The 121896-nt window shown below is 45.2% G+C and overlaps 1 protein-coding gene across 3 annotated transcripts; it reads right to left on the bottom strand.

Annotated features, from left to right (window-relative positions):
- Positions 1 to 417: 417 nt before the first annotated feature.
- mef2d (myocyte enhancer factor 2d) lies at positions 418 to 97896 on the bottom strand. 3 transcript variants are annotated; one of them, XM_041941660.1, is made up of 11 exons: positions 97705 to 97896; positions 62199 to 62600; positions 53397 to 53600; positions 39895 to 40029; positions 39645 to 39782; positions 32673 to 32904; positions 29023 to 29079; positions 19946 to 20124; positions 15259 to 15376; positions 14701 to 14878; positions 418 to 5093 (listed from the first exon to the last, which is right to left on the bottom strand). In XM_041941660.1, exons 2-11 carry the CDS (start codon positions 62250 to 62252, stop codon positions 4652 to 4654), a joined length of 1737 nt encoding a protein of 578 aa, XP_041797594.1. In that variant the 5' UTR covers positions 62253 to 62600; positions 97705 to 97896; the 3' UTR covers positions 418 to 4651. The 3 variants fall into 3 exon arrangements, with proteins under 3 accessions (XP_041797594.1, XP_041797593.1, XP_041797592.1); XM_041941659.1 differs by lacking the exon at positions 39645 to 39782; XM_041941658.1 differs by lacking the exon at positions 39895 to 40029.
- Between the last annotated feature and the right edge of the window lie 24000 nt (positions 97897 to 121896).

Raw genomic sequence — 121896 nt, 5'->3', positions numbered from 1 at the left:
AAAAGTCTGCAGAAAATGTTGCGTTATGGTATTTTTCAAAGTTACTGCAGCAGCAAAGACTCACACTCATAAAAATTCAGGATAAAGTTTAGAAAAACATAACGAAGAAATACTGGAGAGGCTCTTTCCTTCCCTTTCTTTTAGTTTGGGGTCTTAAGGGTGAAGCATTTACTAAAAAAGAGCTGAGAAAAAACCTTCACTTCTTTAAAAAAAGCTTTTCTCACTAAAAAAAAGAGCAAATTTCTTGAAAAAGAAGTAAATATTTGGGAAATTTGAGCCTTTTAACCCATCAGCAGCTTCCACTGCAGCCCTGCAGCACAAAAACACCAAAAAGTTAGAGTGCCATCTAGTGGCGACAACACGTCACTGCTGCCACATCACTCAGACAGGAGAAATGACACAAACTCAAACTTTCTGTAGGTCAACTTGTCTATTTAATATATAAAATACGGTAAAACATACGCAAAAAGGGGAGGAGGGTAAGAGGGGACCAATGGATACTTTGGTACAATAACAAACACTTTTTTTGTAAAAGCAGTATAGAATTTGTAATAACATATCAGTGCATACTTTATTTATGAAAATATACACAAATTGTATATCATTCTCCAAAAACAACAAAAAATTATCTTTACAACAAAAAAGCAGACTAGCCGAACACAATATATTAGCTATAATTTATTTTAAACTTTTTTCTTCAATGTTTTTTTTCTTAAATGTATTTCTGTGTGATGTATATTTGTGTCGATATTACATTTTATTTCCTATAACATGATTCACTCGTTGCTTGTTTTAAACGCCCACATGCATTGACATCATTGTGTCTGGTCAGAAATAAGTTAGACGTGTCACGCCGCCCCCCCTCCCCCCCGCATGTCAGCGCGTGTGGACTGAGAGGTTTGTCCATTGGACTCAAAGTCGCAGCATTGAAGCAGTTCGTCGCGGTCGCCTCCGTCCGCAGCCACACGTGCGCTAACATCACGACCCTCGCGTCGTTTGCTTCGTGTCAGAAAAATCGTGCAACATTAGTAACACCCTTTTTGAAGAAAAAAGAAAACAAATCCCAAAAAGAGAAAAACAAAAAATATATTTATAGAATATTTTTATATCGTAAAATAAAATAAAATTCCAAATAAAACAAGATGCCTAACCTACACAAAAAAACAAAAAACAAAAAAAACAACGCAGACTTCTATCATCATGGCGGCTCCCGTCATCATAATAATAATAACATCAATTGTCAGAGAACAGTTAAAAACAGACTGTCACCAGCACAAAGTAACACTGGAAAGTGAGTGAGACTTCTAAACATCATTATACAGGAGCAAAATCGCTTTTTTCAGGTCGGGGGGGGGGGGGGGGGGGGGGCGCAGGTTCTTTAAACTATCTCCCAGCTCGATTGTCTTTCTATTTGTGATTACAGCTCGACACTGCGTTCGTACGACTGGAGAGTCCCGCCGCAGAGGAGGGGGGGTCGGGGGTGGAGGGGGGGGCGTCGAGGCTGTTTTTTTGTTCGAGGCTCGGGGTGCAACAGTCTGAACAGTCAAAGTGTTCACACTCAGGGGGGTGACGCTCGCTCAGAAAAGAAACACTGACTCTCAGACTTGTGGAAGAGAGAGGAGAAAAAAAACAACGCGAGATGACGCGAGGGGGGGGGGGGGCGATGGGAGTCATGTGCGATGAGGTCGGGGGGGGCGGGGGTTGTGTCACCTGTGGAGCTGACCCCCAAATAATCTTATTTGGTGTCATTTCAGCTCTGACGCTCGCTGTCTGGACGGAGTAAACAGAAAAGCGTGTGTGTGATGAAATGTGTGTGTGGTTGGGTTGGGAGGGGGGAGTGAGTGACGGGGTGAGAGGCAGGTGACGGGGGCCCGCCCACGAGGAGGATGTGGTGGCTGCATGTCGACGAGTCTGCGCTGGATTTAGGAGGTAGTCATTAAAAGATCAGACTCCGGCTTAAACTGCCCCCGAAGCTTTTAACGAGCGACCGGACGGACGCTGAGAGCACCACCACTCTAAAATCCCCCCACCGCACCCGAAATCACCCTCTGCCACTGTCACAGAGCACAGAAACGACATCCTTCACATCTCCGCCTTCGTAGTCTTCCTCCCTCCCCGGGGTGGAAAAGGTGAAGGAGAGCGCCTTTCACATGCAAACATGGCTTTTAACAGGAGGAGGAGGCGAACCTGAACCTGCCTGCGACACAAACAGGAAGCGGGCCCCCCCAGCTGATATGCTGTGATGAGGATGCTGGCTTCGATGTGCCAAAAGACTACTTCAGAATAAGTATTGATGATATCTTTGGGGTGATTTAGATTCATGGGACGGTTTGACGCAGGAAGTTTTCAGCAGCTCAGGCTGCGATCAGCTGCTGCTGCTGCTGGAAAGAATGAAACCACTCATGTTTTAGTGGTTAATTAGTAACTTAATTGATATTTCAAATAACTATGATGAACGATTGAGTTGACAAGTGGTGCTCATAAACTTTGAGTGAAAACAAAACAATAAAATGATCATTAATATGCAAATTATTTCTGTCATTATTCATATTTCTTAAATAAAATCAAAATAAAAATGTAAATAACTTTTTAAAGAAGCCTTTTAAATTTCAATTAATCCCTTTTTTAAGATAAATATTTTAATGTAGTTTTAAATACATTTACAAGCTTTTAGAAAGGCTTTTAAATTGTACTTTTTGTTTCATTTGCTAATTTCTCTTCCCGTCTCACACAATTTAATCTAATTAATTAACTTTGAACTGGCAGCCAGCGCGCCGCAACAAAGGTTTAAGGGAGAATGAATGGCAATAAATTATTTAAATTAAAGTCCAACAAAACAGAATTTGTAGGATTAAATAAAAAGTGCACACATGTATCTGCTGAATGTGAATAAACCAGCCAGTGTCGGTCTAACCCTCGTGTGTGTGTGTGTGTGTGTGTGTGTGTGTGCGTGTGCATGGGGCAGGTGTGTTAAGGGGGTGGGGTTTCAGGTAAAGTGCGCTCCATCAGTGACAGAGTCCGAACCCTCGCTCACTCGAAACAGTCTGAGTCACCACGGCTACGTCTTCCCTTTCTGCCTCTGCAGCTCCCTCTCTTGGCTCGTCGACATATTACACGTTATATACACGCATAAATAATAATAAAAAAAGAGACCGATCCACTGAGAATCAATGTTTGCTTCTTCTTTTTTTGTTGTCTCGTTAAGGGATATCCTGCCGAATATATAGTTAATATATACAATCCCTGTCGTCTGTCGTAGCCCCCTGCCCCGGGCGCAGGGCTGCCCTCACTGCCGCCTGAAGCCGTTAAATATATACTAGTATACGATCTATTTTTAAACCTTCAGAACACCTTACCCCTGTCACACAAAGCCACATAGGTTACAGATTGCTTATATACATGGTACCTCACGACCCCCCCCCCCCCCTCAACACCAGCTATCTATTCAAAACACGAGTCGCTTCACAAAAATAATCTCAGCTGTGTGCATTGCAGGTGTGTGTTCAGCGATGAAATTCAGAACGAACATTTGCCCAAATCACTTTGTTAAAAAACGACCAGTTGAGGTAACAAACCCGTATACACACACACACACACACACACACACACACACACACACACATCAAACACACACACACACACTTTCTCAACATCCGTGGTTGACGAGATGCGGGCGAGATTAGGAGAATCTGCGTCATGTGTCGTTGAGCTGTTGCAGCTCGTCCCTGATTCAAAGAAAAGCAGTCTTTGACCTCGGCGAACAAGTCACGTTCCTCGTCTGGCAGCTAGTCCGCGTGGTACAGGTTGAGTTCGGACCCGGGGCCCGTCGACGCGGCGGCGCCGGCCGGGGAGGGAGGCGGGATTTTCTTTTAGTGTCTTCATATTCAAAACTGAGACGAATCCAAACTCTAAAGGTCGACGGTCGAGGCAGACGCTCGACTCCACGCTTTGAAAAAGAGAGAAACGGCCCGGGCTCCGAGAGAAGAAGCGAGAATCAAGAGCGACAGCGACACAACGGCGCCCGGGCCGAGGCGTACAAAGACACGGACTCACGTGGTGGCGCTGACTCACAGCAGCGCGGGCGTGTTTGACCAAAACCGACTGATAAACAGGAAGGACATGAGAGCGCCGCGGAGCCAGCGCAGGGCATGCTGGGAAACCACGCTCGTCCGCTCTGCCAGCGGCTGTCGACATGTCGGGCGTGAAAGTCCAAGTGGCGGAATTTACTCGCCACTGCGGCCTGATTGAACACCTACTCGTTCACTTCTATTGAAATACGGCTGAATGAAGTCCAGCGTCGTGACGTTTGGACTCGTACTCCCTGGTTCGGCGGCTCGACCCGTCGGGGCTCCGTGTGGGTGAAAGTACATTACAGTTCAGATGTGTGTGCACGTTGCCGTGCGAGTGCGCGTCAGTGTCCAGACATGTGTGTTAGCATGCTTGTGTTGTGTGTGTATGTGTGTGAGGTCAGCATTTCCTGTGTGGATGGCGGGTGTATATATGTGTGTGTGTGTGTGTGTGTGTGTGTGTGTGCACGGGGAAGGAGATCAGGGGCATCAGGGCTGGTGGGGGCATGTACACAAGCCACAAGTACACATCTCCATCTCCATCCTCCATCTGTCCGTCCATCCATCCCTCTCCGCCTCGCTCTTCATGTCACCCAGGTATCCAGTCTCATCCTCTTGACGTTGGTCCCGTCCTGCTCCTGGGGCTCGGCCGAGGAGGGCCGCAGGAGGACCATGGTGGGCTGCTGGGCCCCGGCGCCGGCCTGGTGGTGGAAGTCCGGCCCCCCGCCTCGTCCTTGGGCGCCGTCGTCCCGGTCGCTGCCCTCGTACGAGCTGCCGTTGCTGCTGAGGCTGTCGACCGGCGAGCGGCCTTGACCTCCCGCTTCCAGGCGCAGGGTGCCGGGGTAGGCGACCGCCACCAGACCTTGTCCCTGGACTTGAACGTGGCCTCCTCCACCTGCAACGCCGCCGCCGGTGGAGCTGGGAGTGCTGCGGTCGCGGTTTGGTGAGACCGGTTCGGACTTGATGTTGACGTTGGGGTTGGTGTTGACTGTCAGCGCGGCGCCCTGAGGTATCTGTCCCACCGGCCTGCAGAGATGGAGGAAGAGATAGAAAGAGGAGAAAGATGGAAGGAGGAAGAGTGTGACTACAGACCGGAACAAGAACGTAATTTAGGAGCTACCTGCACGATCCTGGAACATTACATGAGAGCAGACCTTCATCAGACAAACAGTTTGCAGGGATGAAACACAAAGTTCAGCCAGTTTTACAAAAAACTTTGAGGAATGATCAAATGAATGCACCAAGACTCTGCGGCAATGCTGGAAACCAGGCTCAGGTGGGCTCAGGTGGACTTCAGCACATGGAGAACAGGACACACAGTCAATAGGACGACATTTAAGGCCACATAGAAGCACAGTCCGTAAGCCATGCAGCCCAAACAGCTCTGCGTTGTGGATTTGGTCCGTTAAGGTTCACGCTGCGCAGTCGCCATGAGAGGATGCAAATCGCAGGTTGTAAAACAAGTCTTGCAGTAAGTTCGTGGTAACTCTCAACCCGCCAGGTGAGACGTTTGTGTAGCATTCCTTCTGAGAGGTACAGTCGATGAAAACAGAAAAACACCAGCGAGCGGCTTCTGAGTTTAACTCAAACTTCACAGAAACAAAACCAAACTCAACACAGCCGTCTTTCTGCTGCTCAACAATCAACCTGAGTTCACTGAGTTAATGTGAAAATATTCTGCCTCCCCCCGCCGTCACTCGTTCTTCAGGAATTAACCATCAAATCAGCTAAACGAATAAATAAATGAATGAATCAGCCACAAGTGCACGCCTCTGCTGCACGTTGATTCATCACAGCTGGATGTGAGCATCAGTCCAGTTTCCAGAAGCTGGTTTGGACTGACGCTAACACTACTGGATCGCTGCACTGCTGCATGTATACCTGCAGCATCTGGAGGCGCCTGGGTGTTAATGCTACGAGTCGTGCAGGAAGTCAAAGGACAGAAGAAAAACTAAATCCTCTGAGTCCTTTCTGAGTCAGCGTGGATCTGATAACAGAGGCTGGTGCCTACGTTCCGTGAAGCGATTGTTGGATGCTGCTCTTTGCATATGTTTGTCATTCTGTCTTCCACCAGCAGCGCCATCAGATCGTTCCAAGAGATTCAGTCGATGTTCCACCTATTGGCAGCGCTCGGACGCGATGTGGCTGCAGATACCGGAGAGGCTCTGGAACGTGAGACCGGAAAACACGGACGAGTTTTAAGGCAAAGACACCGACAGACTGCGCAGAGGTTCGTACGAACATGATGACGCTTCTGCACATCTCAAACAGCAGAATTATGCTGTTCAGGTTCCAAATAATCGCCCAGGAAAGTGTGTTTTCACCGATCTGACTGCCCAAAGCTGCGCTCTGCTGCACTGCTTGTGTCTTTGTACAACTTTTTTGCAGGAGGACTCTAATTCGAACTTTTCTGCTGAGCCACCAGCGCGTCAACACATCGCTGGTGTCCGTCCAGCAGCGTTTGGACTCTCTCATCCTCTCTTCTATCTTTACTGGCCTGTTTTGACAGGAAACGCTTCACACCGATGGAGTCGAGCCGCCACAGTCAGCTGCCATCTCACTAAATGTTGTTCAGCATTTCCAACCGATCGCTGCGACACTTTGATCGCCGTCTGAGCGACGACGCGCTCAAACGTGTCACTAAGCTCCGAACGTGATCTCGAGCATCAAGACGTTCAGGACAAGCGTGCCGAAAGGCGTCTGTGCCTCTACCTGTCACGACTCTTTGATCAGCCCCTGCACCCTCACACTCAGCCTTCACCTCCTCCTCCTCCTCCGCTGGCTGGAGGCTGAGTCGGACCTGTCACTGAGGCTGACGCCGGCTGTTGACGCTGCACCGCGGCTCGCTTCTTTGACGGCGTCGACAGGATTTTTCGGATAGAGCTCGTTTTCTCCCTCTCTCCCCCAGCCTGACACGGTCGATCTGAATTTGAAGCTCCCAATTACCGCGTTTCGCCCCTCGGGTGTGTTCTAATATGTCATATCATGAGCCATCTGCAGCGCTGTGTCTCTAATATTCCCTCAATTACTGGCAGGCTGAGAGGGGAATTTAAGATAGCACTCCTTCAGGCGATGTGGGTCTGCGGCGCTCGGTGCTCGCCGTCTTGCTCCTTCTCTGACACACTTTAACTCGTGCACTCATGCTGTCTTACATACAAATGCTCCTTCCTCTCTCTCTCTCTCACACACACACACACACACACACACAAAGTCCCTTGGCGGCGGCGGCGAGGCTCGCTCCGTCTCTCGCCGCGCCCACTTCATCAACCTGCGCGTCGCGGCTCAGGCCGGCGCAGGTAGATGGATGGCGGTGCCACGGGGGCGCCGTTGCTGTGGCGAGCGAAAACAGCAGCGTCAGCGGGCCGGTGACAGTGATGAAGGCGAGAGCGGCAGTCTACCTCTGAGCGCCAACAACACAGCGAGCACAGCCAGAAAGCAGACACTTGGTAAGGGAGCGGTGTGATGAGATGCAGCCGCGTTTCCCAAAATGCACTGCTTCTCCGAGGACCTGCACGCCGCAAAATGATCGAATCTCACAGATTTACTCGAGTAGTCATTCCCACCGCTGTGTACAAAATTAACAGTTTGTTCCTAAATCTGACAAACTGCAGTTAAGACTGTAATCTAGATCTAATCTAAAAGCCCTAATGATGTCATGATGTGATGAAGAACACCTGTTTGGAAGCTTCCACAGGTAAACAGGTCGATTGGTAACAGATGAAGTCCTGAAACTGTTTGTTTGTTAATGCTTGATTCTGGTTTTATTTGGGTGTTTTAGGGTTATATAACAGGAAGCCTTCATTACAAACTGGGGCATGAAGTTAAAAAACGTCGACCAGGAAGCGAGGGTCGATCATGAAGATGGCATGGTTGCATCATGGGAAATGTAGGATCCAGTGTTTTTGGACTAAAAGGTTGAGATATTTCATCCTGATTTCTTAAACTCTCCATCTCGTGGAAAACATGGAGCTCTGAACAGCACTCCATTCACTCGCTCGTTTCGGCCTCTTACAGGATCGAGTACTGCAACTTATTCTAGCCTCGTGGTGGATGTGTAGGTGTCATTTAACTCCCACTGTTCCACCCACAGGTCACTGGGACTCTGAAGAACGTTCCATCCATCTCAAATATGTAGATTAGACTCAATTTCTCAAATGATCAAAACATAGTTTAAATTTAAATGGAGGTTAAAAAAGAGAGTGAACGAATAACAGCGTGATTTAGCAAAGCTGCTTAAAGGATAACTTTGGTTTTTTACAACCTGGACCTTATTTGTAGCATGAAATACGACCATTTACTCCCCCAGACAACTTTGGTGGCATTTGGAGTCGTTTTGAAGAAATTAGCCCAAGAGGAGCGGCGCGTATATCCGTATAATGCGAGTACTCGGGGCATCCATGCGCAGCCTCTATAAACGCATAATCTGCAGAAACTCGTTCATATTCCAATATTTTGTTCTGATATGCTGGTGCTATTCCCCTCTGAGCCCGTGGTGGCATGTTATCAACATCCGGCGTCTCTAGACAACTACCTCTGACGTGGATGATGTCATTACCGAACGCCGCGCGCTGCCAGCAGCCAGCCACAACACGGCTGACTCTGCGGCGGTCGGCTACGAATACGCGATAACGAACCACAGCTGTGCCAAACCACAGCTAAACTAGCCGACCGCCGGCTCAGAGGGGAATAGCACCAGCATATCATAACCAAATATTGGAATATGAACGAGTTTCTGCAGATTATGCGTTATATAGAGGCTGCGCATGGATGCCCCGAGTACTCGCATTATACGGATATACGCGCCGCTCCTCTTGGGCTAATTTCTTCAAAACGACTCCAAATGCTACCAAAGTTGTCTGGGTGAGTAAATGGTCGTATTTCATGCTACAAATAAGGTCCAGGTTGTAAAAAACGAAAGTTATCCTTTAATGCTGTGATGCATTTGAGCTTTCAGTTCTCCGTAACATTTACTTGTTATTCCTGATTAAATGTTTTATTTGCTCTTTTCTCTGTCGTTTGCCTCTCGGGACTCTTTCATGTTTAAACTCTTCATGTCAGCAGCTAACTTTGCGGTCAGGGTTTCGAGAGAGAGCAGCGGATATTTTGGGAAAGCGGCGCGCTGAAGCTGTGTGGCTGAAGTGTAGAGAGTACAGTACCAGCAGAGGCCCTCTTCCCTGCCAAAGAGCAAGTTGGACTGAGAGGCCAAGCTGTGGAGGGAGGTGGAAAAAGAGACAAGCAAGTTTAAAAAAGCTAAAACAGCAGGAAACAGTGGGACGAGGCCAGTCCTGGTCAGTCCAGACTCAACAGCTGCTTCAGTCACACTGAGATGTTGTTAGAGGCAGGTCTGGACGGGAGGTGTTAAAGCCTCGCCGACACAAATTTGACAGCCATCCACACGCAAAGCATTTTCAACGGTCACTTCCAATAAACTTGAAATCACTGGCTTTTCCTGAACTGGGATCAGGCCAATGGGAGATCCTCAGATCCTCGTTAAAGGAACATACCGTGAATTCTCAAACTGCGCATTTCAGACAGGAGGCTAGGAGCTTCAATGGTTTTTATGCGGCTCCCACTTTAGAGGTTAATCTGCAGTCGAATTTCTTCAAACGCTTAAATTCCTGTCTGTTATTTAAGAATTGACGGTAACATGTTGGGACCATCTGATGCCAAAAATCAGCTAGCTGCATGCAAGCAATGGACGGCGTCATCTGACCATCCTACAGTGCGTTTGGTAAATAAAAGTGTTATCTTGCAGGTTGCAGGAAGCCTAATGAAGCTGCTGCAGGTTTCTGCACTGTGGCTTCTGATCTGGAGTCTGGGAAAACAGTGATTCCTCTGGGGAGGTTTTACTGAGCAGCCTCTGATAGCATGTGTGCATTCTGCCCTGCTGACAAACACTGTGTCCTGTAAGCAATTTAGCAATGTGTGCACTGTCTGTAAGAGTTTTTCTTCTCTTACACCACAGTGCAGAGAGGGGGGGGGGATAGGCCGAGAGAGACAGACTGAGACAGAGAAAGTGTGTTTTTGTGGGCGAAAAACAAGAACAGAGAACAAGAGCACTCGGCAGAAACTTCAGCCACCAATAGAACGTCTTCTCCCCTCTGTTAGCGCCGCGCTGACGGATTTGCAGCCATGCACACGGATGGATCAAATGGACAAAACAACACTGACGCATTGGCAGACAACGTGCCCAAAAGTTGTTCTGTTTATTTCCTGCCGGAGCGTCCCAAATGGAGGCCCCGTCTGCCGGTAACACATCGACTCAGTGAGGAAACAAACAACAAATGGCGCCCGGAGAGCGGTTCTATATGAACAGGCAAACCAGCTGAGAGCGAGGCTCTGCAGGGAGGCGGCTCGCCGTGACATTAACATTTAGATTGGGGAGCGAGGGGGACGATGAGAGTCAACAGGTGCACGCCGAGTCCGACAAAAGAGCAGGAAATAAGCAGAAGTAGTGGAAGAGGGATGATTAAAACGGGGGATGGGAGAGGGTGCAGATGACAGAAATCATTTCCTCGGGGAGCCCGCGGCGAGGAAAAGTGTGGACGACAGCGGAGGCGAGGCTCGCAGCCAAACCGTCATTCACCGTTTGGTCGGAGGAGCTTGTTTGCTCGCTGCGAGGCCGGGCGCTGCGATGAAATCAAAAACAAACCGGAGCAGTCTGGGCTGCAGAAGTGTCCACGTCTGCCCGTGCTGTCCTAGGACGCCGCGGTTTTCCGCTCTGCCGAGAGAACAGTTTGGTGTGCTGGGAAAGCTTCCCACATTTCTGCGGCGCTCGCTTGTTTCCAGCGACAGTGAATCTGTCACTCTGATCCCACACAGAACACATGAAACCTGCCTGGTGTTCGCTGCAGCGTCAAACCCGAGAGAGGAAGACATTAAAACGCTGCCTACTCGGTAAAATCACGACCGCTGATCCGGGGTCTGAAGGAGCGGCCTGGCCATTTTAAAGAAGACGCCCTGCATAAAAAGTTTGGGCTGCAACTAATGATTTTTCTAATTATTGATTAATCTACAGATAAAACAGAGCCGGCGGTGAGTCTTCAGATGGTTCGTTTAGTCCAACAGTCCAAACCCACAGAAGTTTATTTTTGCTAAAAAAAAGTTACTTTGACGATGACATTATCATTATAATCAACATAATTGCAGCTTAATTTTGGATTGATTAACTGATACATCCTACCTGCACTCACTTCTATCTAATTAGGACGTCTGGGTCAGTAGACTTCCACCAGGTAAGATTCATTCGTCCCACCTCTCTTTATAAATGTGTGTGTGATGCTCTAGACTGTAATATGTTACTCAAACTCCAGTAAGTTACTCATTTTTTTAATTATTAGATAGCTGTTTAAGTGGTTTATTGAGTCTACAGCCATGCTAGCAGCTAATAAGGCTCAATGCTAACTATGCTAAATGCTATCAGCATGCTAGCATACTCATAATAATATTATAACCATGCTAATGTTTAGTTGACCTGCAGGGGGCGATAAAGAGGCAAATTCAATGGCAATCAATCCAAGAGCTGTTGATATATTTTAGTCAAAACTACCAGTATTAACCTCATGGTGGCGCTAGAGGAAAGGTCAGAGGATCACCGCAGTCAGCAGGATTCATCCTCAGGGGATTATGAATGAACTTGTTCCAGCTTCTTCACTCTAAAGGTTTGTTTTTCTCTGTTTCATAAAGTTGTAAATGCGGCCTCTGCAGCGTTTGGACAAACCGTCTGAAGACGTCACCCCCGGGCTCTGGGAACTCTGGGTTAATTTCCACGACGTTTCAAACTCTTATAATGGCTTGAATAATAAAAAGACGACTCGATGACGCAGACTTGGCTGTCACTGAACAGGAGCGGAGAGGATGCAGGTGAAGCTTCCGGGCCACAGCGGACCGACAGTAGCTGGATTGTTCCGGTTGACGCTCGGAGAAAGCGAGCGCTGGCTGCTTTCACAGCCTCCGAGTGCTTCGACAGATCTGTTTGCTCGACGGTTTCATACAATCTGGACGGCCATTTGTTAACATTTACGAGGCGACATTAAGAGTTCTGCTGTGCATGAGCTGGTGAGTGTTAACTACGTACTGCTTTTTCAAAGATGCTCAACCCCCTGGAGTCACAGCTGCTGTATACAATAACAAACAACCTATTATCATATTTTCACGGACAAATTTCAGCTTGTCAGACAGAGAGACAAATAACAGTCTCTCTCCTGACAGCTGGCGTCATTTTTTTTTAAACACGTTTCTGTTATATTTAATTTTTTCTTTGCGGCTGAGATTCTGAGCAGCCTCTTAAATTAACTTTATGCCAAGTTGCATTAGGAGGGCTGTTAAATGTTAAAGGCTTATTTTGTATACCACAAACAGCCAAAATGATATTAGGCCCAAGAGTGTTACAGGCTGTTAACTGATTATCAAACCCCAAACTGCATTTCATTCAATGTCATCGGTCTAAATAACCAGCTTTGACAGCTGAGCTACGTCTAAATTATTCCTTGTCGTCATGCTGCTGCAGGCACTCGAGGCCTACGTGCATCTGAGGAACTGAACCGTACGTCTGACTGTCAGCTGACACTGACAGCTAAATGGCGGAAAAGTAAAATTTTAATGCAGTAAGCATGTTCGCGGCGCACGGCTGTGCACTGGGACGCCGTTTGGGACCGAAAGCAGCATCCAGAGGCTCCTTTCATTGGAGGAGCTGGTGAGGCGCCTCTGCTGTCACGCTGCAGCATCGTCCTCTTTGTTCATCACGCTTCCAAAGAGCTTCAGATCTGAGCTTGAGGTGGCATGAAAACTCTTCTAACCACCAGTAAAGTGATAATGTGGAGAAAAAAAAAGTGCCATGACGGAACTGAAAGAGGAATGAAGTGCAGACACAACAAAGCAACAACAGGCATCACATGGAAAACAAACGGAGAGAGAAAAGACGGTTTGACATCGTGTTTGTCATGTAACTGCATCTATTCTGTAATTTCTTGGGGTTGTTCTGTTATTTTGGCTCCTAGCTGAGCCCGTGAGCAGTGCAGTAACTTCACAGATAAAAGGCACGGCACAGCCGCGCAGCACCAGACGCTATCATGTCATTCACCTCAGGTTAGCAGCAAAATTGGAGATGCAGTTAACCATCTCCGCATTCTGTTTCTCTGCACCCCACATGCTGTGGAGAAAAGGGGGGGAGGGAGGACAAAACAAGAGGCAGTTACAAGCCGCTCCCCGATCCACAGGTTAGCCTAGCACAGCCGGACCGCTACACAAAGAGTTAGCGCTGATGGCTAAAGGGCTACGACACAAATGTGTGTGACGGGGCTCTGCAAAACAGCGTGGAAACATTTCTGTTTTTATGGACGTGAGCTCCCACAACCTGCGACAGTGGACAAAATAATGTGAACACCCCACTGACAAAAACTTCATCTCTTAAATTCATCGTAACATTTTCAGGACTGATCGGCTGCGGAGGAGTTTAAAAAGCACCGTGAGGGAAATCTAAACATCTTGTCTAACAGCAGTGAATCAAAGCTGCTGAATGACATCATGTTTCCTGTATGTGATTGGCTGAAAGAATACGAATGAGGAATCTTAAAACTACAGGGGCCTGTTAGGACCAGTCCAGGCTAAACTAAACATTCGCGGCCTTGCACAAACACACAGGAGTTTTCAGTTCTTTTGAATCTCTCTAAAAACTTTTGTTTTATCAAGCATGCTTTTGCGGCTAACTTGCATGAACTTGGGGTTGTAGTATCCCAGCATGCATTTGGCATCAACTAGAGGCGATGACAGAGAGTTGGAGCCAGGCTCAGTTCACCAGATTAGATTTCTAACATGTGATCACCTCATCAAAATAATGACTATTTGAAAATTTCCTGTGAAGTTTTTGGAAAAGCCAAAAATCAACACTTTGATCAGTCGTGTCTCAGCAAACCCTTCAGTAATTTACCAGAACGCATAATAACTGCCGTCGATGTGTTTGCACTCTGCACTGACAGCAGCCTGCAGACATGAGAGGAGAATAAACAGCCAAAATAACTGAAAACACCTGTGTGTGGGGGGGGGGACAGAGGTGAAGCTGCGTTTCCAGACTCTGTAAGTGGCAATGGCGAAAAGAAAGAGGGACACTTACATCAAAGGTAGAGTTAGGTCCATTTTGCTTTAAGGTAACAGAGGAAATTTCCTGGAGCTAACCAGAAGTGCACTTTGGGGGGGAGGGGTCAGACTGAGTAGAGGGACACTGCAGATGAGTGAGACCTTCAGGGAACATTTGCTCTAAAGCTGACATCGTCGTTATTTACAAGTTGGAAAAACAAGAAGAGCACTGACGTACTTTTCCAGTTTCAAACCCTGTGCGTCTGTCTGAGAGCTGGATGACACAGCTAGCAGCTAGCCCCGCTACCAGCAGCTAAATGAGAGGGGGGCCTCCAGAGGGAGTCGGAGCTGAGCGGGGCGGGGGGGCGGATCTAGGTCACCACCGAGATGAATCAAGCGCAGCTGGGGTGAGCTACGGTTTCGTATGGGTGAGGTGCTTGTGTTTTATGTGTACGTTGTACTGAATCAGCTGAAGTACATGACACTCGTAAAAAGGTCAAATGTCAGGAAATGGATTCATCTCTTTACAAGTCGGCTGAATGAAGAAAAGGGATCTTACACCAAGTTACTGAGCGACGCCAAGCTCAGCTGCTGTGGCTGTTGCTGCTGCTGCTGCTGCTGCTGTTGCTGCTGAGAGACCGCTGGTTGCTGTTGCCAGGCAGCCATGTTGCCGGGCACCAGCCCCGGTGGTGTGAACGTCTGGAGCGCTGTGAGATCTGCACTCGTCAGCTGGTACTCTGAGATTAAGGGATGGAGGGGGAGACACAGGGAGAAAAAAAGAGAGAGGATGTGGAGAGGAGGGTTGAGGGGGATTGTTTTACATCACACAACTTTCTGCTACATCAATATTAATCGGGGCTAATCCATATTAATGGAGACCTTTGAAGTGGAATCATTCCAGAAGCTCTCACACAATGAACAAAGTGAATATTCATGGTGGTTTGTGGCTTCGCACTGTGAGGTTTTCACGTTTTTCTCCGTGACACTCAAGATTTTTCATGACATGCTGCAGATTTCGTCTTTCCCAGGTTCTTAGCGTTTCCTGGCCTGATGTAAAGCGACAGTCTGAGCTGCCCCGTCCTGCTGCAGGGAGGCAACGCTGCCTTCGCCGTCTTACCAGTGTTGTAGGCCGTCTGCATGCCGGAGAAGGGCGCTAGGAGACTGGGTGTTGCCACGGAGACCACCGGCGTGGTGAGCGGCTGCGCCACCTGGGACCCACCTAGCCGCTGAGCATTCTGGGAAGACAGAAAGATTGGAGGAAGACGAACATTAAGACACAGGAGGAGGAAGAGGTGATTACTGCTACAGTGGTTCTGAAGATGGTGTCTGGGGGTCTTCACAGGTCCTGAGAGCGGTTCTAAGGGATCTCCAGCTAAATGAAGCGCGTTCTGATCTCTAAAGAACTTCTGTAACGTCGTATAAAAATCATTCCTGCTACAATTATCTGCATCTCCTCTGCGCACAGTGGAGTTAATCAATTAATCATGGAGCTAAAACAGCAGTCTGGTACTAGAGTGACTCAATTTGAAAGGTTTTTACAGAATTCTGGTTTACAATGAACAGGATTTGAACAATCTGTTATCGTGTAAATACTCTGGCAAAAGATGCTTAAACATCCATCTGAGAATTACAGCTAAACCCTTTCTCTCCTGGATCTTTGGATCCAGTGTTGTGGCTCCGTGTCGTGAGAAAACCTGGTCCGGTTCCACAACGAATGGTGCCTTTTTTCTCCTTATATGGGCTGAGTGTAGGAGTTCACAGCACATGACTTCATCCATTTTCAACTGCAGTAATGATAATGGTTAGCATGTGCTCTCCACTGTACAGGAGAGGGGATGCAGAGACCTTGTAATGTCACTGAGAACAATTTAATTACACCGTTACTACTGAAATATTTCACTATAAACACAGCTTGTTCTACTTCTAGCTGGAATGAAAAACAAATACTTGATCTTGTAATATAATAGCAGCCTCTACTTTATGAAGCTGAAGAGCAGCAACTCTAATTAACTTTCAACCCTCAGCTTTCCTGCCACATTTGAAGACTTATTGGCAGATTAGAGAAAGAAAAATAGCCTAAAACGAATGCAACAGGGCATTAATAACTAAAGTCTGACATAATAAAGAGTTACATCACTTCACGTTGGCTGCGCGGGCCAGTGGAAGATGTTTTATTCATCGTGCCGCAGACGGACGCATTTCTGTGAGAAAATCCAAGCACCTCAGTTCTCTCTCAGGCGTTCAACTTTTCGGTGACACCTTAACATCAGCGTGCAAGATGAGAAGCGTCTCGCATCTCGAGGTGGCGTTTGCATGGCAACGCTGTCGCCGGGGCCGGGCGCTCGCGTTATGAGGCGTCACGGTGGGAGGTGTTATGAGAGGCATCGCTGTGCTGGAGGATCATGCTGACAGGAGCGCATGCATCGACAAGGCCGACAGAGGAGAGATGAGCGGGGATGAGTGTGTGAATGTGTGCAGGGAGGTATGTTAGGAATTAATACACAATGTGAGGTGTGTGTTTGCTCTGAGGCTCGTGTGTGTGTGTGCAGGGAGGAGGCATGAACACATGTCTGCATGCATGCATGCATGTGTGTGTGTGTGTGTGTGGACTGAGGGGGTTAGCGTGTCGGGCTCCAACATGTCCGCCTGCGTTCCAGGTTGGAGACTTTGTGATCTTCCTTCACTCTGATCCTCGGAGCATCGACACTCGGATGAAACCAAACATGCACATGCTGAGCAGCTTCCACACAGAGCGGAGAGTCAGCTGGTCGCTCCGCTTCCCTCGATATTCCCTCTATAGACTGTTTGTACAGCACAACTGTCACTTTAAGCTCACTGTACCACCACATTTAGCACAATATAAACACACATTTTCTACTTTTGTCTTTTAAAAAACACTTCTGGGATGTTTTATGTCACAAAACGCAACACTTTTCTGCATTTTTTGCTTCTAAAACTGTAGATTTTGCAGGTTAAATGCAAAGGGCGGTTAAAATGATGTAATCTATAGTAAATCATTAAAGCCAACACTTATATGTACAGTTGTACAGGTATAACAGTGATGGACTTAAAAAGATTTTCCTGGAAATGGAAAATTGCAATTTTGCATTTTAAGCACCTTTACGTGCCATGTAGAATAATAGCATTACTTTGTTAAGCCTGTCAAGAGCGCAGTGGGGGGAGTAAATTACTGGCAAAGACAACATGAATGTGTACCGGCTCTTCAGAAAGGGTTGATTCTCACGAAAGCCTCTCGTGTACAAAATGCATTTATGCTGCTAAGAGATGTTTTTCAAGTCATTAAGACAGTCAAAGTCAAGTCTTAAAAAAATATTTCTAAATTCTGGGAAATATGCTTTCTTGCCAAGAGTTAGATGAGGAAATCGATACCGCTCACATCTGTACGCTACATATGAAACTTAGCCAAGAAACAGTTTGGCACAAAAACTCTTGCACAGATCCAATAAGCAAGACACACAGTGTGTTAATTAGTGAGCTTTAGAAGTGTTTTCAGACAGAGCCAGGCTAGCTGTTCTCCCTTGTTTCCAGTCTTTATGCTAAGCTAAGTTAGCTGGCCGCTGCTTGTAGCTTCATATTTACCATACAGACATGAGACTGGTATCAACACTCTCTAATTCTCTGCAAGAAAGCAATTAAGTATATTCCTTTTCCTTTAAATATTAAAAAACAAACGGCAAGTCAAGAAATAATGAAAAACTTTTGATAATAATGAAAGATACTTGATTCCTCTCATGCACAGGAGCTTATTTTTCCTGCATTGTTCTGGGATGTTACCAGGTGGAACTCATTTGAAGGTCAAGTCCTAATATTTGTGACTTGACTCGAGTCTACAGCGCCGATGGGACTACAACGGCTTGGAATAAAAACATCCTCCATGAAGGAAACCAAATTAGAAATAAATAAATATTCCAGGAAGCGGTGCAACCAGCTGATTGGTCCACTGCACGCGTGTTGCTGCGATGCCCTGAGTTCACCACCGGCTCGTCTTCTATTCTCGTCATAGCGCCGGCGTCACTGACTCAGCCCTGATGCGATGCATTTGCTGACAGTGTCACACTCATGCTCAGTGAGATCACACAGAGTTCGACACCACATCCACGAGGCTAAAAGTCTAGAAGTCTATTCACCTCACTCACCAACTCCAGCTCTTCCTCTGTCTGCACGGCGAGTGGAGGAGGAGGAGGGGGAGGGGGGGGGGCAGAAAACAGAGGACGGTTACCTTCCTACGACAGCTAACGGCAGCAAAATATCAACATATGAACTTAATCTGAAGTCCAGCAAAGACGTACGGTCAGCAGGTTTGTTCACAGTGATACTTTCTGTTACTGACACAGGGCCTCAAGTCAAAACGCAGCCAGAGTGATCGATGGCTGACTGAAGGAGGACGATTGGATCCAGATGTTGAATTGAGCAACAGAAAGGAGGAATATTCACATCTCTACAACATCTAGATGTGAAGTGTTTTTTTTTTAAACGTCTGGCTGGGATTTGTCAGTGGACATGTGACTTGTAAGTTAACTCTGCTGCACATGACGTATGAATAAAAAACTTCCTTTTGTTTTTGTACAAATCTAAATGAAGCGATGTTGCAGAGATGAAAATCTGGAGAGATTTGGAGAAAGATTCTTAGCTTTCCTTCTTGAGTGTGAGCTGGTTTACTCCTTCAAATGATCCAAAAACATGAAAACTAGAAAAAGCCTTTATAATTCATGCAGAGAATCTGCTGAAATCCAGTAGTTTTACATAATGAGCCTCATGCAAGAACATTTTCAGATCCTTAAACTAAACCTCTTACGAGTCCGATTCACCAAACTCCACCTCCACAAACTTGCCTAACTTGTTCGTTTGAACTTGATGAACGCCTGCTGTTCACCGGTGGAGGTGCTTTCCTGAGATTTCCTCATTAACATAATCGGCAGCCCTAAACTGGCACATATGGTGACCTGTTGTGGACTCCCTTAGTCCTGCTGTCAGACAGTAGCAGAACAAAACTCTACAAATTCAGTCAGTAACCAAAGCAATAAGAAAATATCACTACAGCCAATCAGCGGTGTGTCATCACAAAGCCGCACTGTGACAGAAATAAAGACGGGTTGTCGTTAAGTTACCGTAGACACCAAAACCCATCATTTTTCTCCATTTTTTGCTTCAAAAACTGTAGATTTTGCAGAAACTGGATCTTTGGGATGAAGCTCTTTGCTGATGTTGGGCAGGTAAAATGATGTAATCTATAGTACACAATTCACCTGCCCACATCATTAAAGGCAACACTTATATGTTCTGTTGTACAGATATAACAGTGATGGACTTTAGATATAAAAGAGTTTCCTGTAAATGGAAAATTGAAATTTTGTATTTTAAGCACCTTTTCGTGCCATGTAGAACAATGGCATTACTTTACCGTAGACACCAAAACCCGTCCTGCTAAAGCGAAGCAGTCCAAGGCTAAAATGGGAGGCGGTCACAGAAATACATTCCATCCTGTTACACTGTCGGCGTAACAGAAGACTTTCCCCTGTACAGCTACTGCGAAAATAACTTCCTATACAAGTACTGAACTGAGTCTGGAAACATATTTAAAGCCTAAATTCATCCTTAAAGCTAGTTCCCCACACAAGAAACATGGCTGAAGCGTTAGGGTTAAAAATCTCTCCATATGACTGGTTCTTGCGTGAGGCCCACTGCATGCAGTCCGCAAGAAAATACGTGACCGCGACTAGTTTTGAGTTAAAGTCCACATTTAGCTCAGTTTGTCCACATGTGGCCGCCGTAGCTGCACTCACCAGCTGCATGAGGCTCTTGCCGCTCTGCGAGGTGATGACCCTCAGGTCCGGCTTGCGGCTGTTGACCATCTGAGGGCTGGGCGGAGGCGGAGACTTAGCCAGGACTACTTTCCCCAGGCTGTTGCCGTTGGATACGGAGAGGAGGCCCGGGGAGGCCCTGGCACTGATGTAGCCATTAGCTGGAGAGACACAGAAAGAGCGAGACAGGGATTCAGTGGCGAGGGAGGGATGGACGAGGCTGTGTGTTTGTCTGTTTGATGTTGTCAGTATCTGTATCTACCTGTGAACTCTGTCTGTGCTTGTCTGCCTGGGTGTGTGTGTTCTGCTCTGTGTGTGTGTGTGTGTGTGTTCTCATTAGCGAGTTGGATGGCTCGGTCGCACCACATGCTCCTCGCCGTTTCTGCAGCTCAAACAGTGATTTTTTGGCGGCGCTCTGATTTTTCTGCAGCATCAAAACCGTGCCACTCTCTCTCCAGAACTGTCGTACTTTCACTCTCTCTCTCTCTCAGCGTCTTTCCTCTTTGTTTCAGTTGTCTCGCCGTTCAGTGAAAAACACACACAAACGTCCCTGGACTCTTTCCATCTTACACTGCAAAAAATATCAGTTTTGACAATTATTGGGCCCTGAAAGTCTTATTTTCTTGAAGCGTCAGTCTCAAACATTTCAGTCCTGGTTGATTTGGTGACACCTGTAGTTACTGCCGGTAACACACTACAGATAATACCACAGATCAGTTTGTTACTTGGCTGAGAAGTTGGAGGTGTGTAGCTCAGTTACTTCTTGTTCCATCACTTTCTGCAAGATTTCAACCTGATCCTCTGTCAGACAAGGTCCAAAATGACCGTTGTCTTATTTTGTAAAATCATTTTTGATGAAGGATAGCAGCGAATGCAAACCTCAGTGACAAACACACTGCATTTCCTGTGACTACTTCAAAATAAAAGTCCATTTGTGTTCCGCCAGTTAAATGCTTTTAATGTGAAGCTGCAGCAGCAGGAAATGCTCAGTTTGAATCAGCAGTAACTTAATACAGCATTTTTATGGGAATGTCGAGAACAACCGTAATACTACAAATATATAAATACTGCAATAGTTTCATCAGTGGGCCACAGACTCAATCATTATTGTGTGACCTCATTTGAACATAGATGGTGACTTCAGAGACATTTATTAATTATTAAAATGTTATTTTAATTTATTAATTTAAGTTTCAACATGCTCCCAACACATCACAACTATTAGAGCTTGTTATTATAAGCTGAGAGATTCACTTTGTTAAACTTGCAGAAACTTCAGAGGCTGAGAGCTCGACTTTTTGATGAAACGCCTGCATTGCACTGCAGAGCCATTCTTTCTCGAGATTAACAGTGTTTAAAAAACACATTTTCAATCCAAGCCTATTATTTCAAGAATTCACTAGAAATGAGTGCCAGTATCCTCAAACAAGTCGAAACAGGCCAGAAAAATTATTGTTCAAATTCTTGAAACAGTTTTTGTTGGAACAGGATGAAATTATATCACTGCGATGGTAGATTTTTATAATTTGTGATAAGAAAATAAGACTTTTAGGTTTTAAATGATAAGGCTGGCGATATTCTATATTTCTTATTGCTAACAAATCCTATGAAAAGACCAAAACCAACACTGCGTTAATCTGTCTCTCAACACTTCCTGTCTGTGGCTCTCAGCTCCAAGCCCATTGGTTCCTACTGAGGACATAAACCTTTACAAACAGGTCACAGATATACTTTTATCTATTTGAAAAAAGTGCATTTGTTGGGGACTACTTTTAGTGGCGGATTAATCCACATTCGGTGCTTTAGTAAGTATTTGTGATGGTGTGTGTGGGACTGTCATGATAAACTACAGTGTGTGTGTTCATAGTAATGAAGGAACACGTCAGCCAGAGCAACGCTGAGGCTCACTGATGTGTGATGTGGTCTTTTTAACAGGGAGAAAAACAGAATATTGACCAACTTACTAACTAATAATAGGAGGAAATGACTTTTTTGCAGTGCAGAATACTTTTGCTTTTCTGACGGCTGCATTCCAGCAACATTACAGAGCATCACGTCAGTTGAACGCACCCTCCTTTGAAACTGGTCACATTCCAAACTCCTACACTGCAACGCAACAGTTACTCTGTGAGAAACAACAACAACACCTGATACACGGCATGCTGCACCTGTGTGGTGTGTGTGTGTGTGTGTGTGTGTGTGTGTGTGTGTGTGTCCCCTGCTTTTATGGAATATTACGGATATTTTATGTAAAGTTTTCAATCAGTTTGAATGGAGGTGTATGTTTCTTTGTGTTGATTATTGTTTTTTCAAATAAGCTGTTTAAAAAAAGACGGGGATGGAGGTGGTCTGGGTGTCATGACAACAAGACTCCAGCAGACAGCAGCCTGTTCGTGCTGCTGAGGTCAAAAGAAGAACTCGATTCAAACAGTCAGTCAGTCACAGTGTGTATAAAAAGGGGGACAGCAGGGACTTTCCCAGCCTTGACACACACACACACACACACACACACACACACACACACACACACACACACACACAGGCTGTATTCCCCTTGGACAGGCAGAGTCAGTGTGTGTGTGTGTGTGTGTGTGTGTGTGTGTGAGATAGCAGATAGCAGTTCACCATGACGCCGCCTCCAGACGACAGCGGCATGTGACTCTGCTTCATCTCAGTCTCACACACACACACACACACACACACACACCATGAACTAAACCTGACAACAGCAACTGAACACTAACAGCTCGACGGGAGGGAAGATAGGTGGCAAGAAGAAAAAACACAGTGACAGTGAAAAGAGGGGTGATGGAGGCGTTGGGGGAGGAAGGGATGAAGGGAGGGAGAAGCATGAGGTTGCAGCGATGGAGGGAAGATACAGATGAAGAAAGACAAGAGGGCACAGAGGAGGTTTGGGAGTTGTGCTAAGGAAAGTTCATTTCAAGTTAACGACCTGCTGCTAACTGCACACTGAAGCGACTGCTCGACTGTCAATCACAGTTTCCTCTCTCACCGTTTGGAGGCATCGAGGCTTCGGCTCTTAGCTTATTATTCACATACAGAACATTTTATCTCCCTCTGGGTGACTCAATTGAATTGTGGTGTCCCTCAAGGCTCCGTTCTTGGCCCCCTTCTGTTGTCTATACACATGCTACCTCTTGGCCAGGTTATTCAAAATCAACACCTTCATAGTGTCATCTGCATAAAAAATGTTTTACCATTTCTTATGCAGATGACACTCAGTTATACACGCAGTTAAAACCCACAGATCCTAGCAGCCTAGCTAATCTCACAACCCTAACACCCACTCTGATATCAAATCCTGGATGTCCCAAAGTTTCCTTTAATGAAAGTTTAAAGTGCTAATCTTGGTGGTCTCTCACATAATATTTCACTGGCTGCTAGGAATCAAGGGGTAATATCTGATGCTAAGCTTTATTTTGATGATCAATAGTGCTGTTCAGTCATGTTTCTTCCAGCTCAGGTTAATCTCTATAATCACGTAACTTTTATTAATTGCTGATCTAGAAAATTTAATGCATTTCACGCGGGTATCAGCACAGAAGGCTGCTGCTTTATATTGGCTTTGCTCCTAAATACATTACTGATCTGTTGGGTGGTCTTAAGATCCATCCATGGCGCCCTGCTGGTTACTCCAGGTCATCGGGCGATCTGTCTTTTGCTATCAGAGCCCCCAAACGATGGCGCTCTCTGCCTACTGAACTCAGACACACCAACTCTCTAAACGTTCTTTTTGTGAAAGTTTTTGGAAATGTTCGATATACGTTTTATTTATAGTGTTTTTTTATTCTTATTTATTTAATCATGTTCAGTTAATTTTATTGTCTTCCTCTGTGTTCATGTCTTTGGCCTTTTTATCATTTTATCTGCCATATCTGGTTATATTTTTTTCTGTTGTAAAGCACTTTGCATCATTGTTAAGGAAAGTGCAATATAAATAAAGTTTATTATTATTATCCTTACAAGCAAATAAACCAAAAAACAGCAGCAGAGATTTCAGAAAATAGGACAGAGGAGGTAGAAAATAAAAAAGTCGGGAAAATATGGTAGAAGAAGAGAGAAAAGTAGAAGGTAGGGAACGACAAAAGGGAGGAAAAGGATGAACAGATGTAGGGATAGAAAGGGGAAGTAAGGAAGGAGGCACAGAATGAGGTAGAGAGTGAAGAGAAGTAGAGGTAGAGAAAGACAGGAAGGACATAGGGAATGAGAGAATAAAGAGAAGGAGGAAGGACGCTTTGAAGGAAGCAAGAAGAAAGAAATTTAGACAATATGTAGTGAGAAAGAGAAGTAGTAAGGAAGGAAAGGGGAAGAATTTATTTCCCAGCAGGCATCTGACCAAAGAGATCACCTGGGTGTTTCTGGGAAATCCGGCAACCCCCTGTGTGTGTGTGTGTGTGTGTGTGTGTGTGTGTGTGTGTGTGTGTGTGTGTGTGTTGCGTAACATGCACTAAGTGGGCCTACATGTGTGCATCAGTGACTGATGGGAATCTGTTGCTGGTTGCGTTGAGTTCATGTTTATGAGTAAAAGGAGAGGGTGGCGGCTTTGTGGTGACCCTGAGTTATGAGTTATGCACGCACATGCACGCACACACACACACACACACACAAACAGTGTGTGTGAAAGTGAGTTTCTGTCTGAGTGCGTCACTGAAATGTGTGCCTCTTGCAGGTGCCCTTAAGCCAACATTAAATCCCCATATAGACACAGCCTGAGGCACTGGCATCATTGTGTGTGTGTGTGTGTCAGTGTGTGTCAGTGTGTGTGTGTGTGTGTGTGTGTGTGTGTGTTTACACTATGCAGTACTAGTAATGGTTTTACTGGAATTTACAGATGCATATTTTTCATGCATTTTTGTGTGTTTCTATGTTCCCTAAAGTCATTTTTACTAGACCCTAGACGCATTCTGGTTTGAAAGGAATTATGAAGATTTTGGGGTGCAACAATAAATTGTGGAAAATTATATTTTGACAAGCAGAATGGAAGTCAATACTGTTGCCTAAGAGGCCGACAGGAGTCCTACCTCAAAAACAGCCTAGAACATGTATCAAAGGCATATCCAAACTACACTGACAGCTGTGATCAAACTTGTTATTTCATTAATTTTACATTACACACGTCTAACGTCACATTCTTCCAGCAGTTGAATGTTAACTTTTTGAACAGCTGCATTAATGCAGCAGAATAATAGCAATAACACATTTTATTTGTACCTTGGTATTTCTCATGACGGCATTTTTACAAGGATAAGTGGTCTGCTGAAGCTGAGCGAGATGAACAGCAGACGGTCTGTGGTGCATCTGTGGCTTCACTCTGGTGCAGAGCGAGCAGGCGAGTCTGCAGATTTGTTGTCGTTGTAGAGTAGCGTTCAGCAGTACGACGTCAATAGAGGCAAGAGGGTTCATTTTTTAACTTTTGGGATTAAAAAGTGGATTTTTCTGCAGAATAATGTAATGAGCTGACTGCTGACTGGAGTCAGTATTACCATGGAACAAATGTTTGAATTTGGAATTAAGAGTTGCAGCCCTTGTCTGTGTGTCTGTTTGTGTGTGTGTGTGTGTGTGTGTGTGTGTGTGTGTGTGTGTGATGTTTACACTGAGTGAACACACTCCTATTCTGAGAGTGTGAGTGAGTCACAGAAACATGTTGATGTGTTTGTGGCTTTATTTATGTATGCTGACTGTTTGTATGGACTTTTTTGTACCCTTTACATGTGCATGAGTGTTTAAGTCCTTCTGTGTGTGTGTGTGTGTGTGTGTGTGTGTGTGTGTGTGTGTGTGTGTGTGTGATGTCTCCCATTACGCGAGGCCGGGCGTGGGAATGTGTGGAATGCCGAGTGACGTCAATGGTGACATTCCCGGAGCCCCAAGTCCCTGGACAACAGCTGAGAACGACAGATCCGAGAGAGGAGGAGGGGAGGGAGAAAAGAGAGGAGGAGGAGGAGGAGGAGGAGGACGGGGACAGAGAGGAAGAATGGAGAAGAGATGAAGAGACAGCAGTAGAGAAAAGGAGAAGAAGATGGGAGAAAAAGGTTGAGAGAGGAAGGAAGCGAAAGAGATCAAGGACTAAGAGGAGGAAGATGTGGGGGAGATGAGGAAGACAGTAGAGGAGAAGAGGAGAGGAAGGGATGAAAGAAGACAGCGAGAGAAGAGGGAAAGCAGAGCATAAAGTGAGAGGAAAAGAGAATGGAGACACTGTTGGAGGAGAAGAAGAACTGAGAGAGCGAGGAAGGCAAGGAGAGCAGGTGGATCAGGACACCTGAGCGGCGTTTTGGGATGAAGATGTGTCACGTTTCTACACAGAAAAAGTCGTCACTTCATTAAACACTGACCCACAGCAGACGTTCAACATGAAACATCATGAAAAACAGACTCTGCTCAAAAAAAAACAAAGTCTGAGTTTCTCAAACTGATGCAGAGCAGCAATATAATCGTATTATTATTAATGAATAGAATTTAATATGTGCAAACACTCAGGAATAATTCATTCATTTTGACAGGTGTCAGTAAAGTTTAAGCGGTATTTCAGCCTAAAACTTCACGGTAAATTACCTTTTTTTAAAAACTCCAAGAATAGAAGCATTTTTAAATGTGGCTTCGTTAAGTCATCAGAACAATGTGACGCAAAGCTAAATCTGAAAAAACCTGCAGCCGCACGCTGGTCCGAGCTGTCGGCTAACAGCGTCGCGATGAGGTCAGGACTGTCGCTCTGAGACTTCTGGAAACGCTGACTCATTAATTTCAAGCAAAATCCAGCGAAGCAATTACGAACACGACCGCTCACACGCAAAACATCATTATTGTTTTAACGGTTTCAACCACAGAACGTGAGTCCAGACACAAGATCAACACAGAACGCTGGAAAACTCCCAGCTCCAGCTTTTCTATTTATACTTTAATACGACATCGTCTTCAAAAAGCAGTGATCTGATCTTGTGGATTTACAATCTGAACACAAACAGGTCTTTAAACGACACTCGTGGATTGTTTGTGGCCAACTGTTAACACACAGCTTCATAAAACAGTTTCATTAATAGCTTTGACACACTAATATCAATATTGGCACTTGGTTTTGGCACACCGCGCTCCTCTGATACAGCGCAGGGAAGTTAATATAAATGTATTGATTCTTTTGGCCCACCTCACCCCGAGACAATACGTTTATCAAGTGACTATAGAAAGAAAAAAACACCTTCCCACCGTATCTATTACCCCAGGCCGGCTGGCAGTATCTGTCCTGGCTAATGGGATTTAAGGGGAGAGCTCTGGCCAGTGTCAAAGTCACCTCTGAGGAGAGTCCTGTGCCAAGACAAGGGACAGTTGGATCGGGGGGCGGGGCGGCAGATAATTCCAGAGAGGAGACGAGGGGGAACAGCTGAGAGAGACAGGCTGAAAGAGGAGGGGGGGGGTAGGTGGAGAGAGGTGGAGCAGCGGGTGAAGACGGGGGAGCTGAGCAGCCTGTCGGGATCTCTGGGTTTTTCATTCGGTAGCGTCGTTACGGTAAAACTGGCTCGAACACGCGGCTCCTGGCACCACGTCAGCCTCAATTAGTTTCCAGCTCGCCTGTTTCCAGACCTCCGAGTCAGCGCCCACCTCCACGATTCGTTCAGCCATTCAAAAATTCCGGCGCTCGCTGACGCCACGTTCCCCTAGCGGAGAAACGATGGACCAATCACGGCTGAGCAGGCAGGATTAAGAGCGGGGGCGTCATCTTCCCAGACTGGGAGCTACATCCAGGAAAAATGGCTGCAAAGACTCAGCTGTTCAGGCTGCTGATCGACAACTCACAGAAATAACTTTCACTGATCAATCAATCAGCAGCATTATCTAAAATGTTGTATTTTCTGAATTTTATCCAATCTATGTACTCTACTTTTAACTTAATAATAATAATAATAATAACATCATTGCTGTTTTATTTTCCATTTAAGGTAACTAATTCTCATTCAGGTTTATTTTCTTTATCTTGTTTTTAATTTTATTCTCCACTTTATTCTACATTAATTGTTTACCTCTGCTTTAAGGCTCATTTTTAATGTAATTTCTTTGTTGTGAAGCTGCATTTCTTAAATGAAAGCTGTTAAATAAAGGTTATTATTATTATTATTATTATTATTGTCATTTATTAAAACGGTTCGCAGTGGGCGGGACTCAGTTCTTCTTCTGTGCGCCAATCAGGATTTAGCTTCATTTGAATCTGATGGCAGCTGACTGGTTGGCTGATGTGTCAATCAAATCTGACAAACCGAACCTGCACAGTTTTGATTAAAGAGATGAGCAAGAGAAAACTGAACTAACATGAACATGAACAACAATTCAGTGTCATTATTCGGCTTGTTTTCAGCTGTTTGCTCAAATCTGCTTGAACTCTATCAAAATTCAGGACTGAACTGGTTCTTTAGTGATCATGTTGGATTCGTGTTAAAATGTCGACCTCAACTTGACATTAAAACTGGATGAAAAGAGGAAAAATCGATGACAAACGCTTCAATCCGTCAAGCGATTCTTGAACTGGACTTCATGTGGTGACAGGAACGAAGTGTTGAGCTCACTTTCAGGTATCTGTAGCAGCTGACAGGCCACGCCAGGTCAGTAATGCTGCCAAATTTTTTTGATTAAAAAAACAAAAACAGTTGTGTTTTCCACGTCACATGTCTGGAAACAACAGAAATCCAGCTGAGGAGTTTTTCTCTGGTTTTCTGTTCGCCTTTACAAACTCTCCCCGACAACCTGAAGCCTTCTGTTCTTTGGACTGTTTACAAGCAGCTCGCGCTGTGACCTTCAGCTGTCGCCAGTCAACAGGTGTTTTCCTGCTTGTGTGCGACTGTTTGAGTTGTGCACACGTGACCGCCTGTTGCCACACAGAAAATGCTCTGCGGCGCTCGGCCCGCGAAGCAGAACCAAAACTCATCCGCCTTTGAAAAGTCCAGGAGAAAAATACAGGAAGAGAGTGAGGCGGCGAGGACGCTGTGTGTGTGTGTGTGTGTGTGTGTGTGCGCGTGTGTGTCGGCTCAAACAGGAGGGGAGAAAGAGCTACTCACGGACTGGACTTGGGCACGCTCCATTTGAATTCCCCAGATCTCCTCCCAACAGAGCTCCTAGAACACAAACACACACCGTGACCGTCACATTAAACACCGTTTAGATTATTAATCTGGAGCAGATCGTGTGAACAGCGCTGAGCTGAACTGCTGCACATCGCATTAAATCAAGTGCGTCATTAAAGAAGTGCCGCTGCTGTTGACACTCACTTCACTCGATGAAGGACCATAATTGGTTTCAATTCTGCGTTACCGGTTAATTTCAAGTGCCTGTTTGCCAGGTCTCGATTGCACTTATGTTATATTTAGTGAAATAAAAAAAATCATCAGACTCAGTTTAAATAGTGAAAGAAAGGATAAAGTTGCCACCTGTGCTGGGACTAAGGCACTAAAAAGCTTTAATTTGATATATTTTGAATTGCATTTTGCCGTGGTCGTACAGTGAGAGGCGGAGGTCGGGGTGATGCACCTCATTGTTCTGGGTTACTGACCCACAGCTTCAGCGTCACTGCTCACCAACACAGACTGACCATCGTTAGCTGCGTCTGCTGGATGTTTAATCAGCTCTATAATGTGATAATATGTCAGTGTTGTGTTCACAGGCGCCCCCAAATGGCCAAAAGTAAATAAAAAATCAATTGCAACTGCCTGAAAATGTCGATGGAGATGAATGTGCTCCGTCTCTAAACAGCAAGCAAACATATTCCCGTTCAGCACAGTGTTGGTTTATACTTTTATCTCCATCCTATCAAACAGTCTTCCTCCAGCATTTCGTCTTTTCCATGCTGTGGTACGGATTCAGTTTTTGGCTCAAACGCTCTCTAGAAAGGCAGAAACTTAAGGGGGTCATTAAGGGCGACTGAAAAATATCTGGCTGCACGGACGCATGGAAAAACACCAATAAGCAAACACGATGAACCCAATACATCTGCGGTAACGTGGGATGCATAGCAGGCTGCAGCGGAGCATTTTGCACGGCTGAAGTTATGAGGAGGAGGAGGAGGGAGGAGCGGGTCCATTACCGCTATGTGAAACCCTCTTGCCTCGGAGAACGGCATGTTATGAAAGATGCTGTAATGCATTTGTTGCGCGTTACATCACCTAATTCTGACTTACAATGAGATTACGCTGGTCGGAACAAAGCTTGATAAGTAACCTTGTCTGAGACGCAAAAATGGGGCACAAATCCTTTTAGTCAGAGGGTGAAGGATTGGTTTGCCACACAGAGGCAGCGGCGCACACGGGAGCGCACCAGCCTTGGCCGAGGGAATGATGGATTCCTGTCATTGTAAGGCGCTGTGCACTTATTCAAGCAAACAGGAGTTACTCACGCTGACAGGTAACCGAGCATGAAGACCGGACATCGATACACCGGCTCACTCTTACTCCTCTGGTCGCTCTGCTGCCTGTCGACTCTATAAAACCCTTACATGAAAACCACGTCTATAAAAGCGGCTCGAACCGTTCCAGCTGTGAGACGGTTGGCAGCCGGCACTCTGACACGTACGGAAGATGCCGAGCGAGTGTTCTCGCAGCTGTTTGTGCGTTTATTTCATCTGTCAAAGGCATCAAACTGCACAGAGGGGCGGCCAAACGCGGGAGGAGAGAGAGGAATCACAGTTTTACACAGATGCTGATTAGCATTCAAATGAACCACATTTACAGCGGTTTGCAGCAGCCATGCTTGTTCTTTAAAGTGTTTACTCTCGCAGTGATTATTACTTGAAGGCATTAATCGTCGTGTGTGATGGATTTCGTAGGATATCGTGATGTGAGCGGACACACGTTCTGATTAACTGTGTTCTGAAAGTTAAAAATCTGTTGAAATGCTACCACAGAACAAGTAAAGGATAATGCCCTTCGAGGTGTCCATTATCAGAAATGAATGGACGACGCGAAGCGGAGGACGGTTGCTTCCGCGAAGTCCATTCATTTCTGATAATGGACACCTCAAAGGGCATTATCCCGCTTATACCATGGTCACTTACGAAAAAAAATAAATATTAAATCAATTATGAATAATTTAATGTTGTTTTTTACCGTTAAAAGTTTTTCACAAGAAGCGGCTGAGCGGACTACTTAATATCTCTCGTTGTGAGGCGTTGCCAAGGTAACCAGCTCTGGCCACAGAACCTGCAGCTCAATGCCGGCTTTCAAACTCCTAAAAATGGCAGCACTGTATTTCTCCTCCTTCCTTAGTCGACTGGACAGACGCATAAAACAGTCGCAAAATGTCATTGAGAGTAGTGGCAGTGTAGCTCTCAAAGTTGATGTCCATGTTTTTCTGAGCTAGGAAGTCTTTTAATGTTTTAACTGCCCATTTCGTGGTTTTCTTCGTGTTTACCTCGTCCTTTTCATCCTCTAAATAGTTCAGTTCCTCCGGTGTCACCTCCTTGTGTTCTTATATTCTCTTCTCTCTTTCTCTTCTGCTGCTTCAAAATGATCAAATTCACCAAATAGGTTAAATGAAACTATAAAATCGCTCATGTTTTGTCTACTGTCTTGCCGATTGTGATAAATAAACTGTGAAATAACGTATTTTAATGTATGTTCTGAGTTTCTGTTGCCACGGTAACCAACTAGCGTTTGAGCCAGCGCAGTAATTTAGAACAATCAGGCTATTTGACCGGAACTTCTTTTATAGGTGTCCTATAACACTTTTTAACGGACACCCTGCAGCCAATCAGAATCGAGTATTCACCCAGACCATGGTATAATAAGAGAAAACTTACAACTATAATCAAATTATCGAAACTGTTTTTTGGTAATAAACCTCTGTCTTCTCTGTCCAGTCTGATTCACTCACATTAGGCGTGCTTGTGAAAATGTAGACGTTGTCGAGCTGTTTACATTATTTTGTCCACCTCTCTCTCTATAATCCCTGTTTGCCAGCTGTCGACTGCAGATTCTCATCAGTCGCTTTGTGTTCATGAGTTTTCTGAGACGGAGGAGGAGACAGGAAGTCAAACTGGAATTAAAGGAGTCTCATTTTTTCAAGTCTGTCTCAATACAATACTCGCGTACTCCTGCGTGCATTAAAGCACATTACTTGCTGTTGTAATCGTTTTGACTGTCAATACCGGCCACAAAGAGATGACTCTCTGAAGCAATTTCAGCGTAAGTGACAAGTGGGACAAACTCTTCTATTGATATAGAAGTATAGAACGGACCAACACTTTGTGTCACCGGCAGCGCTTTCAATGTAAACACAAGCCTGCGAGTCTGGCTTTTTAATCTATCCTTTAAAACAGGAATTTCTCAGTTTCTTCACTTTTTGAAAATTGTCTCAGTTTTGCCGTTTCTGCACTGCGACAGAACGCCTGTCAATCAAACCGTGTGGGCGGCGCTCTGAAGTCTCTTTCCTTCCATCTTCTTTTGTAGAAGTTTGGAGTTTTTGTCTTTTTTCTCTCTCCAGTTTGCTGCTCTCAGACATGCAGAACTCATCAGCCGCTGCGCATCAGAGGATCACCGAAGGCGAGCGCCACCCAATCACTCGGCATTTCAAACGGCGAGCAGATGAAGCCGGCTGCATCGATCAGCAGCTGGGACTATTGAAACTGGACCTTTATTTCTATGAAAATGCCACAAATGATCGATTTACACGACCACAGAAACACTTCTAACCAGCTGTGTTTCAGCTCGTCGCTTACCTGCGCTCGCAGGTCGCTGTGGTAACCCTGGCGACACGGTGTTCCTCTGCAGAGCTGGTTGCTGTGGCGACAGGAGGCGGGGATCTGTGAGGGTGGAGGTGACAAAGGAGGTGGTGGTGACCAGGGCGCCGCCGGGGTTGTTGCTGAACTGGAGGGCTGCCGCCGCCGCCGCGTTCTGATTGGATACTGGCACGGTGACTGGCATGGAGAAGGTGGGCTGCGGGACTGTAGACTGGTGGAGAGACAGGAAGAGGTGGGGCTCAGATGTGTGCCACCCCACACACACACACACACACACACACACACACACACACACACACGTGCACAGTAACAGACAGGTGATCAGTTGGTGATCTGCAGCAGCGCAAACGAGCCCGCAGGTGAAAAACACACCAACCAACCAATCACAGCAAGAGTCTTTCCAAAACTTCACGTCATTATATGAGACACCATCTGTCAGCATTTAAAAACATTTATCAGGCCATTTTTATCTGAATGTGTCTTCAAAAATCTGTTTCAATAACATTAATATTCGTTTCTGGAAACTTCCTGAGCAGCTTTTCAGAAAGACTTTCTGGGTTCAGTAAATAACGATTAGACTGAGGCTCGTCTGCTGTCCGCAGTGAGAAATCTAATATTTTCTAAATATGCATTCTCACAGATACTCACGTATTTTAAGAAAATCAAAAAGATTTTTGCGGACTTCAGTGGCTAAAATGATGAAAGACTATTATAAACTAGATCCTACAGACGCCATATCGATCTTAAAAGAACATATTTCTGCTTTCAGCCCATTAAGTGAACACTGAAAACTACATTTTCAGACTGAGCTCCGGCCCTCCTGACAGGGACGGGTCTCAGTCCACATCACCGAGACATAAACAGGAACCTGAATGACTTGAGATCAGTGATCAATCACAGTCAAGATTTACTGCTGCTGCAGGAAATCAATCGAAAAGTATCACGACTGAAGAATCTGCAGCTTGTATTAAAGGGAATAATATGCAAAAACAATGCAAACAGGATTTTCTTTTTGGAAATTAACTCTTTAAGTGGACAAACATCAGATCTCGAACACGCACACACGCACATACGCACATGCACACACACGCACACACACGCACACACACACACACACAGTTGTAGCATGCGAGGTGACTTGGTGGAGCGGTCAAAAAGCTGTGCTGCCTTTCACATCTCATGCCGGGTTAAAGGCTTGTCGCAGCAGCGGGTTATTGCGTCGGGTTATTGGTGACATTTCATAGCGTGCCTGTCACATTCCAGCTACATCCCACCACCCCCACCGACACGTGCCCCTCGCCGGGAACACGAGAAAGCGTCCTCCTGCGTGTGAGACGTCGTACGTGTTGAACACTTATGGGGGAGTTTGCTTAACAAGATGTGCCTGAACATCACCTCGTGGGTCATCTGACACCTGAAACGTCTCAAGAGGAAACTGCTTTTTCTGATTAAAATGGGCTGCTTCGTCACCTGAGTCGACCTCTGAAAGCAGATGACCAGACAGTTCAGGGTCTGGGAAAAATCAAGGGCAAGGACCTCGGGTTGTCCAGCCACCCGGCCCATTTCACCCTGTTCCAACTCAATCTGAAAGAAGGACTTCTATATATAGAATATGGGCCAGCGCTGCACTGCACTGTACTCAGAGTGCCTGGGACCCAGTTTAACGCAGAGGAGGACGAGGGCACCTTCCTGCCCTCGATCTTCTTCCCTCTGCAATGTTTTGTAACTTGTGTTTTTCCGGTGAAGTGAGTGAAAAGAAAAGTAAAGCTGAAGAGGATCTCCTCTGAATGTCTGAATAATTTTGTGGGAAGTTTGGTGAAAAGAACAAAGTAATCTGGTTCTAAGCACAGGGAAAAAGGGAATATCTTTTAAAGAAAAGCTTAATTTAAATGCAAATATGAAGCATGATGAAGCATTGTCCTATTTTTGGTATTTTATTGGTGAAGCCTGATCAAGTAGAAACGACACACGAGGCCAAACGAGACAAGTCCGTCCCTTCCAAACTTTCTGAGATGCAAAGTTCACCCATCTGAGCGGAAAGAGGAGAGTGCACAGACGGAGCTGTGCAGTAAGTGGTGACCAGGGCGGGTGAAGACAGCAGCTAACAGCACTGCACCACAGCACACCGGCCAAGCAGAGGGTGGAGGGAGGGGGCGGATACATGGAGGGGATGGATGAGGGGGTGAAGGGTTAGTGCAGAGGGGACGGAGGTGTGTAAACACGGAGCGTTCGGCACTACGGAAGATTTATCCTCAGGGCGCTGAGGGGGGACCCGGTTTATCCGAACACCTTTCACATTCAGGTGTTTAGATCTAATCCAGAGTGACTCTGGAACAGGACGGGACAGGACGGCGCTGTGGTCGAACACCAGGGACTCAAACCGGTCACCTTCAGTTCATGTTGTACAAAACTAAAGAATATTTTTAAAGAAATAAACACTGAATATCGATTACTGGACATTAAGAATGGAGGAATATTAGCACATATTAGCATAAAGTCACATCGTCTGTAATCTTTCTGTAAAAGGTTTATAATGACATGAGACTCTGAAGAGTTTCAGTTTTAGAATTAAACACATAAGAAGACATTTTTTAGATTAAAAATTAAAGAGTTTAAGAAAAGATATTTGAACAGTTTGATTAACGAATCACTCATTTAAATACTAAAACAATTTTTTTGGTGGCTGGTCAAACATTTCTGGGAACAATCTGGATTATTGACGTCTATTATTTCTGGTTCTGGCTCTTTTTGCATCCATTTAATTGGATCTGGAATCTAATAAGTCTTTCTTGCCCAACTTCATTTAGTGATCTAAATATTACATATAATATAAGAGTCGTCAGCTTGGATTGACGCACGTTGACATCACTGGCTCGTTAGTAAGTTAGATTTCTTCAGGCTCACTGTGAGGATAAATTCTAATTAAGACTGTTTTGGAGACATTTTCTTGTACTGAAACTGCAGCCGCAGCACAACAATCCTCTTTTAGATGCCTCTCTTCTCATCTGTAATGGTCACAACAGGACCCCCCTGATGGTGCCGGCTCCTGGTTGCTAGGAGATAGGTGACATAACCACAAAGCCTCTTCACGTCTTCTCTTAATATGAATTTTAAAAGTGTTCTCGCCCGGCTCTGCGCTGCGCTCTAATGAGCATTAATCCGTGTTTTTGGCAAATTACGAGTGAATTTACATCCAGCCACTGCGACTCCATTTAACAGCGCTGCTCCTGAAGCAGGCGGCGGGTTAATTGGGCCCTGCTCTCATCCTACAGGCAGAGGCAGAGAACCTGTCAGGTAAATAACTGACTGGGAGCTCCTCTGGAGGCTCGTGTGAAGAAGCTCGAGGCCTCTCCTGCCTGAGGAGAACAAAAAGAAGGGAGAGAAAGCCAACCTATTTTCCCCCAGAGGAGCTCTCTCAACAAGGGTGTGTTTCCTGCATGCACGGGTGAATCAGAATGAATTTAACTCATGGCCTAGTTTGCCTCTCCCTCCCCTCTTGTCCTGGAAGCCTTTGAGTTTCAGTATTGTCACATTGTGTTTGCTAGCAGCTGTGGATCTGAACTCAGAGGCGACAGCGAAGAAGCGTCTGGGTGACCTTTAGCCGTCGCAGCAGCTGACCAGTAAACTAGGTTTTAGTTGCTGATTCTCTTCCAGCTTTTCCCGATGTCTGAATACTTGAAAGTTGATAAAGTTCTGATTCAGATGATCTTTACCTGCAGCCCTGAGCACAAATGATGTTTATGTTTCAGGCTTTCAGGGTGTGAAATTACAGAACGAGCCTGAGAGTCACCCGACACATGAATGCAATGCCTCAGAGGCTGTTTGATTCTCCTCACAGGACACACAGGCTGCATTAAGACAGATGGTGCTGAGTATGACACACTATGTTCTACTGAGGTCACTTTGTTGATCCAGGTGTACTGTCGGGTGACGGTGTGTTACAGCTGGGCAGAGATATTAGAAAAAGGGTAAAATCCTGCAGGAACAATGATCATGAATGCACCATTCATATATATTATCATCAAAACTGAAATTAAAAACCAGGTTCTGAAGATTTAAGAGTTACTGTTCTACTGAATCTCACATTTGACATTTAAATCTTGATTATTTTGGTATTTTAACAGAATCTAAATGCTTCAGTGCCGCTGAGAAAACGCCAGAATTTACTGATTATTCATTGTGAAAGCCAAAAATGCGAAAAGCTAAATTAGATGCGATTAACTGTGCAGCTCAAGCAGCATTTTTACTTTCGTGTTTCACATTCTGACTGTTCAGATTCATGCCGAGCCTCTACAGGAGGCGTTCAGGACGCTCAGCTCCTTGCTCAGGGGCACCGCAGAGCTAGCTGTTAAAGGAGGAAATCTATTTCTTATTCAATTTCCCGACACAGAATCTCAGAGCCAGAAAAGGATCAAACCGGAGACCCTCCGGTAAAGAAAGCTCCCTTTTTTCTCGCCTACCACAGCGCCAGTGTGACAGGAACAGCTATGTTAGCTCAGGGCTCGTCTAGCCAAGTGTCCTGCCCGTCCTCCCTCGCCGCTCTCTCCCTACCTCGGGAGGTATTTTAGTACAAGTGGGATTAAGCTTGTATATCCCGGCCCCTAGCTGTCATGCTGGGGATTATGATGCTGAGGGGAGGAGTGGTGGGTGGTGGTGCACGCTTCCGTTTGCTGGTGCCCTGTGAAAGGTGTGCCGGGCGAGCCGGGCAGGCTGGCAGGCGGAGAGGCTGAAGGGCGGCGAGGCGGTGGGGGTGGGGACGTTAGCCGCGAGCAACGTTCGGCTAGCGTCCAATCGCCGAGCGCCAATTCTATTCTGCTGCCTTGGCACAGGATGGGCGAGGTCTGCTCTGACATACATGAGATCAATATGAGAGGAAGCTGCTGCGGTAGCTGTGTTTTTTAGGATTATTATTATTATTTGACTTACAAATGTTTTGCTTTAACCCTCTGAAGTCAACCCCGCCGCCCCTCAGAGGCACCATATTTTCACAAATCGCACTTGGATTATTCTAACAACTGGCGGTTCTTTTGACAACAGAAACCAAAACCACGGGAGGCTAATGTGTGCATGTATGTTCATATTGATGCATCTAGCAGTCTAACAGTGCTCGTGTCCCACAGCGGTGGGACGTAAAAGGTCGAACATTTTGTTTCCAGCCTCTCTGATGTGACCGTGTCTCCAGATTATGTTAAAAAGCACATTTAAGGTAAATGACGGCCAGAACTGCACACAGCCACAACACCACATATACGATCTGTCCAACTCTCCTGCAATGCCTCAACATGAGTGTGTCCCATCCCCGGTGACCAATCAGGGGGGGCAGGCAGACAGGAAGAGGGGCTGTAAATTGAGCGCTGCTCATTAAAGTGACATTAATGGCGTTATTGAGCACGGAGGAAAAATGAATCACAGAGAAACTGGCACAGGAGTGGAGTGGTAAAAAGGCGCTTGGCGGAGCGCCAGTCGGGAGGCAGAACCTGGATAACGTCAGGAGCAGGAGCTGGACTACGCTGTCATACTGCACACGGCGAGCAGTTAGCAACACAAACCTGGCTTCCTCGCTCTCACCTGAATAACGTCAGGACCAAACTGAACACAGCATGCACGCTTGTTTCTCTAGTGTTGCTAAGTATTACACAGCAATCAGACTGTTTAAAGGCTCCAAACGTGTTGATTATTGCCATAAAGCATGATTTCCTCTTGTGATAACGGTTGCTATGCCAACTTTTGTGAAAAGTGGGGACCTAGTTAGCACTCCTCTCCCTCTGTTGTTTATTCTTGTACATTTCTGAACTTGCAGAAGCACCAGAAACAGCGTATTAAAGCCATAATTCTCCCGAGGATGCTCTTCACTGTGATGACTGGAGCTTCAGATGAATAATCACAGTCAAGCGCGCCCTATTTGGTGTTGTGCTGCTTTTTTCGAAGGATTTCTTAGTCACACAAAGTTATATCTGCAGCGTTGACATTTTCTTCTTCTTTTGGACTCCTAGAAGTCCCTTTTTTAATAAAACACGATATGAAATCTGTCGGCACAGGTGGACGCTCTCACACGCTGTCCAGTGGACATAACACGTTGCAAAAATAGTCCAGAAATGGTCTCGAAAAGCGACTCTTCTTCTCAAAGAAAGGTGATTACTGGGATTTTATTACTGCTGCTGAGTGATTTCATGCTTCAAACTAGAGCTTCCAGAATTATAAAGCCGCTTGATCGACACAGACAAGAACAAAACTGCTTTGTTGAGTCAGAATTTCTTTGGATCCAGACAAATGTGCTCGTTTTCAGTCTGGCTGCGCTGATTTGAAGCAAACTGTGGGTCCTCTGAGACTCCATGTTTGTCTTGTTTTAAAAATCTTAGTGGGTGAAATTTTCCTGTTCTGTTGGCAGATCATTTTGCGTATTTCAAGTAATATTTCCACAATTTTATTGCTTTTTTCCTTGTTTTTGAGAGCTGCAGTGGTCATTACTCCAGCTTCTAAACTGTGAGGCTGCTTTCCTTCGTCCTGATCATTAACTGAATATCTTTGGATTAAACATCTGAACTTGTCACGATGAGCTCTGAGAACTTGTGATTAATATTTTTCATCATTTTCCAGTTTTAAATTATTAATCCGGCGAACGAGGAAATAATCTGCAGATTAAGTGACGACAGAATAATCTTAGTCGCAGGCCTGGTTTTAAAAGTTTGCCCTGAAGTCAGTCAGCTCGGCCTCTCCGCCTTACCGCTCTAGCTCGGGCACACACCAGCAGAGGGGGTCGTGACTTGGTGGGTGGGGGGAGGTGCTGTGGGTAAGAGGTGGAGTGAAGGAGGTAAAAGGGTGGGAATGGTGAAGGCGGGTGCTCTGTGAGTAGTCAGGCCGCCGTCAGCAGCCGGAAAAAAACCTCCGGCAGCAGCGTACCAGCATGAGGAGGGGGCGGGGTTACACAGAGGGGGAGGGGGCGGTACTCACTGACAGCCTATAGTTCTGCATCATTTTATCAAACTCCTCGTCAATTTTTTTGTATTTCTCCTCAGTGCGGGGGGTGAGGGAGAAGGGCTCCTCGGGTTCTGGGCTCTCAGAGTCCCGGTGCTCTTTCTTGTTCAGAGCCTTCGTTGCCCAAACAACAGAAGAGGAGGCCGGACAGAGAGAAAGAGAGGTAGATAGAGAAAGAGAAGAAAGGGTAGGTTAGATAAGGTGACAAAAGTGTGACGGTACTCACGCCGTAGCGTTTGAAGAGGCTGTCCAGGTCCTCGGTCTTGCGGTACTTGTCTTCATTTAGCGGGCTTTGGTCGATGGAGTCGTCGCCGTCCGGCTCGGGGCTGTTGCAGCCGTTAAAGCCTTTCTTTCGCAACGTCTGAAGCGGTCAGAGAGGGGTAGAGGAGGAGAAGGAGGCACGTTTATATTTCATTTTTCATGCACATTTTGGGATTAGCACTTTGATGTTGAGACACACTCCGCGAAGCCATTTTCATTTCACACAAACACAAATGACCATCTTGATTGCACCATATCAGCTGACTCCCACGCTGCTCGGTGAATAAAACTGAGGCAGTAATGGCGAGATGGAGCGGTTTGACCCTGGTGATGACATACATGGATAACAGCGTCTTCAAGAAGAGGAGAAAGGGCCTCGCAGAAAAACACGTTCTCAACCTCTGATAATCCTCGATCGATTCGTGAGGTCAACGTTTGTAACATCTGCCGCCCACGTGAAAGCAATTTATTACCAGTGAATCTGCACTCGCTCACCCGGCAGGTGCTCGCGGGAAGTCAGGGATTAAAAGGGTGAAGAAACTGCTGACTGAAATTCCAAATGGAGAAAGCTTTGAAATGGAGAGATGTGGCTCGCCGCAGCTGCCCGTGGCCCTTTCATGGGGCAAGAAACTCACCCGAGCTGCACGTCAGAAGACACACCGAGGCATCACACCTCCACACACCGGCTAATCAACAGCGTTGCTAATTGGTGTGAAGCTTTGCGCTGGGGAAAGCGGTTGAGCGAAGCAAAAGGGTAAAGGGTGTGTTAGGAAGCACGCGGCGGTGTTAGCGCCGTGGCTAACGGCAGTCAGGTTGTGTCAGTGTTAGCACACTTCGGAAAGGGCGAGAAGAGAACGAGGGAGTGTGTGTGGGTGGGGGGGGGGGATAGAGGCTCTTATTTTGAGAGGATTCTGCTAAACGAGATTTGCCGTTAAGTAGCTTTGCCTGGTGGGCCCTTGACCACACAGCCAAGCAGATAGATCCTCGCAGCAAAATGGATCTTAGACTGGAGCTGGAGAGCCGTCTGCGGTCCAAATACAAGCTTTAGCCCTGAGTGGCATAAGATGAAGAAGAAAAAGAAAATCCCTCGCCTTGAAATCTATCAGCAGAAGGAAAGGGGATGTAGTACACTGCAAAAAAAAAAAATTAAAAAACCTCCATCTTATCAAGTCGTTCCATCTGAAAACCTGAAACCTTAAAAGTGAAAAAATATTACAGGATCATCAGATGAACATTACATCACGTCTCCAACAGACTTTTTTCAAGAATTTCCTTTCTGTTATCGTCAGTATCTTGAATCAAGAAAAATTACACTTGATTTTAGAAAATACTTGAAACAGGCTGATTTGTAGGAAAACGAGCAGAGAAGATGTTTTTAATTAGTTATAAAGAAAACAGGCCATACACATGATTTTACATGTTTTAGCCCAGTGGTCCCCAACCTTTTCTGTACCATGGCCCAGTTTAATGTCTGACAATATTTTCCCGGCCCAGTCTAAAGGTGTAGCAGATAAAAACAAAATAAAATGATAAGATGGGCATTAAAAACTGTGGAATTTTCTCTTTAATAATAATAATAACAATAATAATGAGCGTAAATCGACTTTTTAATCATGTCAAGAGGACCTGGCTGCAGACTGCCACTGTCAGGCACCACCTGTTTTTCAAATTAAAATAATTAATGGAAGTTATTTTTTCTTTCTGTGCGGCCCAGCACCAAATGACCCACGGCCCACTAGTGGGCCGCGGCCCACGGGTTGGGGATCAATGTTTTAGCCCATTAACTTCAAATCAAAGAACAAATGTTTTCTTTGTATCATGAAACCATTTTGCTAATCAAGTTGTTGAATTTAAGATTTTTAAATGTTTGGGGCTGCAGAACCAGCTGTGAACACAACACTGACACTTTCTGACCCGATGATGTTGTGAACTCGCAGCAAACGGCCGCCGTCATTCAATCTGCAGTTAAAACGAACACAAGTACTGGTTTGTTCCTTTTTACAGATAAATATGAGAGTAATTTTTTACAGTGTGTCGTTTCATAGGTTATCCATTAGAGACGACGCACTCGAGGATCAGACTCAATATTTCACACAGCCTATATTTTCTTTAATTAATTATGCTGTGTCAAATGTGACTGCAGTCTAGTGGTGGTCTGATTAAAACATAAGCACGTGTTCTACGACTCCCACTGCGCACAATCACCGCTAAGCGAGGATGATTCAACTGCGTGCAACTCGGAGCCGGCGGTGACTCGTACCTGCAACAAAACCCCGAGGAGGCAGAGACAGAGACTCTTTTAATTTTGGATGAATTAGTCTTAAATCCTCAAAACAGGTGAGGACAAGAGGGTAACGGCGCCGTGCGGATGTCGGGCAAAGAGACTTTCAGTTTTAATAACAATAGCGCTCTTTGATATGAATCTCATTAAAACTCGAAGCCGTTATTATCGCGGCGGTGTCAAAGCTGCGTTTTATCTACCCACAGAAACGGGTTATTAGACAGATTTGCTCCAACATGGAGACAGTCGCCTGATTCAGCTGCTCGTTCTCACCAGAACAAGTCAGCGCTCTGATCTGCAGCTTAATGCAAATTTAACGCACGGGAGCCGCCACCACACGCTTTGTTGTACACAGTTCATAGAAAACACTCAGCGGCGGCAGTTGGCGTGCAGATATGTGTGTGTGTGTGTGTGTGTGTTCTGACCTAAAAACGGAGGGAACAAAAGAACCACAGGAGAAATAAAACACATAGAAATAAAACATATTCAACATGACAATGATGGCATGTGACAGAGGGGTGCGTGGAGGACGTGGTCGAGGCGTGGACCTCCTGGCCCGACTGTCAGGACACAAAAGAGGCTGCAAACAGAACTGGGCTGACGCCGGAGCCACGCATGTAGTGATGTAACCCTGGTCTTCCTGGTGGACCGTGATGTTGACCGCAGGTCTAACCCACCTAAAGGACAGTTCCTGTCACAACTTGAGACTCACTGCTGCTAGGTTAACATGGTCAGAAACACCAGCAGTCACATGATCAGGCCAATAATTTACTAAACCAGGTAAAACTGGAAGTCAGCAAATCCTGAAATGGTGCTAATTATTTTTATAAGACAGGAAAACTACAGTGAGTAGAGTCCATCAAAGCAGAAACAGGAAGTTAACCCCCAGGAACAGCGCAGTGTGCTTCAGGTGATTTTGGTGTAGTGGCCGCAGTCGGTACTGCAGGTCACGTGACGCAAACTGGCACAAAAAGGCTTTTTCCTCCAACCACAATCATTACAGAAAAAAAAGCTTAAAAAAAGATTTTATTGAGAGTCATAAACATCCCAAAATGACTTTTTGTATTAAAATGCAGCTTTGGGGCATTATGTCCAATAAAATGTACAAAGCCTTCATGATTGAAGGCGTTCACGTGTGCAGGGAGCAAACAGGAAGTCAGCCGGCTCAGAGGAGGACTCCTGAGGAAGCCAGTTCCCTTAATGCATCCACAGCAAACTGTGATGAATGTTTAAACGCTCAGACCGGAAGCTAATTCTACTTCCTGCCCACATTTTGTCTTCCACGTAGGTCTCACCTGCAGGTCTCCGATCGTCTCACTGCTCGTGTTTCTTGATCATTAACTTTTTTTTAGCGACGTCGTCACGTTCACGGATCTCCCAGATTAACTCGCTGAACGCTATGTTCTGATTATGATTATGAAATTATGTCAAAAACGGTAAAATAACAATTAATAAACCTTTACCTCAACCCTATTGGCTGACATTCTACAAAAACCCTGGATTATGTTCAGTGATGTTTGATTTCACATCCAATGTTTTCCAAATTCTCACATCTGCGGTTCAGGTTGTGTTTAAAGAGGCGAACACTAATTGCAGGACAGGAAGTGAACTCCACCACCCCGTCCTCCTCACTCTTCCTCTCTGCCCACGTCCTGCTCTGGCACTGAGCGCTCGGATCGGACATAAATCTGGAGGAGCGGAATCGTCCAATATGGACGGCGCTCCGGGGGACGCCGGGCGGACCCTCAGACAGCCGTCTGAGGAGGTGAGGACGAGACAAAATGTCCACAAATTCCAACACTTCTCCCGAAATGAAACTGGTATTACTGTCAGCACAGTAATCCTCCTTCTCCATCTCTACACTCCCTCATCACACACACTTGATGCTTGTTTTTTTTTTTTTTGGACCTCGCCAGCTTCTCTCTCTCTGACAAACTGATATTTTGTGAACATTACAGTACAAACATGGGCATCCTTCCCTTTCTGCCTCTCTCAGCTCGTCTTTGTTTCTCTGCTTCCTCTCGCTCACAGTGAGCATTCTGTGTTACAGTACATTCACACACACACACACACACACACACCCTCTGTAGTCCACTGATCAGCTTGTCTCTCAGTCAGTCAGCCATCTGTTCACCTGTCCGCCGTCTCTCTCTCCCTCTCTCTCTCTCTCTCCCTCTATTGTGTTGCCAGGGTAAGATTCACCCTGCAGAGCACCACGCTGGCCTCTGACTGGCTGAGGCTGCTCACAAGCCCCGCCTCCACCTCCCTTCCCCTCTGGCTGGCTCGCTCGCCCACCCGCCTGTCCGCCCGACCTCTGCTTCCAGCTCTCCACGAAGCGCTGCCGCTCTCTCCCTCTTTCCGTCTCTCTCTCTCTCTCGCCTTCTCATCTCTCGGCCCACCACCTTTAACGCAGCTCTCGCTCTCTCGGAGAAAAGTGCAAAGTCTCACACTCGTCCTTCTGTGTTTTTCGCCCTTAACATCCCTCCCTCTTTCTGGTAACGTCTCCATATGTGAGTCTCCTGGCCGCCCATTTCCTCTCATCTTTTCAGTTTCTTTCCCACCACTCTCTCTCTCTCTCTCTCTCTCTGTCCTCTTTTGCCCTGCTCTCTCTCGCTCTCTCTCGACCCGTTCCCAGAGCTTTCCCATCATATTTTCTCTCTCTCTCTTGCTGTTCATCCCTTTCTCTCGTCTTGGGCCGGCTGGCGAACCCTCCCGTATCTTTCTGGTTACGACTGGAACGCGTACGTGCATCAAAACGTTTAAAGTGACGGAAACATCTGCCGTCTTTCCACAGCTTCCTTGTTCTGTGGTCTGAAGCTGCATCTGGAAGCTGCAGAACGTCTCCAGTAATTCATGTTCTTTGTGCCACAATATGCACCGAATCCTGTTATTCAAGCATCGCTTTTTGTCTTTTCTGAACACACAGCATCTGTTGCATGTCTGTCCACGCTGGAAGAAGCCTCCCTTCTCTTTTTCTCTTCCATTTGGAGTTCTTCCTTGTCTAAACTGAGGGTCTAAGGACCGAGGGTCCCATAATGTCCAGGCTGTAAAATCCTCTGAGGCAGATTTGTGACCTCGGGCTGTATAAATAAAACTTGATTTACTGAAAGTTGGCATCAAATTCCTGCTCACATTTTAATTTCTTCTTCTTCTTTAGTCAGATAGTTCTTGATTTGGATCAAACTTTTCACACAGGCGAAACCTAAAATGCAGTCCTGTCCAGTCCATTTAACGTTTGAGTAATTTAGCTTCTCTTAAAAAAAAAAATATATATATATATATATACCGTATTTTCTGGACTATAAGCCGCTACTTTTTTCATAGGTTTTGAACCATGCGGCTCATACAAAGGTGCGGCTATTCTGTGGATTTTTCTTCCACCGCTAGGGGCGCTCTAACGGGAATTAGAATCAAAACTAGGACAAAATAAATGCAAAGAAGAATACACTACTTCCAACTACCAACGCGTTCAGAAAGGCTGGACTGCTACGCGAAGAGAGCGGCGCACCTTCAGAGCCAACCTCGCCGGAGGATGACAGTGACACGGAGAGCGAGACTGATGGAGGCAGATGTGACGAAGCGCTGCTGAGTTTGTTCAACTCCGACACTGAAGAAGACGACTTCGTGGGTTTCAGCGAAGATGGTTAAAGTGACGTGATTTCAAACACAGGGGAAATTAAGATAAATAAATACGGGTTATTTTCTCTTGGTTCTGTCCCGTTTTAATCAACAAAGTTGCTCCCATGTTAAAAGACACTGTTAGGAAAGGATCTATTTAGGTACATACATGTACATTTACAGTTCAAAATCGTTCTGTACATGTAGTAAATATCTAATCTAACAACATAAATATCTGCGGCTTGCATATCTGTTTTTTTAAGTAGAGCGGATGTGGCTTGTATGCAGGTGCGGTTTATAGTCCAGAAAATACGGTATATATATATATTCCTCAAAGTAAAGTAAAAGTAAAGTAAAGTAAAGTATTGTTTTGGGGCAGAAACTCTTTGTCATGTTGGCCAGTTGGTGAATAAAGACCCTGGGGGCTTGAAAGTTTTATTCCAGCGTGTTGAAACTCTCCATTTGTTGTTAAACATACGAGTTTGACTAAGAGCGTCTTTGTGGATCCGGACGAGGCAGCAGGCTCAGCTCTGATCCCCACAAAGCACGACACGGTGTCACATCCCGGTGTGGCGTGCCGCCTGCAGAACACACACACACACACACATGCTCGGCCCCCCTCCCGTCACTCATACGGGACATTGCGTCCACAGTCCCTCCACAGCTGCTCGCATGTTGTATTATAGATCAGCAGTTGTTGCTTCTTGTGTCGCTAACCTACCAAGCTGTGAGACGTGAGGTCCAAAATTCACTCTTCAGGTGACCTGCTGGAAAACCTACAAACTAGCATCACGCTCACGGCCTGTTGTTCGATAAATTAATCACACTTCCTGTTGTTATTGCTTTTCATGCACAGACTCAATGATGCATTCAACATTAAAGTAAGACTGAGCCACGCTGGGAACGATCTTCTTCCATCTTCTTATGAGCAACAAATCAGAGGGTCCAGTTGGATTCATCATCCCGAATGTTTCGTTTAGTGTTTTCTGTTTTTGTTTGGTCGAACATCAGGACTGAAACAGCCGTCGGCCTGCAGCTCCGCCTGGAATTATTTATCCGTGGGGTTAATGGACCTCGGCTCTCAGCGGCTCCTGGGAGGCTTCGGGATGACTTGCTTAGTTACTGAGGAAGGCGACCGTGTGGGACGTCCCTCCTCGGCCGCAGACGGCCTGTCAGGAGAGCGTCTCGGCCCTGATTGGTGTTCATCTGCTTCCACCGCGCTAATGGAGGCTGAAGTGAGGGGAGGGGGTCATTCTGGATAGAAACTGGACTTATTAATGAAGACTTTTGTTTCAGAAATGCTGCGTATCTGTTTGCGTTCGATTATTTCGGGGTGGGTGTTGGATGTTCATCACTCAGTATCTCTACAATATGAGTGAGTCTGGAAATGAGACACTAATTCATCAATCAAGGACTTCCAGTACTTAATATCCTTTTAATGGAGTCTTGGCCCTTTTTCATTGTAGGGCTATTAATCATCTCGCAAGAAGGATTCAGATCTCCGTTGCGAACAGAATACTGTGTGGCACAGTGACGTCACGGTGGAAGACATCTTTGTGACCTTGAAACGCTGCAGAAATCCTGCTGTAACAACGAGAAATCGCTTCTAATTAACGCTTCGTCTCATTGTGTGCTCTGTCTCGAAGCCATGACAAAAGATGCCTCAGCGTCGCCGCCTCAGAGCCAACGTTAATGCAGCTAAGAGCCCAAATAAAAGATTTAAAGAAAATAGACTTACACCTCTTTACAAGTCTGTTTTCTAAAATATTGATGGATTTAAATTTTGAATGACATCCTTGTGTGTGTGTGTGTGTGTGTGTGTGTGTGATCTCTAAACTGTCTCCAAAGGTTGTTCTATAGAAGCTTTTCTTTGCCTTTTTCAGAGCTCTAACGTTGGTGGTGCCGAGTAGATTCAGTTGGGCTACTTCGGCCTGTCATGTACATGCGTCTCCTCTTTTATTTTGGTGATACATGAATTGTTGTCCTCAGGATATCAATTCCTAAAATACGGCCGAGGACACGACCTCCGTGTCCTCGGTGGTAGCTGTGGCTTCGGCTGCCTGCAGAATCATGTTTGGTGACTCACTGTTTATTAGCTAGAGCTCGTCAGGCTTGTCTGTGTTAAGTTTGGTGCTAAAGGGTTGTTTAAACCTTCATTCAAATGAGCCTAGGTGAGAGTGATCAGATGACCTACCCTGGCTGGCCAATCACGTATGTTTAAGAACGGGCCTTCCGGTGACCTCGTCTAGTCCAGATTAGGATCTGACAGGTGCTAGAAGGAGGTTGTCAACGTTCGGATAGCAAAGCAGGATTAGCATCTCCAGACAAACAAATATCCTTTGATTATTTTGGGGTTGTATAGTTTTTGTCGGAAGCTACTTAAGGGGCGAATCCTGTCGACTGCGATACGTGAGGGAGGCTCCCCTGGCCGCAACCCAGGAGGATCAGGGCGGTGCCTTAAGCCCCTGCAGCGAGACTCGCTGGCGAGATGTGCCTTCCTCGAGCTGCTTAAAGGAAAAAGGGCATCTCCCTTCTCCGCCCATCTTTCTGTCTCTCCTCGCCTTTCCATCGCCGCTCTTTTAGCATTTCGCTCGCTCGTGTTCGCTCTGTCCCTCGCTCTCCTCCTCTCCCCTGCCCTGATTGGGATCTGCAGTCAAGCGGATTAACACATTCTGGCAGAGGAGGCAGGCTGCCCACACACACACACACACACACACACACACACACACACACACACACTCACACACACACTTTCAAGCAGCACGTGCATCCCAGAGAGGGGCTGCGTGTGCATATGCATTGCCTCTCAGCCTTGCACGGGATTGAAGGAATGTCTAACCGTGTGACAAAGTCCATGTTTACACACGCATATGCACACACACCCACACACACACGTACAGCGACGTGAACTTAAGTGCTTCTAAGCATCGCTGTGTGCATGTACAGTACATGCAGGGCGACCATGCACAGGCCACGAGTGTGTGTGTGTGTATGTGTGCGCATCTGCGTGACTGTATCCACACTTCATAATTCATACTCAAAAGCACTTGCTTGGAGAGACTCACGGAGGCAGAGCAGCAAATGGGCACATTTTGTGACCATCCAATTATCCTCTCCCTCTCTCTCTCTCTCTCTCTCTCTCTCTGCCTCTCTCGGCCTCTGTCACTCGCCACGTCTCAGCTCTGTCCTCGACCGCTGATGTTACACCATGTGCCAGCGCGGATAATCTTGCGACTTTAATAATTATTGTATAAGTCATTCATACGTCCGTGCTCTAAGTCCCATCGCGGTATGTCAAGTGTTTCTGACACATGTGACCAGTCACGGGCTTCGAATGTATAACACGCTTCCATGTGACCCAAAGAGAAGATGGAGAGGCTGACAGAGGAACCTTATGAAGAATAAGACTGCTGCTACGCCGAGACAAACATGGCGATAAATATGGCGTTAAATAAAATAAAAGCCAGCGACCTGAACTCAGACAACAGCTCAATGTTGGGGAAGCGGAGAACAAATTAATTCAGGTTGTTATTCCTGCTTTCACAACAAACATTAATAAAACTCAACACTTGTTTCACAGTATAAACCTTCCTGGGAAGTGAAGGGATTACAGCCCCCTGAAGCTCTGAAAGGCTTTTAATGTGGAACTGGAGTGACCAGAACCATCCCAATAAAAACCAGTCTCAAATACAGGCCTGGCTCTGGTTTTAGTCGAGTGTCTGAAACAATATGAAAAACATCAGCTCCATCCTTTAAATACTGGAGAGATTCGAGGGACCTGAATGCTTCTTCTTTGCAGAATTTCACACTTAACATGTCATAGGCATAGCATAGCATTTTGTTACAGCTATTTTTCCCCAATCTAGGTTGCTTAATGATTCAAAATGGCACTACAAAGGCAAAACAATAAGGATTAATGGAAAATGGTTCAGCGCAGACGCTTGCACCCGCTTAACAAGGAGGTATGTGCTGCAGCACATCTGGCGAAGGGGACATCTGAGGACACACGCCGCAGAAAGTTACTGAATGCCTCCTGGCCTACAGAGAGGACGGGTGACAGGACGGAGGGAGGCAGCGTACAGGCCGGTATAGGAGGGAAGCTCCCATGTAGGACACACACACACACACACACACACACACACACACACACACACACAGAGCCGTCACACAACCGAGAGGCTCACCAGGACTGAATATTGTATGAGGCGTTCTCATGGGCCACTGCAGAGCATGCAAACACAGAGAGAGAGCGAGGTGGACTCATGCACACACACACACACACCACACACATTCTCTCTCTCACACACACACACACACACATAAAGAGAGAAAGAGTCAGAGTGACATACTTGAAAACACAAACACATGTACGCACACAAACAGGGCCAGTGGAGCTTGAGCTGATGTGGCCCGAAGCAGCCCAACGCCCTGCCCCACACACACACACGCACACGCACACGCACACACACACACACACACACACACACACACACACACACTTGCATACACTTAAGAGCCATCTGCAGCTGGAGATACAGCCTACAGAAAGGCTTTACTGCTGACACTCAGAGACAGACAGGGAGAGAAGGATGAGAAAAGAAGGGAGAAACGGTCGTGACCGAGTGAATCAGGAGATTAGGAGGAAGGACGGAGATGAAGAGAGGAAGTGACAGAGAAGTGGAGGTGAAAAATATGGCATCAAACTCTGCTTCCTCACTCTTAACTTCTGCCCACTCAAATCCAAAACTGCTTCACCTACACTTTCACGGAGATTTCAGTCCTTATTGGACTTTCTCCATTATTGGATTGAAGTGTTTTAAACTCAGCCATGGTAGTTCCTGGGTCAGCCCCAGAGCAGGAGCACGAACTGAACTGAACTGACGCCTTAATTTCTAGTAATAAATAATAAATACACGAAGAGACAGAGTGAAACCGGTCTGTCCAGGTCAAATTATTAACTCCATATGGCAAAAAAAGGACCTTTTAGCAGCTAGCAGTTGAGTTAAACATGGCTCCACAACAGAGGGGGGACCATGGGCGAGACAAGGGCTGTGGTTGGTTCAGACACGTCTCTGTAACAGGACGCAAGGACCTGATGTAGAAGACATTTTTAGACAGCAGAGATAACGCCTAAAAAGGTGACGTCAGACGAGACGATGATGTCATTTCCTGTTGCTCCAGTTTTTTAAATGCCGCAAAAGTGTGTGAAGGAAGAGTAAACCGCGGGAACACGCTTCACTCTTTCACAAACACGGATGAAAGAAATGAAGAAAGCTGAATGAAAGCTGCATCTCAAACACCTCCAGCACGCTAACCACAGATTGATTTAGATGTTTGCGGATAACTTCAGTCAACTTGGAAAAGAGCGATGCCTTAAAGCAGCAGTCAGAGGTCGGGGGAGCCTCCCGGGGGTTCCGGAGATGAATCGAACAATCTTTGAAGCCTGTGGGCTTCTTCCAATAACGTGTTTGATAGAACCGTCTGAAAAGGGGGGGTAAAACTCATCATTTGGTGTCAAAGTTCATCACTCTTGGGACACAGGTAGGTATCGCTGTGTTCATAAAGGCTGAATCAAAAACTGGAAGAGAACAAATGGTTGAAATTGATATTTAATTTTTCAGCATGGCCGTCATGCAGGAGTTTGTTTTTTTCAGATTATCACCAACATGCAGTTTTATTTAATTTAATTTAATCCTGGCTACAGAATTTCCAAACCTGAGACTCGGCTGTGTTTTCAGACCCACTGTTCCTGTGATTTCTGTGCTGAAACCGATCAGGACTCAGTGACTCAGTCTTGCCAGGGTGCATTTCACTGGCCTCTCATTTCAGAACCTCTTTCTGCTTTGCTGTGTGTGTTTCTGTTGGAGTGCGACTTTAACCCGAGCTTTCAGCGGGACAATAAATATGTGGCGGTGACTCCGTGTTGACAGCGTTTGTGGTTGACCAATCATGAACTCCTGCAGCAAAATGTGTAAAAACAAGCCGGAAAAATATTCAAAGCCGAGCGAGAGCCAGCTTTAAGTCCACGCTCCATATGAAGCCTAAGTGCTGCGCTGCGGCGCGCACGGCTCGCTGAATCATACCTAACCATCTCGTGTTCAATTCATGAGAGGGCCATTATGTATAAAAGGGTCAGCTAGGCATGTGAATGTGCTTCGTGTTCGCCTGACGAGCTCCAGCGAAGCTTGTTCCCACAGGCCGGAAAGACGTTAGGAAAAAAATGTATTCCTATTACAAAAACATGAAAACTGGACTGAATGATTGCCCTCACACCTTCTCTCCCGACCTCATCGCTGACCTCTCTTCTAGTCAATATGCAAATGAGCAAACTGGATCTTTCAGCCCCCCGACAGGCTCTTCTTCTATCTGGTGGCCATTTTGTGCCGAGCTGGTTTCCGATTGGTTCCAGGCGTCGTCCCGCGGCTTGCCGCTGTTGTTGTTGTTGTTGGGGAGGTATCTGGGTAACAACGGGGCCGATGTCAGAGGGGTAAGGGGGGGAAGGGGGGTGAGGCCCAGCTGTCCCTACCTCTGCCCTCCCTGCAAGCTAGCAGGCAGTAAGCCAGAGTACAGCCATAAACAACACCACGATAGACTGGACCCAGCAGCTCAGAGCTGGACTAAACTGGCCTGGACTGGTCTACAGCGCGCTGAACTGGACTAACATATCGTGCATGACGGGGGCTCAACATTTTCAGTCCTGAAATCTGTGGACATAAATAAATCTAAAACAAAAATAGCCATAAAAAATAGATGGAAAAACAGATGAAAAGAGGCTGTGCAGCACATTATCTCCACTCACTCCCTCTTGACTTGACATTTTGGAGGAGTTAGATGAGAAGACTTATACCAGTTTCATGTCTGCCTGTCAAATATGAAGCGACAGCCAGGAGGTGGTTAGCTTAGCACGAGCACTGGAAACAGGGACGAACGATTAGCCTGGCCCTGTCCGAAGCTAACACGCAGTAATCCCACCACAACTGCTCGTGTTTCCACTTTGGTCTTTGTACAGATTAAACCCATGAGATAAAACATGTTGAGATTTAGAGGTGCTGATTGGTAGATGGATAGTTTTTACCTGTGGTTGGCTGTTTCCTCCTCCTTCTAGTCTTCACATTAACTGAAGATAATTGACTCCTGCCTCCAGCTTCATCTTTAACAGGCCGACATGAGAGTGATACTGATCTCTGATGTCAAACTCTTCCATTCAAGTGATCTCATCTCTTTCAAAGTATAATAACTTTGGTGTCTTTTTGCAACAGGAAAAAGAAATTTTGTAAATGAGAGGACAGAAAGTCTATATACAGTACAGGCTGGACCAAAGACACACAGGACGCAGCTAACAGACTGGACTGTGGTGAACTGGACCAGCCTTGATTGACTGGGCGAGACTTTGTTCTGAAAGTCAGAGTGAGCCTGGAGAGGACGAGGTTCGTTAAGTTTCAATCTTAATGATCCCACTGGGGTTAATTAACCCTGGTAGGACACAAGACCAGAATAAACAGGAAGTAAGAGGACAGCACATCGATGTATGTACTTCCTGTAGTTTCTCCCCGCCTCCCGCGCTTTACCTCGATGATGTCGGCGTTGGTCCGGCTCTCGTGCGGCTCGTTGTACTCGGTGTACTTCAGCAGGACCTTGTCCATGTCGGTGCTGGCGTACTGGAACAGCTTGTTGGAGTGGTTGAAGATGATGAGGGCGATCTCGCAGTCGCACAGGACGCTCAGCTCGTACGCCTTCTTCATCAGACCGAACTTCCGCTTGGTGAACGTCACCTGGTGGAGGGAGAGGAGGGTGGAGGAGAGGCAGAGGCGGTGAATGTTTTAACAGTAACAAATGATCCAAAAATCCCATTTAAAATCCATGTTTTCCAAATGAGAAGCAACTTTTAGGTCAAATCTGTTTCATGACAGTCTTTCCAAGACTGAGCTGCACCAGAGCCTCGAGGACACGCCGAGGATTTCAGAAATTTATTGCAAAAACGTACACATTTACAAGAATCGCCTTCCTTTCCCTCCAAATTCAACCTGAAGCACACGAGCTCAGTCAAACATAAACAGGCAGTAAAACGAGACAATAAGTCTCTTCACAAACACGTCTGGCTTACGTCTCCGCTGCCTCCGACCCTCTCTGTGACAAATGACTTTGAGTTTAAAGCTGATCGAAACCTACATGCTGTCAGTGATTCATCTTTCAGCTCCTCAGATGACCATAAGAACGACGTGATACATAATAAAAACTATTTGATTGAGGGTTTTTAAAAGGTAACTGGCCCTATCAGCTTCAGGTAAGTTCCTGCTGACAGCAGGCTGGACAGTCTGTTAATACTACAGCGGGTGGCTGCACGGGCGGATGTGTTCACATATGTTCACACAGACAGTCGTACTTTTTGCAGACTAAAGCTTCACAGATGACAAAAACCAAATGTGCAAAGGAAAACATGAATACAGCAGGATTTAAAGGAAAGTTTGACATTTTGACAAATACACTTGTTCACTTTCTTGCAGAGACTTCAGGGAGAAAAGTGACGCCGCTCCAATGTCTGTCTGTTAAATATGAAGTATGCAGTTAGCTTAGCTTAGCATAAAGACTAGAAACAGGGGGAAACAGTTAGCCTAGCTCCATCCAAAGGCTAAAAAAATCTGCATACCACCACCTCTAAAGATCACTGCTTATCGTGTTAATTATCTGTACGTAAACTAAAGAGTGAAAATAATAAATTGTGGTTTTAGGGTGAATTATATGTTGGACTGTTTCCTGACTGGGAGCAGTGACTTCCTGAAGTCTCGCAGTCCACCTCGCCGTAGTTTCCATCCAACTGTATGGAAAATTTTAACTGAATTTCAAGACAATCATCTTTATTTATTATTAATAAGACTTGGTTAATGGACATAAGCAGTAGGTGGCGCCAAAACCACGACACCATTGTAGAGTCTGAGCGCGCAACAAGATGCAAATTACCAAAAAATCTTAAATAGTGAAAACAAAAAAGCAGAAAAGTTGGCGCTTCATTGTCCTGCCAAACAGTCATGTGACTTATATGTTCACCAAGTCACAATTTATTGGAAAAAAAGGCAAAAATCACCTAAAACATTTTTTCCCCTAAACATTTTGTCATTTGGATCAACCTTTTCTAAAGCAACATTTCAAAATGTGCATGAAGATACACTGATGGAAACACAGCAATTGATCCCAATCCCTCAATCCCAAAATCATACTTCCTAAAAATGGTGAAGTGCTCCCTTAAGACACAGCTTCAGATGACCAGAGACCACTGAATCACTGTGTGACAGTCCTGCACAGTCCTGCACAGTCCTGCACAGTCCTGCACAGTCCTGCACAGTCCTGCATGAAGCCTGATCGCTTGCAGGAGGGGAGATTTGGGACAAAAACAGGATTGATTGCATGAAAGTACTGTGTGCTTTAAGAAACAGACTTCTTGACAGAGTGTCTAAACATGCTCTCTTTCAAGTGCTCAGTTTGTATTTTGCACATCACACACACACACACACACACACTCGTTTTCTCCCATCGCACTCGTCGTTTTCACACTCTGTTATGCTCTTTTCCATGCTCTCTTTCTATGTCACACACTCTCTCCCGCTCTGTTTTCCACACTCTCCTTCTGTCACACGTTATTTCTCCCTTTTCCACACAAACACACACACACATAAACACACACTTTGTGCGAGCCCCCTCAGTGGTGAACAAGCAGAACAGAACTGGGAGTGTTGCTGAAGCACAAGGTCCCTTGTTGTCTGCTGGTTGGCTTTAGAAGCACTTCCCTGCTATAACCAACTGGTATTTACAATCCGGGGAGATTTGGCTTTGTTTGGATTAAACACACAGAGCTGCACAAACACAAACACACACAGGGACAGAAAGATTAAGACACGAGATAGAAGGAGAAGCTTCAGGTAGCGATACAATATCTGGTGTTTGACATGAGAGAAATGCAAATGAAGAGAGTGTGTGCACAGGTGGGAAGCTGGAATTAGTTGAAGATTTTGAAAAGCGGCAGAAAACTCAGGCCACGCCCATGAGCGACGTCAACACATTTTCCATCGGAACGGCTAAAAACACTTGCGATGACATCACTGATTGGGGGCGGGACCTGACGTGCAGGAAGTTTTAACAGTTTTCTTGCAAGTCTGCATCTTCCTCTAACACAGCGCTCGTCTTAGAGTTCAGAGACCGATGGACTCTGAAGTCTTCAATGCTTCGCTAATAGTGTTTGCAAATCAATGTACTAATGATGCATTGATATTAAAATGACTGAATGCAGAGCTTGTAATTGCTACTATGGTTACCTGCACTGATACAGGCTGTGTTAGTTTGGCTTCAGGTTGCTCTACCAGCAGTGCAGGTTTGAACTGAATGTAATTGAAGTGAATTGAATGAGGGAAGAAGGAGAGATAAGAGAGGTGGAGATAAGATAAAGACATCGAGGATGAAAGAAAAGAAGCCATGTGAGACCTTCAGTCTCTCCACCTTTCTGTCTCACAATCACTCCATCTCTCATATCTCTTCTCCTTCCTTCAGCGCCCGACATGTCTCTCTCATCCCTCCTTCGTCTTTTTTTTCTCGCCCTCGTTTTCTCTTCCTCTCCTCTCTCTCGCTTTTTCCACATCCTCCCTCCCCTCCCATCTCCCCCCATCGCCCTCCCCCTCCCTCCTTTCGCACTCACTCACTCATTGCTTCCTGCTGCCACAAATCAAATTATATCGGGGTCGTATCCATGGGCAACCGACTCTCCTCCTGCCACCCCTCCTCCCCCAGTTTCCCACCTCATCACACAGTGCCACCATCATCTTACCTCCCTCGCTCTCTCTCTATCCCCTCACCCCCCCCATCTTTATCTCACTGTCTATCTACATATCTCCCCCCTCCTCCTCTCTTCTCTCTCACACACAGAATGAGAAATTATGTGGCGATGTTGGAAAGGGAGGAAATTACGGCTGTGCAGGATGACGAGAGCGGTTGTGATGAAGAGACGAGCCACAAACAACTGCGCTGCTAACAAATTATAAGGTCATCCACCAACGCCGAAAACAAACATCCCAATAAAACCTGTTTTTCTTTCTTCCTCTTTCCTTACAAAAAGTGGGAGGTGGGGTGGAGACTTTGGGTCAGTTTCGATCCTGAAAACGACCACAAAGGATAAACAAGCTGGAGGTAATTGACATTAAGAGCGGAATTGCCAGGTAACCAATGGCAACTGCAGAATAAGACATCCTCAGTGAGGAGAGAAAGAAAAGAAAGAAAGAAAGGGGGCGAGTGGTTTCATTTGTGTGTGTGTGTGTGTGTGTGTGTGTGTGTGTGTGTCTTGGCGAGGTTGTGGTTGTGTGGCAGATGGATGAGGAAACCACCACTGACAACCGCAACCTCCTCTCGCTGTTTCCTGTAGCTAAAACCTCTCTTTCATTCGCTAGCTTACAGTCTTACTCACACAATCAGGTCTGAACAGTTAGAACTAGATACCGATCGCTCTCGCACGGCTCTCCCGGATCAATCTGGAGGTATTAGCAGCGGAGAAAGCACATATCGCGCGTGAGACCTGCGTTTCAACTTGAAAAACTCACTCGTGAACTCTGCTCCATGATGTCGTCTATCATTTTAAAAGGCTTCCTGCCGTTTTATCTTGCGTAATGTGACGCAGCTCATTTTTATCTACTGATTTGTAGCACACAGAGGTTGATTCAGGAAGTGAAATACAGTCCGTTTTCATAAACAGCGTTCGGCGACTGACAGTTGGACCATTTCCAAGGTTTGGATGGACATGAAACTGAATCATCAGTACAACAGAAAAGAAAACTATGTTAGATATCTGGTTCAAAAGTACAAGCCTGTGGACATAAAAATGGAAGAAAACAAATTAACTATGAATCCCAAGGTGCATAAACACCCAATCACAATCCCTGTGCTGCTAACTCACAGTACTAAATACTGCACTTTGTGGCAAACTGACACAATCTGCAGCCTGAATCGGTTTCCGTTCAGATTCTAGGATGAATTCTGCAACAACAAAACATTTCGACGTTCCTGCAGCTCGGACTGACTCCTCTGAGTGGATCACCAGTGGCTGCAGAGGCTCATGGGTAGTCTGGTGTGTGGAGCCACCAGCCACAGCAAGCGGTTCCAGAGAATTCACTTCTTCTTCTCTTAAAGCTGAAATATGCAAAACTGGTGGCCACGACACAACCCTGCAGTCTGGGGTGCACACGACTGGTCCGCACGTGTGGAACAATCAGAGATTTGTGTGACGTCCAGTTGTTTCAAAACTCTGCACGCCAGGCAGCGAGTGAATCGGGTCTGGGTTACAGAACGGACATGGTCATGAATGGAATCGCTTTGGGTTGATGCTGCGAAGAGTTTTCACTGTGAAGCTATTATAATCTAGCAGATGGCGGTAATGCAACACTTAAGGATGCCAACCGCCATAAAACTCAACAGTAGAAGATGACAGCAACCGTCATCGGTCATCAATACACATTTCTCATCTACAAGCGTTTCCTGTCAACACATTTGACCCGACGAACACACGACGTGAAGCAGATACTTTTGCCGCCTACAAAGAAACCCGAGCAGAAGAAAAGACGTTTCTCTGAACAGTGGCTCTGAAATGTGTCGTGGCTTGAGCTAACAGCTTGAAGCTAACAACGAGCGCATCGAAATGCGGTGCAAGAGGTCATCAAGTCCACATCCAGCACACAAACCACGTTGTTCATACAGTCTGAGATAATTTAGGTCATCCATTATTTGGTAAACATAAGAAGAGTTAGGAGCTAATGCCAACAGACAAGCTAGTCTGTTAGCATTAGCATAAAGACTGGAAACAGATCTGAGGATTTGCTTCATTGAAGCAGCTCAGAGTGAGTGTCGGAGGTGCATATTATTCATGTGAAGGGGGAACGCGTCGCACAACAGTGGAGAGTTAAGAGTCGCAGTCTGCTGGATTTTGGGGGCTGGTCTTTGACGGATCAAGGACTTCACAAAAAAACACCTGCTGACAAAGATCGGTTGACAAAGATGCACTTAAAGCCAGCAGGAAGACGCCTCGCGGTGTCCTCTGAGGACAACGTGGTCAAGACAAGACGAAGACAAGACATCCAGATTGTTCCTCCAACATCAACAAGGTGGTTAAAGCGTCTCGTCTCTCAGCCCTGTCAAAGACGACCACAGAGACATGTGACCCAAAGCCAGCCGCTGACCTGTGGATGGAAACAGCTAACCTGAGGCTCAACAGGGACTGAGAGGAGCATCTTCATCGTATACCAGAGACCATATGGAGACCACGCTATGAACGGGTGAGTAACAAACACCATCTCCTGATACTCACCTGAATACCTGACTAAAAAAGTTACTGGAGACAAACTTCAGTTTCCCAAGATAGAAACACTGGCTTCTTCTGGATCATTTAACAATATTAAAAGCTGAAGCTGCAACTAAACCTTGCTTTAGAAATCAGGTGTTTTTCCAGTTTAGCATGATGGTCTTTGTTCGGCTGCTAATGCTACAATTTCTGCTGCTACAACTGATTTGCTAAATGTATGATCAGGTTTCAAAGTGTCACCTTTAACTTCAGGCCGATGTTAGCGGAGAACAAATACAATGTTCAGCCGTGTGATGTGATGTTTCGTACCAAAATGCTTTTTTAAAGTTAACTTTTGATATTTTCTAACATTGCTTCTGCAGAAAACAAACAGGACTTTTAATGCTGGAACCCCAGATACCTGAAATAAGTCCTCATACTTTGCAACCATGTTTCCTGTGCTTTTACATTGCGCTGGATGTTGTGTGGAGCTTTTGTTTGGCATTAAACTTGTGGTGCTATGGACCTTCACCAGCCTGAAGGGTCACGGTGTCAATGAAGAGTCGACCCTTTCTCTCCGATGTGAACGCTATCCAAAAATAAGCCTCCATCAGATCAGTCCAAACACTTCCAGTCCTGTTTGCCATTCTTTCTCGTTCGTCTTTGTCTCCGTAAGAAATGCGGTATTTGAGATGCTGTCATGCTTCCAGCCGGGGCCCACACTCTGAACGCTGTTTATTTTGCGGAGCTTATGGCAGCATCTCTGAATCAACACGTAGGAGGGTGACGGGCTGCATGTACTCCAAAATTCATTTGATTTCCTTTCAGGATCTGCACTGTTCGTTAGCTGAAGCAACAACGAGCAAGCGTGTAAAAAGCACTTATTTCTTCAGCAGCTTAATACCCCGTTCCACTTCAAACACAGCAGACTTGTTCTGAACGCTGCTGATAGGAGACGTGAATCCTGTTTGACTGTTCAAATTGCTCTGGATGAGAGCATCAGATAAACAGAGAACGTGAAATGTAAATGCTGAGTGCAGCTCTGGTTCAATACGAGCAGCAAAATGTCATCGCCCTGAGAGTCTGCCGCAGTGATTAAGAAGCCATTTGCTGCTTGTTAATCGCCCGATCGCGGTCAATGAGTAATCTTTGATTCTGACAGTATGACCATGTATTACCACAGAGTGCACCACCTTATTGACAAACTACTGGACACCTGATACAAACGCTGGCTCCATTAACCAGAGCCTGCCCAACCAGAAATAGTTGCACCCCCCTCCTCCTCCTCCTCCTCCTTTATGTCCAATTGTGTGCTGATGAATAACAAGCCATCATACTCCGCTGACCCCCTGCAGGCGCCGTTTGTTCTCCTTTATGGAAATGCAACCTGCTAAGATTGATGATGATTTTCCAAAGCCTTACGGCCAGCTCGCTCTCGCGCCGCTCAGGTCTTATTCAGCCAGGCACCTTGTTTCGCTCCCTCTTCCTCTCTCCGTCTTGTTTTTCTTCTCTCTCTGCTTTTGAAGGTGGGCACGTCAAATCCATTACTCAATCTGCTCAATGGAGCGAAGCCCATTTACCAGTTGACTCATTTTAGATGGATCATTTACCCTTTCATCCTCTCTGACAATGCCGCTGATGTAACCAGAGGGGCTGAGGCTGTTTTTTAGGGGGAATATCATACTTTTCTTGCTCTTTTTCACCGTAGGGAGGAAGAAGAGCGGAGGGGGTTGTCTGAGAAACCCCGTGATTGCTCTGTGGAGTCATGTGAGGCTCATAAAACACGATGCTATTATACTGTTCTGCTGTGCCACCGCTGAGAAAACAGCACCGATGTTGTTCATGCTACATGGGACATGTGAAAGCAGCAAAGACCCCTGTGGGAATTTGTTATCGCACGAGCTACAGTTTTGTGTCATCGCAGTGGAATTCAGCCACAGAGGACTGGAAACGATCCTTTCTTAGATCTGAGCAGGCCGGATGAGAGGAACACTACTTTAGGCCAGTCGAACAGCAGATTTATTGGATGTCATTTCAGGCTTGACAATGGACGCAATCATGATGAAACGGTGAAACGTGCTCGCGCTGCCGCCTGGTACCAAACACGTGCTTGTAAATGTTGCCTTAAGCTGCATTTATCGTCGTGTTATGAGGTGATAGCTGCTGTGCGTCTTCTCAGAAGTTTAACAACACACTGGAGCAACAGCAGCTCCACAAACAGCAGGTAGAGACAACAGCTGGATTGTGATTAGTCAGCTCGGGTCGCTCGTGTTTTCTCCAATAAGCTTCTCAACTGAAGCAAACTAAGGAAGCCGAAGAACGTAGTTATTCAGTAACGAGACGAAGTGAATCTTCCCATCGAGGCTCCATATCATGAAGTGAATATAATGAAAGAATCACAGTCAAGTCTGAGCAATGAATTAAAACCTACGCTGCAGTCATGTACTGCCGTTAACCCTTTGTGTTGAGCATTAATCCAGCTTTATGCACAGAGATGCTGGCCTTTAACTGCAGCATCCTCTCAGAATAGACCATGTTTCCATAAGATAACTGCATGATGTGTGCAAAAATCACTCATTGCACGATTAAACGTGTTCTTAAAATGCATGAAAACTCATTTTGTTATGTTAAATAACCGGAATTTCTCAAAAACGATTGCTGAGTGTGATCACATCGCCACGATACTGTAAGCATTACCTTCAGCCTGTTGAACACGTGCTCATCATCAGAGTTCAGTGCTCAAGGATGCCTCATCATGCTAACAGGAGGAGCTTGAGATGAACCACAGGTGACCTGCTCTACCACCACAGCTACAACCGCCCATCCACCCTCATCAATACAGGATTATTCCCAACCATCGTTTAGTTCAATTCTGAATCAAAGCATGCACATTCATTACCTTTACTCATTAATGCATTTGGGTTTTTCCTTTAATTTGTCACCTGTCTCCGTGTGATCGATGCTCCAATCAGGTAGCTCGTCACAGCTGCTAACTGAAGTGAGTCAAATCAGGAGGTTATTAAACATTCAGATGTTGCTGCCTCACTTCATTGGCGCTAACCTGTCTGTTGCGTTCGTCAGTGATCCTCTGAATCTGAATCTTTTTCCTCCCCATGTTTCCGGTGTCGCGGTGGGAGGGGCAGGGGGGAGTGGCGAGGTCAGAGGTCGCGGACAGCTGTTGTTGTATTTCTTCCTCCGTAAAACGCCTGGTCTCTCTCAGCTCGTCCTCTCCGTGCGCGCTGACGCTGTCGGAAGCAGCCGGGCGGGGGGGCTGTCACGCCGTAAATTTAAAAAAAGAAAAAAAAAAAAGAAAAGAAAAAGACAGGGAGAAGGAGGAGAGGAAGAACGGGGTTCGGTGGGCGGCGCCCTCTTCAGATCATGGTCCTGTTTCCGGGGGCAGGTCATCCACGCTCAGGCTGAACCGAGGTCCTTTGCCCTCCCCTTCACCTCAGCTGGGCAGCTCCTGAAAAACAACACAGTGGCATTCATCAGTCTGAGAGAAAGAGACTCTGAAAGGGGGGGGAGGCTTTGTTTGTATACTGTGACCCACTTTAGCTACTACAAACACTGTATTTGCCTTCACCCCTTATATACAACGAGAGAATAAATGATGCGGCGAAGCATTTGAGGCGCCATCAAATCAGAAGCACATTGGGCTGAAACATGAAGGCGTGGGGGGGTGGGGGGAGGGTGTTTGTGGTGCTCCATGCAGAGCAGGAGGCCCTCAGGGGCCCGCGAGGAGGGAGGCTGTGCTGTGTCAGCTTCATTAGAGGCATCACCGCCACATCACTGATCTGCTGGTCGCCCGCGGCAACCGGCTGCCCGGTCGGGGCTGCCTGGCACGCCGAATGTGATTCCCCAATCGAAAGCAGAGCAGAGAGGGGCCAACGAGTCTGTGAATTCTACTTATTTTCCATCTCCCAACGCCGTCGCGTTCTGTGCTAATTTCCTGACATGAAACAGGTCTTCGTCTGTGTTTAACATAACCTGCGTCGATGGCGGCCGCGAGGATATGACGGTTAGCACGACATGGAGGGAAATTACTCTACATTCAGCTGCACATTACTCTGCAGTGAACTACACAGAACATCTCAACACATGAGGAGACAGAAAATTCCCCATTTCTTTTGCATTCTGATTTTCCAGCGAGGACAGACTCCTGACACGTCCGCAAAAGCACGTACGAGTGGGTAGAATCCGACGCCAAGCCGGCCAACGCCGATTTGTGTCCGGCAATAACGTTACGCCTTATTACCTAAGCTGAATGCTGACCCAATTTCATGCAACGCAGACAAAGATGAAGAGTGTAAAAACGTGTGTCTAATTCAGTCGTGCATCTAACTAAGCATGAAATAAGGGTGGTTCGTCACATGCTACAATGCCTGATCAAAAAGAGACATTCTAAATATCAGATTTCAAAAGGGCAAAGCAGAGAGAGAGAAAGCCCAGAGTATTTCTGCAAATTCATGCAAACTCATGAATGAATGAGAAGGCGGCAGCGGCAGCCCAGGAATGGCAACAGAGGCGAGGACCGTTTTAGGCCCCGTTTCTACTATTTGTGGATCGGCTTTAAAAATAGCGCTCTATATATACATACAGACTGTGTGTACACACAGTACAGCGCACGCACGCACACACACACACACACACACACACACACACACACACGACAGTGGGAGCCAAGTGGCAGCATTACAGAGCTGAAGCATCTGGAACAGACACCACACCAGCTCTCCAGCATTGTTTGCATTCCCTCTACCTGGGAGAGCTGCAGAAGAAGAAGAACGCCCTTATTTACATCCATTCTTACCAAACAAAGAACGTGAAATAGTCTGTCATGGGATTGACATTCCTTTTGTGCCGCTGTGGGCGCTACGCTGCACGCTCGTTTAGAGTGGATGCAATTGGCTTCGCTTCGAGTTGCTTATGAATTATGCACTGATGGGAGAGATTGGACGAGGGCTGAAGAAAGAGGGTGTAATGAGTGTCATAATTGTTTTGTAAAAAGGCTTGATGACGAACTGGAGGCTGCCAGAGCCGGTTTCTACATTGGAAACGTACAGCGAGCTGCAGGAACTGAATGTACAAACTATTGGCAACATCTTTCTGATATCTGGTTCCAACCCCTTCAGCACAAATATTCTCTAAAATCCACGTTCAAGTCCGCGGCTGCTCTTCATCGCCGTCCCGTCTCTTTGATTGGCCCACATTTGATAAGAGAGGCGAGTAAATAACAATGAATTCTACCTAGATGGCCTCATTAGTGCACTTCCTGAAAAGAGTAGGTGTTCCTAATGTGTTGCACATTCATTCAGTAGAGGTGTTGCTAACAGAATTTAGCCAAATAATAAAGAGGCGTGTGGTCACGGTCTCTCGCAGCCTTCGTTGGCCGCTGAGCGAGCGGGGGGGACTCGCTCCAGTTGTGGTGAAGTTCAAAGGCAGCGCACTGAGGGATTTGTCTTTAGGCTGTGGGCTGATCACACATGAAAAGGCTGCTTTATCTGCCCGGGGTGGTCAAGTCTCGACCTTTTACCCTTCATGCTGCTGGAGCTCGCTTCCCATGTCTGATGTCAGGCAGGATCTCTGCGCTCACATGGGAAGCAGAGGGCCTGGAGTGTGTCTGCTGCCTGGCTGGGCAGGACGGAGTGACAGAGAGGCTCTGGACAATGAAAAGATAAACGCTGATAATTAGAAATCTACAACAGACCCAGATTAGAACCCTGGGGAACGCCTTAGAACATTTAGACGCTTTATTTCACGAGGGGCCAATGAGAAGCTCTTCTTTTACGTTTACAGGCTTTTGAGGAAAGCACAGCTGCTGCATTCATGACATTCCTACAGTTTTCAAGTACAGATAATATATAATTACACATAATATATGTATATATGCAAAAATATTACAGCTGTAGAGAGTTGGAAATAAAGTGTCTCAACTGAGTGGTTGACAAAAAAACAAATAGAGACACTATCGCTGTACTAAAGTGTCCACTAAGCTTTAGAGAGGGCACATCAGGTCGTAGCCTCGGGACAGCCTGCAACAAAGATTAGTCCATAAAAGAACAGTTAGAAAATGTTGCATCGCATCATTATCCCTGACATCTGTTGCTGCGTCCGTTAAGCATTTCAAAGCTTCAATCTTCTGTTCTAGAAAGCCACAAGCTGCGAGGGCAATATCAGGATTTTCACATTTATTCATGAAGGGAAGGTTGAGTTTCTTTTCCAGCGACAGCATCTGAAGCTTCCCAGTACAACCATTCTCTGCGTTAGCCAATAAGAAGCTTCCCATGGGCAATCAGGGGTTAAGTGACTCGCTAAGGGGCACGTCACACAGATTTTCCCAGCCGGTCGAGGTTTGTGAACTGGTGACCTTCCTCCTGACAACCTGCCTTCTCTCCTCAGGGCTAACGCTGCCCTCGATATTACTGATACATCGCCACCAACGTCTCTGCCCGAGGCCGAATGTGTCAGAACCTGCAGGGAAGGAGCGCAGGGCCGTGACTGAGTCATGACACAGAAAACAAGCCACTTACATGCCACGAAATGCAGCAGGAGACTGGTGTGTTTGGGTCAGACGCATTCTGTTGGCTTTTACATGTGATGTAATCAGATGACGACACTGACGGCTGTGTGTGCGCACACCAACGCCGGCCTGATACAGTACAATATTTGGGTCAGACGCTAGTGACAATTAAAGCAGAGCAAAATATCAAACTAAAATTAAAAACAAAATTTCAAGGTTAATTTATTTAGACAAAATCAAGCTAATTGCACCCCTACAACCCCCCCTCTTAAGCCTATTATTATACATTTTACCAAACTGGCACCATTAAAAAAATGCAAAATAAGCTATTAGCATTTCCTGTTTGCAGTGTACAAATGGATGTACAGACAACTATCATATATATAGAGTACATGTATCTGATCCTAATATTTGACATATATGTTGCATGTGCTACAAAAAAAAGAGCATTGGTGTGTGTGTGAAGAATGAAGCTACTGCTGCAGCATTAGTGATTTTACAGTTTCACAATCTGTGTTTGAGAAAGTCTGACCACTTTTGTTTTAATAAAACAATAATATTAATAAACTTTATTTGTATCGGACCTTTCATAGAAAAAAATGCAGCTCAAAGTGCTTCACATAAAAACGAAGGAGAAAGAATAAAATCCTCTTGATAATTATAGCAAAAATAAGATAAAAAAAGGATGAAAACAGAATTAAGAGAATGCATTGCATCAGCGTGAGGAGGCATCAGAGAGTTCATAGATCTGACACCAGTTCAGCAGTTCAGTGACATCATCAAAGCGAGACGACGCAAAATCCAAACTGTCATAACTTAATTCCATCATTTTCAAACTAAATATCAAACTAGTTTGTTTTGTTGCAAATGCTACACACATATTTATGATGCACAATAATTTGCTAAATTCAAAGTTTGGGCTTTCATGCCAAAATACTTTATTTTATGTCAACAGTAACAGGAATAGTTTAATAACATAATATGTAGTATTAGCTCACTTTATGTAATTAGTTTTCACGTATGCTAATTTGCTATCTGCATGTTAACTTTATAATTCTGGTATAAGACTTTCAACGAATACTAAAGTTAAAAGGTTAAATAGCTTCACAGTTGTGTTTTTAATAATATTTACAGTGAAATATTTACAATTTGCTCGTTTACAGTTTAAGTTATTGTCTCTACGTGTATTCACGGACGCGTGTGCTCAGATTTGACTGAGTCATGACTCCTGGAAGCTGCTCACTCTCCTGCTCCACCTGACCAGGAGCGCCTCACAGTCTGAAAACCTCATCAGCCTAAATCATTTTCAGTCATTTAGAGGCGAGGTCACAGCGGCGTTATCAGCACGCCCTCGTGATAAGTCTCTAATACAACACTGACGCATCAATATATCGGTCAGGCCTGAGCGTGCATTATCTGTTGCGTTTGTGTGTCTTCCTGCATGTCCATCCTTTCCTGTCCTGGTGTGTTAAGTGGCAGCAGGGCAGCCTGAAGCAGAGAGATAACAGTCAGTGGTAGGGGGCTGATAGTTGAAGGTGGTGGTGAAGATGGTTCTCGGCTACTGGAGCCCTGCCATCACTTCTCCCACTCAGCACCAACATCTGCCGAGGATGACCGAGACCGGCTCCACCGCAGCCCCCCACTGCACCGTCCACACCTGCCCAAACCGCGATTACCAACCCGGACTGAGCTGAGAATGAGAATGAGGCAAATGCTGCAGATGCAACATCAATCATTAAATAACAAACAGTGTTTCCTGACAGCAGTTTCCTGAAGTGTTCCTGAGTCCAGGTATTAATCTCCTCTATCCAATCATGTGTTCCTCAAACCTAAGAGAGTGTAAGAGAGACGCTGGCGGCTACATCAGTCACTCTTAAAAATACACATGGTACTTAACGGCATGCTGGATGACACCGTCCAACAAATAGCAGAGGCTGGACATCGTGATATCTTAACAAATCGTGTTTACTGTGGATGAAGTGGATGAAAAAACGCTCATATCAGCTGGCAGCCCATGCTGGCAGAATATCAGAGGAGTCACCCCGGCTTCAGGTTTCAGGTTTCTGCCCGCATGAAGCCGCTGCAGTCGTGACCTCTGAAGCAGGCCATCAAAATGACTGATCCCTCCCTCAGTCTCAAGTCTGGGCGGATCAATATTTCACCAATATTCATTCATCACTCGACGTTCACTCGAACCGGCCCGACGTGGCGGACGAAACATGAGATGACAAATGATGCCATCAGACGCTGCACACGAGCGGGAATCACATGAAATCAAATCAGCAGGTGTTCGAGGTGGTGTCGTGCTGAGCTGAAGTGTGTTTGAACGAAGATGGAGCGGCGAGGAGCGAGTGATGGACGTGAACAGCCTCCATCTGGGGAATGAATATCTTAATCTTATGTGTCAGATACTGTGACGCTAAAACAATTGGTTTGTTATTCAGTTCACTTGTTGAAAGAACGTTAATTCAAGTAAAACTGCAAAAAAATAATAAATTACAAGTTCCAGTTTGGGTTTTGGGCTGTTGGTCAAACAAGTTTTCTTTTTCTTAACATTTAATAATCTGCAAATTACTCACTAACGAAAAAGACTGACAGTTGCAGCCATAGTGCCGTGTTTTCCCATGCAGACATTCGCTCCTTAAATGCACCATAAAGCACAAATAACATCACTGAACCATCACTGGATTTATCCGAATTTTAAAAAACATGTTGTTCAGGTTCAGGAGCGTGCTACCTCAGACCAGGCTGTGGAGTTTGACAGACGTGGGCATTAATCAGACTGGGAGGAAGTTATAAAATGATGGTCTGGAGTTGCGTTTTGTAGGATCAACCCACAAAAGACAAAGCAGTTGCCACCGTGATCATTTTCCAGAATTGTGAAATCCTTCCTTGCAATATTCTAAACTGCTAAACTCATGGATCGTACTAGAACTGGAGTTGTAGGATTATTGTCTCATCAGTACCAGAAACAACGCAGCCCTCACATTTATCAACAGTCTGAATGTCCATTAAAAACCAGGATATCTCTGCTTCCATTTCAACCCCCCCAACTTCACGAAAGGGCAACACTAAATCGCTGGAGTACCCCTTTAAGCTGCACATATCTGCCGCAGGGTCACTGTCATCAGGAAGGTATTAATGCCAAGGTTCATGCTCAGCTCGCCAGCATCAAGACACACGGCAAGCATGAATAAAGTTTTAGATGGGAGGGGGCAGTCTAATGGGCTCGCTCCTCATTGGGGCACGGACGGAGCCGCCGACGGGGTCGAGGCTGGAGGGTTGGGGGTAGCTGGTGTCTAACTGGGCCACTGAATTCCCTCATCTGACCCGGCAGGGCTCGGTTTGCGGCCCAACCTTGAGGGTGTTCTGCCAGCACCAGCTGCGTGATATTTACAGCCTGTTGCCGCATGTTCCCGGGCAACCATTGGACACGGCTCCGCCGCACTCAGGCTTCAGTCGCCCGGCGCGCATCTTCGATACAACAACAAAACCCTATGGCGGATTCTGTGGTAGAAGCATCAGCAGGTGGAGTGAAGGGGGAGCATTGTAACAAATAGTGGAGGAGGGAGAGGAGGTGCAGGGGGAGCTGCTGGCCTTATATCTGAAGCCTGGCTTGTGACTGTGATTGTGCCTGTGAGTCTACTCTGCCAACCCTGGCAGTGGAATATGATCTCCCCTTCCCCCTCCTCCTCTTAACCAATCATGGGTGAGTCTTTGGAGAGGTGGGGGAGAGAGATGCAGTGCAAGGGCAGCACTTCTGAGGTGGTGGTGGTGGTGGTTTGGGGGATGGGATGGGATGGGATGAGGAGGGGCGGCGAAGAGATCCGTGCCTCTCGGCTCGTGAATCACGCCCACGCTACCGGGCCGCTGTCAATACTGCAGTCTACCCGAGCACGTACACACACACACACACACACACACAAAGAAAAACACACACCCACGCATTTAACACAGGGCGCCCTAACTGTCACTGATCTGCTGTTTGTGCTCATAGCCTCTGGCATGAATACAGCAAAAATACCCTGATAATACCCAGAATGCACCCCTGCGCGTACGTTTGAGCACATACAAACGCACAAAGATGCCTTTTGTCCGGCAGCTCAGGGAGCACGTGGAGCACAGAGGACTTGTTGGCAGGTCACACAATACTTGCAGTGTGGTTCGTTGTTGATTCTGATTTGTTTAGTTGGACTATGTGGTTTGACCTGTCAGGTGACATCGGCATCAAAGGTGAACGTAGCTAACGCACTCCGAGGCACACCCATCCCTGAAAGGTGTGAGACGATTGGCTGATCCAGCGGAACAATGAGAGGGAGCGATCTCACAGTTAGCTTTCTGTTTGCAGGTTACCAAAGCAGTTCACGGCCGAGGGTTTTAAACGGGGGCGACTTGCACCAGACCAGCTCATTACGGCTGCAATCACTATCGGTTAATCAATGGATTTGTTTTTCATTAATCATTTCTTGTGTGAAATGTTGAAAACGACCATCACAAGCTGTCGTCTTTCAAGCAGCCCCAAACTCAAAGATGTTTAATTTACAGCCGCATAAAACAGAGAGAAGCAGCAAATCCTCACATTTAACGAGCTGGAGCTAATTAAAGTTCGGTGATTTTAATTGATAAATGACTTTTAAACAATTATCAAACTTGTCACGGCAAACTCTCTGTTGATCGACTGGTCGTTTCAGCACTAGAGCTCAGAGTGGACGAGTGAAATATTAAAAAAATACGAGAAAGCAGATCGAGTGTCTCCTTTTAGCTCACACTCAATGTGCAGCGTTTGCATAGAAAACGCTCACAAATAGCAGAATCCTAATGGCGGTTGGCTGATTGTTTTTTATGCACGCGTGCAGCTGTTGGTTCTTGACGGCGGCCTCGTGTTTTCACACACTGTCCTGCAAAAGGCCACAGCAGCAGCTGCTTGTCCTGCCTCGCTGCAGAGCCGCAACTACTCACTGTGACTAATTAATCAAAGGAATTAAATGAAATTTAGTCAAACGTGTTGAAGTTCTTCTCAAAAGTTCCAAACATGATGCCTTCAAATCGCTTATTTGACCAAGAGTTGAGAAAAGTGAGTCGTCCATTCATTTTATTTAACTAGTGTTGAAACCATCAATTAATTGACAGAAAAATACTCAATTCTGATGATTGTTAAATTGTTTTAAATGAAGCCAAAACAGCAGTGAGTCAATGGCTGCAGCTTCTCATAATGAGGACGTGCAGCTCTTCTGCTGTACGTTCCCGCAGGCTGCGGCAGCTTGTGGTGAGCCATTTTCACCATTTTCTGACATTTTATGAACCAAACAACTACATGACACATCCTAAAAATAATCAGCCAATAAATCAATGAAAATAATCCATAGCTGCAGGACTAAATGATTAAGTTTGCTCCAAGTAACAGTGTTATCAGATGCATCCACATCACAGTTAGGCCTGTATTTAATGAAGTAATTAGTCATGAGTGATAATTTGACCCCTGCTTGTCTTCCAATCAGGCCTTTTTTAATCTAAAACTACCTTTTTCAATCTGGACCCACACACACACGTATTTTGGAAAGTACCGTGAGCTTTCTAAGAGCGTTCACAGGTTTCCTCCCTCCTCCGTCACAGGTTTTCCCACCGTCTTAAATGTTGCGCTGTGCAACAACAAAAGGTCTGTGACAGAAAAATGTCCTCTAGACAAAACACTGATGACATCAATGTGACACAGGAGGCCAGAGGGCGTGCACGAGTGTTTGCCGTCACCGGTCGAACACGTTCTCATCAGCGAGGCCTCAGACGAGAGCCAGTCGGGCGAGATCAAGACGGCTGACTGACACTGTAAATACAGCCGCTTATCACGAGCACTATGGGGTTTATTTTCATGAATGCAGGTGAGTGGGATGAGGAATGCTGCCGTTTTAGACACGATAATACCTGTCTATTTGAAGCGCTCGCCACAAACTGTTTTATCCGTCATTAAATATAAAATGTGGGCACTCTCAAGTATGCTGAAGGCACTCAATAACAAACACCGGGCAGAGAGTCCGGCGCACACACCGCTGGCTCCAGAAGTGAACGGCAATCCTTTCAACAGATTAACTCTCCCTGAAGAAAACGCACACAATAAACCGATTCTGTCACGACCGTTTATCCGTGCGGTCACTTAAAGCGCGAGGTCCCTCAGCTCAGAGAGGCATCTTTCAATCTGGCCACGGGAGATCGAGCCGGGGCGGCTTCGTCGGCAACACACCCTTCAAAACAAGTGTGGAGCAGCTGCTCGGAGCCCCGCGAGTCCACGCGCTCCAACGGCGAGCGCTTCGGACGGGGCGGGCAACGAGGCAAGTCGATAAACGTGTAGAAACGGGCGCTTATAACATTATTACAAACATGTTGAGTGATTAACTCGCCTCAGGAAAACTCATTGTGTCATCGTCTCAAAATTAAACGCTGGTGTCAAGTGAGCAGCCACTCATGTCTGTGGTTTGTGAGTGTGATCCTGCGCAGTTCTGACATTTCTTATAGAGGATCTGAAGGCGCACAGACGAAGAGGAGGCCATCTCCTCAGCTCCAAAACAAAACCTCTGGGCTTCCTGCTATTTACCGTCTGTTTGACTGACTGAAAACCAACATATGAGCAGAACAAACAAGGTCAAAGACACCAGAAACGCACGCCGCCGAAGCCTTATAACTGCGTGTAATTTAAAAAATTTACAACATGGCGTAAAAAGACGTGAAAGGCGCGAGGATCGAGAAACTCGCTCGACGCACAAACAGCGGCGTGAGCCTTCAAATCAAGAAAGAAAAAGAACAGGTGTGACGTTACGAGCTGCACGACAACACAAGCTATCGGGTCATAAATCTTCACAGCGGACCCCCCCCCCCCGCGCTCTCGGCCCCCCTATCAGCAGATTTCGGAGCTGAGGAAGGTGTCAGCTCGGCGGCTGATGATGGAGAACAGGCCACACAGTAAGTCACCTCGCACTCCTCGCTATCTACCTCGTATAGTCCTCGGAGGCGCCGGCGGGGCACGCCGCCGACGTCTTCCTGGACTGATTAGAGAGCTCAAAACATTTTCGAGAGCGTCTCTTGCACTTCGGCTCAAATCAGGCGTGTGAAAGTTGGAAAATGTTAGTTTTAGCCAGAGGAGAAGTGATGTGGACACTTAAAAACAGCCATCAAAAATGACATTTTCTCTTGAAGTAATTATGGTTTTAAGCAAAGCGGCGTCGATGTCAACTCAAACCAATTACGTTGGAGGACACACACACACACACACACACACACACACACACACACACACACACACACACACACACACACACACAAACACACACAAACACACGCACTTAGAGCTGCAGCGTCTCCATTGGTCGCTCTTACCGTCAAAGATTAAAGATGCCACGAGGCGGTATGGTGGAAGTGCTTTGACACGCAGAAAAAAAAACAAACTGGATTCTGGATTGAGGCCAGTTAATTTTAAAAAGAGCTCCAAGTGCGAGATAGTCCACGTCGAGGATCTCAGACGGGTACAGTCCTGAAGAGAAACAGGGTCCAGCTCAGACCAGCACATGTGCCATCGACTGCCGAAGTGACAACTGCTGGTGGAACGCTTCACTCTGGACGCCCCAAATTACCCTTCTCACTGAACACCCCCGACCCCCTCTGCTGTCGCCTGTCACCCCCCCCCCCCCCCCCCCCCCCCCCCCCCCTTACAGCACACTCACCCAGCCTCAAACCCCTCCCAGGTCACCCTTTGCCCTAATATGCCTTCAGCAACTGCCACCAATTCATCAGTGTCTGTGCTGGCAATCGACGTTCGGCTCTTTAGAAGGAAAGTTTTGCACGTTTCAGCCCTTTAATTAGAAACTGTGTAAACTTCAGGGCTGCAACTAACAATTACTGCCATCGCTGATTAATGCGTCATTCATTTCTTTAATTAATCAATTAATCGTATGGTTTATAAAATGTCTGGAAGTGGTCAAAAACTTCTTCGATTGCTTGTCTGAGCAGCAACAGAAAAAGAGGAAACATCGCTGTCGGTCGGACAAAATAAGAAAATTCACACTGAGCTATGAGGCCCTGTGATGGCCAATTTCACTGTTTATTAATGGCTAATTATTCAAGAAGATTATTGACAAAATAACCTATGATAGTGATCATTAGTTGTGGCCCTATTCAGGTTTCAGAATGAGCTCATGGTGTCTTTTTATACTGAAATGAGGTGAAGTCAATGGCTGCCTGGTAGGAAAAACACAGGCGAAAACCTAAAACTGTGTGACATTAAAGTGAAGACAGTAAAAAAAATGGAGTGTGTGTGTGTGTGTGTGTGTGTGTGTGTCTGTGTGTGTCACTAGCTGCCGAGCTGAGTGTGTCAGATCCTCGTTGCACACCAACCGGTCCCTCGTGCACATGTGTGTGTACATCCTCCATTTGGATCATGAGTTGCTGGCAGTGGGACAGCAGCTGTCTACATACCTTTTGTTCCAATGGACCCTTCGAGACCCCCCCCCCACCGCAGCCCCTTCCACAAAATCTACACACACACACACACACACTTGCATGCTCAGCTGTCGGAGAGTTCAACACACCGGTAATGTCTCGTGCCACTCAGCCCGAACTCCCTACATTCGCTTCTGAAATGACTCGTCCGCTGTAAAGCTCCGCCGGCTGCGCCGCCACATCTTCACTCCCTGTTAGCTGTGACGAAGGCCGCCGCTGACGGCTACGATCTGACGCCGTGTCCAAGGCAGTAGAAATCAAATCCACGGATCCGAACTCGGCGCGGTACAGTCGGACGACCGCAGAGACGACTGTGAAAGGAGAGATTCGCTGTCTGTGAACATTTGCGACAGTAGCCTCGCTTCCCAAGGAATGAATCTCAGCCTCTGCCCTTTCCTGACCTTGAAATCTCCGAGGGGGCCCGGAGGGTGTGGGAAATGGGAGGCCAGGAGTCCGCTAAACAGTTGTGTCATTGAGTTTCCACACGACACAGCTAACATGTGTACGGATGCAGGCACGTCTGTGCCCGGAGTTAACGGGTTAAACGAGGGGCAAAAATTCCTGGGGCTCATTTCGACTTGAAGCAGCAACTTATATGGATAAATCTGAGAGAGGGGGCCAGAAAAAATGAACTCCCTCCGTCTATCAGGAGCAGGAAATCTGCCCGTGGATGGGAAAAATATACAGCAGCACTAAGCACAACAATCCTAATGTCACAGCATTGAGGACACAATTACTTCCACAACAAACACAAGGGCTATGTTAAGGCCTTATCTCCGCGCCCTTTCTCCAGGTTTTTCCCCCGGCTGCCATCCACATTTGTCGTCCATGTGCACGGCTGCCTGGGGGCCCTCCATGTTGAACACAGGGTGTTGGCCCGAAGCCTGAAACGGGGATCTATGAGCCTACCTCCGCTCTTCCTGAGACAAACGCCAGCGTTGGCCAAGACTGCGCGGTGCTCGTTACATGTGGTGGGGATGCGGCACTGAGGAGAGGTGGGGGAGGCACAAACACAGAGAGAGAGGATATCTATTCTCTCTCCTTTAACAGAGCGGTGAGAGGAAGCAGCTTCTTCGCCCAAAGGCAAGTGTATTTATGTTGAAAGGAAACACAAAAGCGTATAAGCTACAGCTCTGGCAGCGATAAACATCCATCCATGTAGCCGCAAACACAAACGCAGCCGTCGGAAAGGCGGGAGGATTTGTTCCTGTGTTTCTGCTGCATGTGAAAGGTGTGCTACCTGAGTGATGCGCCATCACAAAGACAAACTCGGGAGGTTTTGTTGAAGACAAGCTTATTTGCTACTTTGTCTTTGTACCAAATGACTAATAGGTTTGTGAATAAACATGATATGCTTTCAAGGGTTTGACAGTGAATACCCTGATTATGCAAATCTGCCTCCCTCCGGAGGATGGGGTGAATTAAAAAAATGACAAAGCTTTTCTCTGGTGTGGCTCTGCTGTGAGCTTTCCTCTTGTGTGTGACCTACATTATTGAGGAATTCTCCACATTTTTGTCACACTCTTGACAAATCTCGCAGCATAATGCAGCTCACAAGATGAAAATTTTCAGGAGGAAACGCGCAGCCACACACTGATCCAGATCAAACCCGAGCCCTGAAACAGGGGCTGTTTAAACCTGCCCGGGCGGCTCGTTAATCAACGCGCTCACAGCACAAGTTTGACACCGCGGTGCCGGAACAGCGATACAGTGGATGTTTTACTTGCACTTCATGTTTGACGTCAACTCTTCTGCCCCAAAGCGCCTTTACCGGATCAAACCAAATCACAGTCCACCTGCACCCGCTGACTTCCATTAAAGTCTGCATCAAAAACAACATCACGATCCAATACCGACGCATTGTTTCCTGCAGCGTCTTCAAGCGCGGCGAGCCAGCTCGCCTGAAACAAACGCCACCTACGCTGATGTCATAAAAAATTAACACACCTTAACGAAATAAAACATGTCGGAAGAAACGAGACGAGGCGCAATTTCACACAGCAAATATCGTAGATTTAAGGAGCGTTCAGGCCATCGACTATGTACTAGGCGATGTGTCATGAGCCAGGTAGCATCGCCGCTACATCAGGTTCATTTTGCTTGAAACTCCTCATTTTAAATGGCTTTAATGGCTTCGTGGTTACTGACATTCTTCAACAGCCTCTATACGGCAGGTCTTGATTGCATGCTGCAGCAACACCGACCCAACTTCTCTGACACATATGATGCATTTCCTGTAGCTGCTCCACAATAAAAGTCTCCAGGTGATTCATCTATGCAAACCTTTTAATGTGGAAGAAGAGAGGCAGGAAGTGAACCAGCAGTTACTTCACACAGCAGATGCAGCTGTGATATTTAATCAGCTCTGCACAGATCGCCCAGTCGATCGGGATCTGGGAGGCTGGCGAGCTGGCGTTCCACCACGGACACTTCTGTCTACTCCGCCCATGAAGGAGAGAACTCTCCTCTGCTGTTCCTCATGACGTTCTTTCCAGAACATTTCTGGTTTGTCCTCATCCAGATCGAGAGTCTAATGATAGAACGCTGTGCAGATTATGAAATCATTTGGGTCAAACTTGTGATTTCGAGTGTAAAAATAAACTTCACAGGAAATTCTCATAGTTTTTTTTTTTGCCTTTGATTACTGCTTCTTCACTCTCTACACGTTGGCTGTGACGCTATGCTGATTTGGAGGGAGCACAAGACATTCTGCATGTCGGCCAACTGAAATGACAATTTAAAACATTAACTTCATTATCCTGAAATCCTCTAAGGTGATGTCAGTGAATTGCATTCAGCCCCGGCTGTTTTTTCTACCAAAAGTGCCAGACAGCTAATAGATCTAACGCTCGGAACAAACTAGCTGGACAAGGCTGCTGTTGTTTTTAGGACATACTTTGTGTGTCATGCTTTTAGTTTCTATTCATCATCATATCCTCTGGGTAGGAAAGTATCCACATAAGACATTTAAGTCCAATTTGGGCAAATCCACGGCCGGGTGTCTGCTGTCGCCGCATTTTCCGATTTAGGCTGATAAGACAAATGTGTCTTTCCATGAAAGTTGTTCAATTTTCCTTAAGCTTAAAACAGTTTAAACTAATGAGTAAGATCCGATGCCTCCTCAAAAAGACTACCCATAATGCACTTCGTCCATCATGCATCTCATCTAACCTGGCCTGGCTCTCCCAATCCGGGGAAATTTGGTATCTCCCAGCCTGAGGAGCTGTCACAGCTAAAGGTCAAAGGTCAAGAGCAGCAAGACGAGCCCAAACAGACGCGGCAACCTGTTCCCTTCAACTGTCCGCCTCGCTCAGCTGCCGCCACAAAGGCTCCAGCCCCCCCCGAAGCCCGTCTCTGCTGCTACAGGCCTTCTGCTCGTCCAGGCCGCCACGCAGGAACCTTTTCAGGAGGCGCTTTTTACAGCTTCTTTTGGCTAAATCCTTCACTCGCATGTCTCAAATGACTCATTCAACCCTCCAGTATTCCTCTGCTTTCAAATTAAAGGTTGTTTTAAGGTGAAATCTATAAATTCTCATTGATTCTCTGTTTCATATTAAGGAAACACTATTCAAACGTGTTGGATGTAGTAGTAAGCTGTTCTGTCTCCCTGCCAAGCGACTTCAGGGAAACACGACCTCGCAGCGTTATCCCAATTAATGCTTTATGCTTATTGCTATAATATATTTTAATCTATCAAGTAAATTAAAGCCATAAATCACTCAACACCTGTGACTCCCACGCCAGCATGAGCGGCTGGAGAGCGGAGAGACGTTTCGCTTACGCCCAGAAAAATAAGAGCAGACGTCAGGAATTAAAGATTCATCCATGTTAATTTCAAAGAGTTGTTTGGATTAAGAGGTTTCGTGGGGCGGAAAAAAAAATCCCTTTTAAATTATCGTTCTTGTTTGAAGTGCTATCGGAAAAATCGTTCCGTGGCCAAAATCGACTGTTATTGCTCTGAGGATAAACAGCCTCCTCGAGCTTGTTGGAGCTAAATGCTACGAGAGCATAAAGGTCATGTGCTCGCTGAAAGGCCCTTCGTGCTGTCACGATGGCCTTGCAGTGGTCTGGTGAAGTGTTTGGGCTTAGTGCTAGAATCCCTTTTCCCAAATTCAGGATTATTTCATGACCTTGTGTGTCTTTGTGAGTTAATTTTACCCTTTGATGAGACAGTTCCTGATCTTAATCAATCTGCAAATCGCTGCCAGTCATCTTCCCGTAAAGCTCGTTAGCTGCATTCATGAAAACTGGCGACGGAAAAACGATGAGATCGATGCAGCTGTAAGCAACCGCTACCACGGTCTGCAGCGGTCGGGCGTGTTACTTCCTGCTAACATGAAGGTTCAACATCAGGCGGGATGAGCGCCAGTCAGATCAATCACAATTCAAGAACATTTTATTTCGCCAAAGTTCTTCCTAAATCCCTGAGGAACCTGTTTCAGTTGAGAACGAGTCCTGAAGGATGAATGTCATCCTGCTCATCAAAAAAAGCCTTCGTAGAAAAACATGTTGACGTTCCTCAAAGTAAGACATCAAAAAAACGTACAGTTTGGTAGCAAATCGGCTACAGACAAAAGAGGAGCTCTGTTGCTATGGCGACCTGCAGCTTTATACACTGTGAGCTCTGATTTAGAGCGACACTTCATCTGTTGGCTGGAACGATGTTTGAGTGTCCGGTTACTCCAGAAACCTTCACCAGGAAACAAACTGGAAATGAAAATGATGGTTAGCTGCAAAACGTGGTGTAAAATCATTTAAAGAAGAGGAAGAGGAGCTGGAAATGAAGAAGCCAGAAGACTTCAGAGGTCAGAACCGAACAGCTGAACACACGAAAAACCGCATCAAAGAGTCAAACTGTATCAGTCCGCTTGGAACTACTTTTCTCACCCAATCTGCACAAGGACGTCCAGCTGCGTTCGTCCTGTTTCTGGACTTTCTGTGTACTGATGAAAAAGCTGAAAGCCGGACGAGTCCAGTCATTTGTCTCGAGATATTTCCTGAGTGTTCTAGTGTTCCTGAGTCCAGGTATTAATCTGCTTTATCCAATCACGTGTTGACAAAGTGTTGAACTCGCTCCATCCTCGCTGTGAACCACTGAGCCTTTCAATCATGATGCTATCACCTGTTACCAATCAACCTGTTTACCTGTGGAATGATCCAAACAGGTGTTTTTGGAGCGTTCCACATCTTTCCCAGTCTTTAGTTGCTCCTGTCACAAACGTGTTGCTGCATCAGATTCAGAATCAGCAGATATTTACAGAAATCAATGAAGCTGATGAGGTTTTCAGTTGAGCTGATGTCAGAATGGATCAGCAAGTTATCACATTCGGTTGTTTTTATGTTTTACACGGCGCCCCGACTTTTTTTGGGATAAAACCAAGCAGTTTGACACACGAGCAGAGACCTGACCGTCATGGCGGTCGACAGAGGCACAAGGCGCTGTGTTTTGCACAAACAAATCCCCAAAGGCGACGAGGCCTTTGATGTGCAGCGGGGCGTTGAGGGCCACACGGAGCCGGCCCTCCCCCCCTCCAGCCTCCACGAGCTCCCTGACATTGACTAACACACACACACACACACACACACACACACACACACACACACACACACACACACACACACACACACACACACACACACACACACACACTTCTCCTCAGAAACAGCTGACGTTTTAACAGGCTTACAACAGCTGACAGGCTACAGGTGGGGCAGAGGGGACCCTTCAACCCTTCATAAGCCCTCCACCCCTCCTCCTCCTCCTTTTAGTGCCCGGCTCATAATTCCCTTCAGCAACACACACACACACACACACACACACACACACACACACACACACACACACACACACACACACACACACACACACACCTGTTGTGACTCCAGAGGAATTGTCCTCTGTGAAAAGCCTTCCTTCATACTGTATCACCCACCTACACACACACACACACACACACACATTAAAACAGGGCTTTATGACCCTCCAGCATGTGTTGGAGTGGCTCAGGAGTGTGTATGCTGTGTCCGACTGTAGCAACAGATGCTGCCGTAGACCAGAACTACAGGCTGAAAGCGCTAAGCTCCTTTGCTTTGCTTCGCTGGAGCCGGTGCCGGCATTACGGCGAGGAGAAAACCACGCTGTCATGTTAATCCATAATCATTTTAACCCACAATACCCAGGTTTTCACTTCAATCACCGCAGTGTACATCACAGTGACAGTTTGACCATATGATGTGGATCTTATAATCCCCAGGTCACGCTCCAGTCAGGAAATAATGGACCTCTAAGTTGACTGAACGTTTCCTCGATCAGATTCTGCAGCGAGATGCTTGTTCGATGGAGACCTAAAGGCTCCGTCACAGAAGTCTTGTTGAGGAATTTGGAGACGCCGCCCCCCGTGAACGTTCTCCCAACGCTTTTGTCAGACAAAGTTTGGTGCGAAGTGAATTGCGGTGGATATTTAGGACGGCGAGTGTCGGTTTGTAAAAAAGGAGCAAAGCTGGGAAGAAGAGAGGGGATTTGAAAGCGCAGCACTTCTTTGGATTGGATGAGAAAACCATGGGGTGAAAGGAAAAAACACATCTTTGGATTATTTATTCTTGCTGCGTGTGCAAAACAGAGCAAAAAAAGAAGTTTCCAGAACTTCTAGTGCAGACTTTCTAACCACCAAATCTGTCCTCTCATCATCACAGGGTACCTCTAACCGACTGCGACAAAGACGACGGTTTATCAGCGTTCATTTACACGGCGAAGCACGCAGGGCTGGCTGTTTTCAGAACAGCACGGAGCTCCGCTTCAACGCTGCCGGAGTTACGGGTTGTTTTCTCTGCGCAGCTCTTTCAAAATAACACATGAAATGAAACAGAACCTATAAATCTACTGATGCTAGTTTCCATGGCGCTGTAGGCAAACATGTCCACTGAGGGCGTTTATCATAATCTGTCGAGATCAAGACAGATGTCGTAAAAGCAGAGGACAGGCCGGACACAATAACATGAACAGCAGCAATGCAACCAGATGGATTTACAATAAACAGGACGTGAGGGTTCAGACGATGTCGGAGAGGTTTTACTCCACGCAGGGAACGTTTGAGACTGCAGCTCCTCTAAATTCAACACTGAGTGATGTGTCGGCCCTCCACTGATGCCCCTGTTGGCAGGGAGAGGCTACAAACCCCCACTGAAAAAATAAGAGCATTTTCTGAGCTAACGCCGCCGAGGTTCAGGTTTGATGGGGTTTAGGCACAACCTGGCTAGGGCTGAACTCTATCCTCTAACACACGAACTGAACCAGCCGACTTATTTTGCTATAAAAAGTTTGTCTTTTGACCTACATAGGTATTTACAAATTAGACATTATATTATAAAAAATACAGATTGGGAGAATATCAAAAGAGAACCTATAAGTATAGAAACCCATTTTATACATTTATTTGAGCACCTTGTATCAACAAAGAAACACATATCTCATATGTACAAACTGCTAATGTCAGATATGTCAGATAACACACTGCAGATTAAACAGCAATGAGAACTAAATACAACATTAGATGATGAATCTTGGCAAAACATTTGCTCGAGATGTCACGAGGGGATTGGACGTCAACTTTGGAAAGAATTTGACTGGAGGGTCAAAACAAGATTCTTCAGGACACCCTTAAAAACTTTTGTCTACAAAACCAAAACCAGCAATAAATGCTGGAGGAACTGTGGTATGGTTGGTGACCACACTCATATATTTTGGGACTGCCCAAAAATACAGACATTTTGGAAAAACATCAAAGAAGAACTGAAGAAGATTTTGGGAATGGACTTACCCCTGGACCCACTTATATTTTTATTGGATGTATTTCCTAACCACCTTTTCACTATCGAACAACGTTACATGATGCATATTTTGTTGATGATTGCAAGAAAAATGATTACTATCAATTGGATGAAAGCAAGCCCTCCCATGATTTCACATGGTTACAAACAGTAAGGCATGTCTCCATGATGGAGTCGATGACTGCTCAGTTACAGTTAAAAATGCCTACTTTTTTATGAAGATGGACAGCAGTCCTTGACTATCTTGGTTAGGACACCCATACCAATATTTTGTTTTTTGTCATTTATTTTATTTTTTTTGTACCATTTTTGTAATACTGTAGATTTGTATTGAAATAACTAAATGTGTGCTCTTGTATTGTTATTTTTATATGACAAATGAAGCCCAATCTCAAGATGAATTTTGTTTTCATGATGTTAATTGCCGGTTTTTTGCATTAAGGCAATAAAGCTAAAAAAAAAAAGTTTGTCTTTGCATCTTGGATGAATCGAAAAACTGCATGTTGGCTTTTAGTGAAGGTCAAGAAGACAAGACGTCCGGACGATCCTGTTAGCTACCACGAGCCAACGTTGGTTTCTTCAAACCATGACCACAATCTTAACCTGGCTGCCTACATTAAACCAAACCTTAACCAGCGCGGTGGCAGATCAGAAAACAGTAACCTAACTCCTCCTGCACAGCAGGGCACCTTCACTCTGTAAAGATCAGACTCTATGCGGTTTTCTAGTGTTGAAACTAAAAAAAGTGAAGCGGGCTGATGATGCAGAAACATTCGAACATCCCTCTGCTCTCGCTTTTCCCCCTCACGCTCTCTCCGCCTTCCTTGAGAAAGCGGGAGGACTCTTTCTCTCCGAGCCTGGTGGTGTTCCAGCTGTAATGTGATAACCAGTTCAATAACATAAACAACTGCCAGAATCCTCCAGAGGACGGATGCAGCGAGCGAACGAGTGTGTGTGTGTGTGTGTGTGTGTGTGTGTGAACATGAGTCAGTGGGTGGATGTCTGTGTGCGTTTGGTTTTACATGGGAGCGCGTGTGGGCTGGAGAGCAGGAGAGGCCTGGGCGAGAGGTGAGGACGAGTCAGCCATTGAACACCATCAAATAAAACGTTATCTAATGCCTGCGCTGACACGGCCCGCCAGAAAACAAGTACGCTCTCTATCGACTGAAAGCACGGCTGTGCCTTTGCCCGCGAAAAACACTCCTCGCTGACGCCGCGAGCCGCGCTCGCACATCAGAGCGGAGAAATGGATTTCAGCAGCACTTTAAAGGGCCATCAGGGTATCTGCGCACTTTCTGAGCACAAATTTAATGACTTCTAAGACCTTTTTAATCGCTCAAAAATGTGGCAGAAAGGGCTGGAGCAGAGGTACTTCAGACTCAAATAAGAAAAAAAAAGACAACACAGAAACTCTCCCAGCGTGTTAAAGTCCAGCAACACGACGCCTGCAGACACCTCAGGAGCAGAATCTCGACTACTGAACAAAGCTGTGCACGCTGTCCTTTTCAGCCTGAAGTAAAAAATAGAGAAATACAGTTTGCAATCATTCTATCTACACTAGCTGAATCCAGTCCCATCCTCCCTGCAGCTGCAAAGGATTTATATAGAAGATATTCATATATTTCAGATTTTAGACTTTTGTTTGACCTTCATCATGAAACTAGCTCTTTCAGGAGCTTTCACCATGTTCCATGGTCTTCATCAGTGGGCGGTGTTCAGTGAATGGTACAGATAAACTGATGCATTGTTCAGATGAATGACTGAAACCTCCAAAAAAAAAGCCAGCAGGGGCGCCAGCAGGATATTTTTGACTTTTAACTTCCAAGGTCAAAAACTTTTACCCTTCAAACGAAGGTGTTTTCTCACATGTTTTGTGTATTTACTACAAAAATCCACTGGATGTAACTGGAATTGAGTATTTGTGCATCAAATCTCAAGATGGATTAAATAAATGAGATATAAATACGGGTGGGTGGATTTCTTTTTTGAAACCAGAGACTAGCTGCTCCCGCCTGCTTCCAGCCTTTATGCTAAGCTAACCGGATGCTGGCTGCACCGTCATATTTCCTGCACAGATATGAGAGTGGAGGTTCCTGTAAATCATATTTTTGCTAAGTTTTAAATTAATGTTTCTTGTGAGGCTGCTTTGTGTGAAGACTTTGAGAAGTTTGGCCTCATCTGTTGAATAGAAAACAGACTGACAAATGGATCGAATTGGTTTTGAGCTGAAACTCAGATTTCAGAGTTTCAAATGATCCGCAGCACCAGGATCTGGATTTTACAATGACTTCATTCTGCATTCATTCTGTGCATTCGAACCTCTGTGAAAACCTCCTGAAATCGTCCTTTAACAGGGACGAAACGGCCCAATTTGAGCACAAATACACATTTTGTCCCTCGATAATACTCGCACACATGAACAGATACAGCGTGTGCATTCACGCATGAGCTCACATACACACGCCTGGAGTCATAGCAACATCACACGCTCGTACACAAACAGAAGGAAGTGTGTGACTTTGGAAGGGTGGAAAGGGGGTTTTTCCAGCTCCCTATCCCTCTTCTTCTTTCTCTTCTCCTCTCTGCATGGACCCGTTCCCAGCTCTGGGTAACGGCTATTCTGCAACCGAGGAAGAGCGAAGAAGAATAAGCCGCTTCCCCCTGTGCGCCCCCTCCTCTACCTCTCCACACTCCTTCTCCACTTTAGCTCATGGCTAACTCAATGAGCCCCGCGCAGATGGTCCCATAACACCGCCGCAGCTGTGCGACCGTAAAACGACGCCACGCCCCAGCGAGGAGGAGGTTGATATACATTCAGATATTCAAATGAGGCCATAACCTCTCTGCCGCGCTCCGCTGGAAGTGGAGGAGAGGTGTGGGAGGAATTCGATGGGAGGAGGGACTGGAGAGAGTGTGTGTGTGGGGGGGGGGGGGGGGGCTAGTTGATGATGATGAAGAGCGAAGACCTCGGATAAAAGAGAGGCAGGGTGAGGAAGAGAGGTGAGAGAGGGGGGGGAGTGTGAGAAGCTCGGGTGTAGTGTTTCAGCTCCTGGCTCTGCTGCTTGCTATTTCAGCTGTGCCGGAGCGCTGGCCAGCAGCCCCTGCTCTCACGCCATCGTAACCCCGTCAGTATGGTGGCACGGCACTCGGGCTGCATTCACTCCGCAGCTGAAAGTCTCTAATTCTTATTTCCCCCCCAATCTCACACAGATCTGATGTTTCCTCCTCAGTGTTACTGGCAAAGAAAAAGACTAAATTCGCAGCTTTTTCCCTCCAATCTGGACCACGTGGATCTGCGGCACCGGATCAGATCCTAATGCGCCGCAGCCCGCGTCGAGGCTCCGGCGGCGGCCGAGTTAATCTCACGTCATTCATCTGAAACAATCGTCATAAGTTTGGCACCGAGGCAGCTCGGCCCGAGCCAACGTGAGCAAAGAGGAAACAAGACAGGAAGGAACGCCAGAAAGCGAGCTGGTATTTAGGGAGACGCCTCGATTCAGGACCCGAAGGAAAGTGGCGCAATCAGAATGTAAATGTGTCAGAATTGAGGCGGAACAGGAGGTACGAACAGCGAAGTGATATTTTTCATTACTCATGCTCGTCTTTTTCAGCATCACTGGCAGTAGCATGGGGTTGCGACCTATAATAAATAAACTGTGATCCAAAGGATGTCAAATTTTAAGCAGCAATTTGGAACAGAAGATGAAGGCCAGCAGCGTGAGCATCCTTCACGCGTTTCTTCCGCCTCTTTCTGTGCAGCAGGAGGGTTGGAAATCTTGGCGTCGGCTGTAACAAAAACGATATCTGGCAAAAGCGACTTACAGTATGAGTTACTATTCAAGTTTTGAGTCAGCAAAAGACCTTTGATTATGAAACACTTCTGCTTCTGGAGGCAGAAGGAGCCGTGTTTTCTGAATCCTGAATGATGCATCGGGAGGTAGAAGCACTTTCCTAAAACAGACGTATGGCATTTCAGAGGGAAAAGAATCTCTCTTCTACATCTCCGCTCCCTCGCAGCTTCCTCCGGTCTTGTAGGTGTGCAGCGCTCCTTGATCCTCGTCCCAGCTTCTTCTGTTTTTTTTTTCTTCCTTTCTAATCTTTTGTGATGCATTGTTCTTGGAGCTCCCTGGCAACAACACCAGATCGACCTCCGGTGAACCCTCAGTGTGCTTCAGTCATTGGACGGAGAAGCCTCAATCCGAGCCGAATATAATGCAGTCGATCGCTGCTCGTTGTTGATTCTGACTCTCAGTAATCCTCCTGGGTTGTGCTGCTCTTGCTGGATCTCTGGCAACATCGGTAGCCTTTGATTCCAGCTGCGTTACGAAATATTGGGTTTGGAGTTATGAAATGCTTCACACACGTGTGATGCAATGGCAGCCAGGTCACTGCTATGACACTGGAATCAAAACAAGGACAGGTTTTGTAATTCTGTCAATCATCAGTAAGACATTGACATGAGTTTGAGAGACTCAAGTCCTTTAGCTGGAGTCCCGTGTCGGCAGGCATGAAATACGCTAATTACCTCCAACCTCCAAGACGGCTGTTCTCTAGCTAAGCTAAGGTGACCTTGACCTCCGACCTTCATGTGGATGAGGGCATGTAAAGGTCTTTTGGGGCAAATCAATAAAGTTTCACACACTGAAAGGGGGATAATATTAACATTTTATTATAAATACGATTAAAAAAAACACTCACGCTTAGTTAATTGTGATGATTTTCCATCATCCGTATAATCATGAATCGGGATAATCGAGAACATCCTCACATGAGAGACTTGAAAAAGCTCGTTGAAGCGTCGTCCTACATTGATTTCCTGATTAATTTTGATCGGCCACAAGGGGGCGCCTGCATTCAGTCATTCCAAAATCCAAAGCCTGCTTTAAATCGAAAATACTGTGGATTCCACACCGAAGCACAAGAGGAAGATGAGGTGCAGAACCTGTCGGAGGAAGGCGTCGTCCCCGCGGACCAACACCTCCAGTTTTAATTCCCATCGCTATGACAACCATCCAGCTTGGCCGAAAAGCTTGTTTTTCGCTAAAACAAAGACAAGACGTGTGTCCTATGAATGATGCAACAAAATGAATTATGTCTTAACAAAATGTAAAGCAAAGTGATTCCAGTGTGTTAGAGTCATTTTAAGAGTTTAAAGAATTCACATTTCATATCTCCGCTTAAATAACTGAAAGTTCTGTAGATTGTGTATTTCAATCAAAGCTATATGTGCTGTACATATATGATGGTTTAGGTACAACAAGACAGAAATTATAGAGTGAAATATCCATTTGTGCTTTCACTTTCAGTTCCATTCATTTGGTTTAATCACTTTTCCTCTGGAATGGAATTTTAAATAAAAGGCCGTATTGCTGAAGGCTGCCAGAAGCTGAACTAAATGGATTCAAATTGAGTTTAAGTGGATTTTGACACCACGGCCCAGTCAAGGTCAAGCCAGGCCTGCTTTTTGAGCCGCACTGCAACCCTGAGAGTGCTGCAAGCGCCTGGTGGGGAAGGTTAATCCTGCAAATTGTGCTGGGTTTAAGTTGCATTTAACCTACATAGACGTCGCAGGTTGTGTCTTCATCCCGGACCGCTGTCCTCCGATCCCACCACACACCCAACTCAATGTCTGTTTGGGAGGCTTTGCATCCGATGAGCTCTTCGGTTGATAAAGAGTATATTAAAAGAGGGAAATACAACTTAATCTGGATAAAGTGCCGCAGCGAAACCGAGCGACTGCAAAAGGGAAGAGAGCGAGATCACAGAACAGCACAGACACCCGCAGATGAGATGCAACGAGAGGCCAAGAGTCCTACAGATTCTATAATCCCTGATCAAAATAAATGTTACGTGCTTTCAGTGTTTTCATTTGCTTGTTTCTACCTCGTAGCCAAAATGAGGTCAGCACAGATTTCCATTTTGGCTCCAAAGCGGGTTATTTCCAGCAATTTCTTCCGAGGCAGACTGGATAAATTTAGTGCCCTGAACAGTGTATTTATAGCAAAAATCAACAACTGAGTAGGGATTTACCACACAGGTTTTTTTCTTCTTCGTTTCAGTGTACATTTTATGTAACAGATCTTCATAGAATGATCAGTGTGAACGGACCCGGTGAGCTGTGTGACTAATGTTGTTCAACAAACAAAATGGAAATTATTCCACAATTAAACCGTCGCTGGAATCGGAGCAGCGGATCCTTTCGGCGCGGGGAGGAGGAGGTCGGCACGCAGCTCAAGGGCACGTTGGCTGAACACTCAGATACAATCCTGTGACCTTTCAGATTACAAGATAGTCTCTTTAAAGTCCAGGCCACCCTGCTGCCCTACTTCTCCAGAATCCATCATCTGAGGACGGAGCAGAGGAATTCTGCGCCGCTCTGTTTATCTGCGAGATGAATGGAAAGTCTGTGGCAAACCACAGAAGGTTGATTATAATTTAGGCCAGGGTGACAGTCGGGGCAAACTCCACAGGAATTTGGGATCAGATTTTCCCTTTAAGCTCGGCGGCCGCGCGCGCCACCGCCACTGAAAGCCGAGAGCCTCGGCCGCCGCTCGTCCAGAAAGCCACAACATATCAGGTTGTTTTCATGGCAACGCAACTTCCTAACGTTTCATATCACATTTCACTGATTAAAACAAATAAATACGGGCCGGCTCCCTGGTAACCACCAAACTATTAAAGGGAAGGAGCAGGAAATAAACAGCCCCGGGAAGCAGCTCCGGACGTGAACCGTTGTTTCCACCACATCTGAAAACTGTGACAAGCAGGCGAACTACATCCACGACAGCAGCAGAGCCAACGCGCTGCTCTCTGTCATGTGCTGCTGTGTCACTGTGATGTTGGAGAACAGAAAGAGGCGACTAAAAACACCAGAAAGGCCAGTTTGGAGGTCAGTTTCTAAACTGGTTTCCTTTCTGGCTTCAGAATGTGGCCCAATTAGAAATCTGTCCAAGTCCAATATTGCCTCTGTTTGAGCTCTGTTTTTGGTTTCCACCAGCTCCTGAGGGAAATATCTGGCTCTTCAGCTGCTGAATGCTGCGCGACGATGCTACGAGAGCGGCGAGAGCGAACCGATACGGTCACGTTGAGGCCGAAATTCAGAAATAAATTCAGCATAAAGCTGCAGGAGCTGCAGAATCAGCTGATAATCCTCTGGAGGTTCATCACTGAGACACCTGACACACTGTTATTATAAAAAAAATCAGTTACAGCCGCTTCACAGAAAAAGCTTTCGTTTGGTTCTTGCATGGCTGAATGTGTTCACACAATATTTAACATCTTTTCCTAAATGGAAAAACTATTTTATTCATATTTCTCTTTCACTGTTTGGTAGAAACCACCTGCAGCCTGTGGAGCTGGAACGATGGACCGATGGAGTTTCTGGCTTCCTGGAAAGATTCCTCTGATCAAAAAAGGACTAAAAAGACTTGTTGTTGTTCCCCACAGCAGGTTCTGATTCCAGGTTTCCAAAATTCACCTTTTGGTCGGCGTTCTGCTGAGAACTTCAAGACACTCCCAGAAACGATTGAAGTGTTTATCACTAGATTTCTGTTTCAGGCCAAACCTCTCAATAAACCCACATGTGAGGAAAAGAAGCCATCTATAATTGACAACTTGAAAGTTTCATTAAAAAATGAAATATTGCTGCTGTTTGAACGACGTGATGAAGAGCAATAAAAAGTGACTGCCGACATGAAAGTGAAGCACATTTTGGGATTCTATTAAATCTATGAGTCATCTGAAGAGCTCGGCTTATGAAATACTTATGCATTTTAAGATTGAATCGTCTGTTTGTTAAATATTGAATGGTGAATTTAAAATGGCGTAAGTGGCGACATGTTTGACTTTTTATTGACCCCGTTAGACACCGATCCAAAAACTCGCTGCAGTCGGACGAACTGCAGAATATTCCAACATCGCAACCCAGAGGAGCGTCTCGATCAATCAACTCCAATAATTAAAAGTTTGATATTATCGAACAGCTTCTGGCATCAGAACACAAACACCCCGCAGGCTGAGCGACGACTCCCTCTCTGACCCGCACTCACTGTTAAATAAACCAACGTTAGCAGTTCTCTCGGCGGGGAGGGGGGGCCAGATGACTTTCTTAAACACATCCCTCCTTACAGGCAAATGTGATTTGTTTGCACAAAATGCTTTTAAGGCTTAATCATTAATTTCCTCAAAAGCTTTCGGCAAAGATAAATATGCTTAAAAATTAAATTTCAACTTTATCTGCAACGTTGCCTTTAATTTCGTCTCTGCTTCGTCACTGCTGCCGCTCTGCACTTCCAGAGACTGGCTGTCAATCAAACGGGGTGGGCGGAGCTTTCTGTAATTGGTGAACTTCTTCGTCTTCTGTTTATTTCAGACGTTGAACACATCACTTCGCTGCAGAAGATGAAGTTTCCCGAAGCCAAAATGTGACCAGGCACTGAGTGGCAGGTTTATAGCTCAGTAAAAAAGATTCCATGAGTAAATTAATCAGATAAGAATACTCAAAAAGTTTGATACTGAGACCACAATAATCCCAGCAAGACCAGAAAACCTCTCATTAAACTGCACTGTGTTATCCACTGTCAGAAAATCCATTTTCAATATTTCCTAAATGGTTTAGGACCTCAAAGACACCAAGCGATCAACAGATTTGGGTCATTTTGATTAGAATTTGATTTGATATTAGAATTTTTATGGGTTTTTTTATTTGCACTGTTGATTAAACAGCTGAATAATTTGTTTTCGTTGCCACTGTCACTGTTTTATTGACTCAGCAATTAATTAACTACAGAAAAAAAGAGTTTTTTGTTGCAGTGTTCATGATGTCACAGCATTTGTTACTTACATACATTTCTCTACTATAATAATTAGTACAGAATAAGAAGGAGGTATAAGAGCAGCGACAACATCAGCTAAAAATGTGACTGGAGAGAAAATGGTGGTGAGTGTCCAGCAGCAGCTGAGGAGCTCACCCAGGCTGCAGCCTGTCCAACACAAACACAGCTAAACCAACAGGCAGCCACCACCAGGCTCCATCCTGAACCACCACAATCAGCACTCAGCTCAGTGAGCAACTTCACTCCTCCTCCTCCTCCTCCTCCTCCTCCTCCTGGGGGTGGGTCTGCATCACCTCCCTGCCTCACGGACTGACCCCCCTCCATGTGCTCATTAGCTTAATTGATGTTTAACCCGTAGATCAGCAGCTGATGATGGCTCAATTAGGAGCTTGCTTGCTAGAGGACAGGGATTAGTCCTGTGTAAGTAAGGCGGTTTGCTGCCCCGCAGCCGTGGCTCCTCTGGACCCTAATCCTTCAGTCCGGCCCCGAGGGTCAGAGCAGGGACGACGTGTTGGCAAATACTTTCAAATACACTACAATGAGGAACAGCTGGGGATCTAGGGCTGCAAATAATTATTATGTTCATTAGCAATTAATCTGCAGATTGTTTTCTTGATTAATCCATGAACAATCGAATGTTTGGTCTATAAAATGTCACCAAATGGTGAAAAATGTCAAATGTTTGCTTAAAAAATCAGAATTAATGATTAACTGATCATTAAAACTTTTCAATGATCGACTTATCGATTCATAAGTTACTGAGTCAGGTCTAAATATTTCAGTACAATGTGTTTAAAACTATTTTTTTGTACATAAAAAGCCGCAAAGCCGCCATCCAAGAAAATCACCTAAATTTAAACAATATGCACAATTATGATCCATAACAGGACTATTAGACCAATAAAGGAGCCGGTAAACGATTACTAATCTGATGGAGGTCAGTTTGGTTTGGTGCTTTTGGGGAAGTGAGACTGACCCAAACCTGACCGAGACCCAGTGACTCGAGTGAGACCCCCTCATAATGACCCTCTGTGGTACAGCAACAGCGAACAAATCCGGCCCGCGAGGCCGTTTCACAGCGCGCTCAGGTGGAAACTGACGTCTGATAGAGACGGTTCTCACGCTCTGAAAGCTTAGCACGGGAAAATGGGCCGAGAGCTAACCACAGTCTGGGCAGGACGGATGCTCGGATTCAGCTTCATCCTTCAAGTGTTCCCAGCTGCTGTGAAAATGAAAGCTGGTAAATGACTGCAGAGCGAAGCAGGTTCACGCTCAGCCACAAATACAGGAATCAAACACATTTCAGCTCAGAGAGGCCAGAGGTTCTGGACCGGGGAGACGACACAAAAAGTGTTAAAAGTGAAAACACGTCGCTGAAAATGTTTCTCCTCTGGGTTTGAAGTTTCCTTTATGTTAGTGTGACATAGCTAAAACAATTAGACCCACGCTTCACTATCTGTGGATTTACTGTTTAGTGTCTAAAATGTGGAAACAAACATCATCTCATCCAAACTACAGCTGAACGTTCATTCTTGACCTTGAAAAGAGCACTTTGGCAAATAAAAACCTCTGATCACAGCGCTGATTTACATGCTGCTTCCAGCACTTTCAGCCACATCTCATGGCCTTCGTCGGGCGATGGAGCTCAGTGGCACCTGAAGTCTTTCTCAAGCGATTAATCGCGTCGACGGAGCGGTATGAACCCGCTGTATGTGATCAATACAATCACTGCAGCCGTCAACACGTCACAGCTCAACATATATTCTAAACTCGCTGCGCTCTCAGGGAGCACGTTCATTCACGGCTGAAGCAGCGTTTAGTGCCATCCACCCACGCTGCCATTAAAAACCGCTTTACTACATTTTTGCAGCGCCGACACGATCAACGGCGATCTGACAGTCGCGCGAGTTTTCCCGACGAGCCCCGCTTTGCTTCGCTGCTGATCTGGGCACGAGAAACCGAGAACGAATCCAAACCAGAACTGCAGCGCGCTGAACTTTTCCATTCTGGTTCGGGAGGTGTGAAGAGCAGCACCGGGAGAGGCAAATCCTGCCCGGTCTGGTTCCTCCACCCTGCGTGGCGCTCTGGCTGCAAGCACAGAAGGGAGGCCATTTTGAAAGCGCAGCAGGGGGAGAGTGGATGGCGAGGTGAGGCTCGCTGCTGCTACTTCCCACATTAAGTGGCTGATGGTCTCCTCTTTGTGCAAAAACACCTTTGGCTTTAAGTTCCATTAACGGAGAGCGAGCGAGGATGTTTCTGTCCCTCGTTCAGTGTGCTGGGGTAAAGCGCAGCCCCGCCATGATTGAATCACAGCCATAATAGCAGAAGGCAGCGGCCTGCTGCGCGCCCGAGTTCTTCCTGTTCTCCTCGCTCAGCGTGGGAACAGCCGCGGACAAAACCTGCCCTGGAATCAGCGCACAAAAGAGGCCGTGACAACAACACGACCGGAGCAGGTAGTAATTGCTCCTTTCTGCCGAAAACGCTTCGTCCGCTTGAAAAGGAGCGCGGCTCGAGGCGCGAGCTTTCGGTCCGACGGGGGCACGCTCGTCCGACCCGGCTTACGAGGAAGGCTTTTCTGCCGTCGCGGGACGAGAGCGCGGGTCGGCCGAAGGCGACCGTGCAGAAAACACGCGTCCGCAGAGGTTGTGCGAGGTTGAGGCTGGGTTAAAAGGTAGACAGTGAAATCGATGAGGCGGCGGGAGGCTCGCCCTCCACAACACGGCGGCTCCAGGAGCTCAGCTCACCTCTGCTCGCCGCTAAAACTCAACGCTTTTCTTCCCACTTTCCTCGGCGGCAGAATATAAAACAAACTTTCAGCCTCCGCCGAGCGTCGAGGCCATTTTCTGCTCCCGCCGGCTGACGCGGCCTGAGCTTCAGCAGTGATTAAAGCACATCGATACTCGGCCGGGCCAACAAACAAATTGATCAGGGAAAATTAGACCCCAGTTAAAATTACAGAGCACGCCAAAGTCCCCGTTCCACTGCGAGAGTCTGGAGGGTCATGACTAACGGAGAGTTCTGGCAAATCCCTCAGGGGGTTAATGTGTCGCTGTTCACTTGCTCTTCAGTTTAACTCAAATGAACTGGACCTTATTCCTCCTCCCAGAGGCCGTCTCTACTCCACAGTTTCAGCTTTCATGAAACCAACAGAAACATTTCCAGCTGCTGTACGACTGTCTTATTATTTTAGCAATAAAAAATGTTCATCACATCTTCAAATAATCACTTGTTTTGTCCAAAAAATACCCAAAGATATTTAATTTACAATTATGTTAAACAGGAGTAAATCCTCACATTTGAAAAGCTGAAGCCAGAAAATATTTTTTCTGCTGTTTTCTCATTAAACCCAATAATCAATAAGCAAAACTTTGGTAGATTCAAAGTTGAATCTGTGTGTCATATGCGACTGATTTTCTTCTCTGTTCTATTTACATTGAGTTCAGTAACAAAGCTAATAAATAATATCAAAAAAGAGACCATACATTGATTACCGGCTGTTCTGGAGCTTTCAATTATCTTCCTCAGCAGATGGAGTTCGTTTTTTTTCTGAGCACCTGAACTAAGACTTCTCCTTCATGTCGGCCATGTTGGCTTTGCTGCTTCGAGGCCAACATGGACGAGAACTCCTTTAAAATAAAACGTCTCCAAACAAACTTCATCTTCTGAGGAAGCTCCAGAACGGCCACTAACGGACAGATGGTGTCAATACATTTCTACATTTTTCCTTTTCTGCTAAAAAAAAAAGAGAGAAAGTAGCACATTTCCTCAAAGATTTCCTAGAAATTGAGCTCAATGAATCTGTTTCTCTTATTAAAAACAAGGAAGTGGCTGTTAGAGCCGAACTAACATAACGATCAGACTCAAAGTCAGAGAGTTTGACAAACATATTCTGATATTCAATTAATTGTTTCAGTCATTTATCAAGCAGAGCTGTCAAACATTCTCCGGCTTTTCTCTGGAGTAAATGAATAAATAAACACAGCATATATGAGACAAAAGAATTCATTTCTCCTTGGAGTCTGAGAAATGATCATATTTCACAACAGATTGATAAAGACAACCAGCAGACGAATTGATAATGAAATAATGTTTAGCTGCAGCTGGAACACCGGTGTGATCACAGCCGTTGGGCACACATGCTGAAGGACCTCACGCTGAACTTTTCCACGCTGTTACGCAGGAGAGGCGACGTGTTTGTGCACCGACAGACACCGACGCTCTCTGTAATGTCTGGACAGCACGACGGCCGACCGCCCGCGTTTGCAATTCAGCAGGAAGCTGCGGCAGGAGAGAATGATTGTACTTCCTCAAATTAACAGCAGCGAGGAGGGAGAGGAGGGAGAGGAGGGAGAGGGGGGAGAGGGGGGAGAGGATGGCTGTTTTTCACCCCGCTGTGTTGTGACTGTAGCCAGCAGAGCACACGATGGAGCACATGGCTGAGCGTCAGGAAGGAAAAACCAAAACGCAGAGCCGTTTCCTCTCCAGCTCCGACTCCGAATGTGGACGGATGTTCAGGAGAATTAATTCGGAGATTACTTTCACTATTAAAAACTGCCTCCTTAAGTTCTGTCCTGGCACGGAGCTTCACTCTGTCGATGAGAGCGGCGCACAGCTTCGCCCGCAGTCACGGTTCTCAGGGACACAAAAGCCCATTACTGGAGCTGAGCCCATAAGTTATCTGCAGCTTAAGCCCCTTTTCACTGAACAAGTCCAGCTACAATATTTTGTTCAATTTATGGATTGTGTTCCTGTGTGAGTACACGAGTGAAAGGGAGAGCCCCCCCAGAGACTCTGCTGCATGAATGTAATGCCAGCAGACGAGTCACATCTGAAAGTGAAGTGCACTATTAACAAGATCTCAACAGTCCAACAACCAGCTGATGGAGATGATGATGATGGTGATACAGGCCTGGTTGTAGTGGGAGGAAGGGTAAGATAAGGTAAGGTAGTGTGTGTGTGTGTGTGTGTGTGTGGTAGGGGGGTTCGGAGCTCCTATTAGCTTTGACATCTTGACAACGTCAGAAACAACAGAGTGTTTATTTTTGTTTGTCAGCCAAAACCCACGCTCGCTCATACCTCAGACACACACACACACACACGCACACACACACACACACACACACAAAGGTGCTGACATAAACCTGTCTCCATGGTGAAATTTGACAAAACTCGTGAGGATTTATCGTGAAGGTGGAATTTAACCAGCGCCGCTTTCTTCAAACAGCTGCAAACTTCCAAACAGGCATTTGTTAGAAGATCTGGAGCTTTAAACCAAAGGTTTAGTTTTCTCTGGACGATGTTCTGACTCTGGGAGACAGCTCTGATGCAACCTCACTTTCTGATTCAGCCTGGTAAGACGGGTTTACCTCAACACAGGAATCCTGAATCATAATTAGTTAATTCTTTAATGAATATTTACAGTCTGGGTGTTTGTAGCTCTCTTAGCCGATGCTACTTGAACTGAGAGATTCAGGAGCAGGACACATTTGAGTGCTGAGGTTTATTTTATGGTCTCTAATAATCTTCTCCTACATGCAACCACCCTCCCAAAAATGGCACACCTGCATCCCCATATTACCTGTCTTATCTAACAAACACCGGTTCCACTGAGTATCTGAGGCGTCCTAGTGCCCAAGACTCACACAGACCTGCTAATCTGCTCTCCTCGGACTGCTGGAACGCTTTCCAGCACTGCTCAGCACCCTTATCTGGACTGTCTCCCGCGGGATCCTGTGACACCTTTCTGGCAACATGGACTTTACCTGCAGGCGCTGCTGAAACACTCATCTGTCCGTGTTGCAGCACATCCCTCTGCTGCACTAGATAATGATGCAATAGATAACAGTTCCTCCTGCCTCCTCCTGACATGAGAGACTTCTCTCCAGAGACATATTCTCATTGCCCTCTAATCCCAGTCACCTGCCTCTCTGAGATGCTGCCAAACCAGCGCTGGGTGCGGGGAAAGCTGGCAGAAAGGACATTTATCATCCCCCCCCAAAAAAAATCTCTAAGATAACTTGACGGGAGTTTTATTCGGGTTTATTGATGCCATCATTACAGGGCTGCTTCCACGAGCAAAATGGTTTCCGGGTTGGAGGAGGAAATTAGAAGTTTGATGGCACTCTCTCCCGGGAGAAAAGCAATTACGCACAGCAATGAGAGCACAAATGTCGGAAATGGGCTCATGAAAGAGACATAAAATTATTCGACAGGCACAATAGCTCAAAGGATATGAGGAAAAGCATCCAATACGTTTCTTTTATAAAAGGAACACAATTTCACAAATCACTACAGTTTTCCTGTGGCAAAACAGTGCTCTGTCTTTATCTGCCCGCTGCCTCGCTGCTGTTTAAACCTGCCATTTAACGCGTAAACGAAATTGATGGCGCGATAAAAGTTGCCAATAACCTCGACGTGCTTTTCTGGGGGATTAAATCCACTTGCAGAAATGAAGAGAAATCGCATCAAAACCAGGCTGACACTTGTCGTAAATCGTTTCTGACAGCTCCTAATGGAGTGTTATTACTGTTGCGCACACGGCTCAAACCCACCGGCTGCGAGGCGTTATTTACAGCAGGTCTGCGGGACGGAAACGCGCAAAAACACAGCGCAAACACAGCTTTAACCGCGGTACTGACGTTAAGTTAGCAAACTACATGAGGCACCGCGTGTCCTTGACACAAAACACTGAGGGATACGGAGGCTGCCCGGGCAGCGCCGTGCAGAGCCTCCTCAGAGTTACCACAACCACAACACCGTGCCGGCGAGCAACTCCGAGCCGAACGTGCAAAAACGTGAACAACACCGCAGCGTCTGGGAGCACAGCTGTCAGAAGTGCCAAAACACAGGAAGAGGCAGAAAATGTGGCAAATGCAGGGCCAAGCTGGTGAGGAGTGACTTACCCGAGCAGTGTATCCACATCTGTTTGATGACACGGGAGCTTCAAACGTCACACTTTGTTGCATTCAACACGCACAGAAGGTTTAACGGAAGCCGAGCAGTAACTCTCCGCCGACCGCGGTGGGCTACCAATTAAAAAATTCTTCCCACTTGATGTACAAGGTAACTATTTAGTTATGGCAAATGGTGCCTAATCTATCCTGTGGCATTGCTTTATGATTGACAGGAGCGCGGCCAATGGGGGCGAGCTGGCCGCGTCGCTTCGGCCAATCAGATCGTCCGCACGGAGTTGGTGGAAGGTGAGCTGTGAAGTAGGAAGGGCTGATGGCGACATCATGTGTTAAGAGTTTATATCCCTCCGCTTGTCATGTTTTGAGTGCAGCGACTCTACTTTAACTGCTTTTCTAAATATTAACCAACTACAAATCACAGTTTACAGTCGGCGCGAAGTTTGGTTATCTTTGTTAGCTTCGTAATAGTCCACTACAAACATTTAGCACAGTAAAAATGAGTCATTATCATTTTTAAAAAATAAATACAACAGTTATATGTGAGTGAAAGCCGTCATGTAGACCCCACAAGTTGTACATTTACCCAGCAGAGCAGATACTAGCAGCAAAAGCTATTCGGTCAGTTATTCGCTTAAATAAAACGTAATTTTACGCTTTATTTGTACAAGCTAAATGTTGTAAACGCGTGACTAAAAATGTAATAGTCCGCGTGGCCTCTGCTGTGCTTTGCCGGGGTGTCCAATGAGCGATCATGCGCGAGTCCCCGCCGCCCTACTTTATCTGTTCACGGCGGAGGAACACGATGTTTACAGTGAGCGGAAGAGTGACGTACAGTGACAGATGCAGCAGTGTGGCGCGTGAGGTCTGTTCGAAACACACGTACAGAAATTTACCTTCACGCGAGCGCACGTTTTAAGGTGTGCACGCAGAGGGCGTACACATTCTGGTTTATACCTTTTTTTGACTATTTTTTTTACTTTCTACTGTATGTGCGCAAGGCTACGTCACGTCACGTCACCGTGGAGCAAATGGCTTCACTGCGAGATTTAAAGTAATACAGCTCGTGCATGTCAGAGAATCCAAACACAGACAGTTAGTTCAGTATTTATTTAACAACAGTAGTGGACCAATCAAATATCACATAATTTTAACACGTCTCACATAGTAAACAAGCACATTAATAAAACAGTGTGAAGGCAAACTGGAGTTAAAGGTATATAAAGATAAGGAAAACAATTTAAAGCCTACATTTGTCAAAAATAAATAAATAAAATAAAGGTAAGCAACTATGTTTTAAGTCAATAATATTTTTTTACTCTTTGTATGTAATGTATATATGTAGTTGATTTTTATTTTGTATCTCTTTTTTATTGTCTGTTCTTTTTTAACATCCCCTGTTAATTCTTGTTATTATTGCTCTTTGTTATATCTTAATTTCCCCCGTGTGGGATCAATAAAGTTATGTCTTATCTTATCTTTAAGATATATACAAGAATAAAACATTAAAACTTTACTGAATGGCAGATAACATCGTTCAAAGTAGAGCCGCATGCTGCTGCTGTGATGATCAGTATGTCAATGCTAAAGTGAAAAACTTAACATAAAATGTTCAGATATTTCACTAATTCACAGCGTAATGTTGCTATAATATCACAGTTAGTATTAAACTGTTTGAATACACAGTCCAACTTGCAGTAGAGGAGGAAGTGAAGCAACTTACTGCAGTACAAATACCAATACAACAATGTAAACTACTCTATTACAAGTAAAAACTCAGTGCAGAAGTATTGTCATGAAAATGTCATTTAAGTAACAAAAGCACTTGTTCTGCAAAAAAAAATGTGATTGATGTATTGTTATATATGCAATAATTAAATCGTTAATACTGATGTAACCTTGTGGAAGCAACATTTTACTGCTCGAGGTGGAGCTAGATTTAGTTCAGCGGTTCCCAAACTGGGGATCAGGTAACTCCAAAGGGTCCCCAGATTAATCTTCGGGGATATGTGATGATTAATAGGAGAGGAAAGAAGCAAAAACAAAGCAGCAAAGATACAAAAATCTGCATTCATTTTTGTACATTTCCCTAATATTTGTTTTTGGTTTTGTTTTTTTTTTGTAAGGGACTGCAAACTAAAAAGGTCTGGAGTCACTGATTTGATCTTTGACAGTGTGTTGTGTTTAATAAGGTTATACAGTATATTTTTATGTGAAACCTGAATCTGCAAATGTGCTTAGTTACTTTCCAACACTGCCAACTTGTAAGCTTGTACACGCTTGCATTACGAGAGTATTCCTGTCTAACACATACATGATGTGCAGGCCTCAGCTGTGCAGAATGTGACCTCAGGTCAAGTCTAAAAGGGAAGTGAAGGATAGCATGAGTGGCAGCAGGGGTGTGGTGTATGTACTAAAACGTAATGCAGCATACCAGAACACACGCTACTTGAAATAGGAAACCACATCCACGTCCGAAACATTTGATTAACAGTGAAATCTAATAAAGGGTTTGAAGTGAGGTCAAGAATCCTTCTAAAATATAAAACAGACTGTGGTAAGACAATAAAAACCAGAACACTGGAACCAGACAAACAAACAGCGGTGGAGGAAGTGCTCAGATCCATTCCTTAAACACACAGTATGTCATTTCTGCCGCTAGGAGCGTCTCCATCAAAATTTACTGCTTTTACATCCTCAAGATGTAATTTGAGGATGTCGTGAGGTAGCGTGGCATCATGGGAGTTGTTGTCTTCATTGTTAAACAACCACAACTGCCAATGAAAATCTGTCTGATGTGACTCAGGCACAAAAGTTCATGTATGATGTATTTAGATTGTTTTTTGTCACATTTTCCAACTTCCTTCCATCACTCTCTGAAGAATCATCTTGTGTTTCTCGTGTCGCCATTGACAGGTGATCAAATGAAACACACCTCTACCTTCATTACACTTACAGATTTCTCTGGGTTTGAACATTGTAAGTACACAACTTAAGGATGGAGGATCATATAGACACACTGCTGCCTGTAGTATTCCTACAATATTCCTGTAATATCAATATGATCATTCAATGTCTGTGCTGCTAAAAATAAGACCAAACCACCTCTGGAACTGATTATTTTAGGTGCAGATCCAGGTTTTACTACAGATGTTTGGTGTAAGGCACATGGGTGTGTATGTTGGTTGCAGTCAGAGTAAGTACATAAGTATTAACAACAGCATGTAGTTAAAGTATCAGGAGTGAAAGTAATGATTCCACAGTAAAATGACCCCTGATATTGATTAAAACCACATTTTACTGTTGTAGCCTCTACAGGGGGTCTCATCGGGGTCGGGCCTTTCCAAAGGGCCACCAGATAAATCTGAGGGGTCATGAGATGATTGATTGTAGAGGAAAAAAGAAAAACAAAGTTCTGATACACAAACCTGTTTTTATTTTCTGGACTTATTTAATGCAATAACGGATCATTTTACGTCTTTGGGCCTCGAACAGTTATTGAAATGAAACCATGTGGGAGGTTTCGAGTGGAAATGTAACAACTCAAAGACATCTGAAACAGGTCACAAAGGTTGAAAAAAAGTGGTTTAACAATGTATTTTATTCTATAAGCTGATCATACTGGATGTTTTATATATGAAATATTAACTGTAGTGCAATAAAAGGTGCAAAATTGTACTTATTATTTTATTTAACCTTTATTTAACCAGGAAGTCCATTGAATTTAAATCTCTTTTTCGAGGGAGGCCCACCATTACAAAGTTAGAAAATTAATAAAATAGAGCATGTCAAGAACAGAGAAGGGACAACAGGACAGTCTTACAGTTCAGTATTTGAGTAAATGTACTTAGTTACTGCAGGTAAAGTTTATGAAGAGTGAAAAAATCCAGCAGACACAGCAGGGAGGAGGAAGGACGGTGGACTGGAGGAAGGACAGTCACAACTCTGCCGCTTGTTTGCCTGAAATCAGCTTTTTCAAATGTTTCACAATGTTTGGGTGTGCTGTTAATTGTGGGCGTCTCCATCAGGGTGAGGCAGGAGTGACACCTCGTCAACATGACTGACTGTGTTTGAACCTGACCTGCTGAGGGAGATAAGATCAGATAAGACTTTATTCATCCCATGCCGGGGAAACTCCGAGAACATGATATGTCCTGTAATGAAGTAGATGAAGAACGAAGGAGAACCACGAGTACTGAAGAAACTAGTAGTAGTAGTAGTAGTGTTGACAGCAGCTCAGACACAGAGAGAGGGAGCGACACAGGGGGAGATTACACAGTGTTTTCTGCTTTGCGTAAGGAGCTTATGTGATGGGGCTTTTCAGAGGAGAATTGCTGCAGTCAGATGGACGTCCCGCTGCCTTCCGCTGACGCCGTCCTGCTCGTACAGCTGGGTAGCCCAGCGGTCAGCCGCTTGGCTCCGAGGTCAGGGAAATGCCACGGGAAAAATGACAACAAACAAGCACAGCCGGGCCAGAGTTTGGAAACAGGAAGCAGAGTCCAGGGCAGGACTAGCGCCATGCTCAGAGCTGCTGAGCCGGCTGCTGTTCACGTTGCAGCTTGAATAGTCCACCTTTGTCGTTATCGTAGAGCTCACATCCCTCTGCAACGACAGAATTTCTTTTTGTTTTATTGCCAGCCAGCAGGCTCTTTTATTCAGCAACAATAACTACAGTTTGGCGCCCCCTGTTGAGGCATGGCATAGCTCATGAACAGCAGGTCACTGGGTGCGGGGCATTGTTTTCATATCATAATTAATTTTCCAGGATTAAGATGTTCTGCTGATGTGTTTATGTCTCACATTTCAGTGCGAGGTCACACAGAGCCTGAGGGCTGAGTGGGTCTGAAATAAAAAGCAGTTTTTAGCATTTTTCTGCGCCGGTTCAGTGTTACCTGTCATGTTGTCATGTGATACTCGTCCACATGCTGTGGTCGTCTGGGGCTGCTTCTATTTCCAGTGAAGGGAAATCATGACGACACAGCTTGCACTCATACTTTACTTTGCTCCTCTAACTTTGTGTCAACAGTTTGTGTTCCTCCCTTTCCTGTTTCAGCCTGTCAGTGTTCTGATGCACAAAGTTTCCCTCAGAGCTCCAACCTCAACCCCATCCAACGCCTGAACTGGACCTGGAGCGCCGACTGTGAGCCAGACCTGATCACCAGCATCAGTGCTGGACCTCACTGATGCTCTTGTGGCTGAATGGCTGCAAATCCCTGCAGCTGGTTCAACATCTGGAGACTGAAACCAGAAGAGTGGAGGCTGTTCAAGCAGCACATTGATGAACATGGTTTAGTGGTGGGAAGTAACTAAGTACATTTGCTGAAGTACTGCACTTTTGAGGTACCCATACTTGAGTATTTCAGTGTGATGCCACTACATTACTGTATATTCCACTACAGCTGGAGTGATGAGTTGCCTTACAGATTAAGGTTTTACAAACAAAGCACATGGTTTATTGTATTAAATGAATATCACTGTATTATTATTATTATTATTATTATCAAGTGGGTTTTATTCTCCATTCATTTTCTAGCCCTGTTTTATGCTCATTCTTTGTCTTTTCTCATGTAAAGCACTTGGTGCTTGTGATTTCTTTGGTGTAGAGCTGCCATTTTGTATAAAAGGTGCTATATAAATAAAGTTTCTTATATTATTATTATGGTCAGTTTATGAAATATGATACTGTGCTTCAGATTAAGCTAACTAACATTATATTAAGTAGTTTAAATGTGCTCCACCTCCATCATCTGTAACATTAAAATCATATAGATAATAGTTTAACTCTCTGAAAAGGACCTTCTGCCCAACAAGTGCTTTAACTTTTATAATTTATGTAGATGTTTTACTGTGCTGGAATTCTCATAATAACCTTTCTCTCATGAAACCCAGTATTTCAGCGTCAGTGTGAACATCCACATGGTGTGTTTACGACTCGAGCTCATGTTTGTTCATTCTGCAGCTCTGAGATGAGCAACAGGCTCAGCTGGTCACGTTCGGCCCAGGGTTCACCGGTGTCAACGGGAACTCGATGACCCCACTATTGTCTTTCAGCCTGAACATTCAGCTCTCAACACTCTGGAAGATTGCTAATGTCTGCAGGGGGGCACGAGGTCACGGTGGCTGAGAACACTGCACATATTACCCGTTGTTATGCAATCAAGTGGAGCTGCATCTTGAATGAATCACCGATGTGGAGAATGCTGAGAGCTGCTCCGTGTTTGTGCAGTAACTCCAAATGTTAACTGTTAGCTGAGATCTGGGCTGAGAAATGATCTGCACCTCTGAGTTTGCATAATAATAATATGTATTTTGAGCGGGCGCTGCTTAAAATCACAATACTTGATGTGCTGTCGAGAAGGAAGAGGAAAATATAGAGAAAAGAGATAAATATAGGTAACATTAAAGTAATAATTAGCCATGCTAGTGGTCGGTCAGTACGCCCCCAGCAGCCTTTAAATAGATTTCCATTCAATCTACAGACATTCATAGTTCCAAGATGATGTAACCTTTAATGATCACTGACTTTTCCTCTAGCGCCACCATGAGGTTGACAGTTGTAGTGAAACGTCTTGACAAATTTAGGATGGATTGAAATTTGGGCCAAACATTCGTGGATAATTTGTAGTTTTGACCAATTAGCCAGAAGAGCAATGACATTCCCGTCAGCCTCAGCTGCATTTAGTGCTAATTAGCAAATGTTAAAGGATATCTTTCGTTTTTTACAACCTGGACCTTATTTGTAGCATTAAATACGACCATTTACTCCCCCAGACAACTTTGGTGGCATTTGGAGTCGTTTTGAAGAAATTAGCCCCAGAGGAGCGGCGCGTATATCCGTATAATGCAAGTACTCGGGGCATCCATGCGCAGCCTCTATATAACGCATAATCTGCGGCAAAACTCGTTCATATTCCAATATTTTGTTATGATATGCTGGTGCTATTCCCCTCTGAGCCGGCGGTCGGCTAGTTTAGCTGTAGTTTGGCACAGCTATGGTTCGTTATTGCGTATTCGTAGCCGACCGCCTCAGAGTCAGCCGTGTTGTGGCTGGCTGCTCGCAGCACCCGGCGTTCGGTAATGACATCATCCACGTCGGAAGTAGTTGCCTAGAGACGCCGGATGTTGATAACATGCCACCACGGGCATGTTATCAAATGGTGAGCCTGGTCAACATTATACCTGCTAATGTCAGCTGCTCAGTCTGATGAATCAGGGAAACAAACGTTACGAGAAGCAGAAGAGAGAACAACATGTGAACTGGGCGTTTGCTTCTAATCACGAAGCAATGGCAGATCAGATCCAGTCATTTTTCTTGCTGCCTTTACATGGAGAAGTGAGAATGAAGTCATTTTCACACAGATTTCCAAACCACACTGCTCATATCTCTGGAGACCTTTTACCTGTGAGGCATCTACAAATTAAAATCATTCACATTCACTTCTACTGTAGATGTCATAACTTTGAGTGTAGCATTATATTTGGTTTATATGCACACAGTGTTAGACATTAGCTGATGTGACTGCTCGGACCTGCACTCGGCACAGTACGTGGTCGTGCAGACTGCAAACAGCTGTCCGCTGTTTGTTGGCCTCTCTCATTGTTAAGCTTAAATTCAGCGTCTGAATCACCTGATTCATCACTTGGAACCAAACTATGATCCTCATCGTCAGCTGCTCCGGGCACGTCTATCAGTGTATCATAGAGTCAGTGCCACCAAACAGGAAAACACATTACCTGTTACAACATATTACCTGCTCTCTGCATACTGTGAGTGTCTGCTTTAATGTACAAGGCGTCTCTGTTGCCAAGCACAATGGAAGTGACCGGCATCTCATGTGTGATCCTCAGAGCACTGAAAATATAGATTTGCACATTTCAACGTAAGCACGTGTTTCTACAAACACAGATAAGACTTTATACTTTACTGTTTTCACCTGCTGCCACACACCTGGTCTAAATCTCTGATGATCGTCTCTTGCAAACAGGAGGTTGTTCTTGTGGCGACGTCGAGGCAGATTTTCCACCTCGACCTCGTGCCCGTGTTTGTGGGTGACTCACCCGACTGTCATCAGCAGGTTTCATCATACTGCTATTTTGGCATTCAGCAACACAATCGTGAGCGAGCAGTCGGTACAGTACGGGGCTGAAACCATTAAAGCCAGTGTGGTGTGCTGATGACTGGTTGTTGCTCTCGTGGCTGGCTGTCGACCTGTCTGGAGATCAGCCACGAAGACGTGAAGATACAAACGGCCACCAACAAAACCAAAATAAACAAGCATAAATATGCATAAGTTATATATTTTGGCTTAGATGAGAATTAAAAGCTCTTAGAAACATAAATTATCAGCATTTGAAATAAAAAAAGATGAAGTTGTGGTGACAACCGACACATTTTATTGCTTTAGTGACAGCCAGTGAGTTTGAATCTTCATCTGTGATCAATTACAAAGCGAAGAAGTTAAGTTAATTTGTTTCCTCAGTCGTAGGATGCAGGAGTTGACTCATACTGGACTCGTCTGCACTGTAAAATCATCGTCAGTTACGTGAAATCAACTCTTCTTTCATTATTCACTCAGTAAAGTTAGATTAACTTGCCAGTTAACACAGTTGTCTGATTTCTAAATAAAAGCATGTGGAAACCAAACCCGTCATAAGCTGGAAATTCAAACTGGGTGCAACCTACAGATTTGAGTTCCTTTCAGGAAATTCAAAAAGTTTTTCAACATTTTCTTTTTTACAGCGCACCACCACCATCGCCGAACGAGGGGATGTCTGCTGGAGGAAAGGAGCGGAGGCTCGTTGTGCTGTTTTTTCTCTCATTTATCACCCAAAAAACGAAACAAACATCCTCCCTCCCGAGGTGGTTTTGCATAATTGTCCACTTTAAAGCACTTTATTTGATTCACTGCGCGCCGTTTAACTTAAGATCAAATGCCGCCCTTTTATTTGATAGGCTGATGTTTTTTTGAAGACAACTCAAAATAGCCAAATATTAATTTTGTTGCTTCCTGCCCTGCGACCAAGCCTACTGCTTCCTACTGAAGATGTTAATCTTTAAAAACAGGCCACAGATGCAGCGTATTGTTAATTAAATCAAGACTCAGCAGGCCACTGCAGCTTTTATTCAATCTGACTCAAACAGGAGGGAATAGTGCATTTGTTGGGGACTATTTTCTGCTGCGGATTAATCCACATTTGCTGCTCTAGTGAGTATCAGTAGCAGCAGGACGGTGTGTGTGTGACTGAGTCAGAATAAACTGCAGTGTGTGTGTTCATGGTGATGAAGGAACATGTCAGCAGAGCAACAGTGAGGCTCACTGATGTGTTTTTAATAGTTTTGGGACAACAGTGGAAGATCTATCAGGCTGTGATTCACACACAGCACTTTGACATGCTAAGAGTTAATCTTGTTTGAGCTGTTTTACTTGCATGCAAACAAATGGCTTCATCCTACTGGAGTATATATGCACATCCAGATTCCACAAGATGAATAATCAGCCTTCAAATCTGCTTTAAAAATAATGTAACCCTGCATCCCAAACGGCCTCAGTCACAACCAGAGCACATGCACTGTGTGCTGGTCTCCAGATACACAGAACTTTAAATACATTTACCCAAATCTGAGACTTAAGCTATGACCCAGGAATCCATGTTGGCGGTCCACACGAGGGTCGTGACCTCATCATGGAACCAGCTGTGTGAGCGTCCAGCTGTTACAGACGCAATAAACATAACCTTTCAGTGGGAAAAAAGACTCATCCTGCAAAGGGTTAATCCATCGGTCACAGCTTTTTACATTATGGCTTAACTTAAATACGCTTGTATTTTATTAAGCTCTGCAGACTTAAATAGACGGCGTCATTACGTCAAACTCGGCGTTCTTCTCATAGTCCTTATCTTACATTTCCATTCTGCTCATACTCTCATCTGGAGAGATTAACGAAGGTGCTTCAGCAGAATGAGCTGATGTTCCTGAAACAGGGCTGAAGGTCTGCAGCCATGCTGGCGGCCTGCAGAGGCTGACATGCTGGTTTCACACCAGGAAGCAAACTCATTCTGTGATGCTTACACTTTGATTCAAGGTAACAGCTGAGGATGATGAAGGTGTCAGGGTGATGGAGCTAGAAAAGAGCAGGGGGACATGATCATGACCTGATGCTCAGAGGTGACTCTACGACCACGTTCGAGAGGAAACTGTGGAGAGAAATGAGGGAAATGTGAGCTGAGGAGACAGAAAGACAGCGAGCAGAGAGGACAGAAGAAGGGTTAATGTGTTGTCTTCATGCAGCTCTCTCCGTCTCGGGTCTGTTTACTCTCCTCTTCCTCATGTCACTGCAAACCAAAGACGCTGCATTTTAAAACTTCTGCCAAATCAAAAGCATGAACTGAGATCAGAAGTAAGAGAAATCCAGACTGGTCTCATTTCTGCTCAGTCTGATCCTCCACCCTCACGTCCTTCCACTCGCTCTCATCTGCAGCTCTTCTCTTCTTCCCTCTCTCTTCATCGTCCTTCATCTCATGCCAGTTTCTCTTCTCACGTTTTCCTTCCCTCCTCTCCGCTCTAATCGTCTCTCCTCCTTGTTTATTTACTGCTTTCTTGTTGCTCGCCAGGAGATGATTTTGGAGGCTTTGCTGTTTTCATGAGGTCCTTTTTGAAACAGCGAGTGTGAAATGCTCGTGAGCGCTGAGCCAGATCTTCTCTGTGTCTCAGTCTGGCTAATTTTTCCCTTTTCACATCTCCCTCTTTTCTGTAAAAGTTTCACATCACTGTTCATGATGTTCTGGATTTCTGAAAACCTGTGAATCTTCCTCGCTTGCTGTGTGGTGACACGTCAGGCTCCATCCTCAGTGGATGTTTTCCACACTTACGTTTACTGTTCCGTGTTTCAGGAGCAGCTTTTACATCAAATAAGCTTTGATAAACTCACTGCACGCTCAGACTGAGACAGGGAGAAACTAGCCGGTGACGGCGACCAAACCAGAGCTAAAATTAGAGGGACTATTGGACGCATGTTTATCAGGTGGACACAAAATGACTCAGCTGGGAGGATCCTGTTGATTGACACAGTGGAGTGAGTCATGGAGGTCCGTTCCCAAAAAAAGGAAAGTAATGACGCAATTTTCTGCAATCTGACATATATCTTTGATGAGATTTGGGGGGAATTATTTTAAAACTTTACTGAAGCAGCACTTTCTATGAGTGCAGACGCTGTAGAATAATTTAAAGATGTTCATTTCGATTATTTGTGCTGTTGTTTATTGGAAAAGTCTCACCTCTACACGAAGTTTCTGCACTTTTGCCTCTTTTTTAAAAAAAAAAGCTGAATCTGTTTGCTTCACCCCCAAATTTTATGGGGCACAAATTCACATAAACGGCTGCGTGCAAGTTCATTTAGAGAACATAAGCTATAAAAGCCACACATGAAGGGCAGCTGCCAACATGCTAACAGCTGTATTTTCAAACACATGAAGCAGCATCACTGCTAACAGAAGCTCAGACTGAGCAGTTTGAACGATCCATCACCACCAACCACCAGCTATGAGAGCCAAACGGAGGATTTTCTGTCTGCAAGAGGAATCTCAAACTCTCCGAGTTCACTTCCTGCGTCGTCTCTGCCTCCACTGCAATGACCATCTATCACGAGTCAGGAGCAGAGGGCTGAGGGATGGCTGCTAGCTTTAGCCGCTGCTAGCCATCCGTCTTACAAAGCAAACTACGGCAATATTTCTCCAGTGGAGTGACGTGTGCATAACTAATTGCATTTTATTTTCATAGGCTGGAGAACAGGATTGATGCTCTGCTGCAGTTCAGAGACACAGCGTTAAACTGCAGCCTGAATCTGCTCCCTCTCAAAAACAGGCTGAGTGCACGAGTACCTGCTGCTGAGCCGACTTCGTCCTGCAACTTCAGGGAGATCGAAAGAGTAATCAGAAGATGAAATGATCACAACTGCATTTTAGAACAAATAATAACAACAATGCATGAAAACTCTGTGAGATCATGTCATGTTATGTCATGTTGCTGCTTCATTTTAAGAGGTCACAATGTAAAAAGGCTGGGAACCATGAAGAAAACCACAGACAGGAAACATCCTCCCTTCATTCTCTCATTCCTCTTCAGGTTTTCAGAGATTTTTTCTTTATCATGACTTTATCAAAGCCAGAATTTGCAGTAATTTAGACAAACAGGGTGAATCTCTGCATGTGAGCAGGGACGGTTTTTCATGTGCAGCCCTACTTTCTGACCCAAAGCCAAATTATTTTTATCTTAATTTCATCTCTGGCTGCAGATTATTGGTGCTTGATTAAATTACTTTATTTGTCGAGGTGCTCACGGCAGGTGAACAGTTCGCAACGAGGTCGTCCTCGCTCAATCTGTCTTGACCGCCTCTGTCCTCTCCCTTTTCGGCTCCCCCATCAGCTGCAGAGTGTGTTGTTCTGTGTATGAGAGGTGTGTGGGTGCACATCCCTCTCTCCGCAGTGACCCGCTGCTCCGCTGCACTCCGCTTCCACAGCATCCCGCCGGCTGCCTAGCAACGCTCAGTGTCCATGGCAACGGAGCCAACAAACGCCCCCACTCCTCTTCAGCTTGTACCCCTCAATTAGGGCTAAATTGTGGCAATCAGGAGAGGAGAGTCGCAGAGCGGATTAATGGGGAAGGCCAGGGGGAACCTCGGCATCCAGGTTGGACAGACTCTAATGCCAGTGTTCTCAGCGGGGAAGCACTAATTTAGATCTGAGATGGCTGAGAGATGGAGCGGGGGTCAAACAGAAATCAACGCTTATGGGCTGACAAGCTGTGGAACAAAGTACAGCTGTGGACTGTGTTTTCAGGGAGCCTTGGTATAAAACAAGGGCGACATTCTGACTGACTCAGAATCAGTTTTTACACTGAGGGAAGTTTTGGATTACAGAAAAAAAGGTGGTTAGAAATGAGATAACCTCCATCTGCAGACTACATGGATAGAAGGGAAATACAGTGCAAACAGAGGTATAAGTGACTCTATGTGTGGCGAGGACGCAGCTGCTCCACATGTTTTTAGCTCTCTCTTGTGGATTTAAAGCAAACCTACAACAGCTGAAGTTGTTCAAACTGTAAAATCATCTCATCTGACAGTTTATATCAGATCAGCTATCATAGTTTATTTATCACATTCAGGATATTTCAGAACTCATGATGATGGAATCAGGTCTTCTAACTCACAGCAAATGATGACTTGGCTGTGCTGCAACATCCACACTGGACGATTGTGCCAAACTGTGGCTCACGTTCAGTGACAACATTCATTTATTTATGTCCAATGCCAACGTTTTGGAAATTCTCACTTCTGACAACATCATCGTGCATGACAGCTACGTTAGGGACAGATTGTGTGTATGGCAAATAACCTATGGTATAATTAGGGTTGGGCAACTAATACTTTTAAGTTAAAATGTTCTTCAGAGGGAAAAGAGACAAGACAAACAATAACAGGAAGGAAAATGCTCATAACAATAATCACATGCTTTAATAGTATGACACAGCTCTGTGAGGGTAAAAAATGACAGACATGCAGGAGACGTTGTATTTATTGAACAGAAATAACAGTAGAGAAATTACCTGCAAGGAGCAAAAACTAAACATACACACAAAAACATTCAGAGAGTTTTACATTCGAACAACAAACAGAACAAACGTTTGACTGAAATTTCCGATGTCACCTCATCACTGGACGACTTGAAGTCTTTACGCTGCAGATATGGCTGCAATATAACACTGATAAATGCAAAGTTTAATCAATTAATTATGTCTGAGCGAACCTTCATGATGTAGGATAATACTGCATTAACCATATATGGTTTTTAGTTTGTTTGTGTTTGTTTCAGAGAGTATTTTTTAAAAATCATTAATGCATTTTAGTTTTTTAGTTTTTTTTTGACGATATAATCTCATCTGTTCATGTTCTCGCTCGGCATCATTCTGTTCTGCTCTTCCTCCTTCAGTGCTGATGAACAGAAGCTGTCAGAGGAGAACTCTGAAAACCTGTAGAGAAAACCAAAAGACAAAAAGTCGTCAAATCATATTAAACAGATATTTCAGTGTTTTGAGTCTGAAACCAAATGAGAACACGAGGTGAACTTAAAACTGGCAGCAGTAGTTGTACTGTAGTAATAATTAGTTAATGGCAAAAATAACAATAAAGTTAATACAGCTGAACCATAATCACAAGGTCATCAGAAAATCCCTCTAAAGAAATGTGTTGTAGTAAAACCAAACGGCCACTGGAGGGAGACATTAGTCTAAAAATGAGCTGAACTGCCTGAAACACTGTCAGTCCTGCATGGGGCGCTATATCACTGCAGGATTAAACTCTTCCACACATGCTACAGTGTGATCTGTGCATGTTCACTGATTTTAGTCTTGTTGCCTTTAATTTTGTATCATATTCAAATTGATTAAAATTCATATTTGTTTTTAATTGATTTTCATTTTAGTGAAAAAGAAATTATAATTATATCCGGGTGCTGCGACCTCCTGACTCCTGCAGCTCCTGTTCATTATTGACGTTGGGCTGAGGAAGCCCGTTCAGCAGCACACACTCTCAGAGAGTCAAAGATCATGAAGGATGCTCACTTGGACTGTTCTTCCAGGAGCATCTCAGTGTTTGCACGAGCTCCTCCGGCAGCTTTGTTCCTGGAGAACCTCCTTCTACTCTGGAGGGTTCATCAAGTCACTTCAAGCATCTCTGAGGGTTTCTCTGAGATGTTCTCCTCGCCTGAGGAGTTCCTAAATGAAGCCTTTTACTCAAAGGGGTTCTTGGATAAACTGAAAATGATCAAGAGCTTCCTTTAGACACCAAACAGTTAAAGAGCTCCTTCAGTGTACTTCAGATATTTTAGCAGTGCAGCTTGTGAATTTTATAAAAGAAGGGTCAACGGGCAGAATTTGAGGGTCATAAAGAATAAAATCATGTTCAAAGATAAATTGGTAATAGACGATGTGCTATAGGTGCAAAGCTATTATTAGAAAACAGTATTAAAAGAGTCATACCTGCACACTGACTCAAACCAGGAAATGCATTCAAAGAAAGAAAGTTTGGATCCCAGTTAGATTTAATCAGACCAAAATATTTAAAGGTGGTCACAAGACCCATCCAGCACATGTACCAATGACCCAAGAGGTCGGGCGAACCATCAGTGTGATGCTCAACACATGCATAAACAAACACCAAAGGAAAGAATGATATAATAATCAAACATATTGATGACGAGGGTCCAGCTCTTATCTGACACCAGAAACCACTGCAGAGGTGCAATATCTGTGTCTCCTGTGTCACTCATGAAATCTCTAATAATCATCCACTCAGCAGAGCTCACTGAACACTACAGGAAATATAAATACATATGAGTGTATTATAAGTCCAGAAACAGAGGAAACTGCCTCCTCATCACAGTCAGACTGTGTCTCATGAGCATTCTGCTGGTCTGGAGCTTCATGTGTGTTAATTACTGGTCTTCACGTTGAAAGTTAATGATGTCAGAGCAGCGTGACGGGAACTGATCCTGGTTCAGTATCATCTCCTCACTGTCCTCAGACGTGACCCAGCTGATCTCTGAGAGGCCTGCGATGACTGACACTCCAGTCATCTTTATTTTATCATCCATTCCTTCTTTTTCTCCTTTTTTATTCTTGCTATGATTACTGTCTGTAACAATGTAATTTCCCCAGTGAGGGATCAGTAAAGTTATATCTTATCTTATCTTAAAAACAACAAAACATAAAGCACTTCATCCTCATTGTTTCATATCTCGGTACAAAATGTTGTGAAAACAGTTTCCTCTTGTCCTCTTTCACTCGCTGTAATTCCTCCTCATCCCTTTCTCTTACTCCTCATTTTACTCTTCATCTCTCTCCTCTCTCTTCTCCTCCTGCTCCTCCTCCCTTTCCTGCTCCTTCTTTCCTCCATCCTCTTTGTCCTGCTCCTCTTCCTCTCCCCTCTCTCTGCAGCTCCCTCTATCCTCTCTTTTTCTCCTCTTCTTCCTCCCTCTCCTCTTTTTCCTCCTCCTCCTCCTCCTCCTCCTCCTCCTGCTGCTGTCCCGTGTGAACAGAGCCTCTTTTCTTTCCTCTCTCCTCCTCTTTGGATGACCGCCTGTTCCTGGAATTCAGAAACCCCTCTCACTTTTAATTTATGCGCATATTAATTGCTCTCCATTGTAATTTCCACCGTGGGATACAACATGCAAATGCGCCATGCATTTGTGCGTGTGTGCGTGCGTGTGCGTGCCCGCGCGTGTGCGTGTGTAATTTTTTTCACCCCCTTCCTCGGCCAGAAATCCGCCACAGACGTTTTTCCTCCTCTGGTTGTTAACGTTCATATATTTAAGAGTTAAGTCAAATTACAGAACATTTGTGTGATTGTTTGAAATGTGAAAATGTGAAAAGGCCGCATGTTTTTTTTTTTCTGTCATGTAAATTCTTTATATTTTCTTTGCAGGGACGCAGCTGTTACCTGAATTTACAAAATAAATAAAATGAAGTGAAATAAAATAAAATCCGTTGATCTGAATTCACTGAATTTTGATGTAAATCAGGACTTCGTTGCTTCATATTTTAAACTCCAGAGAAAACAACGAATCTTCGAGTTTTTTTTAAGAATGAACTTTAATAAACATTTAAGTCTTTTCTTTTATGGCGTCAGATTACTCGAGTTTTACCACTTTAAACTCTTTGTTATTTAACCTTCTGAAATGATTATTATGGCGTCTTAAAATGAGGAAACACGTGTTGAAAATGAAGAAAACGATCAAACTGAATGAGACATTTTTACACTGATCATTAAACTCGCTTCTTATTATTGAGTCTCGTGCAGCTTCTGTCTGAGTGAAAAGTGACGTCAGAGTGTTTTTAGTCATTTAGTCATTCTGCATTAACTATTGATCATGATCATTATTGTCTGTTTTTCATTCAGTTTTACTTGGTGTCGTTTCTCTGCAGGTTTGATCAGAAACTTTGCGAAGATCCAAAACAGGAAAACTCAGATTTTCTTCTTCACGTTTATTAATATCTTTTTTTTTTCTTCCGGTTATATTTTGTTTATTTATGAGAGCAGAAAATGATCCTGCACACGTGAGTCCATCTGTGAAAATGAAAGCAGTAAGATGGGTTTAATTTTTGTAGAAATACACAAAATAAATCTGTGGTCTAATTATGGTCTATATCAATTCACCTCATCAGTGATTGGATAATTATCAGTGATTCCAATAAGCAACCAGCCAATCAGAAAGGCTGAGGGGCAGAATATTAATACACGTTGTTTTATCTATTATTTAAATTTGTTTCAGAGCCAAATTAAAAACTAGAATAAAATAAAAACTTCAGATTGAATCAAAGAGCTTCATTCAAACTGAACAGTGAAAACAGGCCTGAGCTGCTTCTCTGTTCACACAGCACGAGCTTTCAGACTCATCTGGTCCATCAGTCAGGAGGGAGGATCTGGACCTGGACCTGAGAGCCGCTTCAGAAAATACATGTCAACAGGTCCTTTCATTATGGGACGAAGCATCCTTTAATTATATGTTTAAAACTTTGTTCATCTTTGCACAGAACTGGTGATTTATTTCCAAAGTCCTCACTAACATGATAGAAAACACGTTAGAGATTTTTCCTAAAGTGAGATGAGACTGTTTATCCTTCTTTTATTTTCCTCAGATCTGACAAAATAAAGCCAAAATAACAATGATAATAAAAAGCATTTAGTTTGAGTGAGTCGATTATAATGAGGTGGTGTGAAAATAAAAAGGTGAAGAAGCAGATTTTAGACGCTGATGAGGAGATTTTATTTATTTTTCAGGTTTATTCAGATCATCATGGAACTGAATGAGCTGCTGGGTGGAGGAGTGTCTGAACTACACCTCTAAAAAGTTTTGTCTTATCTTATCTTAACTCCACTCTCCTCTTCCTCCACCCTGCTGCACACTCAGCTTACCTGATAATCGCTTTATCATTTTCAGTTATATTCATGGCTCATTACTTTGATTAGAAGAAACCAGATAATAAGCTCAGTATTATTTTGAGTCTGCAAAACTCCGAATTAGAAGCTGACTTTTTAAAAACCAGTGACAGATAATGATCTCTGTAAACTACTGTAAACTGATCTCCAGTCAGTGATCAATAACCACGACATGCAAGAAACAATTCAATTAATTTCAAATATATTAAATGTCTTCACACGTGCACAAATGTGTTAAAACAGCTAAATGACAGAAACTGGAACATTATAGTACTACACACACACACACACACGCACACACCCTCACCTGAGAGTGAGGGCGGTGACGTGTGAAGAGCAGCAGCAGGTTAACGAGCATCAACCAGAACACGCTTCAGTCCATACCTGCCGTTTCCAGGTGAGTCGCAGGTCACCTGAGCACGCTGAGGACGTAAACAGCAGGAGGTGAGCACAATCAAACTGCACGTTGAAGCACGACGCTGCTTCTCTCTGATGACTGAAGGGTTTACAAACCGGGACTTTATTAACGGGAATAAATAATTCACTAACGCGTTTCACACCCGTCAAAAGTCACAATGAAGAAAAACTTCCGGCTTCTCAAACGTGGAAAAATTCCTCCAGCTGGATGTTTGTGTTTTTCAGCTGTGAAGCCGCTGATCTGGCCTCTGATCGGAATCTTTAATCAATAACCATCATATTTCCATCATCAGAAAGCGTGAAACCCACAAATGTTCATTCATTCATTCATTCACAGCATTTATTGCTGCATTGTTACAGAAATTTATTTTTCACAACCTGGCAATCCTGTTAATGGCTGATAACAGATCTATAAATCATTACTCAATTATTTATTAACCTTTAATAAAGCCATTAATTACAGCTTGTAGGCCTTACCAGAAGCTAAATAAATCAAACTATCAGCATCATAAAATAACCATGATGTGGCTCATGTGTGCAAACCTTTAAATGGACGAAAATATCTCACTTTTAAAAGATAAATTTAGGTGTTTTCTGGATTTGAAGCAGCTCAGCAAACAGGTGGGTTCACCTTATTTAAACATGTGACGTCTCATAACATCCATATCTGTTCCAGGAAGTCATTCTGGAAACGTGAATGTGGGTAAACAACCGAAATATTTCCCGGAATCAAAACAATTTGATTTTCTAAACGTGACAAAAATTTTGTTATTGGAAATAAAAAATTTGGGAAAGTCAGTTTCTTGAAATTTGCAGCCATGAAGTGCAACAGATCACAAAGATGTCTTTTTATTTTTGGAACAGAGGAAGTGTGTGACTCTGCAGTAATCCTACACATCCAATCAGATCCTGCACACACGTGAGCTGATCGTACAGGTGAGGAAACGTTGATCCTCGTGATTTAATGCGGTGCGCTTTCACTTCATCACCGTGCAGCTCTGAGCAGGATCACCGTGCGTGCGTGTGTGGGTGTGTGTGTGTTGGTGTAACAGCGTCAAACATTAAATAATGCAAATCTCCCAGCTCGTAAATCATCCCTTTAAAGCTCGTGTTAGCTGTAATATGTGACTGCCGGCGGGTTCAACCTAAAAAACTGAAACATTTGGGAAATAAAAGCCTCCTCAGGCCTCGAACATCCGTGTGAAAATCCTTCTCTTCTCTTCAAAGTCCACATGCAAAAAAAAAGAAAAAAACAATCCCCTCGTTTCCCTCCAGCGCCGACATGAATTTCTGACTCATTAGCATTTATGCAAATGAGTTTCTAATTGCAGGCGTAATGACTCTGGCGTGGGAGATTTTTCAATCCGCCATGTTTTTTGTTACTGCATGCTTTACAGGATGCTTTTTTTCCCTTCATTTGTAAAAACAAAAGCGGACCTTTCTCTTATTTGCAGCCGCTCATCCGACAGGAATCCTGCTGGAGCTTTATGTCACACAGAGCGGAAGTGGGGGACTTTTTCTCTTTTTACAGGCCGCGTTTATCCGCGCCATCGACAAAAGCCCTCTCCTGTCGCTGCAGCGCCGCAGTGGAGCCCCGCTGCCCGGGGGCGCGTGGCTCTAAAGCGCGCGCGGGATGCTGGAGGAGGCTCGAAGTTGGAGGTGAGTGTGGAGGTGTGCAGCTGCAGCCCCAGAGATGCCCGTCAGAGCCCGCAGCTCCTCTGGCGCGACGTGCGCCAAACGCAAAATGGCAGCACGTGAAGGAAGCGGCAGTTTGAGGGTTTTAGCTTCCAATCAGGCGACAGTCAAAGACAATGAAGACCCCTTCTCCGAGGGGAAACCAAGGGGAGACATGAAAGTTTTCACCCTGACAGAAATGTGTATTTATGAGGCAGATTTGCAGGATTTGATGCGTCAAAGCAAACAGGTTGAACATGAATTCAAACTGGAGATTTCATCTTTATTCTCACAGCAAAAGTCTGTTTTCTGTCATTTCTCAGTGTTTTCTTTTGTCTCAGCTCACATCACAGCTCCCTGCGTCATGAACTGTTTAGAGAACAGTGCTGTGTGTGTGTGTGTGTGTGTGTGTGTGGTGGTAGAGGGTTGGTTAGGGGGGGTTAGTCTGTCTGGTTTGGCACAAGGAGGCTGTTTGGCCCCCATGGAGCTCCAACAATATGGGCAGATTTTGAGGGACAAAAGATCCGGAGCTTTGGGTTGCAGAGCACGTCTCTGACACTGGGATACTGGTGTACTGGGGATACTGGGATGCTGCACTGGGAGACGGTGAAGCAGGGTGCTGATGTGCCCAGAGGAGCTGAGGCAGTTCACCTGCACAGCTGCACAACAGGTAGCAGGATTTCAAAAGTCCAAAAGTCTTTTTATTCCTGCAGACACACGAAACCCAGAATATGAGAGTGAGCATATTTCAGAATAAAAGCACGATTTAATGATGCAGAGGATGAACATTTCTTTGTTTTATTTTCCTCCATCTGAAAACGATGCTGTGGATATTTGCCGAGTGAATAAAAAGGAAAGACGAATGAGACAGATATAACGCAGAAGCAAAATGGAACAAGACGTGCTCATGTTGCATCATCTCAGAGACAAGTTCACCGTGTCAAAGCAGATCTGTGCTCTTTTATTATTTCACCACAAATTACAGTCACAGCACTGGAGGAAAACATCCAGTTGATGCAGAAATGTTTTATCGTGTCAGTGAAAGACTGAAGGAGGGGAGCTGCTGATGCCTGCAGCTGATTTGAGTTCAGGCTTCGGCTCCTCAGCAGAGAGCAGAGATGGAGGAAGCGTGGAGTCGTCTCAGCTCTCCTTTCACTCAGTGTGTATGAGGCGCCCTTTGCTGTTAATAAAGTCGGTGAAACCACGAACAAAAGCTGCTCCTGTTATTAACCATAAATCATTTTCAAATGAAACACGTTGCTCAATGAATCCTGCAACATTTTCTATCTCTTTTTTTTTTTCACTTCTTATATCTGATCTGGAGTTAATGGTCTTAAGAATAATCTGAACCTGAGTGATGCAGCAGTGAAAGCTGCAAACAGAGAAAAGAGCAACGTACACAACAAACAAACAATAAAACCAGGAAAAAGCCGTTTATATGCTGAGATCTGAAACATTTGCTGCTTTCTGCTTTTTGTCTCTGCGGCCCAGCTCTTCTTTTTTTTGGCCCTGGTTCTCATTCATGGAAGTGTTTTACATGCTGGTCAGCAGCTGAACCCGTTCACTGAGGTTTTTCTGCACAGTGTAGGCAGTGTGTGTGTGTGTGTGTGTGTGTGTGTGTGTGTGTGTGTGTGTGTGCATCCTGCTGCTGGTTTAAAGACAATCTGAGATCCAGAAGTAAACAAAACGACAATCTGTTTAAGCTGAATTCAAAGTGTAAACAGGAGCTGCTGTTTGGCCCTGAGCTGTGACTGACAGGTCTTTCATTGAAGACAACACTGCAACTAAAACGAAGTTATTGATCTTTCTGATTGCTGCTCAAAGGTTCGATCCCATCAGTGATGTCTGTAAACAGGAAAAATATCAGACGTTCACTTTTTTGTTAATTGAGATGCTCAAAATGTTTATTTATCTTTTTTTTTTAATCGTGTGAATGTACCTGTTATGTTTGTGGTCATTAATAAGAGATTTAGCCTTAAAGACATCTCTCGTGGAGGGTGGCCAAAATAACAGGAACGCCTGCCAATCTACTACAACCAAATACAACAGCTCTTCATTAAATGCTATAATGAACTTATAATGCTGATCTGAGAGCTGTCAATTCAACACTGTTGTCTTTGTAAAGCCTGTTGTTCGTGTTGTTGCTCTTGTGGAGTTCTTGAATGTTTACAGTGGAGTAAAAAAAAATACTTGTAGGCAGAGGACAGCAATTTTGCGTCACTCTGACGGCACTGCCCTGACTTTACAGTCAGATGATGTGATTCCTCTGGGAAAAGAAATGATTTGCACCTGCAGCATGAATACTGTCAGGTGTGCATGAAGATGTGTCAGCACATGTTGTCTGGTGGCTCGCAGTGGGAGACTAATGTGCTTTTTGAAGTTCTAAGCAGAACTTTGTTTTTTAAGGCTAATGTTCCAGTATGTTACACCGACTATTAAATATCAGTCATATTGTTAGGAAATGGTGAGTAAAATAAGGTGTAGATTATAGATTATTTTGCTCTGCAGAGATGTTGGTTCTCATCATGCTGCTGCTGCTGCAGGAGCCTCAGATCTGCTGAATGGATCCACCTACATGAACCTCAAAGTGCTCTGATCCCACAACTGTGAATCACTTCTTGATCAGCTGTGGAACACCTGCACAGGTAGCAGTTAGAGCTAGCTGTTAGCATTACAGCAAGGACAATGTACCAATTTTTGATTAATTGTTTAGTCTGTAAAATGTCACAAAGTCATAAAGTGACATCTTCTGATGTCCTGTTTTTTCTGACCAACAGTCCAAAAGTCAAATATGTTTAGTTTACTATCACACACACACACACACACACACAAACACAGCAGCTGGAACCAGTTTGGCATTTGAAAACAATAACTCAGTTATCAAAGTAGATGCAAATTAATTTCTGTGGATTAATTAATTGACTGAACTATTAATGGTCTTAACTGGAGTCACAGAGACAAAACAAAGTGGTGGAAAGTAAGAAGGATGTCGACTGTCTTCACTCCACAACTCCTGTTCGGTCACTTTTAGCTATTTTAATTCAGTATTTCCATTTTGTTGCTTTACGTCTGAAATTATTCTGCAGGTTCAGATTTTTTATGCAACAGATGTGATCATCTTATGAAACATGATGCCCTGTTATAGATTAAACTACCAGCAGTGTAAAGTGGGTGAAAGCAGCCTCACATAGAATCATCAGTAACTAAGAGGAGTTTTACTTTTCAACACTGCAAAAAGCTGCAAATTTAAATCTAAAAATATAAAAAGTTTAATTATAACGCAGGATTTTTTATATATATATTGTTAAATTTCTAATATTATTTGAGTAAAGCTGTGAAAACTTCTGTCACTTCTGGCTACAAATATGTTCACTCCTACACTAATTACACGTATAATTATGGACGTTAAGCAAGTGAAAATTTAGTTACATTGTCATTTAAGTTACGGTTGTAGTTGTAGTCATAATTAAGATAAAGTTGTAGCTTTAGTTCCATTTATAATTACAGTTAATATTACGGATCCTGAGGTCATGTGATCTGCTGAATCCTGCCATTAGAAATCTGCCGCAGTTTCAGTCCTGCGTGATCATTCCGTTACATTTTTCATGCGAACACAAACGAGCCCGTGCGCAGTAAACTGGATGGAGTAGAGAGCAGTGGTGTTGGAGGGTGGTGGGGGTTTAACCGCCAGGCCCTGCAGAAATGGCCTGATGGGTGCTAATGAACTTGGGATGTGCCACCACAATGCTGAGCGCCCCCTGGTCCACCTCGGTGCCCGGGTTCCCATGCAGACGGAATAAGAGAGAGGGATGATGGGGGGAGGAGGAGAGGTGAGAGGGCTGGGGAGGGGAGGGGAGGGGGTGGCTGGATGGTGCACCCAGCCTATTGTGCCGGGTCCTTAGCCCCATTAGCCACCACCAACCACTCCGCTTTCCCAAGAGGAGCTCGAGGCCTGCCTGCCTGCCTGCCTGGACTCGGTAACCAGGCATCGGCGAGGGCGAGAGGAGGGTGGAGAGAAACAGTAGCCGTATTTAGAGTTTGATCTCCAGGAAAGCGTCCAAAATTTGGAGAGAAAGAAAAGGGGAGCCCGGGACATTGGTAGGCA

Source organism: Chelmon rostratus, chromosome 8 (genome assembly GCF_017976325.1).
Source record: "Chelmon rostratus isolate fCheRos1 chromosome 8, fCheRos1.pri, whole genome shotgun sequence".
Lineage (NCBI taxonomy): Eukaryota > Metazoa > Chordata > Actinopteri > Chaetodontiformes > Chaetodontidae > Chelmon > Chelmon rostratus.
Note: the sequence above shows the minus strand (reverse complement) of the source record. Positions and strands in the feature narration are given on the sequence as shown.

Excerpts from the sequence above, each read along its gene's own strand:
- mef2d (XM_041941660.1), bottom strand. The coding sequence starts at position 62,252 with ATGGGGAGGAAAAAGATTCAGATTCAGAGGATCACTGACGAACGCAAC. Across the intron at positions 53,601-62,198 it reads CTGACGAACGCAACAGACAG|GTGACGTTCACCAAGCGGAA; the intron begins GTTAGCGCCAAT and ends TCCCTCCACCAG. Across the intron at positions 39,783-39,894 it reads GCCTCTTCAAACGCTACGGC|GCTCTGAACAAGAAAGAGCA; the intron begins GTGAGTACCGTC and ends TGGGCAACGAAG.